Below are 144,179 nucleotides of genomic sequence, written 5' to 3'. Positions count from 1 at the left end.
ACTGCTGTCACAGTGAAGAAGGCCCAACAGCGGCTTTATTTTATCAGGCTGCTAAGAAAGGCAGGACTCAGCCGCAACCCACTCATCCAGGCCTATAGAGGACTTGTCGAAAGCATCCTAACAAATGGCATCACTGTCTGGTTTGGAGGCACCACCCAGGCAGAAAGGAGAGCTCTCCAGAGGGTAATAAAGACAGCGGAGAGGATCATTGGATCGGACCTTCCTTCTATGGACACTCTATTCACACAACGCTGCAGGAAGAGAGCTAAGAACATTCTCAGGGACACACACCACCCAGCACATTCCATGTTTAAACCTAAAAACTCAATATATAACTTGAGACATAGCAGACCGGACAGTATTATTTCACACAGGGTGCGGTTCTATAATAGTTTCTTTCCAGCCACGGTGAGACTGATGGCGAAGGACATGGCAGAGGGAACAAATGTGTCTGCCTCATTTTTTGTAAAATGATAGGTGTTATCTCTGTTTATAGAGAGGTGTTACAGGAAGTCTATGCAATGTTCATGTGGCGGTCTCTGTTAGATAGAAAATGTTTATTACAGTAAGTTTTTAAATATTTATATTATGTAGTATCTTGGGACAGTGCAATATTTGTTTTAACGTAGAGCAATCTTAAATTAAATAGTAATCTTAAAGTAATAATTGTTAGTGTGGGGGTTTGCTTGACATAGGTTTAAGCTGCCCTTCGTTGAATGTATTTCTTAAGGTCTTGATTGTATTTCTTATAGTCTATTTATTATGTGTGTAGTGTGTTGTGTGTACTGTAGCTTGCTAGCTGGTTTTCTATGTTTACTTTTATGTTGACTCTACGAGCTCTGCTACAAAAATTCCTATGTACCTGTATAGCTGTACCGGTACAAATGGCAAATAAAACTTTACTTTACTTACTTACTTTACTTTACTTTAAATATAACTTAAACATACATTTCATTTTTATGTTTAAATAATACAATGTTATTTTTAATATTATTTCATCTTTGTTAATTATATGAAAAGGGAACCTTACAAGATGGGTAAGATCATTAGATGTCAAATATATCAAGAAACATTTCTGGGTCAGTCATGATTCTGAACATATAAAGGTATTATGGAAGATTTTCTTCTTCTGGGTGGATCATCAAAATTATTGGTCCTCCTAGTTGTCAATCATTCTAGTGATATATTTACGTAAGGCCGTCGTACATGCTCGTCGGTATAGTTTCGCTTTCTGCACATGCGCACTTTCACGTGTATGTGTGGAGAGCTACTGTTTCAGCCATTCACTGATGCCTCAGTCGCAAACTTTCTACTCGACAAGTAAAGTTTGTCATGCTATTTGGAGAAATCCATTTAAAATGCTAGTAAAACTAAATGTACACTGTCTGGCACAAGTCACGCTCTCTCATGCACACGTTTAATAGGCGTTCCCTCTCAGAAGCAAGTCGAGTGTTGCGCATGTGCATTTTTTTAAAAAGTGGAGAGGCCAGTTCTTTTCTAAATTTCGAAAAAATCTTCCTCAATACCTTTAAGTTTTGTTTTGTAGAAAGCCATTCTTAAAAGTGAATTTACTTTTGTATAAATTGTATTTTATAATTTAAATCAATGTTTCATCAACCAATTGACAGGATTTAATAAATAAGAATCAAATGTAGCAAACAATATAATCTACGAACAGAAACACCAACACATGAACTGGACCACATCTCATAAATGAACCAAAACTCAATGTTTAGGCTACTTGCCTCACATTCCTAAAACAATATATTTAGAAAGCTTGAAATGTCTACTTTAACACTACAACTACCAGAATTCCAAAACTACTAGAACGACCATAGCGGTCATTTTGACCGTTCATTCTTTGATGTTCATGTGGCCATACTGAACGTCATTGTCGTCATGTCATATCTACATTGAAATCTTCTTTTTAAGGTTTCCAATGAAGCTTTTAATAACTGTCACCGTGTTATGACGCTATCGCCCTTAAAACAAGCACAAAAGAAAGATTGCCCTGATAGGTGCTGCCTCTCTATGTGAGTTTTGCGTCAATTTTTAATTTTTTTCTCACCGCACTCACCACGTGAAAATACATGCAAAAATGTTAGGAAACGTCAAAGCTTCATATCGTTAGCCTACAACCCTGTTTAAGTTCAATAATCAATACAAAATCTAAAAATAAATGGATCTACAATGTTACGACGATGGATAATAATAAAGATAAGGACACAAAATTGAAATTACAATGTGAAAATGTATTTTCCAGCCTAATAGATAAATATTTTCGTTGTACAATAAAAACGAACTGCTTTAGAACGATTTTCAGTGAACAAAAAATGTGCACGTTTTCCTCCAAGTGGGCTCATCTGAACGGCGCAAACACCCCGCATCATTCACTGACGCTTACACGCAGTCCACACAGGTAAACGCTGCCTTTCACGTGCAACTCCCATACACACTAGCTACTTTGTGACATTTGGCACGTCTCCTCCTTTGTTTTATTTTGTTTGCAGTTCCTCCTTTCTTGGCACTGCCGCCTTCTCTTCATCTGCAACGGGTACCAATAGGCGGGAAATGTAGCGGATTTATGTATCAATAATGCGTGCAGCAAAATGAGCGCTATGGTCATTCTAGGTAGAAACAATCAGAACTGTTTCGTGATTTTAATAAAATAAGTGTCAGAATAAAATATAGACATATTTAGGAAAAGTCAGAATTCTACAGCCATATTGATTTTATTTTAACAAAGTTATTACACTGTAAAATTTAAAAACGGTCAAAATGACCATCTTGGGAGTTCTAGTGTTAAAAAAAACAACAACAATTCAAACCAAGAAAGAAACAACATGCGCTAAAAACACCAGTCTTGGCGAGTATCTTAGTAAACAAAGTCTGTTATATCTCAGATAAACATAGCCATGTTCAAATTGGGTCCGTGCATTCGGTCTTAAAAGGGCAGCAGTTTAATAAACCTGCTGCTGTTTTAATGTTAATCAAACAACGGACAAATAAATTAATCACTGCTCTTGACTAACTAAGCTACCCTTTTCAACTTTACAAAAATTCCAAATATTTAATTTATACAATAATGAATATGCAATTTCTTCACATTTAATTACTTTATTCAAATTTCTGTACCTGTTAGATCTTCCCAAAAAAAAAAAAAAAACACTGTTTATTTCATTTGTAGACTTTATTTGTTCGATTATATTTAATTGTCCTATTTGTAATAAATTATTTATTCTTGTTACTGACTGCTTACTTGTCTTTAATATTTTAAATTAACATTAATTAGGCTGGTAATTTTTGTTGATGTATCACAACTGGATAGGTATTTCACTGGTGTCTAAAAACTGACCCAATCCTCAGCACTGAGCCCTGCTGGAGCTGCTCTAAATATGTGCTGTACTATTAAATGAAAGATAAAATATGATAGAGCAATAGTACGAACGCCAGTGACAGTAATAGAAGCTCAGACAATGCATTTTAGCAGACTTAATTAAGCAAGAAAATAACTGAAGGAAATGTATATTTGATGAACAAATTAAGACAAAACTGTACTTCAATTATAACGTTATTTTATTCATTACAGATCACCAGACTGGAAGCATCTGTCCACACAATGGACATTTCATGCACTACTGTCACAGTAAATGAAAATGATTGTGAGCTGAAGAGCTGCTGCCTGGCTGACAAAACGGGAACAATTTCACTTTCCGTATGGGACTCACAAATTGAACTGGTTGAAGCAGGCAGATCATACTGCTTCACAAATTTATCTACCAGGAGATTTAATAACATCACCTCACTCACCACTACACGCACATCCAATATAACACCACTACACAAAAAAATATCAGTAACAATTACTGATGACACTGAAACGACTCCACCCACACTGCACACAGTAACCCAAAAAATCACAGGTGCAGCTATCACCATTAAGAAGCAATGCCCAAAATGCCATACCGCACAACATGCCTTGTCCTCAAAGGACAACTTTCACAGGTGCAACACTTGTAAAATCCTACGAAAAGGGACAAGCTATATAACACGATGTAGTGGTTTTCTAACAATTGACCACAATCAGCAAGAAACCTCTCTGGCCATCACAAATTCGCTCCTTACGAATTTTGTAAATAAAGAAAAAGACGTCAACACCATGGACAACCAAGACATAGAAGAGTATTTTATGTCATACGGTCCACTCACACTCACATTCACTGACAACAACCAAATAATAGACATACAAACACTAAACCAAACTACACCCGAACACTACAACAGTGATGAGGAACTTTCTACCATAGTGATAGAAGTCCCTGAACAACACACACAAACACCTGAACAGACAATCACCCTGTCACCACCAACAAAATCTACAAATGAGAACATAAGGGAAAAAAAACACAAAACCGTCTAAAAGCATGCACAGACACACACTGACACACACAATGCATTGCATTACATATTTATAAACCATTTTTATTTATACTGTAACATTCCAGTGCCTTTTTTTTTTACATTTAAACTGACAACACATGTAAAAAAAGAATTCAAAATATTGCTTTTTCAATTTCTACAGACAAGAAAAATGTTTGTAAAACTTTTGTGAATACATCAATGTTCAGATGTATTGCTTACCTATAAGACTCTAAAAATTCATTACAAAGAGTTATTAGTATTAATGCTGTTACTACAGTAGTACAATTGATGTTTTATATAATAATGTTAAGAGATTGTTCCTTACATAAAGATAATTAAAAATGACACAATTGTATTTGATGTTTACTAACATTTGTTTAATGCACTTAAACGAAACTGTTAAGCTTTATTTGGACTGTTGCAACTTAAACTACTTCAAATATTAAACTGTCCAATGATAAAATTGTGTACTTCACATTCTTTCAACTCCCAACCTATTATTCTACACCTAAGTATTAGTATTAACAATTGTGTGGCATTGAGTAATGTGAACCTGAAGGACACTTGCAGTAAAATTTTGTTACCCATCATATATTTCAAATGTCTGTGTCTGTCTACAACATAATATATCTGTGCATATGTTTGTAGTCCTAGATTTGATAGACTCTGAATAATAGTTTACAAATACACGGACATTACTGGGGAAAACCAAGACTTATAAAATAAAAGCAGCCAACAGCTTCTGCTGTTGCATTCATCGCTACGACGGATTTCCGTTAATTGCAGAGAGTCCATGACGGATTTCCGTCAATATAAGAGTTCCCCCCTGTCCTTATGTCTTAAATTCACTTTTCATAATTTTAAGACCTTAAATATGCTTACATTTATCAAATAGTGTAATAAATGTCTTAACTTTAGTTTGAATGGGTCTTAAATTAAGGAAGGACGAGGTGTATTCACCCTTCTGACGGGAATGTGATCAAAACCTGGAGTAGAGCGAAAGCACGTTCCTCTCTGCACTCTGAGCGTTCTGTTATCACTCCGCCCGATCCACTCCGAGTTATCCATTCCCGCTTACGGAAAAACTGTTCACAGCAGGTGCGAGCCGAGCGCGAATTCCAGCGCGAGGCTTCACGACACGCTTCAGTTAACTGTCAGATGTAAGTAGCTGCCTAAACCAAACAACTGTTTACGATAAAAGTATTAAACAAGTAACATAATAAATCCATTTGCAAAGACTGTATCAGTCAGAGCTCAGCTCAGCTTTAGGAAAATAAGATATAACTTTACAAGATTAGGAAACTGCGAGAAGAAAGAGAATGTGATCGAGATGAGAGAGGAAGAGCAGGTATTGTATACTGTGCCCATGAGATTAACATTATTACAATGTATTCTTATTTAATACATATAGATATAGGCCTACATGTTCTTTGCTAATTACAGTGGAAAATATAAGCTCAATTTAACAACACAAGCACCTATAAAATATAATTCCATTATAGTAATATTTTATAAATATTAATATTTGTATATAGTCCTCAAATATTGGCTGTAAATGGTGTTTTTCCATCTATGATGTCAGTGATTAAATGCTTGCTAAATAAATCTTAATGTCTTTTAACGTTAATGTGCTTAAAGGCCTTAAAAGCTTGAACACCGACAAATGCTGCTTGCAGCTTTAATTGCTTCTTGAGTTTGTAATCTTCTGCAGCTTACATTACAGATTTCTTTAGTTTTAGAAACATTGCAGTCATATATGGCAAAAACGGGGAAGTGGTTCATAATATCACAAGTAAGCAAGCCATTAATTATGTTATTTGTAAAGATGTCATCAATTAGGGTTGTATGATGTGATTCTACTGGGTTTAGTTATTGTTGGGAATACATTCTTTCAATGAATTAATCGGTCAGTTTGTGTTTGTTTGGATTTAAAAGGTCAATGTTGAAGTCCCCACAGATGAATAAGGGCTTATTGTTAACTGCAGAAAACAGATTCTCCATCTCTCCATAATTATTATAACTTATAATAAGGTTTTTTTCTTTCCTTTATTGATTTCTATTATTATACATTCCATTCCATTACCGAGTACTATTGATTAGAACCGAATATTTAATAGTTTAATATTTAAACAGATTTTCCATCTCTCCATTTAAAGTATCAACACCTGACCCAGGTGATCTATAATTATTATAACTTATAATAAGGTTTCTTTTCATTATTGATTTCTATTGTTATACATTCCATTATCGAGTACTATTGACATATTGATTAGAACCGAATATTTTTATAGTTTTGTGCACATATAGTGCAACCCTACCTTCTGTTTTATTTGGTCTATTTACATAATGCAGATAATAATCATCGATTTCAAAGTCAATTCCTTTCTCTTGATTGAACCAGGTTTCAGATATGGCTATAACACTGAAGGGATAAAGAAAGTTTTGTGAATATTCTCTTATTGCATTGAAATTTTGTGTACAAACTTCTGCTGTTGAAATGGATAATAGACAATTTATCCTTGGTAATGCAAGTATTGCTGTATTGTTCATTTGTGTAGTAATTACAGTTATTGTTTATAGTAGAAAGGAAATTGTTGTCGGAAGCAATATAAGATCAGATTTCTTCTTTCTTTCTTTTTTTAAACGACACCAACAATCACTGGGGCTTTATAGATCCTGTGGCCAGGATTTGGTCTTCTGCCTCTCTGTCCCTCCTCCATCCATCTCTTCACTGACGCTCAGGCATCGAACGCCACCAAAGGAGGACCCTCAACGCTGATTCGGATCAGTCTTCTACTGTGTTAGTGTAATGACTTTATGCGCTTCTGTACAGAGAACCCTCTCTCACACTGTGCCAAAGACACAGCTTGATCCTAACCAGATGAAAAATATTCTGAAACAAAAAACATTTAAATGTCTTTGTCAGGGTAGAAGCATTCAGTGACCGCATAAAATAATTATAACAATCTAAAATATATTGATCATCAAACTACTGAGACATTATATTACATAGTCTACCCGTAAATCTGAACAATAATGTTCCTTGTTCAGAAGGACTTCCCATAACCCGTGGTAGCGCTCGTCTTTGAAGGACATGAACACCAGAGTTTAAGGCTTGAAACTCCTCGTTTTTTTAAAGATAGTGATTTATTTTAGTGCAGGTCATCAGAAGTATGTAATTTACATATAATATTAACCATCCTGATAACATACAAAGCACAAAGTGTACATTACAAATGAATGAAATGATTCTAAATTCTGTTAGATTTCTATTTTAATACAATTACACTACAAACATTATTTAATGAGTTCATGTTATATCCTGCTCCCACAAGACACCTACATTCACAACACACATTCATTAACATAAAAATGGTCAGTAAGGTCACAAATTGAGGCCTCTTTTCCTGCTCCCGAGCATCTCTCTGCTTTTCATGGCTGCATGGAAGAAAGCTAGCCTGCCACTTGAACATGGCCTCAGAGCCATTGCTCAATGTTGAGGATAAGGTTCCTCAAGCTGCTTACTGTCTGTTAATGTGATTCCATCAAGACATATTTTTGTTGTACTCTTCACATGGCAAAGTATGTCAACATAATTATGATTTATTCTTTGACCATTAGTTAAAGCTTACCTGGGGGAGGATCACATCATTTCTTTGCAGTAATAGGCTGTATTTGCTGATGGCAGAATGCTAGGAATTAGCCATCCTCCATGGTCTCTTTAACCTGCATAGAAGAACACAGCACATGTATACCCTCCCTCACTTTAACTCACTGTACAGGGGCAATATCCACATTTACCCATATAGTTTACACTGCAGGGTAGCTGCACAATTTTTAAAGTCAAATTTAAGGTTTTTTAAGACCTGAAGAAATCTAAATTAATACCGCATTAGGGGTGCGCAATAGTGACAAAAATATGTCTCAATGTTTTCTAAATTTTGTTGATAATAATTAGATGATATTTTACTGATTGTGTTTTTGTACTGGTACTCTGGCTGGTTTATTCCTGTTGTTGACAGCAGACTCACAAAGATATTCATGTTTTTCATATTCTATGCAGTGGTCAGTTCACAGTAGGTTCACAGTAGTGACCAAAATTAATGATCCACAAAATTAGCTCAACCCGAAGCGAGGAGAGAACAGCAGTCATCCTCCATAGACGTGGCTTCCCCTTCGTCGTCCATAACGGACTCTCAGATCCAGCAATGCGGGAGCTTCGCTGAAGAGATGAAAATCAGAGAATGTAGCCGTGCTCGGTTATTTATAAACCTAGGCCAGGCCCATTCTGGCGGGATGTGCCGCAGAAGCGCACTCATTGGGTCAAGCGTCATGAGGCCTCGCATAGGCTGCTGCTTTTGCCGCAGAGCAGCCGATAGGAACGCAAGCTGTTCCGCCTGTGGCTGTATGCTGCTGCAAAGCGTTTTACATTATTACAAAATTAAGGATACATTTTTGGCTTCAATATCTCGAGAAAGAATCTTCCCCGCAGCGTCTTCGACGCAGTACGAGAGAACTCTCGAAAGATAACCTAACGTAATACTGACAAGCTATACATTATTTAAAAGCTTACAAACTCAAGTTTTCATATTGGTAAACTTTTAATAAAACTTTTAATTTCCAAAGTCAAAGTATCTTTATTTGCAACAACAATATTTTCAGACTCAATTTTAAATCGCAATAAGCAAAAAAAAAAAGAACAAGAAAGTTTGTTAGAAACTTCTGTTTGTTTTCATGCCAAGTGTAGGGTGATGCCCCTTTAATGACGTTGATTCTGTGGGCTCATGTGATTGCAGGTAGAAAAAAAAACTGAACTGAACCGAACTGACTGAGAAAGCCATGTTGATGCTCATATGCAGACTTTCTAATGTTCTATAACAATTACAGATAAAACCCTTAATCTAAACTATATATTCCCAGCGTGGTGAGTAACATTTTGTTGTTATTAAATGTATTGATAAAATCACTATGTAGATCGTTATTTGCTATTAGCGCCCCTAAACGCCTAATGCTATTAGTTTATTTATTATGTTTGGTTTGATATTTATAGTTTAAATTTCCTATTGAAATATTTATGCAATATGTTGCATTTATTTGTTAAACAGAGTTTGTGTTGTAATACTGCGACTGTTTTAGAAATCTGTATTGACCGATTTATCACACACATGTGATGTTTCATGCTAATATACATATCAAATGTGATATTTGCTGTAGGGTATATCTTTGATTTAGAAGTATATACTTTAATGTTTATCATCTAAGCTGATGTTTGTAGAAATTTATTTGGAGAAGTGAAAAACAAGATCCAAGTTGATATCATTTTATGGGTAACACCAAGACTAAAATAATAATAAAAAATAACAACAACATCCATTCTATTTTTTTTATTTTTTTGAATAAAATTCAAATTTTAAAAAATGTATTTTAAAAAAAAATGAAAAAAGTTTCTCCATTTGTGATGTTGTGCCCGTAATCTTACTGCACATCTTTTATTAATTTGTTAGTGGTTAAATTCAAGTGAAATACTGCCAATTACCCATACCATTTCTGAACAGGATGTCTACTTCATAAATTGTATGAAAAATATATGGTTCAGATCCAGTGCCGGTTGTGGGGCCCTAGGCAAGATCATGAAAATTGGCCCCACTCGAGTAAAAAACTGTCATTACAATTGTATGAAGGAAGAGAAAGCACATGAGACGACAATTTCAATATTTAAGTTTATAAATGTGTATTAAGTGTAGCAACAGCCTACATATGAAAAAATATTTACATGATGAAACTCAAATAAATAAAATAAAATGTATGATGAAAATATAGAAATGATTTACACTACTGGTCAAAAGTTTTGATCGGTTAAGATTTTGTATGTTTTTAAAAGAACTAAAAGTAATATTGATTCATTATGATACATTATACATTACATTATGATAATTTAAAATGACTGTTTTCTATTTTAATATATTTCAAAATGTAATTTATTCCTCAGATGAAAGCTGAATTTTCTACATCAGTCTTCAAGTGTCACATAATTCTTCAGAAATTATTATAATATGCGGATTTTATGCTCAAAAAACATTCATAATTATTTTCAATGTTGAAAACAGTTGTGTACAATAAAAAAAAAATACATTTTTAAAATGTATTAAAATAGAAAACAGTCATTTTAAATTATCATAATATGTCACAATATAACTGTTTTTTTTTTAATCAAATGCAGTCTTGGTGAGCAGAAGAGACTTCTTTTAAAAACATTAAAAATCTTACCGATCTAAAACTTTTGACCGGTAGCGAATTAGGCTATAAACTGCTCAATATTTAAGTGTATTTACATGCATTTAAACAAACGAGAGTGCAAGTGAGCTTGAAACATTAAACCAAACATATTTACATGAAACACAAATAAAATAAAATTGTACATAACTAAATCAAATAAATAAATTCTATAATAAAATATAAGGATGCAGATATAGTTTTTTACTTTGTGTGACTTCTTTGCTACAAAGTCGTCAATCACCTCATCATATGACACAGTCTCACATGTTTCGTGGTTGATACTCAGAATAGCAAGTCCTGATAAGCGCTCCTGGGCCATTGTGGATCTCAGGTATGTTTTGATTAGTTTGAGCTTTGAAAAGCTTCTTTCTGCACTGGAGGCAATCCAAATATGTGATGTCGATATTACCAATACCACAGAGATTATAATAGCTGGTATTTTATTTTTGACAGCACATTTTTGTCATGCAAAATGCCTAATATAGGCCTAAGCAATTAATCATTACTAAAGTTTAGAGCGATATAAATGTCTGTTTCTTGTTTCTAAAAAAGTGAGCATTTTGGAGAGAAGTGTGGTGGAATCCGTGTGTGTGAATGCTGTGATAATTACGGTTCTCCCACTGTATCACGGGCGGTATTATGCAAATTTGTGTGTGACGCGCTACTGTGTATATTTCTTTTGTTTTCGTATTTTATTCATTCTATTCTTATGCATTTATTATCTTTTTTGGAAATTTGTCATGTATGAACTATAGCCTACAGATCTATCCTGTTAATGTATGGGTCTGGGTATTTTTTTAGCTACCGTCTTTGTGAACTGTATCATGTTTAGTAAGGTCCATGCAATCATTCATCTTAATGCGCAAGCCCAAGCTTATAGTAACATTATTAATCAATAAATGATTACATACGTTATAAGGTTCAAGGGGGCCCTAGGCGACCGCCTATATCGCCTAATGGACAGGCCGGCTCTGTTCAGATCGCGAATGTTCTTGTATGGTCACCAATGACCTGGACATGTTATCTAGTGGAAAGTTTGGTACTGAGAGCATATTTGAGATATCAAGTTATCAATGTGGATTAGACATTTTCTTGCCGTTTTAGCGTTGAACATGTTTTGTAAAATAAAAGTTTGAGAATTTTTTTTACATACTACATTTTTATAAACTTTTAACTTTTATTATTTGATTATATATATATATATATATATTTTACAATAATCTGCCAAGTGTCTGTGCTACAAAGTTTTCAAGATTTAAGGCCCTTTCACACCGGATGCGTAACGAAAAAGCGAATAGTTCGCGTGCGAATAGTTTGTGTCCAAACCATTCACATCAGCCGCGACGTGAATTTGTGACGTTCAGAGCTTCAACATTCCAAAACATTCTTGCCGACAGCTAAAAAACATGGATACTTTATCATCATCATCATCCAGTGAAGACGAGCTTTTCATTTTCTTTAAAAGATAGAACAGGTTTTGGGTGCACCCCATCTCAAAGAACAGAGTCTGAAGGGGAGTAGCTATGCTAATCTTATACAGGAGCTAAAACTTTATCATGGCCGGTTCCGCACTTACTTTCGGGTGTCTGTGGGACAATTTGAGGAGCTCCTTCAGACAGTGCTGTGCATCTGAAGCATCTGACGAGACAAACCACAAACTTCAGGAACCAATCGGTCCGGAGCAGCGTCTGGCAGTCTGCTGAGGTGAGCTGTCCTCTTAAAATCATCAGGGCAACGTTTACATGCAATCAAATAAACAATCCACTGTATGTGATTGGCTGAAGCCATTTCTGTCGCCGCAAAAGTTTTAAAAAAATCGACATCGAAGTGAAAAAATAAAAGTCGTTTTTTCGCCGCAGCACATTGGCGTTCGGTGTGGAAGCACTCATTACACAACAGCTGATCAAAAAAAAAACCATCAAGCGAATTATTCGTGCGTCAAAATCGCGTCCAGTGTGAAAGGGCCTTTAGGTAAAAAAAAAGAAAAAAGAAAATACCTTTTTGCACTCTAAGCCCCCAAAAATGAGATCAACATTTAAAAGTTTAAGATGATCCAGCCATTGCTATAGCGCAGTAATTCTTAAAGTGTGGTCCGCCATCGCCCCCTAGTGGTCCGCGAAAAGATGCCCTAAAATAGGCAAGTGTTTATAAAATCGTCACTTATTTAAGTAGATTTTTAATGCACTTGCGAAACTGTGATAACAGTTTTTGCCATTCTGTAACCCTTTTGCACGCACCGGTGTGATTAGAATGGTCAGTGCATCACGTGATCAACTGCATTCAAATGTGCTTTGGCGCGTTGGCTGGCACTGAGCCAGAGACGGCCGCGCTCAGTGCTTGTCATAAAACGTTATCACAACTATTCAATGTTTTCAACCACATGATGGTTATTTTAGGTTTCAGACTTTTAAAAATCACGTCAGTTCTAAAAAAACAATGATAAAATACACACTGATGTCTATGGAAGCGGCAATAATAATCCTTTATATTATAAAAGACGACACTTTTTATTCATATCAGATACACATTGTGTAAGTAGCTTTACATTTTACCCTATTCTTCTCCCAGTTCACCAGCCACTTACGTTCATGTATTTCGGGAGAAGTGGAGGAATTGACGTGTTGTAAATCTCTAAACTGTGGCACAAACTAACATGGCGCCGCCCATCGCGCATACAGCTCAACTAACGCGATCGTTATAAAGGTGTTTATACAACAAAACACATCCACATGCACATATTTGACAATCGGAATATCGGTGTTTCATACTACAGCTAATAAATGTGTGAATATTTTGAATAAAAAAGGAAAAATGACATAAAAGCAGATCATCATTCATTCAGCGCTGTGTTGTGCTTGCGCTGTGACAAACAATGACACGTCACCATGGAAACAATAAAGTGACAGATTGTAAATAACGGTCGCCTTGAAAAACATTAGTAAAATATTTTAAACTTACGTGTGAAAGGGTTTTAATAACGTAAAAATGGATCGGTGGCTAAACCAAAGAGGAGTCAAAAGAAAAGATCAAGCGTCCACTGAAAGCAGCAAAACTACAGCACCACAAAGGCCCACTGAAGCCGGTACCGAAGATACCGAGTCACGGCCACTGGCCACCACATTCCCGCAGACCACGGAGCTAGCGCACCGTGGAAAACCATGTGAGAAAGTTAAGCGAAAATATCACAATGAGTACATACATTTTGGATTTTCCTGGACTGGGGATCTTGAGGATCCTAGACCTCACTGTGTTTTGTGTTATGAAATATTGGCTAATGAAGCAATGAAACCATCTAAACTCAAGCGTCACTTTGAGTCTAAGCACAAAGATTGTACAGATAAACCAGTGTCATTTTTTGCGAGAAAACGTGATGAGCTTGAGCGACACATGAGTAAAAACACCTCACTGTTTTTTATGCCCGGTGAAAATGCAAAGGCTACTGAGGCATCATACAAAGTGTCTCTACTCATTGCAAAAACGGGAAAACCCCATTCAATTGGAAAGACTCTAATTAAGCCTGCTGCAGAAGTTATGGCAAACGTAATGCTAGGGAAGAAAGCTAGTGATGACATGCACAAAGTACCTCTGTCCAATGACACTGTCCAGCGACGCATAACTTCAATGTCCGAAAATGTCCAAGAGCAGCTGATCACACGATTACACCAGAGTCCCTTCTTTTCTCTTCAGCTGGACGAGTCCACAGACATTGGTAACGAGGCCAATCTTCTGTGTTTTGTGAGATACATCCATGCACGCTCAGTCCACGAGGATTTTCTCTTCTGTAAATCCCTTCCAACGAACACCACAGGAGAAGCGATCTTTGATGCACTAAATGCCTTCATTGTGCATAATAACATTGACTGGAAATGTTGTGTTGGAGTTTGCACTGATGGTGCAACTGCGATGACAGCCAAATACAAGGGCCTGGTAACGCGTGTGCGTACTGTTGCTCCATCCGCTGTGTCAACTCATTGCTGCATTCACAGAGAACAGCTCGCGGTGAAAAAGATGCCAAGTTGCCTTAAAACTGTTTTGGACGAGGCAGTTAAAATAGTCAACTCAATCAAAGGCAAGGCCCTCAACTCGTGTCTTTTTAACCCAAGTCGGTTGGGTTCACACTATTAGTGCTTCTCCTAATTATGGTTTACCAAAAATCTGTTACGATTTTCTTGGCTCCCCTAATTAGTCTCAGCACCCAAAAATAACTTGCTCCGTGGTGGAACAATTAATTTTCAGGTACCTATCTGTATGAAATGTTTTGGTCTGTCACAGTTCTCAATTAATTCCAGATTATTTATCTGCTTGAAATATCTTGTTCTGTCACAGACCTCAATTAATTTCAGATCCTTACCACAGAAAACAGTCCCCAGCCAATATGGTTCAATTTCACTCTTCCCCCAATTAAACTGAATTTAATTACCTTACTCAGAGATGTTGTTCTGTGCCACCTTGAGTTCTTTTGATTTCCAGTGGTCGATCCTCCCGGGGCTCTGACATCGGCCGGCCTCTCTCTCTCAAGTTTACGAGGTAGAGCTGGAACTTACTCAGTCCAGGTGGCCAAACACCGTCCGATCTCAGGTCCAGGAGGCATCGTCCAAGGAATCTCACTTCTGACACCAAATTGTTGTGGCAAAAATTCATCAAACAAACATCACTGCGTAAGGGAGACTCAGAGTCAAATTATAAAATTAAAAGTATTTATTCTTGCAAGAAGGAGCAGTCTAATACACAGCTGTTACCCTGTGCAGAAGAGTGACACACCCCCAGACAGACTGAACTAGCTTTATATCCTAATCTTCAAGGCCTTCTCCGCAAAGCCTTCCCCCCACAGTAGATTTCCATTCAGTAATTTTCCATAGACAAGGAAGCCATAACACTAGTTTCGATTCGTCACTAGAGCCAACTCCTAAGCCCTCCTTCACCAAATGGCCTTCTGACATCTAGGTCAGAGGTCCTTGTTCGTCTGTTCTCTGGAGTGTCTCTCCCTTCTGCCTTCCCAGGTACATAAAAAGAATCTTCTCTCACTACAAGTGAGAGTCACACATGTGACATTCTTTGAATCATCTATATTTTACTAAAGATCAATGAATATCATAAAATCGCCACTACAAACTCTTTTCTTTGGTTTGTAAACCCTTTTATATAATTAATTACTTTGAAGTGTCCTTGTCATATTGATACTCATTGTAATAAATACTATCACTTTCCTTACACTAGATTGGTTTGTGTGAGTTGTTTTCCAGTGCGCGTTCAATATTTTAATGTTGCACGCCTTACTCCCTCTAGACTAGGGAGGTTTGTAACAATACATTTTAAAAAACGAAATCTTAGTTTTGGATAAAGCCAGGTTCAAAATATTTTTTTCATTGTATTCACATATCAGATAGGAAAAAAAATACAGAGGTATTTATGGATATCTACTTTTGTAATCAGAATATACTGTCAAAAATGATTTTCGGAATAAAATGTTATATAAATCAGGCTAGGAATAATATTTTTACAAATCCCTCTGTAAATGCCTTTATAATATAGCTAGGTACAAGACTGGAAAGTTTGGTGTATATAGGTGCTACTCAAGTGGTGATTTCGGACTTGGAGTAAGAGAGAAAAGTCATTTTGAGAAAACCGGCATCAGAAATTTGCATCCGCCAATGAGATTGTGCGTTTAGAGTTCAATCTCCCGCTTTACTTTCACGATTGGTTGGGAATAAAAAGGAAATTACCATATTTGGATCTGACAGCATTGTACACAAGAGAGAGAGCTTTCTAACGGTGCCATGTGATGACAGGGTGCAAACAGCGATCACGGAGCAGCTGGATGATTTATAACGGCAACTTTTGATTAATGTATGACAAATCTATAGACGCAAACGGACAAAGTGCAGTAAAATAAAGACCTAAATATGTATTTCTGAGTTTTTTTCACCACAAGTCTGAAAGAAGACATGTTATTGAAGACTAATATCCCAAAATCTCAAAATTGACCAGTGAAAAAAAAAACGATGTTTTTTCCTGCCGTGTCTCGCCTTAATAACACTAATAAAACACACTAATAAAAATACGATATAAAGTATATAACAAAAATAAAGAACATAAAAAACATTTAAGAAAAAAATAAATGAAACACTTGTCAATCTGGGGAAGGGAAAGCGGGAGCAAAAATGCTTTACTTTTTTACACGTCGCTTTCTAATGGCCCTCTTCACCTTCTCATTTACATTTTTCATCTGTGCCATTTTTTTTTTTACCTTCTCGACGTTTAGGGGTGAAATGGGGCGTGGTCTCAATTTTGTTCTCATTGGGGTAATCAAAACAGCTGGGGGGTTTTTGGCGAGGGGACTGGTGGATCCTCATGGCTGCTTGTCCCTGAGCCTTCTCCACTCTGCCCTGGTGCATCTCCTTCGGACAGGCCCTCTTCATCCTTCCAAAGAAAATACATGGTGAAGGATTGATCATCATTGTGCCAATAAATACAGTAGTATAGACTCAGTATGTTTACAGGATATCTATTTACCTGGCTGGTCTCGGGACTCATCTCAGGAGAGCCTGATGTGTCACCCGAGGCTTCTTCGGATGCCTTCACCCTCTTCCTAGGTTCGTCCGTTTTCCGGTCAGGGCGTAGTCGCTTAACCCCTGCTGTACTGACGTCCTCACCTTGCAGTGCAGCCTCGAAAAGCCTCCGATGCTCAACGGCCTGCTTGGTGGACAGGTTGGTCACATAAAACCTGTCTGCTGTTTGTACGTCATGGCACATTAATTTAGCCATTTTCATTCTGTCAGCTTCAGGCCACATTTACACATAGCCGGGTATTTAGAGAAACGAATATTTCTCCCCCTCCGTTTTCAATAATAACATCGTGCACACAACCCGCATAAATACGCCGTCGAGCGCCTTTATAACTATGCTAAACCTATGGGCGGCAGTGTAGGGAGAAGGATAAAGCCATGCAAGCCAATCAGAATCCTCAGAATCGACAAGAGAGAACCTAAAACCCCGTTTCTCCCAGTTGACACGACAACATATAACCGGCGTTTTCAGAAATCTCCACTTTGGCCGGAGTTTTTAGAAATAATCGTTTTCTGGGATAAAAACGGCGTTTTCGTGTAAATGACAGGCCAAAACGCAGAGAAATATCTGCGTTTTCCCATCGTGTAAACGGGGCCTCAGAATGAGTGAATTTGGCCTAGAAATAGAGCGAAAGGAGGAGAAAACAAAAACAGTTTGAGGATACAACACCTAACTGAATGTCTCTGACATTCATGACTGGCGATTGAGCTTCTGATGACATTTTTTGGAAGGGTGGTCTTCGAGATTTTTTCATAAAATTTAAAGTCCGCGTGAACCGGAAATTGCAAACGACTTTTCTCAAGTGTTGTGACGCATTTCCGAGTGGAACGGAATATTGAACAGAGGGCAGGGTTTTACTTCAGCGCTCCTCCTCTCCATCTCTCGCCCATAGCAGAGTAACGGTTTGAGGGGAGTGGTTAAGTGTTTAACCAACCCAAGTTGTCAAGCCTATGTCATCAGAAAAAGACCCATTCCAGAAACGGAAGTAACTTTTCAGACTTTGATTAAAGATAAGTTCGGCAAACAATTTTTTTCAGTGTATTAACTTGCACGGATTAATTGTTTACCACAAGACTAGTAATATCCGCTAACAAAGTAAATAGGGTCAATTTTGATTTCATGCCGACTTTAACTGTCCCTGTCAAATAGGTTACAGGTGGGGATTGTGGTAGAGGTTAGAGGTAGAAGAAGGGGGTTTGGTGTTTTTTTTTTTTTTTTGTTTAGTTTATGATGGGGGTGGATACATATTTTTTTTTATATGTTATTTTAGGGGCCGGTTCCGTTTATCGAGATGGGAAGTTTCTTTTTTTGGGGGGTAGGTTTTCGCCTTTATATAATTATATACCATTTCGGGGTTTCTTGGTCTAATTCCGATTTTAGATAGTTTGGGGAGAGAATCCAATTCTAGTACTTGGTGGATTTTTACATTTTGTAATTTGTATGGGAGGGGAGGGGAGGGGGTCAGATTCCAGTAGAACAGTTTGAGCCGAGGTCTTATGTACCTACTTCGATCATCATTCCTCTCCCCCCTAAAAATGTTTTAGTCTAGGCTCAAACGTGGAGCTAGACTTTGATTTATTTGAATATTGATAATTTTAACATTGTATTTGAAGTTTTAACAATTGAATTTGAACATAGGTACATTGGGATGGTTAATATAAGTGATTAACATGGAAAATATAGGTGATTAACAAAAAATATTTGTATCTAAGGCCCCGTTTACACGATGGGAAAACGCAGATATTTCTCTGCGTTTTGGCCTGTCATTTACACGAAAACGCCGTTTTTATCCCAGAAAACGATTATTTCTAAAAACTCCGGCCAAAGTGGAGATTTCTGAAAAGGCCGGTTATGTGTTGTCGTGTCAACTGGGAGAAACGGGGTTTTAGGTTCTCTCTTGTCGATTCTGAGGATTCTGATTGGCTTGCATGGCTTTATCCTTCTCCCTACACTACCGCCCATAGGTTTGGTATAGTTATAAAGGTGCTCGACGGCGTATTTATGCGGGTTGTGTGCACGATGTTATTATTGAAAACGGAGGGGGGGAAATATTCGTTTCTCTAAATACCCGGCTATGTGTAAATGTGGCCTAAGACAGTCCGAATGATTGATAGGATTCTGTCTAATAACAGTTTTTGTCTAGGACCTCTATTCTGGTGGATCCTGTTATCTCCCTCTAGGTTTTTCTCTGTGTTCTTAAATGCGCAGGAAGCGGAACCAATGCTGGATCATGGCTTCAGCTGTAGACGGGGTCCAATGGATGTTGTCTTCCCTTGTCCGGAAGGACTCACTAGCCAGCAATGGGATCGCCTCCGCCTTCTGGCGGAATATATGATTAATCGTATCTAAGTTCTCCTGCATCCTAACGGGTAATGTGCGAGCGTAATTGATGAGGGGAAAGTAAATTCCGGCCGTGGGGAACTGGTCCCTGGCTATTCCCTCCACTCTCTCTATTAATTTTTCTAGTTTACTCGGATTGCCCTCCTCTCTATTATTCAAGCCGAAGGACAGGATCACTTCATGCGTTATTGCCGACATCTCCATTTTCTTGAGGATGTGGAATATGTGTTGTAGTTTGGCCCCTGGGTAGCAGACTACCTGTACCTGCTCTCTGTCGATCAAAGGGAGGCGGGCGAGGTTAGAGTCCCCTAGGATCAGGATTGGTTTTTGTGGTTCTAGGGACCAGTTTTTGAACTTGTCACCCATGCCATCTTGTCTCTCAAACAGTCCAAACCTTAGGGCTTTTTTAATTGACTCTCCGTTGTCAGAGTTTTCGGGGGTAGTTTCTTTCTTGGGTGTTTTTGCCCGGTTTGGGGAATTTTGCGGGGTCTCTTCTTCCTCCGTGGTGCGCTTTCGTTTGGGACTATTAGTCTCGGTGTCACGGGATGTTGTGGGGCGCTCTCCTTCTGTATTTTGTTGGTTGACGTTTTTTTCTGTCATGAATTCCCTTACTACTTCGGTAGCCTCGCGAATGGTTATTTCTCGTAGGGTTTTGAGGTTCTTCCTACCCCATTTTATGGCGATTTGCCACGCATCTTCCCATCTGGCTGAGGACATGTTGAGTATTGCTCTTTCTGTGTTGGTTAATGTTTCTTGGTAGTGATCCTTGAGGATGTCTAAGCCCATATACAGCCAACTCTTAGCATTTGCTTTGAGATCTTCATCCGTTCTGGGGTTTTGTGCCAACATGGCCGGTTTTATGACTGTGGCCAGGTCTTCCGCCACCTGGTTTAGTCGGCGGGGGACCGAGTTTTGGGGTTTGGCTGCCAGCGTTCTAGCATGGTGGAATGCTCTCAGGTACTTGTAATATTTGCGTACTAGCTGTTTAAAGGCTTCGTTTGCTGTCATTTTGGTACTGTGGAAGAGGGGGAAAAAAATTATTATTAGCCTTGTTTTTTTCTTGGTGGGTTGTTTCTGTTTGTTAATTCTTTTTTTGTGTTTTTCAAAATTGTTTTTTCTCTGATCTCTCATTCAAGCCTTTGGGAAATTTGGTTTCTAATTTCTGAATCCATTGCCACTCTGCTTTCCTTCTCTGTTGTTCAGTCCATCGTGGGTTATGTTCTATGCCATGGATGCGTAGGTTATGATCACCGTGTCTCTGGAAGTGTTTAATTAGTCGCATTTCTGGCGTTTCTCTGAGCGGTTCGGATGTTATATCTATGTTGGTGTAGCCTGCTACGGATGGAGTTCTTAGTTTGCCCCACGTATTGTTTTTTGCACCTATTGCAGGTGATTAGATACGTTGGTTTGGTTAAGCGGTATATTTGGTACTTTGTAACTCCTGTATTTGCCCGTTTGTTTAACGACTTTGGGTCTGTGAATGGGTCGGATGGGTTTTTTGTGTGAGGGGAGTCGACTTCTGACTAGCATGTCCCTAAGGTTGGGATTCCTTTTATAGGCGGGAAGAATTCTGATGTTCTGTGTGGCGCCGAAGATTCGGAAGAAGTTTTGTTTTATTTCATGTGTTAGTTTGGTCGTAGTAGGTGTATATGTGAAAATTGCTGGTACTAATGTGGTTTCGTCCGAGATTCTTTCTTCTGGGTTTTTTGGTGGTTCCCTAGGTTGTTGTGGTTGTTGTTGTTGTGGATGTTGAAATTCCCTATATATTCTGTACAGTTTGGATCTAGTGTACCCCCTGCCGCGGAGAGCCCTGAATAGGGTTTGTTTAGCCTCCTCAAGGTCTTCCTGTCTGCTACATATTCGTGAAAACCTGTGTAGTTGGGCTTTGACTATTCCCTCAAAGGTATGTTTTTGACCAGGTGTATCTCGGAAACCAAGCCGACTTTGGGCTCCATACTCTGGGGTCAGGGGGGGGGCCAAGGGTACCCCCCCCCCCCCCCCAACCCCCCAACCCCCGGAGTATGGACCTCAAAGTCGGCTTGGTTTCCGAGATACACCTGGTTAAAGCTGGACAGTAAGTGGCCGTATCTCGGAATCGGAAGGGCCCGGGAGCTGGGGACGGTGGGACCAGAAGGGGCCCTCTCAGACCCCAGAGTCCCGAACTGCTGGGACACTTCCTTCTGAATTGCACCCTTTCCTGTTGGCCCCCGTATCTCGGCCTGTGGGAGGGCTAGAAGCTCGGGCCATGGTGCGTTGGAGGGCCCCTCGAGACCCTAATTTGACCCGAGTTTGGTGTCGCTAGGCGGCCGGGCCCCAGAGTTATAGCCGTTCAAAGTTCGGAGCCCACCTGCAACTTATTTGACAGGACCCCTATAGGCTTCCCCCAGACAGTACATTGATGGGTCATATTTCATAACTACAGTGGTTTTATGGGTTGAAACCTACTCTACACCACTCAGGGGACACAGCCCCACACACTGATGTACATTACAGCCGTTAATTATGCATAATTTGCATCAAATTCAACCATCCAGGGGGAAGCCTATAGGGGACCTGCCAAATAGGTTACAGGTTGGATGCTGTTTTTGACTTAGACATTTTCAGCGGGTGAATCCCTGTAAAGAATTGGGGATTTCAACACATGTGTTGAAGGCCAGTGAGTAACTTATTAAGTTACAGGTGGGATGCCAATACATCAAAAGGTCATAACTACAGTGGTTTTATGTGGTGAAACCTACTGTACACCACATAGGGGACACAGCTCCACACAATGATGTACATTACAGCCATTAACTGTGCATAATTTGCATAAAATTGAACCGTCCAGGGGGAAGCCTATAGGGGTCCTGTCAAATAAGTTGCTGGTTGGATGCTGTTTTTCTGACTTAGAAATTTATTAGAAAGCTTGTTTAGTGTGTTTTTAGAGAGTGAATTTTACATAAGTTAACATGCAAAAAGTGCTCCAAGTTGGAGAATCACCTATTAATGTATATTATTGATTTATAAATGGTTGTTTAACTGTTTAGTAATGCCTAACTAATGATGAATAATATAAAATTATTATAAAGTGTTACTAAAATAGTGTAAGTGTAAAACTTACAGTACATCATACAGTTTTGTCAGATAAGCTTACCTGGGTTACCTCACCACATAAGTTACCTGGGATTTATGTCAAAGACCTAGATAAGTGACTATGATGCATTTAACCAACAATAATTGAAGGAAAAAAATGACAGACAAAATTTTCACACAGCAAACTATTTTTATTATAAAGCCAAATCACACATACAATAATTAAATGTATCTATTTATTAAGAACTTAATAATATTACTTTCATATTAAGATTATTAAACAAACTAATACAAATATGATATAGAAAGTATATAAATAAAATAAAAAAGATAAAAAAATGGGGGAAAAAATTAAACACTGGTCAATCAGGGTCAGGGAAGGGAAAGGGGGAGCAAAAATTCTTTATTTTTTCGCCCGTCTCTTTTTTAAGGCACTCTTCACCTTCTCTGCGACTTTCTTCTGCTTGGCTATTTTTTTTATCTGTTCGGTCTGTATGGGGGAAATGCGACGCAATCTTAATTTTCGTCTTACTGACGGTAAAGGTGTGATCAAAACAATTGCCGTTTTCTTTGGAGAGGGGACTGGTCTTCCTCTGCTGAGCCTTCTCTACTCTCTCCTGGTGCGTCACCTTTTGATAGGTCCTCTTCACCTTCCAAAGAAAATACATGGTGAAGGATTGATCATCATTGTGCCAATACATACTGTATTATAGACTCAGTATGTCTACAGGATATATATTTAACCTGGCTGGTCTCGGGACTCTCAGGAGTGGCTGATGTGTCCCCAGAGGCTTCTTCTGAGGCTTCTTCTGATGCCTTCACCCTCTTCCTGGGTTCGTCCGTTACACCACGACGTGCTCTCTTTACCCCAGCAGCACTGTTGTCCTCGCCTTCCAAAGCAGCCTTAGTCTGCTTTGTCTTCTGTTTTCAACTGCCTGCTTGGTGGACAGGTTTGTTACATAAAACCCTTCCGCCGTTTGAACATCATGACACATAAATGTTGACATCTTGAGTCTGTCTGACTCAGAATGAGTGAATTTGGCCTAGAAATAGAGAGAAAGAAGGAGAAAACAAAATCAGTTTGAGGATAAAACAGCTAACTGGATGTCTCTGAAATGAATTATTAATCAGATTATAGATATGCTTATGAATCAAGAATAAAGCATTTATAGCTGTATTTATAAACTGCTTATTAATGTCTAAACTGTTTATTAATGCTTAACTAATGATTAATAGCATGCAGTTATTATAAAGTATAATGAAACATGACAAATACATAATGTATGTGACTTGTAATGCATTACTTTACTTGTTAGACAAAAAGTAATCTGATTTTGTAATGCATGTTATTGTAATGCAATGCAAGTGTACTCACTCAGTGTCGACCCATGATCGCTTTCGTCAGGATCCTGTGGCTGTTGGCTGGTGGAGGGCTCCAAATCGCTGGATGACAACTGCACGGTGGAAGTGTGGGCAGAAGGGTCAGAACCAATAGAAGAGATCAGTCTCCTGGTCGCCTTGGTTAAGCGGCCCGCACCCCTGGATTCAAAACTCTTCTGCAAACGGTGGCACCGGTCAGCGTGTCGTTGCTACAGTTAAGGTTGCTGATTTCAAGCTTCAACTTTTCAATTAGATTTTTACAGCCAGGGTTGTTGCACTCTTCTTCTTCCTCCTCCTCCTCTTCAAATGGCACATCAGCTTCCTCCATGTCCTGACCCAAATCCAGGGTGCTAACCAGTGGCACCTCCGGGTTCGTGGCCCTAAGTGCTGCAAGCTGTGCAATCACCGTCTTCCGTGTGCAATTCGAGGTGCTGGACTATCCGGGTTGTTGCCTTCCCACAGCCAGCAACTGGGCAAATGCAACTCTGGATATTTACCCTCCCGGACTGCAGTGACAGCAGAAGCTTTCTGTCCTCCTTGTTCAGAATTTTGTGTAATACTACCAGATGCTGGCTCATCCGAGCATACATTTGCGACAATTTGAAACAGGCATTTTTAGGATTGATCTTGAAGAACAGTTTGAAAATCCAAATGATGTCTGCAACCAACAAAGCTGAACTCAGTACTGAGAGCATGAGGGAGTTGTTTGCAGAAGCTATGTCAATTAGATTATAACTTGAAGTAAGCCACTATGTAATGCATGTACACTTACTTCAAAATTGAAAGGAGGGGATGGAGGTGTAATTTTACAAGCATTAACCCTCTGGGGACCAAAAACGCGCCCCTGCGTTTTGCTCGTGTTTTTTTTTTAGCAATGCAAAATAAACTAAAAATGCTCTATTAATTTTGATCTTTCATTTTCGTGTTATACATCAATCGATCCTGTTCAGTTTCTATTTTTTTTCTGTATACTCACAATAAAAATAAAGTGTTTTGCTTTTTGCCAAATAAAGAAAAATTAACATGATGCGAGTTCTGCACTCTCTCTGTCAATGAACAATTTGAAACGCGTTCGAAAATGATCTGTAACTCTGTGAAAATTCAGTCAAACAGGCAAACATACCAACGGGCATAAAGCTTGATCGCATCTTTCAAATGAAGTCATTTATATAAAAAACAAATATTCTCAGCTTCTGTAATCTGTATGCAAAGAGAGCGATTCCAGTCGAGCTCATTGACTTTAATTCGTTCACGCCTACTCACAGAGCGCGCTATTCACAAGATACTGTGTTAAGCCATCTATGCAAAACAGTAAACACCCCCAAGCAAATGCTTTAAGTTTCATCATTCAGTCACCTGCGCGCTGGGAAGATGGCACGATACAATAATATTCTTAAAGGAATGTAGCTTCATCACTACCTCCGCCTGCAACTCGGAGTGCACTTAGCAACACTGTCCGAAATCAGAAAGAGTAAGTAGGCTACATATTTACCCACTATTATTACAGATATTTTCAAAAATTAATATGGAAAACATGTCGATTTTACTGGTTTTCTAAGGCCAAATTAGAATATGGAATTAATATTTTTCCCGCAGTGCTGAATGAGAAGAATCATTAATATTATTGATGAACTATTGTTTTCTAAGTCGGCTAAAAACATCTCCATCTCCGCTGTTAAGCAGATGCGCTTTTAGAGAGAAATGCACCTTTCATTAGGGATGGGACAAAATATTGCGATACAAAACGTGACGAAACGCATCGAGGTTGGAAAAAATGGATCGCGAAATTAAAAAAAATTATATCCGGGGAACGGTGCGTTACGTCATCACGTCAAGACAGCGCATGTTGCAACAACAACACTGCAGTCTACAGCGAGCTAACAAATATTATCATTAGCACCAACTGCCTTGCCCCCAAACAGCCGACCATGGAGTCAAATGAGGTCGAAACCGCCTGGATACAAGTCATATGTCTGGCAGTTTTTTGGCTTTCTCATTAAAAAAGACAAAGACGGCAATAGAGTAACTGACAAGACAAAGACTGTGTGTAAGCTATGCCATGCTGTCATTCCGTACACCACATCAAACATGAACCACCACCTTCAACGTCACCATAAAAATGTGAAGACGGCCCCGGAGAAAACGAGCCTACCAAAGGGACAGCTGACCATGAAACAAGCGCTGACACCAACTCTACCTCCGTCAAGTCCGCGTGCAAAACAGATAACCAGGCTCATTGGCGAATTCATAGCCCCCGACTATATGGCTCCATTTAACATGGTAGAGAACAGAAAATTCATGCAAATGTTCAATGTGCTGGAGCCTAAGTTTAAGATGCCATGTCGAGGACATTTTTCAGAGAAGGTAATCCCGGAAATTTACAATGAAACCAAACAAAGCCAACTGTGTATCCCTGACCACCGACAGCTGGACCTCGCGTGCAACACAGAGTTATGTAACCATCACGGCAGAAGTCATCAACGAGAAATGGGAGAGAAAAAGCTTTGTGTTGCAAACTCGTGAGCTGAGTGAAAGTCTGGTGTTATCATAGCTCACGTGTTGAGAATTGAGTGAGTGGGAGCTAACGAGGCCACAAACAACCATTGCTTGTGTCACAGACAACGCAAGCAACATGGACATCGGTCTCCATCCTCACATCAAGTGCTTAGCGCACGTTGTGAGTCTGGCCAGTAAGCGAGGCTTGGCTGTATCCCGCGTCTCACGCCTTCTTGGTCGTGTGCGAAGAATAACTACATTCTTTCACAGGAGCACCACGGCCACTGCCGTCTTGACCAACAAGCAAACCCAGTTAGAGCTGCCTCGGCATAAACTCATCACCGATGTCCAGACCAGGTGGAATAGCATGTACGACATGCTGGCGCGCTACCTGGAGCAACAAGCAGCTGTCTCAGCAGCGCTGAGCTGCCCAGGAATCCGAAGGAATGCGAGAGAAATTGACACTCTGGATAACACTGATATATCAGATGTCGAGGACATAGTAAAACTGCTTAAGCCTGTCACGTAACACACACGGGAAAAGGTAGATCCAATAGCAGTATTTTATTAAGAGGGTAATCCGTACTCACAACAGTCCAGGCAAGGGTCGAAATCAAAAGGCAATCCAAAACACAAGATAAACATGAACAACAGGAACAGAAGTGTGGGGACAATATACAAGGACTCCGTGACAAACACTGAAACAGACAGGGTATATATACACAAGTGCAAACAAGGTGACGAGAAACAGCTGAAGGAAATGAAGAATCAGTGACAGACAGGATTATGGGAAATGTAGTGAAAATGCCTAGACACCGTGAAACCGGAGACCTCTAATGTTAAACCCAGGGAACCACCAGACACTGTGACATAACCTACCCTCTACGGAGCGGCTACCAGACGCTCCAAGACCACAAGAAACAAACAAAACAAGAGTCCAGGCGGGAGGTGGAGGATCAGGGGGTGGGATGGGGGGCCAGGTCCATGGAGGGGAACAGGAACAAGGGGGAACGGCTTAAGCGCCGGCCAGGGCGAAACAGACAATCCATCGGGCGGCCAGGGCGAAGCAGACAGTCCATCGGGTGGCCAGGGCGGAGACGACCCCTCGGGCGGCCACGGCGGAGAAGACCCCTCGGGCGGCCACGGCGGTGAAGACCCCTCGGGCGGCCACGGCGGAGAAGACCCCTCGGGCGGCCACGGCGGAGACGAGCAGGGTGAAGACGACCACTCGGGCGGCCATGGCGGAGGCGACCAGGGTGAAGCCGACCACTCGGGCGGGCATGGCGGTGAAGACCAAGGCGGAACAGAGACAGACCCTGGCTCAGGAACTGGAACAGACACCACCGGCTCAGGAACTGGAACAGCAACAGACACCACCGGCTCAGGAACTGCAACAGACACCACCGGCTCAGGAACTGGAACAGACGCCACCGGCTCAGGAACTGGAACAGACGCCACCGGCTCAGGAAGTGCAACAGACGCCACCGGCTCAGGAACTGCAACAGACGCCACCGGCTCAGGAACTGCAACAGACACCACCGGCTCAGGAACTGACACGGGCACCGGCTCAGGAACAGACACGGGCACCGGCTCAGGAACAGACACGGGCTCAGGAACAGGCTTGGCGGGCGTGACGTGATGCTGGATCGGGGCTGGCAGGGCGAGCAGCTCGGGCGGGGCCGGCAGGGCGAGCAGCTCGGGCGGGGCCGGCAGAGCAGCATTCCTAACCGGCGCGTCAGGGATGGCAGTTACCTCTGGAATGGTCTCTGGGTTAGGAACCACCGGACGGTCCGTTGAAGAGGTCCTTCTCCTCTTCCGTCTCCGGACCACCGGAATCGGAACCACAAGACCCGACTCAGGAACAGACACTGGCTCCGGCTCTGGAACAGCAGACCCTGGCTCCGGCTCTGGAACAGCAGACACTGGCTCCGGCTCTGGAACAGCAGACACTGGCTCCGGCTCTGGAACAGCAGACACTGGCTCCGGCTCTGGAACAGCAGACACTGGCTCCGGCTCTGGAACAGCAGACCCTGGCTCCGGCTCTGGAACAGCAGACACTGGCTCCGGCTCTGGAACAGCAGACACTGGCTCCGGCTCTGGAACAGCAGAGACTGAAGGTCTAAGGGGCGTTTCCAGGATCCGAGCTAAACGCTCTAAATAGCCGATCAGTGACCCCCCGGCCATGAGAATGGGCATCTCCCGATCTGTCTCCGACTGGGCAGACGGGACGTGAACAGTCTCTGACTGGGCAGACGGGACGTGAACAAACTCTGGCTGGGCAGACGGGACGTAAACTCTCTGGATGGGTGGACGAATGTTTCCCCCTTCTCCGCCCGCGATGGCGAGATGGTGGCTCTGATCCGTCCCTCACCAGTCCAGGGACGAAGGGGGGCCAAGGTTGGAGGGTGGTGTTGGACTTGTTCTCGACCACCTCCTCCTCTGCGACCTCCTCGGGTCCCACGAAAAATAACTAGGCGGGTTCCCTCAAAACAATCTCTCCTCTCCCGCTCGATGGCTGGGGAAGAGAAGTTCGAACACATACCGCTGGATCTAGGTGTGACGGAGTCCTTCTGTCACGTAACACACACGGGAAAAGGTAGATCCAATAGGAGTATTTTATTAAGAGGGTAATCCGTACTCACAACAGACCAGGCAAGGGTCGAAATCAAAAGGCAATCCAAAACACAAGATAAACACGAACAACAGGAACAGAAGTGTGGGGACAATATACAAGGACTCCGTGACAAACACTGAAACAGACAGGGTATATATACACAAGTGCAAACAAGGTGACGAGAAACAGCTGAAGGAAATGAAGAATCAGTGACAGACAGGATTATGGGAAATGTAGTGAAAATGCCTAGACACCGTGAAACCTGAGACCTCTAATGTTAAACCCAGGGAACCACCAGACACTGTGACAAAGCCACTGAAGACAGCCACAACAGTTGTCTGTGATGAAAAAGAGCCCACTGTTTCACTGATAATGCCACTGAAGTTCATGATCGAGCAAAGCATGTCACCAGACGAAAATGAAAGACAATCGCCAACATGAACAGCGCTATTCTACTCGACATCTCAGACCGGTACTCTGGGGACTGTAATGACATGCTGCAGGAGTGCACTGCGCTTGACCCACGATTCCGAAGCCTGTCCCATCTGAATGATGAACAACGCAAGTCCGTCTATGCCCGAATACGTGAAAAAGCTTCAGCACTTCATGAGCAGCGCAACCAGGTAGGTTAACTTTTATTGAAAAAAAATGAGGTGCCCTGCGCGTGTGTGTAACTCTGTATGTCTAGGCCAGAGCCCGTAAACTTATTTCTCATATTGTTCTTTTATTAGTCAATGAGAGAGAGAGAGACTGACTCTGTGTGCGTGTGTCTGTGAGAGAGGGAGGGAGTGAAGGATTGAAAGACAGAAATGTTTGAGCTAGTTTTATTTGATTTTTTTCAGACCAGTGATATAGATGAAAGAACCACTAGGGCCAGTGCTTCAACATCAGGGGCAGCAGCAGAGCAGGCCAGGGTCATGGTTGAGGCAGCACAGGGAGCAGAGCAGAGCCAGGAAGAGCCAGTGGAAGGAGAAAGGCAGATGCAGGACGTGACACAGCCTCCCCCACCAAAAAAGACAGCGTTAGATCTCCTCCTTGGGAGCTCCTACACTACTGTTGTTGAGACAGTGCAGTCCGGCAGAGGGATTGAAATGGAGATACTCTCCTACAGAAATGGGATTCCTATCCCACTCAACAGTAGTCCACTTAAGTGGTGGAAAGTTAATGCATATGCTTACCCCATACTTGCCCCCCTTGCCAAAGCCTACCTTTGCATTCCTGCTGTCAGTGCCCAGTGAGCGTGTCTTTTCCACAGCAGGAGACATTGTGTCTGCTAAAAGATCACTGATTACACCAGAACATGATATGTTAGTTTTTTTGAAGAAGAACCAGTCCTGAGATAACTTAACCTAGGATTAGAGCAGCACTAAGGGAGTGTTCTTGTTTGTGTTTGACCAGTTAGGCCTTGTGTTTCCCTGTGTGAAACAATAATAAATAAAGTTGTTGTGCAGCTGAAACAAAAATAAATAAAGTTGTTATACAGTAATATTTTTTTCTTTTTTTCCTTTTTTGATATCGTATCGTGACGTATCGTATCGTGACCCTGGCATATCGAGGTGCATCGTATCGTGAGTTTAAGTGTATCGTCCCATCCCTAACTTTCATACGCATTACATAATCAGAATGTATTAGCTTTCGATTCGAATTTGTTCGTTTTAAAGTGGACATTTCAAGCTTTAGCCTACATAGGCTATATTTTGTTTCAGTTCTTGCGCTCCAGTTCACGGAGATCATGAAAGCGCGCTTGATTGTTTTATTTTATTTTACAAAAGCACAACGTTTTCTTGTTATTGTGAGTTTACACAAATAAAAGTAGTTGCGAATAATGTATTATTATTTTCTGTATGACCAGAAATGATAAGAGTATTTTAAGTTGTTTCCACTGTTGATAGGAAAATGCAAGTGTTCGTGTTCGCGCTCGCGCCTCCGTGCCATGCAGTGCGCACTCCACACAAACACTGGGTTATGCGTCAAAATCTTGTGTTTATTTGTGATAATCTTAGCCCTGTAATATTATTGTCTAACCCGTATTATGAATGACATTTGACGAATTGCTTTGTTCCTTTTTTGGATAAAAGCGTCTCTAAATATGTAGCCTAATAAATGTTATAATAATGATAATTATTATTTGCATACACGGACCCCAAACACACCGCGTCTTCTAAGCCAGGTGACTGTAAATGCGCAAAAACGGTTTCCATTGCAGTTTTGCGAAATATTCCTTTTTGCACAGTTGGTCGCAAGATATGTGTGCTTTGCAAAGGACAGCTTGGTAAAAGGCAGGACACACCTTGGAAATGGCAGGCATGTAATGTTCACTTGTGTCTTCAGTTGAACATTTAGTTCCTCCACATAGAGAAATTACAATAAAACAGATTGAAAAACAAAACCTTTGAATCTCTTTGTTCAGGCTCATGGGCCTTTAGCCATTGGGGGAGTGTCTGTCACACCCGGAGTCTGAATCTCATTAATATTGATGGGCCATTACCACTCCCACGCATAAACCTCTTCTGACAAAAAAACGGTCTTACAAAGTTTAAATCAATGTCTTGTTTTATGTGAACGATTAGTCAGGATGTTTTTTACATCATTTTGAAGCGACAACATCCATTATTCAAAAGTCTTCGGAACACACATCCCTCTGGGAGGATTTTTTTTACCCAATCAGAGGAAGGTTACCATGACGTATTCTAGCTAATCAGAGGACTCTGTAGCCTTCAACATGTACAAACAAACAGCGTCGAGTGGACATGAATGAGACGGAGAGCGAAAGGGAGCAGAGTATTACAGAGCGCACAGAGATATGACAGCTTCAGCGTAGGTTCTGCCAGGAAGACTCAATCAGCGTGCCACGTATTACTTCTCTCCTAACCAATCATGTGCTAACACCCACAGTATAAAAGATCGGTACTTACATTCGTCTGAGTTCGCAGATGCTGACGCTGCCAAGTACTCACCCGCGTCTCGATTCCAATCATTCCCAACATAAAATCATATCGTTGGTTTTACAAACTTTGACGGCGCGCGAGTGCGGGACACGCGTGCAGGAAACTCCTCTCATGAGAGACGATCCTCTAACATGGTTTTTAGTTCAAGTTCAAATTTCACTTTCAACGCTTTCAGTTGGTTCTCACGTTTGCGGTTCCAGCAGCCACGTTAACATTTACTCACGATCAAACATTTAAACTTCATTCAGGTGAGTATATTAATTTGGCTACTCAGCTGCTTCCTTCACCAGAGGTGAAGTTCATTCGTGACTGTGGTGACGTGGCAGTTTTCCTAAACTGCGGATACAGTTTGCAGTCTTCAACGCAACATACTGTAACGCTTTACAGTAGGGCTGGATAGCTCGCTGAATGGTTGCAGCATGTGTAAGCAAGATCCACGTAGCAGCTAACTAATATTCCACAGGCAGCGCGGTGGTAATGTATTTTCAGCATCGTCGATCCCACGCACACATGGGCAGTTCGCATATACTTCATGACAACTGAATAGAAATAAACCAGCATAAGAGTAACAAAAATATTAACCGGCTTACACTTATGCTATATTCAAAGCTCGCGCTCTCGTCTCATACCGGCTGCCCACTCACCAGAGAGTGCGTTCCACTTAAAGGAGCAGTACCCAATTCAACTCGTTATGCCTTCTCTTAATTCATCAGCTTTGGCATTTACAGAGACGTCCGGCTATTTAAATTTTCACGTTAATATATGACCACCATATCTATAAAGAAAAAAAAAAAAAAAAAAAAAAAAAAAAAAAAAGCTGAGCTTAAGAGAACAGTTGGTCACTATATTTAAGCATATGCAGTAGTAAATATGTCTATGTAGGTATGCGTATAGTAGGAGTATATTATACAAAGACAGTATATTATACATTTACAAGTGCTGGAAATTCTCTAACAAATGTGTTATACTATTTTTATTTATTTTATTCAAATCTTTAATTCCAAAAAACTTAAGTTCTTCAATATCAGATATGGTACAATCGTTTTAACAAGTTTTCCTGGTGACTACTTTAATCCACTGATAGCAAGTGTCATAGAAATATTTTATGTAATTGATACGAATTTACAAAGAAAGCATTATTAGGATGCTCAGGTCAAGGTCAACGTGCTTAACACCGTAGAACTAACAGCTATATGTTAGATTATTTTATTCAAACCAATCACCAGAACAAACCACAGTCAAGAGACTCAAGTGACATTATGTTTTACTCATCTGCATGATTTAAATGTTAATATATTTTTCCTATCCAAGGGACTCACTTGGTTGTTATGGCCAGCATCTTCCGGCCGTGGATAAAACTTAATTCCTACAAGAGCAACTCAAGAGTAATGTCAGGTATATGCTGCACAGCTGAAAAATGTATTCTACGCTCAAGTCAACAACACAATATCAAGTGTATCGAGGTAGTATCTTATCGGTATACCGATACCTTACTTCAGGTAAGTATCGTACTAAGATTATAAGATTAAGATTTAGTGCTATAAAAAAATAAATAAAAATAAAATAATAATAATAAAAATAATAATTGTATTCTAGTATATGCTAGGGGCGTGCATTGGCACTGCCCTCACAATTCGATTACGATTCACCAGGTAACGATTCAATTCGATTCTACGATGCTTCGCGATGCATCAAAATTCTGTCATGAGGTAACACAAGCAGTCATATATTGAACAACAGATTTTATAGGCTGCTATATGTGTATTATCACTCTCCTGTATCTTTGACATAAATGTCATTAAACAAAATCATATTGGATGGTACAGGGCATTGGATATGGCATTTCAAACCTGAAAAAGAAAACATAAATCACTGCTTTCAGTGCTTTAAACGGGAAATGTTTCTCTTCTCTGCTTTAGAACCATTTGAAATTAAATAGTGCAATAATAACAGCCTACTTTTGTTGTTGTCGTATTGCCAACGCGCTTGATTTTAGTGTGGCAGGTTTTACACATCGCGTAAGTTTTGTCTCGTTTCCCATTATCTTCGTAGAATCCTAAATGTGCCCAGATGTCCGCTTTACAAGCTTTGAGTGCGATTTTAATTACCCGTCTATCGCGGTCATCTCCTTCCGCCTCAGCCATCTTGATTGTTGTTGTTGTTATGCCCCCGGAAGCAGGGGCGTAGAATTTAGTAGGGACGCGTCCCTACCAATATCCAGTGACATTGATATATATCCCTAGCAATAATTTCGATCAAAACTATATAATGATGTCCCCGTCCCCACCAATATCAAAATCAAACCTATGCCACTGCCCGGAAGTAATTAAAACTTCACAACTTTATTGTCCAACCCAAGGCCAGAAAATAAACGGTGACATAATCGATTATGGTACTTCGCCGCATCGATGCTAAATCGTGCATGCCCCGCATTGCGATGCATCACCGAATCGATTATTGTCGACACTAGTACATGCTTCTCTGCTCGGTCATCGTAAATTCACTATGAGTATCTCTATTCTAAGCAGGGCATCTATCTTGTCTGTTAACACTGGCCCACTCAGTGGCGAATTAAGCGACCCGATTCAGCTAGACGAAGGGTGCATGTCCAATCTCAGATTTGGGCATTCGGAACAGCTAAGGTCAGTCATATTACCAAGCCTACTCAGGCTTCGTTCATCCACGTTCACAGAATTATCCTATAGCGGCTGCTAACGTCCTTCTGGGTCGAAGTGGTGGTAAAACTTGTATGTGCTAAGTAACGAAGCTCTGTTGCGTCACTAAGGCAGATCTCGTCAGGTGTTCATTCTATGTTTATCTGGCAATCAGTAGTCTCTAATTTCATGATTAAGGTTGCGCTCATTCCTGGCCACTGCAATGCCATATCTATGCGCTTTCAAGCTTTAGTCTTCAGGCTTCAGATGGCTTCACCCTTCAGCAACCCGGATCCATCACCCTGCCCTCATCTAACAGAGATCATGTAAATTAAGTCAATCCAGCTAGACCATATTTCACTGAAGGCGCGGCTCCCAACACCTCCAAAGCTCAGACTCTGCAGTTTTTGTTATAATGTTTCGCTTATCTTTTCAGATTCCTCTTATTTCCCATCCTGATCATGGCCGGTTGTTCCTTCCTCGTCTACAATTACAAAATCCGAGTGCGGTAGGTCTCCGGTGTCCCCAGGGTGCGTACGAGGGGTTTTGGCTCAGAAAGCCCCACAGATATTTTCATATTGATGCTGGAATTGTCATTGAGGGTGAGTGAAGCATACAGTTTTTGTCTATCCCTCGGATGCAGTCAGGCTACTGCTCCCAGCACAGGGGGCGGAGTTTCAACAGCTCGTACTACAGCTTCGCTTACCCCTAATAGACAAATTTCTAAACTTTTAGCTTGTTCAAATCCAAGTCAGTCAAAGATGGAGAGACCCAAGAAGTGTAAACATGAGACCTCACTTCAGGATGGTTAGTTCATGATTATGCAGCTTATACGTAGTTATCTTCTAGTCATCGTTTTGCTCATTCTGTTTCGATATCTATAAATCATATTCTGGGGACTGGATTTATGTAATTTTAGGGTTTGTGATGCCACAAACCCAGGAGGAATGCCGCTCTGCGTTTGTCGTAGTCCTTAACCTTTTAGACATCCTGCAATTTTGCAAAAAAACGCCTAAAAAAGGCCTACCCAAATTAAATTGCATGCTGTTCTTGAACCCTTTGGAGTATATGCATGCTTTTGGTCTCTTTTGGAAGGGGACACTTTGAGGTTTGTTCCTAAACAGTCAGAATCACTGTATGTCTTACTGCTATTGAGTAATATAACTTTGAACACACTAAAAAAGTGGGGGAAAATTTCCGCCTACATTTATTTTTGTAAACAGATGCCTGCAGATAGCTATAGCTGGGAGGTATAAGCTGGAAAACACAATGGTATCACAGCATGAAGCCTTACCAAACCCAGTTTCAAATTTTATAACAATACCTTTGAAAATGAGTGTTTTACACATGTTTATCTAAGGTTATGCCTAGGCGCTCCCCAAAAAAAGCCACTTGGAGACTCCAAATGACCCTTTTTTAGCCATAGACCCATAACATGCTGCTATTCATGAATGCTTTACTCTACAGTCATAATTTTGGCATCTAATGAAAGGTTACACTTAGAGCTATTATATTCCTGATCCATATTCACTGTCAATAATTGCTAACACATAGTAACTGAAGCATAAACAGTGTTTTTTTTTTTTCCAATTCTTGAAACCAAACTTTCTACAAATAAAGAGACAAAACAAGTTATATTGAACTAAAACACTTTAAAGCAATCTCGTTAAATGAAAATCTTCCATGGTTGACCTTTGAGTGTTGTAACTTTGCTGAATGTACTCTAGAATTCAAGTTCTGTTATCACATTAACAATTTCCAAAATTAGCAATAAATTCTGTTCCTTCATCTATGATTAAATTCCTTAAAATCTGCCCAAGTTCTCAGATCACTCCCCCTGTTATTCAACCTAATGAAGCACCTCTATCTAAAGCCTGGTTCAGGGCTCATTTAGTGTCTGTCTTCAAAAGCTGCCATCTACCCTTTTCTCTATACTGGCCATTCCTCCAGAATTGGGGCAGCCACTACAGCAGCTGAACGAGGATTTTCTACATCAGCCATTAAGATCAAGGGAAGATGGTCTCCCTCTGCTTTTGAATCCTATATAAGAACCGATTCAAAAATTATTCTTGAAGCTCAGCAAGCTCTCCAGTAACGATCCAGGTAAATCCTAATGCAAATACTGGTGGTGGTGTCTCGGTTGTATATTACTCACTTACCGAGCAGCAGCCTAATTCACATCATCTGATAAGCCACATCATGTCTGTCTCTATGTGTTTCAACTCCGTTCTGTGTGGCTGTTCAGCCTGTCTCTCGTCTTTGTGTGATCCTTCTCGGCCTAGTGGCTGAGCTCGGTCTTGTCCCAAGTAGGCGGCCATAGCCATGGTCTGTGTGGCCTATCGTGGCCTTGTCCTCATGGTCCATCGCGGCCTGGTTCGTGTGGCCTAGCGGCCTTGTCTCGTGAAACTTGTCTTTTGTGTGGCATTAGCGGCCGTTGTGGCTCCTAAGCGGTCTCGTCTCTGTGGTCTCCCATGGCCGTGTGGCCTACCGTGGCCTTGTCCCGTAAGGCCATTGTGGTCTAGTGATCTCTAGAGGTCGTGGTTTCATGTGGCTTTATGGCCGTGTCTATGTTTAGCCCGTCTATGTGTGGCCCTTAGCGGCTCGTAGCTCATTGCTGCCCTGTCCTGTGTGTGGCCATTCGTGGTCGGGTCCATCGCGGCCCTTTGTTCTGTGTGGTCTATCATGGCCGTGTGGCCTATCGTGGCCTTGTCCTATGTGTGGCCCATCGGGTCTGTGGTCCATCGCGGCCTCGGTTTCATGTGGCTTAGTTGCCTCGTCTTATAGGCTTTGTCTCTGTGTGGCATTAGCGGCCGTTGTGGCTCCTAAGCGGTCTCGTGTCTGTGGTCTCCCATGGCCGTGTGGCCTACCGTGGCCTTGTCCTCCAAGGCCCATCGTGGTCTAGTGACCTATAGAGGTCTTGGTTTCATGTGGCCTAACGGTCGTGTCTGTTTAGCCGTCTACGTGTGGCCTTAGTGGCCTTGTCCTATGTGCGGCCCATCGCGGCCGCTGTTTTGTGTGGCTTAGTAGCCTCGTCTTATAGGTTCGTATTCATGTGGCATTAGCGGCCGTTGTGGCTCCTAAGCGGTCTCGTCTCTGTGGTCTACCATGGCCGTGTGGCCTACCGTGGCCTTGTCCCTCATGCGGCCATCATGGCCTTGTGGTCCATCGCGGCCTTGGTTTTATGTGGTCCAATGGCCGTATGGTCTATCGCGGCCTGTCCTGTGTGTGACCCATCGTGGTCTCGTGGCCATTGTGGCCCTGCTTATATGTGGTCTATCATGGCCTTGTGGTCCATCGCGGCCTTGGTTTTATGTGGTCCAATGGCCGTGTGGTCTATCGCGGCCTGTCCTGTGTGTGACCCATCGTGGTCTCGTGGCCATTGTGGCCCTGCTTATATGTGGTCTATCATGGCCGTGTGGCCAATGTGGCTTGTCTGCGTGTGCCCGCGAGGTATGTTGGTCCATCGCGGCCTTGCTACGTGTGGTCGAAGCCGGCCTGTGGTCAAGCATGACCTTGTGTTTATGTGGTCTATCATGGCCTGTGGTCAAGCATGACCTTGTGTTTATGTGGTCTATCATGGCCTGTGGTCAAGCATGACCTTGTGTTTATGTGGTCTAGCATGACCTGGCGCCTCATCGGCTTCTATGTGCGGCCCATCGTGGTCAAGTGGTCCATCGCGGCCTCGTCTTTATGTGGTCATCTCGACCTTGCGCTATTATGGCTTCTGTGTGTGGTCTATCGGACCTCGTCTCTATGTTGTCTGTTTCACCATGTTCACGTGCAGCCATCACTGTCTAATGGTCCATCGCGGCCGTGTCTATAGGCATTATAACCATGCATATAAAAAATAAAAAATAAAAAAAATTATATATATTGTGTATACCCACTATATTGCTTTTGTCACGTTATTTTTCTAACTTTTCTTTCTCGTTTCAGGAACTGCAGGATGCTCGACTGGTGGGTATACTTACTTTCAGTTCTTTGGGGGTGGGCTCCGTCCCGGTGGAATTATTCCTCCACCTATCTTTGGGGGTCGGCTGCGCCCCTGCCTTCGTCTTCAGGCAGGATATGCAGATTCCGCTACCCTCGCATTGCTCTCTAAGGACGGGGCCTACGCCAAAGAACTTTATAAATTCATGCTTGCTGGGCTGTTAATAAATATACGCTGTTATATCAATTTATCTCCCGAGTCTTTCTGGTAGAAATGACAGCTTCAGCGTAGGTTCTGCCAGGAAGACTCAATCAGCGTGCCACGTATTACTTCTCTCCTAACTAATCATGTGCTAACACCCACAGTATAAAAGATCGGTACTTACATTCGTCTGAGTTCGCAGATGCTGACGCTGCCAAGTACCTCCATCCTCCCCAACCACCACCCAGATGGCACCTTCCCCTTCATCCTCCCCACCACCACCAGGATGGTCCCTTCCTTAACCTCCAGGGGGGGTCGGCTGCGCCCCTGCCTTCGTCTTCAGGCAGGATATGCAGATTCCGCTACCCTCGCATTGCTCTCTAAGGACGGGGCCTACGCCAAAGAACTTTATAAATTCATGCTTGCTGGGCTGTTAATAAATATACGCTGTTATATCAATTTATCTCCCGAGTCTTTCTGGTAGAACTATATAAGAGAGAGACAGAACATTTGATTGCACAATTACAAATGTCTGTCAAGCAAAGGGTTTGACAAATATTTTTTTGTTCAAAAACTGTTCACTATTGTTGTGTGAGGTGTGATTTTCAGTAATAAAGGAGAAAAATCTCATTTTCGTTTTTGAAATTCTCTCGATTATTGTAAATTTTTCACTCATACTTCCTTTATAAACACATTACATGCATGCTTATGTTAGCTTAGGGTCTTCTGAATCCATAGATACCAAACACATGGTGTTCCATCTCCATTACATATGGTTTATAAGCCCACATGTAAAAATAGAGAAAACGGACCAAAAAGGGCTTAGTCCCCAGAGGGATATTTAGTATGTGTTTTGTAGTCTCATTTCAGCAACTTTCATTTTTATTTTTTCCAATAACCACGCATAAACATTATTCTCTTAAAAATACAAACATGTACATACATGTTGCTCACATAGTATGGTAGCCCCGTTTGTGCTATATAGAGTGAATTTACACCTTTGCCATTAACATGTTTATAAATAACTGAAAAAAGCACAAATTTCAGGGCATTTCAAAACATCCCAAGGGCCCCAAAAACACCTTGGTCCCCAGAGGGTTAAATACTCTAAATGATACGTTCACACCCTCTTTTCAATTTGGAAAGAAAGACTGTTTAATGCACTGATTGTACATGCATTGCATAGTGACTTACTTCAAAATATACTAGAGACCTGAATGTATAATTTAAAGTAAGTCACTATCCAATGCATGTACAGATGGTACTCAACCAGAATAATACTTTCTGGCGGTAAAATTGCGGGGGTGTATTTGCTGCCTTTGACCGCTAAGAGGCGCTACAATCGCAGACTTTGAAAAGTGTCAGTTTATTCTCTCTATTGCGTAATCTGCCGCCGCGCCGCAGGCTCATTGAGAGTGATTGAAATGTGGTACTAGCAGATGATGAAACATGTAGTTAAACTAAGTCATATAATCACAAGACTGAAATTAAATGTGATACATTTCATAAATAATGAAAACATTTCAACACAAAACATTGCAATAGAAAAATATTAGGCTACATCAATGAGGCTTTGCAAGAGCATAAGACGTGATCTTAACAGCGGTCCGATGATAGCTCTGTGGACAACGCAACAGCACGAGCGTCACGGAGCTTCAAGCGATGCGAGATCGAATCACATTAGCTTTGGCTGACAGCATTAATGTTTTACCATTCTTGATGCTTAGATAGGTAACTGTTTATTGAAGTCAAGCGTTTTGTTTAATTATCAATGGCACATTACAACATAAATTTGCTACATTCCAGTAGAGCCGCTGCACAGACGACAAAACTGATGAAGGAAGATTATCAATTCAGCCGATCGCGTCAGAAAATGAAAATGATGAAGCTATCTTTAATCTGCTAAATTATTGTTTTGTGAATCATTCACGAAATTGAGATGACTGACATTGATACCCACCATAGCAAAGGAAGACATTTTTAAAAACAGATCCTGGACATTTCAAGGTTTAAGTAAAGTGTCGGGGGCAGTTTATTTATTTAAAACAGGGTTGCATCGAGTTAGCGTTTATTTTCAAAGTAAGAACCAGAATCTTATTCTTGCGACATTTTAAATTTGTATTGCCAAAGAAATTGCAGCTAAATAAACAATTAAAACAGTAGCTAGTCTACACAACGAAAATAGTTGAAAGCAACATAAATTAAGATCATGCGTTTTTCTTTGCTTCTCTCTTGCGCTGGATCTCTTTTATTTTAGTTTATTTAGTCTCCCTGCACTGCGCGCCGGGTCTCTCTCGAAATTAAACATTTCAGGGTAAAAACCCATCATACAGCTGATAATACTGTATGTCGCTGTGTGTCATCCAGACAAATCACGAAAAAAAAAACTGTAACAAATGATTGAGCCTTGCTTCAAAGAAACAGAATGCCTGGTTGAATTCACCGTACAATAAAACGAGGTGGATCGCGAATAAAATAGCTCTGTATCTGCAGCTCACTTGCATTCGTTTAGTTGGCAAGAACGCGTTTCGTCGATAGTTCATGTTTAGATAATGCCAGATTGTTGACAAACACACTGCTCAAACATGTTAAAATCAAGTCAAGTCAAGTCAAGAATATTTGTATAGCGCTTTTCACAATACAGATTGTATCAAAGCAGCTTCACAGTATTAAATTAAAATAATAATAAAACGTCCATGTTTGGTAATGCTAATCAATAGTAATATTGATTGATTCATTAAATTGAATATCCCCAACTGAGCAAGCCAAAGGCAACATCCTACAAAACCAGTTGAAACAAATGGATTGAACACTTCAACTGAAAGTGTGTGTGAAACCCCTTTAAATACAATACATAAAACTACAATATTTATAATTTAAGGGCCTACATTTGGACACATCGAGAGATTTATCTTTAAAAGTATTTTGCCTTTGCCTGGTCATCAGGCTTACTCTCCATATGAAAGACAGAACATTTAACACCTCCTGAACCCCCAACCCCCCACAGGCTATCTGAGTTCGACACCGACTTAAAACAAAGAGAAGTCGCAATTCACACTTAATTCTAGACATTAGCATTAGGCTAGTAAAGTGTTGATAATGAAATAATTTAATTATTTAGGCTACATGTAGGCTAGTAGGCTAATATTTCTGCCATAAAAGTTTATTAATAAACATTTAATTATTGAAGATTCAATAATTGACGAAATAAAACGCTACCTCGGTTTGGGCCAGCTTTTTCCAAGCAAACCTAAATACAAACGCATGTTCATTTGTTCAAACGCATGTTCATTTGTTGTCATGAATACAATGTTCAACTCAATGTTAAATTCCACGGGGATCTTTGGATCCTTACAACTAGGGTGCGCAATTTGTGAATTATTTTTATTTATTTATATATAAATCTCGAACCACAGTGCTTCGTGCTGCTGCTAAACTAAATAACATTTATAGAATAATGATGAACTATTGAATGAAACAATATCGCAACATTTCGACAAATAAATTATCTGATCTGTTTTTACAATTTAATTCAGGTGCGATTTAGCATAGACTACATTTAATTATAGCGAGATTTTCACCCTTGTCCGTTCATCATTGGGAAGTGCTCACATAATAGTTTGAGTAGATCCTCCGCACCTCTCGGTTTCAAACGGATTACCTAGTCAGATAACATTCATTAAATATTTAGACATTTAAAGGCTTTAGACATAGCCGATTTCTTATCGTGACTGAGCGGAGGCAAGTGGCTTTTGGTTCATTCTTGTGACGCGCAGCTCCCGGAGACAGAGACGACAGATAAACTTTTGTCGTTAGCCTAATATGAATAAAAGTTTACAGTCTTGAACGATGTAGGCTACTCTACTCTGATCTGTATGACTAAAAAACTACGGAGTAGCCTATTAGGGCCTAAGTTATTTTAGCTGTCTGTTATGAGAAAAATAAATCCAAATGAACGCGCCGCCGCGCCTGCCGAACACTAATTCAACATGCCAGAATAAAACCCGACTTTAGAACAATGGATAGCGCCACTCGGCGTGGTGTGCCAAAATACTTAATTATAAACTTCAATATTTCATTCAAAACAATCTCAAAACGCTTCGTGACATTTTGAAAGCCGTGCTTGCATTAAGGCCACTGGAACCATGAACGTAACTGAAACTGGTTCTGATTTTATTGTTTGTCGTTTAAACGTGCCTGTTGCATATCTTTATTTTATATATTTTAAATGGTCTATTGGTGAAGTAATTTATAGCATTGATTACTGTGGAGGGAGGGGGGATTAAAATAATTCAGCAGAGGCAGGGATGTTTAGACCAGAAGGAAATCCCCGTCCCCCCTGGCAAATTGCACCTTATTAAAACCATGTTTTTACAAACTCTTTATAGGAACTAAAAAAAAAAGGCTATCCTGTTTAAAAAAAAATTTTTGTTTCTTTGATTGTCTGCATTAATAATAGGCTATGACATGCATTAATAGGCTAATATAAAATGGACAATAGTCTGTTTGTTCTGGATTCGAACCCGTGTCATCCAAATGATCGATACATAAGTTCTGCCACTTGGCCATGAATTTACTCACTGAGAAAAGCCCGGTTTCTCCAGTCTTCTCCACATTCGTCTCATTCCTCAATAGAATAGTAAACAAATAATCAGCTTCATTGCACCTAATTTATTTTGTTTGTTATTTTTGTTATTATTATTTAAAAAAAATTATCACGCTGGTCCCAAGGGGCAATAGGCTTATGTCGCCCACCGACGTCTAGGCGTAGGCTACAATATGAAATAAAGGCTATATTGTTCTCGTCTCTATTTTTAAAATTATGATTCTATTTTTCTGTCCTAAACTATGTTCTATAGTAGCCTATTTCATCTGTTAATTGACATTAACCCCGCTTACATTTCAAAATACGGCAATAGCTGCTGTTTTGCACAATGTCCCTCTGCGCCACCTGGCGGTCATTTCGCGAATGACTTTGAAATGCGACTGGATTGTTTTTACTGCGGTAGTTTTGCCGCGGTGGCTGGCGCGGCGGTAATAGGCAATCTTGTTGAGTACCATCTGTACAATCTGTAACGAATATCCCAGAATCATGATTCTATTTCTCTTTGCAAAAATCCACATTCCTTCGTGCTGCCACCCTCTGAACTGTAAGATGTAAATCAAGACTCACAAGAACCTAAATTACCGCCATGGCTCCGCCGTGGCCGGATTCCGAGTGTCTCTTGACACCTTTACGACTCGTGAATGACCACGCAACACAAGACAGACCCCCAGATCTTGATAACCGAGCTTCAAAGCCCCCAGAACGCTCTCCTCACCCAAGGGGACAAACACACACACATACCAAGACACACACACACATGAGCTAATTCACGGACTTTTCTCACTGAAAACTAGCTTTTAAATGTATGAAATGTATCGCTTTTGTGGTTAAATGTATGTACATGTAGCTCTGAGGTGTGCAGGATGAAAACCAAACTCTATATGCCCAGAATTACAAACAATCCTATATCTCTGTGTCCGGACTCGCAAAATTGTCGTTTGTGGTGTCTGTAGAATTGTAAAAACCCGACGGCGTCGAATCTCGACGACAAATCACAAAAAGACGCATTATTTCAGAAATACCATCTTTCTGAGAATAAATGCTCAATTTTGACATCGCTCTAAATTATGTAAGGAGGGTTGGACGATTCAAACAAAGAATGTCTTTCCCGCCTCCGTTTTGGAACAACGATTGGCCCAGCCACGAGAAATAGGTGTGACCCAGTCGCCTTTAAAGTCAAGCCTCTGCCGTTATTCTTGCCACTCCGCCAAAGAGAAGAATCTACTCATCTTCACGAGAAAACTCCGCCCAGGAGCTTCTTCGTTTTATTTTCTGAAAACTTTGTTTTCATCTTAGGCTTTTCTTTATTTCCGTCTGAGTTTAGTCACCTTTCGGTAAAGTGTTACATTCGTGCGAGCGGCCGAAATTGCGCAACACCTGCGTCAGGAAGGAACTCCGGGAAACTGCAGGACAATTTGAAATCTGCACACACACCTCTGAGAGCCAGATTTAAGCAAGTATTTTATCTCACGATTGAAACTGCTGTTTAAAGGTTGTCTAGAATATTCCTGCGAATATTTTAATACATACTTGGGGTCTCTTTGGAAAGTAACTGAATTGAAAAGTGTCACTATCTCTCTCTCACTCTCTCTCTCTCTCACTCGCTCCCTTATTCATTCTCTCATTCTTTCTCTCTCTCCCCTCATATTATTCGTTAATTTGATTTATTTCGTTGGTACCTTATGTGTTTTGTTTACTCTATATAGGCTATATATGCATATTTACTCCGTGTGAAATTGTAGTTTTGTATTCTTTAGTCTGTTTTATTAAAATCCAATAATTGCATTGAAGATTGAATCTGTTATTTGCTCACAAACTCAAAAGTCAATGAAGCGCAAGATCTAACGTTACCTAAGCTTTATTGTGTATTATTTAAGTAATACAAACTGTACAAACATAGGAACTATTAATTGTCCTGATCAGATACTTAATTTTCCTAGGAAGTACGTTTATTGATGTAGGATAAGGAAATCTGAGTTTTAGTTTGCAGGACAAACAAAAATGCCAGATAACTAAACTAAATTGATAAAGGTTACGTGTACATGATTAAATATTCCCTTTATTGGGAAGGTTAATATCTTAAGATAACAAGCAAATCATAATCATAGACTCATGAATATCCAGTCCATTTGAACTAATATTCCCCGAGACTCATTTGAGACTGATTGTTGTTACAAATCAGTGCATTAAACAGTGTCTTACTTGAAAGTATACTTGAGACTGCATTAAACAGTGACTCACTTCAAAATTGAAAAGAGGGCATGAACGTATAATTTAAAGTAAGACACTGTTTAAAGCCTCTAGTAGGTAACCCAGGTAAATTACTGAGACTTGTTGACACTTTCAACAGTTGTTTAAACAGAACACATCTAGAGTGAATATTGCAATTTGAAATAGCTGAACAAGCTCGGGAGAGGTAAGGCTTGTTTTGTCTTTGTTTCTTTGTGTTACTTTGTGTTTCCTTAAGAAGATGTTTCCTTCATTTAGAGAAGTATTTTATCCAAAAATAATAAGTTTTAAGGTCAGAGGTAATGGTGGTTACATTTGAATGGGTGTTTTTGTCTCACTTTTGATTGTGGATTAAGACAAACCAATTAAAGGATTAGTTCACTTTTAAAGTGAAAATTCTGTCATCATATACTCACCCTTAAGTTGTTTCAAACCTGTATGAATTTCTTTCCTCTGCTGAACACAAAGGAAGATATTTAGAAGAATGTCAGTAACCAGACAGTTTTTGGTTCCCATTGACTTCCATAGTAGGAAAAAAATATACTATGGAAGCTAAAAGGAGATATAATGTAAGTCGCTTTGGATAAAAGCGTCAGCTAAATGAATAAATGTAAATGTAAATATAAGATTAAGCTTTTATATAACCAGGGTTCATGTTCTCTGCCTGATCCATATCACCTGAGTGAGAATTGGAGCAAAAGCCCGGACACATGGCCAGATTTGACATTCGGCGACATCTACCTGTATCTCATCGACACGCCATCTATGTTTACCAGAGAGTCGGTGAAGGCGTACAAATCTTTATCCATGGGCTATATTTTGAATCAAAATGATCTAACCTCTGATATATAACATTGGTTAACATATACATAAAAATGTATGAATGAAAATACAATAATTTGCCTTTAATTTATAAAAAAATTAAACCAACCACACTCACCTTCTCCCATACAACCCCGAAGCCCGGTTTTAGGACCGTCTTAGCTCCAGGTGGAGCTCCAGGGGTGGCGATTAAATCTGCCTTTGACCCATGAAAGGCCACCCTTCCCGGGGCAGGCTGAGGAGTCACGAGTGAATGGAGCCCCACGGGTACCGCACAATTGGACTTAGGTTTTTTGAGCTACTTTGGCTCCAGAGGAAAATTCCTCCATGGGCGTTTGAGCATTATTCTTGCCCAGGAGAGCTGCACCTTGCCTGGGATTCAGATTTTAGAAAATCAGCATGTCTTTTACTTGATGTTTCATGGTTTTACAGTTATTCCCCAGTCAGAGTGCAACCTCTCTGGCTTTGGTCACTGCCTCAAAGGTCCTGGGGCTTAAGACTCCCAGTGATCCAACGTGGTCATTTTCAACTTCCCTCCCCAGCCAGAGTGCCCTCTGGACGGGCTTGGTTTGCTCCTGGAGGCCCTCTCCCTCCAGGACTTCCAGAGCTCCATGGCATGGCCCAATTTAGATTTTATCCCCAGCCAGATTGACTCTGAGTGGGTCTCACAATGGTCTGTGTGAGGGTGCCGTGTCCCTCAACCACACTCACCTTCTCCAATACAAACCCGAAGGCCCGTTTTAGGACCGTCTTAGCTCCAGGTGGAGCTCCAGGGGTGGCGGTTAAATCTGCCTTTGACCCAGGAAAAGCCACCCTTCCCAGGGCAGGCCGAGGAGTCACAAGTGTATGGAGCCCCACGGGTACCGCACAATTGGACTTAGGTTTTTGAGCTACTTTTGCTCCAGAGGAAAATTCCTCCATGGGCGTTTGAGCATTATTATTGCCCAGGAGAGCTGCACCTTGCCTGGGATTCAGATTTTAGAAAATCAGCCTGTCTTTTACTGTATGTTTCATGGTTTTCCAGTTATTCCCCAGTCAGAGTGCAACCTCTCTGGCTTTGGTCACTGCCTCAAAGGCCCTGGTGCTTAAGACTCCCAGTGATCCAACGTGGTCATCTTCAAACTCTTTCCCCAGTCAGAGTGCCCACTGGCTGGGTTTGGATTGCTCCTGGAGGACGTCCCCCTCCAGGACTTCCAGAGCTCCACAGCATGGCCCAATTTAGATTTTATCCCCAGCCAGATTGACTCTGAGTGGGTGTCACAATGGTCTGTGTGAGGGTGCCGTGTCCCTCAACCACACTCACCTTCTCCAATACAAATCTGAAGGCCCGTTTAGGACCGTCTTAGCTCCAGGTGGAGCTCCAGGGGTGGCGGTTAAATCTGCCTTTGACCCAGGAAAGGCCACCCTTCCCGGGACAGGCCGAGGTGTCACGAGTGCATGGAACCCCATTGGTACCGCACAATTGGACTTAGGTTTTGGAAGGATTTCTCCCCAGACAGAGTGCCCAAAGGCTGGGCTTGGTTTGCTCCTGGAGGCCCTCTCCCTCCAGGATTTATCCCCAGCCAGAGTGCCCTCCAGGCTGGGCTTGCTCCTGGAGGCCCTCTCTCTCCAGGATTTATCCCCAGCCAGAGTGCCCCCAGGCTGGGTTTGATTTGCTCCTGGAGGCCCTCTCCCTCCAGGATTTATCCCCAGCCAGTGCACCCAGGCTGGGTTTGGTTTGCTCCTGGAGGCCCTCTCCCTCCAGGATTTAACCCCAGCCAGAGTGCCCTCCAGGCTGGGTTTGGTTTGCTCCTGGAGGCCCTCTCCCTCCAGGATTTATCCCCAGCCAGAGTGACTCTGAGTGGGACCCGAAATGGTCTGTGTGAGGGTGCCCCCTCCACCACGGTACCTCTATATAACCCCAGAGGGACGTTTTATACCAGTCTTAGCTCCAGTTGGACATCCAGGGGTGGCAGTTAAATCTGTCTTTGACCCAGGAAGGACCACCTTCCCCGGGGCTGGCCGTGGAGTCCCGAATGCTTGGAATCCCCAAGTGTACCGCAATGTTTTGGACTTTGGGTTTTGGAGTGAACTTAGCCCCAGGGTCAAGCCACAGGCCCCAGGGACAACTGCGGCGCTAGGGAATCCGAGCCGGGTATGAAGCAGGACGGCCCACCCGCGGGCTTACGGATATACGAGCGTATGCAGTTAGAAGGATGGTAACCCACTGAAAACGGCTTTAAACACTTGTAACTCGGCGAGGCCACGTCCAATCGACGCCAAATTTTTATCGAGTTTAGAACGGGACGAGACCTTTCCAACGAGCCTTTCCGACCTTCCCCCCGGGGGCCCGAGATACAGCCCGCCGAATGCGAAAAACGCAAATATCTCTGCGAAAACTCAACGGATCCGGCGAGCACCGAGGTCTTTGGAACAGTCTAGTTGAACTGAAAAGAAAGATACAAATTTCATGATTTTTGGTGCTGGTTTCGTGGAGATATTAGCCGAAAACCACCGGTCGCGTTGCATTGTAATAATTGATTGTGACGTCAGAGCGCCCACTGATCTCGGCGAAAACACCACTCAGAATCATGAAACTTGTATCATTCTTTTCAGTTCGTCAAGACGATTGAATTCTAAGAGCTAAGAATTCTGCCCGCAGAATCAGATGTGTTTTCGCTGAGATATTAGCCGAAAACCACCGAGCGCGTGTCAAAATGGCGGCCGCCGGTGACGTCACGAGCTCAGAAGAATTTATTATTTAACTTAATGGCTTTCATCTATCTTATCTATCTAAATATCCTATATAAATAGGTCATACTTAATGTACAGCATATCAGTCCCTATCCAATAAGTTTGCTTATAGACTTAATCATTTAAGATGTTACCCAGATAGCACACGTACGTCTGGCCGACATCGGCCCAACATCGAGCGTCGGCCTCCCTCTCTATAGCATCGCAGAGGCGTCGATCAGGCATCGGCAGATCTCCTGTCAGTTACTGCTCTATTTCCCAGCTCCGTTACGTCGGCATTGGGTCGGCCCACTATACGGGAGGCCGATGTCGCGTTTGCGCGAGTCCATCTCTTTTGCATTCAAACAAAACGTGTTTTATAATGAACCATTTTGATAAATGATGGGATAAAAATCTGAGAGAATATTTAGTAGAGCTGTTGTGGGTTGCGGCACAATTTAAAACTCTCCCTCACAGATATGTCTATCGTTCGTATTTAAGCAAGTGGTAACATATTTAACCATGTAGGCTACTTGTATATTTAAATCGCAAATATTTTAAATTAAAACTTAAAATTGACAAAACCAGCAGACTCATCCCTTTTTCTTTTGCATAATTTAAATCTTTATACAATAAATCGTGCGTCACAAATAACTTGTTTTTCCACCTCCACAAATGAGACGAGTGTCATTATTTTGTCGCCTTGAAGTATGTAGTTTCCCTTGCTTTACCCCGGTCTTAAAGTAAAAAGATGACTATAAAAAATAGTAGTATTTAACTAAATGCATTTACGGTGAGAATAGCTACTACATTTTATTGAATTAAAGGCATTTATGATGAAATTACTACATTTTCAAGTCAATTTGTGTTCATATTGACCAGGAACTATGCGTTGTCACTTTAATTCAGCGCGTGCAACACAGCAGAAATAGATTCGGTGCGGAAACGATCGCCGCACTGCTGTAGCCTATCCGTACCGCTCCTGGAACGGATCGCCGGACCTGCGTGCAGTGTGAAAGCTCTAACCTGTTAACATGGGTACGGAAAAAAAATACGCACTGCAAACGGAGTGTGTGCATCTGGATGTTTGTTAACAAAGGTATTTAAGTAGCCTACTTTTTTTTACACCTCAAAGCAAAGTAGTACAAACAAGAACTTAGCAGCGTGTTATGGAGAGAGACGCACGCAAAGAGAACTGTTCAATTTAATATAGGCTACTGTAATAAAATATACGGATTTTAGTTGGTCTAAATTAGGCACACGAATTCGCTTATATCCCTTATAGACAGAGCGCAGTGTGTGTGTTTATGTGCCCATGGCCTGTCGTAGTCTCCCCGTAATTATGCCACTGTCGCAAAGCTGTACCACAAACACAACATTTATTCTTTTTTTATTATTTCAAATAGGCCTACATGGCTATTTATTTTTGTAGAATTACAATTCTCTTTATACAAAATAGTCTATACAGTTATTCTGTAATGATTTGGCGGACTCAGAGGGATCCATTTGCAGCTTTTATTAGAGTGGTCAACAGGCAGGGTCAAATAGCAGCAGACAGAACAACGGAGAGAACACAGGGCAGATCGGGGTCACAGGCAGAAGTCGAGGCAGGCGGCAAAAGGCTAGGTCCAATAGGCAATCCGGGTCAAGGCAGGCGGAGAACAATCAGAGGTCGGTATAAACAGTCCAAGGTCAGAAACAGAACAGCAAACACAGGGATAAACGCTTGGAGTTGAAACCGGGGCTCTGGTGCGGCTGCCATTATTGGCACGGAAGTAATGGTGCCTTCCTCCACGACCCCGACAGTGAACGCTGAACCAACAGTCAACAACGCATAGTCCATAAACTGACTGAGAGATGAACGGGGACCCTCACGGACTAAATGTGATCTGAGCGGCTGATTAATGCCCTCACAAAAGAAATCTATGAGCACACAGTCTGGCATATCCGAAAAGTAGGCAAGATGTAAATACTCTTGGATATAATCCTCGAGCGATCGAGAGCCCTGCTTAAGGGTTAATAACATACGTGCATTGTCTAAACCTGGCCGATATCCACTGGGAAAGCCGCTGGATCCTTGTAGTGGCGAAGTATTCTGTAATGATTTGGCGGACTCAGAGGGATCCATTTGCAGCTTTTATTAGAGTGGTCAACAGGCAGGGTCAAATAGCAGCAGACAGAACAACGGAGAGAACACAGGGCAGATCGGGGTCACAGGCAGAAGTCGAGGCAGGCGGCAAAAGGCTAAGTCCAATAGGCAATCTGGGTCAAGGCAGGCGGAGAACAATCAGAGGTCGGTATAAACAGTCCAAGGTCAGAAACAGAACAGCAAACACAGGGATAACCGCTTGGAGTTGAAAGCCGGGGCAATACAATACTTCGCAATGAACTGAGAGAGAACGGGGTTTATATGTGTGAGTGTGGATGAGCTGCAGGTGTTTGTGTAATCAGTTCCAGGTGAATGAGATGATGAGTGCTGATGAGTCCGGGCAGTGAGTATGGGAAATGTAGTTTGTGAGGAAGTGATCAGTCTATTGTGGAGCGCCCTCTGGTGGCTCTAGAGGGCACTCCAGCTGGTAATCGTTACATACAGTTTTAATAGACGTAGCCTATTTACGTTTAAACAGCCTAACATTAAACATGTACAAACATTAAATTAAAACTTACAATTGACAAAAGCAGCCAACTCATGCTTTTTCTTTAGTAGCTATTTAAATCTTTACATAAAAAGTCCAGTGCATGGTCGTAGATAACTTTGTTTCGAGTATCATCCATTGTGCAGTCTTTACATGTCACATGTTTATTAATTTATTCGATGATGCAAGGCCATTGCACACACATAATACAACAAACAATGCAGTGTATTTCACAATATTAATAACAAAAATAAAACATTTGACCTCATTTGGTATAGGCTATTTTGCTAGCCTACTCCTAAGTGTTTTGCTTTACCCCTGGCTTAAAGTAAAAAGATGTCTGTGAAAATAGTGGTATAATTTAATTAAATGCATTTATGGTGGGATTACATTTTCATGTCAATCTGTGTTCATTTAGACCACGAACCATGTGCTGTAACTTTAATTCAGCGCGTGCAGCAGAAATCTCGGCGCGGAAACGAAACCGCATCCGCTGTGAAAGCTCTATTTAATCTGTTAACATGGGTAGCCTACGGGGAAAAATACGCACCGAGTTTTGCACTGCAAACGGACTATGAGTGAAAAAGGCCTTATCCACTACATGATTGTACGGAGCCCGGGAAGTCACCTGTGGGAGAAAAAAAAACAATCCGTGGCGACGGTTTTGCAATCCGTCCGCTCAGTTTATAAACCGCACACACGAATTCTCAAACTGTTCCCTCTGTTTAACAAATCGTGCCCACGGATTAATAAACCGTATCACTCTTAGAAGAAAAGGTTCTATATAGAACCTTAAAAGGTTCTATAGGCGCTTCGTATTTGGAACCCCTAAAAGGTTCTATACAGATTCTATACCCAATAAAGGGTTCTTTCTTGTCATTATAGAACCTTTTTAGCATAAAAGGTTCTTTGGAGTTGAGTAAAGAACCCTATGGTTCTATATAGAACCCCAATGAACCCTTTTTTTCTAAGAGTGTAGAACCTTTTAGGGGTTCCAAATACGAAGCGCCTATAGAACCTTTTAAGGTTCTATATACAACCTTTTCTTCTAAGAGTGTATCCACGAGTTCCTTATCCGCGCTCTCAGATTTGTAAACCGTGCGTTCAGTTTTTGCAATCTGCACCCACAAATTCATAAACCGTGCGCACGCTTTCGCAATCCGTTCCCACGGGTTTGTAAACTGTAGGCTATACGCACGGATTTGTGGCTCCTCCCCCAGTCTGTGCCGGCAGATTCAACCAGGCCATCCGTTACGGTGCGGGATACGTAGCCTATGCATTGCATTGTGTTTATAAACTTTATTTTCAAAAATGGATAATTTCCTGAATTTTCTAATAAATGACAGAGAGTTGGGTGACGCGACTGTGTCAGGGTTTCGAGAGTATAAGGTAACAAGCAATTTTGGGGGGAATAACCTCAGTAGCTATAATAGAATAATCAAAAGACTTCACATATAAAAAATATAATACAAACACATTTCCAAAACTGTAAAAGGTTAGGTTATTTAAAAATTAAATAGGCTACTAATTATTGTTATATATTATTAAATTTAGGCTACATATTTAGAAGCTATATTTTTTTTTTAGCTTTTTTCTAAAACAACTTACTAAAAAGGAACACATGCAATTAGTCAAATGTCAGTCATAATACAGCCTAGACTATAATAATACAGGGTTTTATTTGATTATCACAAATAAACACAATATTTTGACGCATATCCAAGGGTTTGTGCGGAGTGTGAGCGTGCACTGCAAGGCACGGAGGCGCGCGCGCGAACACTTGTATTTTCCTATCAACTGTGTAAACAACTTAAAAATGTACTCTATAATTTCTGGTCATACAGAAAATAATAATACATTGTTCGCAACTACTTTTATTTGTGTAAACTCACAATAACAAGAAAACGTTGTGCTCTTGTAAAATAAAATAAAACAATCAGGCGCGCTTTCAATTAGTCAAATGTCAGTCATAGTGCTATTATAGTTTGGATTATTTTTTATAATATCTCATGAGTCCTAATAAATGTAATTTCAACTATTTCTGAATTGCTTCTTTTATAAAGAACACCACTTTCTCACATAATGCAGTGAATTAGCCCCTGCACGAGAGAATAATTGATTCTCGAGCCATTGATTTCAACCAATTCAGCACCATCGCCATGGACAGCGCCTGGTAACGTCACGTAAAAGGGTACATCTTAAGCCCTAGCAGCTTCCTAAGGTATGGTTCGGGGAACACGCCTAGAAATTAGGCTATTTAGGCCTACCTTTAGTTAAGTTATACTACCTTTTAAGAGTCTTCATAGCGCGCTAAGAGACAACGTTATCGGGAAACGCAGCCCTGATCATATCCATATTGTTTGCACCAGCTCTGCGATTCAGAAGTCTGGTCACATCACGTTTATTTATACAACTTTGCTACAATATAGCCTATTGCTTTAAATCATAATATACCTAAAACATAAAGATGTGGGCTATTGAGGTCATGGTGGGTTAATTTGTTTCTCACTTCAATCCACCCCACCCCACTTTCTAGGTTTGTTTCTCATTTATTAAATCCAGGCAATTGAATGATAAAACATTTATTAAAATTAAGACACAATTTATACAAAACGAAATTCACTTTAAAGAAATGCTTTCTACAAAATAAATCTCAATGAAGTGATTAAATTGTCTGAACAACTTCTCCCCGGACATATTTCGCCTTTCATGCCGTTCACTTTTCATAGGCCTAGCCTATATCAACAGAGATGAAATAAATAAATAAATATTAGGCTATAGGCTAATATTAAACTTATGAAACTAAAAAGGTTTCGTTTTATTCATTGAGATTTATTTTGTAGAAAGCATTTATATTATTGACTTACCGTGGTAAAAAATATGATGTGAAATATGATAGTTTAGACCATGGCTCGAATGTCGGCGCGGATTGTGGGTATTGCGCAGCTTTAATCATTGCAATTTCCCGCAGGTCTCCCACTTATTATGCGGGAAATGTAAGAATAGTAGCCTAAATTAATCCACACAGATTATAAAAATCAAATCAGTCATTTTAAAACTTTCTGCGAGACGCAATTTCGTCTTCTCTCTCTCGTCTGTAAAAATGCGTCGAGCACTGCAGGCCTCGGACATGACGGTATAGCTTGCACAATCGGGCCAGCATTGATTCTTCCTTGTTGTGTAAATTTCTAACAACGAAATTACCCCATTGCAATAAGTGAGCAAACATTTACGTGAGATTAATCTAATTTTTAAAAAATTGTCTCAAATTCTGTTTTAGACTTGATTTTAGGCTACTATGATTATTATTATTTATTTATTTTTGTAAAAGTAGCGTAAACACAGCACACATTTATTTTAAATTGCCTTTTTTGGTGACTTAACCAAACAATTGTAGCCTAGGCCTACTCTTAAAAGCCGTGAATTTAATGTTTGAATGATATGATCAAGAACAAACAAACAAAACAAACACAGGCCTGTTGCAGTTAGTTAGCGAAATATGGAGCTGGCACTAAATCAGATAATGTGTTTTGACTGTGGCAGAGTCTGACAATATAAATAAATTTTTTTGTATATTGCCTATAAATATATTTATACATTATAGGGTGGCGTGCGTGCGTGTGAGAGCATTTGACAATGTGCATTTGTTGCAACATCATTGTGCATGTTTCTGTGATTTTTATGAAAAGTTATCGTTTTTATAGTCTTCCCCATTCATTCCCATGGGGTCAAAAAGACCACGAACATCCTGAGTGTGTATTTTACAACATAGGCCACCCAGATAGGCTATTGTATTTTGTTATTTTATTTTTAAATTTACAGTCACTCCCTCGGCCGCTCAATTAGAAACACTGCAGTTACTTTTTATTTATTTATTTTGTCATGTAATGTCGGGGTACAATAACGAAAGGTATATTAGATGTATATATAACATTTTTTTTTAAATAAAAAAAATATATAAAGTTTATAAAGTTATATAGTTTAAAAATTATCACTCGCGTGCAAAGCCCGCGAAAGAATGCAGAGGGCATATATAAGCTGCGGTCAGTGCCCATCGCCCGCAGAGCGGACATCTCTTCTGACTGGATCACCACAGACAACCGAGTTTTCCTGAGGTAAAGTACCTACTTATCTGATTATTTTAATTACCTTAAAGACTACATTTAATTATAAACAAATATGTAAATTATGTAAAAATAGCTATAAATAGGCTATGACATTTCAAAACATGACCAGAGTAAATAATAAATAATTTTAGGACACAGTTTGAACAGTTCGGTTTCCTCAGCTAGTATAACAATTACAAATAAATAACATCCGTTTTCTCAAATGAAACAAATTAAATGGTTAAAAGGTCGTTGGACTGCCTTTTCCACACACAAACACAGACTTTCCGCCTTTTTTCAACATTAGGCCTAGTCAGTACCGTTAAATGCCGTTAAATGTGCGTGACGTCATTTGTGAAAGTGATGCACTAAGACTGAGACGATCTTTGGCCCACCCGCCCTCCCCCTCCCAAACAAAACAAAACAAAACAAAACAAAACAAAATGTCAAAGTATACTAAGTTTACCACAGGCTTTATTTTACTCATAAAACTGAAAAAAACTTGTAAACCCCCATAAAAATCTTGAGGAAACCAGTGGCGAATTAGACTTTTGGGTTCTGATGTCATCCCTGCACCACTCTTTAATAATTGATGAACAACCAGGACATTTTAAAAGAGGTGTAAAGTCCAGGTTCAGAAAGTATAAGGCCCCGTTTACACGATGGGAAAACGCAGATATTTCTCTGCGTTTTGGCCTGTCATTTACACGAAAACGCCGTTTTTATCCCAGAAAACGATTATTTCTAAAAACTCCGGCCAAAGTGGAGATTTCTGAAAACGCCGGTTATATGTTGTCGTGTCAACTGGGAGAAACGGGGTTTTAGGTTCTCTCTTGTCGATTCTGAGGATTCTGATTGGCTTGCATGGCTTTATCCTTCTCCCTACACTGCCGCCCATAGGTTTGGCATAGTTATGATGGCGCTCGACGGCGTATATATGCGGGTTGTGTGCACGATGTTATTATTGAAAACGGAGGGGGGGAAATATTCGTTTCTCTAAATACCCGGCTATGTGTAAATGTGGCCTAAGTCCTCCTCAGTATTTTGTTCCAATCACCTGGATTTGCTAATTAGCACAGTTTTTTTAGCCAGGAGAACTAATTAGTGAAATCAGCTGACTGAGTTCATGGGTGGAATAAACATATGGCAGGACTTTTACTTTCTGACCCCTGGACTACATCTCTGCATTTTAATATATATAAAAAAACACACTCATATGTTTCTTCTTTTTCTCTCTTTTGCTTGTGTCTCAACAGCAGCTAAATCCACCCCAACGGCTCTTTTAAGAGCCAAGACAAAATACAAGACAATCAATAACTCAAGTGCGTCTTTGGCTTTGTAAGTATGTTTTTACTGTCAAGCACCTTCTCAGTATCTGGGTTTAGATTAATTGAAGCTATGTCATGCAGCAAGTTATCGGTGAAGTCTTAATAAAGACATCGAAAGGATAGTTCCTCTAGAAACAATCTGTCATGATCCTGGCTCTCTTTACTCTGTCTCCCCCTTTTGGTCACACACACTCATGCACTCTCGCTGATCATCATACCTCTCATTACACACACACACATTTCTCTCATCACCCCCAGCTGTGTCCACTCTCTACTCGTTACTTTGTCACTCTTTCCACACCTGTTCTCTCTTTCTCTAATTATGTCTGCTTCTTTAGCCCTGTTTCTCCCTGTCTCGTTGCCAGATTATTTCACGAGTAATACGTATGAGTCGTCAGTATTTCACCTCTCGTTCCTGTCTTGTCTTGTCCTGTGTATCCTTGGGAGATTGTTCTACCTCTCTACATGTGCGACTAAGCTGTGCTTGTTACAGAATACCTGCTCGTCTCCGCCTGCTGAGATCTGACCTCCTGTGAGTTACCTGTTTGCCTGGCATCGCCTCGGTGTCTTCGGTCTCCGAGATCGCACGGCTGTCTCTTCTGAGGATCAAGTTTCGTTCTGTCTATATTCCTCTGGAAGATCTTTTGTTATCCATTATCGCTGAAAGATTTGTTCTCATCCTCTGGACAGCTACTTTCTGTTATTAAAGACTGTTATTCCGCATCTCGCTATTGGGTCATTCTTCTCTCCATATCACAGAATAATCTGGCCAAGATGGACCCAGCGAGCGGTAACCAGTTTCAATCTGCTGTCGAACTCCAAGGTGCTATGCTGGGCCGGCATGAGGAGGAGCTTACCGCCGCGAGACAAGCCGTTGAGTCCTTAGTCTCCCAGGTATCAGGTCTCTCCGCACAGCTCCATCATCTGCGCCATGAAGCTTCCGTTTCTCAGGATCACCGCGAGACCCCGGAACCACGAGTCAACAACCCTCCGTGCTTCGCGGGTGAGCCCACTCAATGTCGCGCCTTCTTGACTCAATGTGAAGTAGTCTTCTCTCTTCAACCCTCGACCTATGCTTCGGATCGTGCCAGAGTGGCCTTCGTTATTTCTCTCCTTGCTGGACAAGCCCGTGAATGGGGAGCAGCCAACTGGGAGACTGAGACGGCCTGTACTCTTGACTTTTCTCTGTTTAAAGCCGAGATGATTCGTGTCTTCGACCGCTCTGCATATGGAGAGGAGGCTTCACGTTTACTCTCCTCCCTTCGCCAGGGTAGACGCTCCGCTGCGGATTTCTCGATTGAATTCCGCACTCTCGCGACCACCAGTGGTTGGAATGAGCCGGCTTTGGTGGCCCGCTTCCAGGAGGGGCTTAATTCCGAGCTAAAGGATGAGATCTGCGCTCGAGGGGTGCCGACTCGACTTGATGACCTGATCGACCTGGCGATCCGGATGGAGAAGCGATTCGACCTACGCCGTCGCTCACACAACCTTGAGTTTTCTCTGCTCTCTCCCTCACCCTCCGTTCCTCCTTCGTCTCCCAGTGGTACGGAGCCGGAGGCAATGCAGCTCGGAGGATTACGCATCTCTGCTAGGGAACGAGAAAGGAGAGTGACCAATCGCCTCTGCATGTACTGTGCTTCCTCTGATCACTTTGTTAATAATTGCCCGGTAAAAGCCAGAGCTCGCCAGTAAGCGGAGGGCTACTGGCGAGCGCTTCTTCCAGGGACTCTCCATCGAGGTCGTGTACCACTCTCTCCATTTCTCTCCGCTGGCCTGGGTCTTCTGTCGCCTGTGCAGCCTTGATAGACTCTGGTGCGGAGGGGAATTTCGTCGACGAGGCGTGGGCTCAAGAGCAAGGTATTCCCCTCATTGACTTAAGAGACTCCACCCCACTTTATGCCCTAGACGGTAGTGCCCTTCCTCGGATTCGGAGGAGGACCGTTCCTCTCACTCTAACTGTCTCGGGGAACCACAGCGAGACCATTTCTTTTTTTGTTTTTTGTTCACCTTTTAGTCCGGTGGTTTTAGGACACCCCTGGCTGGTTCAGCATAATCCTCAGATCAATTGGTCTAATAATTCTGTGTTGTCTTGGAAATTGTCGTGTCATGTCGAATGTTTAACCTCTGCTATTCCTCCTGTGTCTTCTGTCTCTGTTTCTCAGGAGGGGCCGGGTGATTTGTCTGGGGTACCGGAGGAATATCACGATCTGCGGGAGGTGTTCAGTCGTTCCCGGGCCACTTCTCTTCCTCCTCATCGACCGTACGACTGTGGCATCGATCTCCTCCCGGGGACTATGCCCCCGCGGGGAAGACTTTATTCTTTGTCAACCCCCGAACGCGAAGCACTCGAGAATTACCTTTTCGACTCCCTTAATGCAGGTACCATTGTACCCTCTTCGTCTCCTGCCGGCGCTGGGTTTTTTTTTTGTTAAAAAGAAGGAAGGTTCTTTGCGTCCCTGCATAGATTATAGAGGGCTGAATGAGATCACTGTCAAGAATCGTTATCCCTTGCCACTGATGTCTTCAGCCTTTGAACTACTGCAGGGAGCAAAGTTTTTTACTAATCTTGACCTTCGTAATGCTTATCATCTCGTGCGCATCAAGGAGGGCGATGAGTGGAAGACCGCCTTTAACACGCCCCTCGGTCACTTTGAATACCGGGTTCTTCCGTTCGGTCTGGTCAACGCTCCTGCCGTTTTTCAAGCCCTCGTCAACGATGTCCTTCGGGATATGCTTAATATTTTTGTCTTCGTTTATCTCGATGACATTTTGATTTTTTCACCCTCTCTCGAAGTGCACGTCCAACACGTTCGTCGGGTTCTCCAGCGGTTATTAGAGAATCGACTCTTTGTCAAAGCTGAGAAGTGCACCTTTCATTCTCCCTCTGTTACGTTTCTCGGCTCGATCATTTCTGCGGAGGGGATCGGAATGGATCCTTCTAAGGTCCAGGCGGTTATTGATTTGCCCGTTCCTGACTCTCGTGTCGCGCTGCAGCGATTTCTCGGTTTCGCTAATTTTTATCGCCGCTTTATACGCAACTTTAGTCAGGTGGCCGCCCCGCTCACCGCCTTGACTTCAGTCAAGTCTAGATTCGTGTGGTCAGTTCCGGCTCAGCGTGCTTTCGATCGTCTTAAATCCCTTTTCACTACCGCCCCCATTCTGCTCACCCCCGACGTCGCGAGACAGTTTATCGTCGAGGTCGACGCTTCTGAGGTGGGGGTCGGGGCGGTTCTCTCTCAGCGCTCGTCGGTCGATGAAAAGGTACACCCCTGTGCCTTCTTTTCGCACCGCCTCTCTCCCGCGGAGCGTAATTATGACGTCGGGAACCGTGAATTACTCGCCATACGTTTGGCACTGGGAGAGTGGCGTCAATGGTTAGAAGGGGCTCCAGTTCCGTTCATTGTTTGGACGGACCACAGAAACCTGGAGTATATTCGTTCCGCCAAGAGATTGAACGCTCGCCAGGCTCGTTGGGCTCTGTTTTTCACGCGTTTTGATTTTTCCATCTCTTATCGTCCCGGGTCGAAGAACGTTAAACCAGACGCTCTTTCCCGTCTCTTCGACTCCTCGACTTCCACCACTGCACAGGAGGAGATTATTCCTTCTAACTGTGTAGTGGGTGCGGCAGTCTGGGGAGTCGAGAGACTGGTAAAGCGCGCCCTCACTCACGCTACCGTTCCGCGCGCCTGTCCTAAGCATCTTCTGTTTGTTCCTACTCCTGCGCGCTTAGCAACCCTTCAGTGGGGCCACTCCTCTAAATTGTCCGCCCATCCCGGCGTGCGGGGCACTCTCGCCTCTATCCGTCAACGCTTTTGGTGGCCTAGATTGGAACGAGACGCGCGTCGTTTTGTCGCCTCCTGTCCTGTTTGTGCCCAGACCAAGGCCGGTAATTCGCCACCTGCAGGTCTACTTCGTCCCTTACCGGTTCCTTCACGTCCATGGTCCCACATTGGACTCGATTTTATCACCGGTCTTCCTCCGTCTGCAGGGAACACGGTCATTTTAACTGTCGTTGACCGCTTCTCTAAGTCCGCGCACTTCATTCCGCTCGTCAAGCTTCCCTCTGCCAAAGAGACGGCCCAGATCATGGTTGATCATGTTTTTAAATTACACGGTCTTCCCACCGACGTGGTTTCTGATAGGGGACCACAGTTCGCCTCTCAATTTTGGAGAGAGTTCTGTCGTCTTATCGGAGCTACCGCCAGCCTTTCGTCCGGGTTTCATCCCCAAACTAACGGTCAGGCCGAACGAGCCAATCAAATTGTCACCCGCAGCCTCCGCAGTCTTGCACACCGTAATCCCTCGTCTTGGTCAGAGCAACTTGCCTGGGCAGAATACGCGCACAATTCGCTTCCCAGTTCCGCCACGGGTCTCTCACCATTTAATTGTTGCCTGGGTTATCAACCCCCATTGTTCTCCTCGCAGAATACTGAATCTAATGTTCCTTCTGTACAAGCGTTCATCGATCGCTGCAAGCGCACTTGGACAGAGGTGAGATCATCACTCTGTCGCTCGAGGAGGCGCATGAGCAACACCGTTAACAAACGTCGTGTCAAAAGCCCTCGCTATGTTTGTGGCCAACGGGTCTGGCTTTCCACGTCCAATTTACCTCTCCAATCAGAATCTCGTAAGCTAGCTCCTCGTTTTGTCGGGCCGTTTCGTATCGATAAGGTCATCAGTCCTGTCGTTGTTAAGCTCGCCCTTCCTCCTAGTCTTCGTCGTGTCCACCCCGTTTTTCACGTCTCCTGCATAAAACCGACCGTTCGCGCGCCCTCTCGCCCTTCTATTCCTCCCATTCGTGTTGAAGGGACGCCGGTTTACAAGGTCCGCAAGCTTTTAGATATGCGACGCCGAGGTCGTGGGCATCAATATTTAGTGGACTGGGAGGGGTACGGTCCTGAGGAGAGGAGTTGGGTTTCGGCTCGGGACATCCTGGACCCCTCGCTCATTGATGATTTCCTCCGGTCCCGTCAGTCTCCTGCCTCGGGAGCGCCAGGAGGCGCTCGTTGAGGAGAGGGTACTGTCATGATCCTGGCTCTCTTTACTCTGTCTCCCCCTTTTGGTCACACACACTCATGCACTCTCGCTGATCATCATACCTCTCATTACACACACACACATTTCTCTCATCACCCCCAGCTGTGTCCACTCTCTACTCGTTACTTTGTCACTCTTTCCACACCTGTTCTCTCTTTCTCTAATTATGTCTGCTTCTTTAGCCCTGTTTCTCCCTGTCTCGTTGCCAGATTATTTCACGAGTAATACGTATGAGTCGTCAGTATTTCACCTCTCGTTCCTGTCTTGTCTTGTCCTGTGTATCCTTGGGAGATTGTTCTACCTCTCTACATGTGCGACTAAGCTGTGCTTGTTACAGAATACCTGCTCGTCTCCGCCTGCTGAGATCTGACCTCCTGTGAGTTACCTGTTTGCCTGGCATCGCCTCGGTGTCTTCGGTCTCCGAGATCGCACGGCTGTCTCTTCTGAGGATCAAGTTTCGTTCTGTCTATATTCCTCTGGAAGATCTTTTGTTATCCATTATCGCTGAAAGATTTGTTCTCATCCTCTGGACAGCTACTTTCTGTTATTAAAGACTGTTATTCCGCATCTCGCTATTGGGTCATTCTTCTCTCCACATCACACAATCAAGCATCCTGCATCTTAAAACACGTTCCTCCATTGTCAAGAAAACTGGACATTTTAATATTCTTGATAACCAAAACTGGTAACACTTTACAATAAGGTTCATTAGTTAACTACATTACTAAGCGTGCCATGAACTAATAATGACCTGCACTTCTACAGCATTTATGAAAGGGATAGTTCACCCAAAAATTACAATTCTGTCATCATATACTCACCCTCAAGTTGTTTCAAACCTGTATGAGTTTTTTTCTTCTGTTGAACACAAAAGAAGATATTTTGAAGAATGTTGGTGATCAGACAGTTGATGGACCCCATTGACTTCCATAGTATCTTTTTTTCCTACTATGAAAGTCAATGGGGTCCATCAACTGTCTGATCACCAACATTCTTCAAAATATCTTCTTTTGTGTTCAACAGAAGAAAAAAACTCATACAGGTTTGAAACAACTTGAGGGTGAGTAAATGATGACAGAATTGTAATTTTTGGGTGAACTATCCCTTTAATGTTAATTTCAACATTTATTAAAATCTTGTTAACATTAGTTAATGCACTGTAAACTAACATGAACAAACAATGAACAGCTGTATTTTTATTAACTGACATTAATAATGATTAAACTGTAACAAATGTATTGCTCATGGTTTTTTCATACATTAACTAATGAAGCTTATTGTAAAGTACAAGACAGCACACATGGAATATGGGCTTTCAGAAAATTCAATGTTTGCTTGATTTGTTTTTGACCCCCAACAAACACAGATGTAAATTGGAATATTTTATCATGTTTATTTGTGAAGGTAGTAAGTCAATAACTTGTACTGTTAAAATGTGTCGTATGTTCTTTGCTTGTCTTTGTTTTAAACAGGCTCCCGACACTTCTTTTTAGCAAAAACCCTGTCCTTACAGAAAGGTATGTCACACATAAGCAGTTGTTTATAACAGTGGTGTAACCAGAAATAATTTGTAGATTTATTGCATTTAAAAAACTTAAAGCAACTAACCTACACTATTAAGTTCAGTAAAGAAGTGTCAATCCAATATGCATTTATTAAATGCTATTCAATACAAAATTGGTTCTTCAAAAACAATCTTTAAATGGGCAACTTCATCAATATGGCTTTTTTTACTTTTCAAATCCACTCATTTCAATTAAAACAACTCTAGCAAATTGGAAGAAAAAAAATCATGCAAGTTCAAGTCTGTAGATTTCTAAATAACTTGGAAAGTGTAACATCATCTAGTACAATTTGCTGTTCCACCACCAGAGCTATGCTCCTTCCCACTGAGCAAGCGACGTCTGTGGACATACAAAACAGGTTGATATCGCGTCCGTCCGTCCAGGCCATGATCTGAACGTCCATTGACAACCAGAATAAGTCGATTAATGACACTGAGAAATTATGTTTTATCAGGCCATAATCTAAACGTCCACTGACAGCTAGTACTAGTTGAGAAAAAAACGTTCATATTGACTATAATCTAAACGTCCATTGACATCTAGATTTAGTCGATTTATGACGTGAATAAAGATGTCCAATCTGGCCACAATCTAAACGTCCACTGACGGCCAGAACTAGTTCAAAACAGACACTCATACTGGCTATAATCTGGACGTCCGTTGACATCCAGAATTAGTTGAAGAATGACTTTGAAAAAAGATGTCCAATCTGGCCACAATCTAAAAGTCCACTGACGACCAGAATTAGTTGAGAAAAGACGTTAATACAGGCAATAATCTGGACGTCCGTTGACATCTAGATTCAGTCGATTTATGACGTGAATAAAGATGTCCAATCTGGCCACAATCTAAACGTCCACTGACGACCAGAATAAGTTGAGAAAAGACGTTCATATTGACTATAATCTAAACGTCCATTGACATCTAGATTTAGTTTATTTATGACGTGAATGAAGATGTCCAATCTGGCCATAATCTAAACGTCCACTGACAGCCAGTACTAGTTGAGGAAAGACGTTCGTATTGACTATAATCTAAACGTCCATTGACATCTAGATTTAGTTTATTTATGACGTGAATGAAGATGTCCAATCTGGCCATAATCTAAACGTCCACTGACAGCCAGTACTAGTTGAGGAAAGACGTTCGTATTGACTATAATCTAAACGTCCATTGACATCTAGATTTAGTTTATTTATGACGTGAATAAAGATGTCCAATCTGGCCATAATCTAAACGTCCACTGACGGCCAGCACTAGTTGAGGAAAGACGTTCGTATTGACTATAATCTAAACGTCCATTGACATCTAGATTTAGTTGATTTATGACGTGAATAAAGATGTCCAATCTGGCCACAATCTAAACGTCCACTGACGACCAGAATAAGTTGAGAAAAGACGTTCATATTGACTATAATCTAAACGTCCATTGACATCTAGATTTAGTTTATTTATGACGTGAATGAAGATGTCCAATCTGGTCATAATCTAAACGTCCACTGACAGCCAGTACTAGTTGAGGAAAGACGTTCGTATTGACTATAATCTAAACGTCCATTGACATCTAGATTTAGTTTATTTATGACGTGAATAAAGATGTCCAATCTGGCCATAATCTAAACGTCCACTGACGGCCAGCACTAGTTGAGGAAAGACGTTCGTATTGACTATAATCTAAACGTCCATTGACATCTAGATTTAGTTTATTTATGACGTGAATGAAGATGTCCAATCTGGCCATAATCTAAACGTCCACTGACAGCCAGTACTAGTTGAGGAAAGATGTTCGTATTGACTATAATCTAAACGTCCATTGACATCTAGATTTAGTTTATTTATGACGTGAATAAAGATGTCCAATCTGGCCATAATCTAAACGTCCACTGACAGCCAGTACTAGTTTAGGAAAGACGTTCGTATTGACTATAATCTAAACGTCCATTGACATCTAGATGTAGTCGGTTTATGCCATTTAATGAAGATGTCCAATCTGACCATAATCTAAACGTCCACTGACAGCCAGTACTAGTTGAGGAAAGACGTTCATATTGACTATAATCTAAACGTCCATTGACATCTAGATGTAGTCGGTTTATGCCATTGAATGAAGATGTCCAATCTGGCCATAATCTAAACGTCCACTGACAGCCAGTACTAGTTGAGGAAAGACGTTCATATTGACTATAATCTAAACGTCCATTGACATCTAGATGTAGTCGATTTATGACATTGAATGAAGATGTCCAATCTGACCATAATCTAAACGTCCACTGACAGCCAGTACTAGTTTAGGAAAGACGTTCATATTGACTATAATCTAAACGTCCATTGACATCTAGATTTAGTTGATTTATGCCGTGAATGAAGATGTCCAATCTGGCCATAATCTAAACGTCCACTGACAGCCAGTACTAGTTTAGGAAAGACGTTCATATTGACCATAATCTAAACGTCCATTGACATCTAGATTTAGTCGATTTATGCCGTGAATGAAGATGTTTATCTGGCCATAATCTGGACGTCCGTTGACATCCAGAATTAGTTGAGAAAAGACGTTAATACAGGCAATAATCTTAATTGATGAATGACGTGAATAAAGATGTCCAATCTGCCCACAATCTAAACATCCGTAAACATCCAGATTTAGTCAATAAATGACAGAAAATATGTTAAGGCTACAAACAAAACGTCAACCAATCAAAAAAGATGTCATAAATGACTGTTAAAAAAAATTAACAACCATTGTCATTGTCATAACTGCAGAGTCCCTCAGTCCAGATAATTTCCTAAAGTCTACACCTCCAAAAATGTGTAACCCTAATTCATGTCAAGGCGACGCAGGCCACAAGGACTTGGTCAACTCGTCCTGTATGTTAGATGGTGTTAAGCATCGGTCACTGACTTTGCAAATAAATACATATTTTGGTTACAATAACATGGTTATTCGTTTAAATATGCAGTAACATTTTGAAATTAGCCAGCAAGCAGTATTTTTTTAGGGCAGGTTTGCTTGCTAATGCTAACGGCAGACACCTTGCAAATAACCTCAGACTTATCACCCCTAGCCACTCCGAAAGGGTCACAACGCTGTAGGAGCGACGCCGTCTGCGTGTAGGCTAGTTGACGCTATAAGTGTATGCATATTGGCTATTGGTTTTTTTATCCCTGTCATTCAACCCTCTACATAATTTAATTATTTTGGTCACCTTGCTCTTTTAAACTTTCACTTTAGGCAGGTCAGTCAGCATGGGGAAAGCAGTGGCAGGATGACTTTACTGATTTTTTTATGATCTGATCATCTCTGAGAAGTATAGGCCTATTCACCTTATTCCGGAAGTAGCACTGGGTGGCGCCATCCGCGTAATCTCACTTCCTGTTTTAGCTACTTAGCGCTTTGTTTGCCCTGGTCAAATCTGTTATCAGTCTTAGTTTAATTTAATTGCCTTCTAATTTATTTAAAGAAATTAGAGATGGCCAGTGTTAACTGTGCAGTCCGTGGCTGCCATAACAGCTGGAGAAAAAGAAATTTGACGCTGTCTCAGCTTTGTTATGAGCATCAAAAGAAGAGATCTGAATGTTGTGGGCCAGCATTTACTCTGCACCGACCCCCGGTCAAGGAAGAGGACAGGCGTGCGTGGCTTAAGGCGCTGAATTTAAAGAACCCGCCGAAGTTTCCTTTTGTCTGTTCCTATCACTTTGTAGACGGTAAACCTACTCCTGAACATCCATACCCCGAGAAATGGTTAGGCTACGTCGCGCCTCTGAAGAGACCTCGCCGGGTGCTAGTAAGAAACACAAGTAAGTTGACATGATGAATAAGTTGTTTGACAAGACTCTCCGCCTGATCCTGTTTGTGTATGTTTAGTGCAATAGACATTATTTATTGGGCTATCAAGACATTTAACAAAGATCATGTCATGTTCTTTAATTTGTTAAAATATGTAAAGTAATGTGATTGGTTCTATGTAACACTTTGTGAAATTATGAAAACCAGAGGTGTGCAGTACTGCGTTAGCTAGCTATATTTACAAAGTTTCTTTACTTTTAATGTAATTGAGTATTTTTAACAGTCTGTTATAAACGTTTTTGTTTAACTAAAAGCTTTATTTTAACAATATGAAACATTTCTTCTTCCAAAATTATTTAATTATTTCTTAGTTTTGTAAATTTAAGATCAGACTTTTCATTTGAATTGCATGATTTTTTTTGTACAAATTGTCAAACGGATGTAGCGTTCACAATTTCTCTAATTTGAGTACATTATATTTACTTGAACCCCTACTGTTGTATTGAAGTAACTTTAACTTTACTTAAATATATAGATGTCACCAATGTTGTACTATTTTTGTTTCCTCAGCTGCATCTGCCACCTGTGCTGTGGAAGACAATAATCATGAGGAAGAAACCCCTTGGCTTCCTCCTGACCACGACTACGCAGGGAGTCCTACCCCATTATTAGACCAGCCACTTAAGCACGATAAGGCAACACAGTGCTCGGGTCCCCCCGAACTGAACAAACAACTTCTCCGCTCTGATCACCTCAGCCTTCTGTACACAGGCTTTAATTTGGAAACCTTTTCTTTTTTAGCTGATCAGCTGACAAAGGATTACATAAATGCTTTTCAGATGGATGCTCGTGATCAGGTGTTTATGTCACTGATGAAGCTGCGGCTGAATTTGCTGCAGGATCACCTTGCTGAAATATTTCATGTCTCACAGTCACAAGTCAGCAAGATTACATCATTGTGGTACGACATCATGGAGGAGAAGATGAGGACTTACATCCCATGGCTGCCCAGGGAGACCATTCAAGCTACAATGCCACAATGTTTTAAAGATCACTATCCAACAACAACCTGTGTCATTGACTGCTCTGAAACCCCCCTCCAGAAACCCCACAACCTTGACTCAAGAGGCGAGTCTTATAGTCATTATTACGGCCAAAATACAATCAAATACCTGGTGGCGATTGCTCCCTGTGGTCTAATAATGTTTGTGTCTGCTGCATATGGAGGACGGTGCAGTGACAAATTTATTACAGCAGATAGTGGCTTTTTGGACTACCTACGTGCAGGAGATGTAGTCATGGCGGACAGAGGCTTCATCATTTCAGACCTCCTCCGTGAACGAAAAGTTAAGCTCATCTTGCCAGCGTTCACAAAAAAGGGGCTGCAACTGTCAGAAGAGGACACAACCAACACCAGACGCATTGCTAATGTCCGTGTCCATGTTGAACGGGTCATCCGTCGTCTAAAAAACTTCAGACTCATTTCACAGACTGTTCCGATTAATCTGGCCCCCAAATTGGACAAAATCTTGAGAATCTGTGCAGCTTTATCTAACCTGCGTGGGGATATCATTCATGAAGAGGAAGATTAGTTGTAAATTAATAATTGTAAATACTTAAGTTAAGCTTTTCTTTAACAGTGTTTCCTCTACTCAATTGTCTTTAGTGATTCCTGCGTGCTTGTGTACTTTTTTTTATTTTTACATAATGCACGTTTTAAAGAAACATGAAATTGATACATGTAGAGTTATAAAATGTTGATAGAAACAATCACTGCTTGTTACAATGAAAGCTGTTTATTTGTACATTAAACAGAACATGGAACAAAAACTGTCAAACTATTCTGTCAGCACATATGAACTAAGATGTAAACATTTGTCAAAAAATAGAATCACAAACACGTGGCTGAAAGACTGAAAGGCTTTGTTGTTGGCCAATAACTTTAATGAAGTACAACATTTCGTCAATTTTGCAAACTATTCAAAAACTAAACTACTGTATTTGGCACCTGCTCCAACTGAAATAGAATTCTACAGTGTGAAAGCAACCTATAGAAATAATAATTTGACTTCACGTTTGTGTCTGCCCAGCACACAGTCCCTGTGCATATCGCGCACAAAGCACCAAACGACCCTCCTATGTAATATGTGGCCATTGCTTCATGTCATCACCCCACTCAGACACATCCCTTGGGTGAGGCAAACATATCCCCCCTGAGCTCTTCAGTGTGTGTATTGTTTCCTCCCATGTACTTTTCTCCATTGTTGACATCTGTGAAAGATAAAAGTAATTAGTATAGTCAGAAACACTTAAAATTTTAATGTAACAGACTAATGATGCAGCAGACAGTGTGAAATAAGAGAGCGCTGTAGCTACATTTGTTTTTACATTTATGCTTTACTGTTCTCAGTATGATATTGATATAAGTAGATAGGCTATAATTTTATAGCCAAATGCGTTGGCCTATGGTTATTAATAACTGCTGCAATGTACTAAAGTACATTTCACTTGAAGCTTTTGAAACAATGCCACCATCAAATTATTTAATAGCTGTGTCTTTCTAATAGCTATTACTTAGTTATGAATATGTGCACAAACACTACTACATGTAAAGTTTGAAACATTATTACACCACAGTTTGTTTGTTTAATCACCAGATACATTTGCAGTGTATAGCTAACAGATGAGAAAAAAATAGCCACGAACTGGTGTTACAACTTTAGATGTTTGTGGCTAATGTAGGCTAAACACTACACATCGGCCGGGCTGCGATCAGACAGGCAGACGGGTCATATAAACACCTAAAAGTCGTTAAAAAATTACCTAGAGAAACATTTGGCACAAATTAGCTTACCTTATGTGACATTTTATCAGTGAGACTTCTCTGCAGTTCTCCTCGAAATTGAATGAGAGTCCGCTAAACCGGAAGTTCGTTTACAACGGAAGTACTGGACAGAAGTAAAAGTGGGCGGGGCGGAATAAGGTGAATAGGATACAGGCAGGTCGGCACAAATTGACAGATCTAATCCCTCAAACTCAAGGCGAGGAAGAAACCAAACTGTCAATAACTGATAACATGTGAGTTATAGCCACATTAATTTTTGGGAACAGGGAAAATGGCTAGGACAGATTTCTTCCAGTCCATGAACTATTTATTCTAAAGTTTTATATAAAATTATATTTATATTCTAGAAAAAGTGATTCATTTATTGTATTTTTTTTATTTGTCATTGTCTTTGTTTGAGGGTGATGAAATGTCCACTTATATTGGGCCTTCAGTGCTCTTTGAAGGCCTGGCCGGGGTTCCAAAATAGCTGTTCTGACCACCTTGACTCCTTCAGCTACATGGGACCAAGCCCAAATATAAAATCAATTTCACCCATAACAACTATACTCCTCCAAATGTCAGCCTTTGTAATTTTAGTTAAATTTGTCAATTTATAATAGGCTAGCTTATTGTTTTGCTGTTATTATTTTTTTTTTTTATGTGTATGCTGCTTAGTAAAATTATATTAAAAAAGTGATAAGCATAGAAGGTTTTCGGATAAGTGTTATTTTTATTTTGTTTAAGTGTGGTGGAAAAGGCGGTTTTATTGGGTACACCGGTTTCAAGAAGATCGTGATATCCCTCGATCCCCTGTGAAAAACAGTTCTTCCTTTATAGTGAAAATAAATAATAGGGACTGTGTCAAGTATACATTATTTTGAAAAAATGTTTTAACTTTTATAACATGATACTGAGATTTTTTTAAATGATCAAACATGCTCGGAATACAAGTTTCTCCGGTTCTGTGGCGGACGGATATGTGACTGTAGTCCGCCGCGCAACATTCTCCGCGCATTCCGCACCAAGGTCTTCGTCTCGTGTCGCGGTCTCGAGTTGCACTTGACGTCCCCATCAAAAAATTCGTAAGTATGTTATAATATTGGTAATACTAATAGTGAGTGATTCCCGAAATGTTATCTCAAAGTTTTGATCGTTAGTCCAGGTAATTCAAATGTTTTTTTTTCCCTCTAAATAGACGTGCTAGCTACTTAAGCTAGTTTAGTTGCCAAGGAAGGCCGTCTTCGTCTCGTTTTGCACTTGAGTCGACGTCCGCATCAAGGACTTTGTAAGTAACTATGTTATAATATTGGTAATACTAATAGTGAGTGATTCCCGAAATGTTATCTCAAAGTTTTTATCGTTAGTCCCAGTTGGTCCAGCTAAGTAATTCAAATGTTTTTTTTTCCCCTCTAAATAGACGTGCTAGCTACTTAAGCTAGTTTAGTTGCCAAGGAAGGCCGTCTTCGTCTCGTTTTGCACTTGAGTCGACGTCCGCATCAAGGACTTTGTAAGTAACTATGTTATAATATTGGTAATACTAATAGTGAGTGATTCCCGAAATGTTATCTCAAAGTTTTTATCGTTAGTCCCAGTTGGTCCAGCTAAGTAATTCAAATGTTTTTTTTCCCTCTAAATAGACGTGCTAGCTACTTAAGCTAGTTTAGTTGCCAAGGAAGGCCGTCTTCGTCTCGTGTCGCTGTCTCGTTTTGCACTTGAGTCGACGTCCGCATCAAGGACTTTGTAAGTAACTATGTTATAATATTGGTAATACTATTAGTGAGTGATTCCCGAAATGTTATCATAAAGTTTTTTTCGTTAGTGCCAGTTGGTCCAGGTAACGTTAAATGTTTTTCCTCTAAATGGACGTGCTAGCTACTTAAGCTAGCTTAGTTGGCAGCAATCAGCCTCAAACCTTTCTATGGCAAGCCGTTTTAACATTTAATAATTTAAACCGACTAGTATCTATTTTCATGCTATAACGTTACATATGTTTTTCTATACTAGTATCTATTCCAACCTAGTGGTTATTCTTGACTAGTCAGAACAGCCACTGTGACTGTGGAGTTCAATTGTAACAAAAGAATAGTTAACGTTAGTCACTATCAAAATAAGTACTAGTACCTAAAGAATAAGCACTAGTACCTAAAGAATAAGCACTAGTACCTAAGAATAAGTACTAGTACCTAAAGAATAAGCACTAGTACCTAAAGAATAAGCACTAGTACCAATAAGTACTAGTACCTAAAGAATAAGCACTAGTACCTAAAGAATAAGCACTAGTACCAATAAGTACTAGTACCTAAAGAATAAGCACTAGTACCTAAAGAATAAGCACTAGTACCTAAGAATAAGCACTAGTACCTAAAGAATAAGCACTAGTACCTAAAGAATAAGCACTAGTACCTAAGAATAAGTACTAGTACCTAAAGAATAAGCACTAGTACCTAAAGAATAAGCACTAGTACCTAAAGAATAAGCACTAGTACCTAAGAATAAGCACTAGTACCTAAAGAATAAGCACTAGTACCTAATGAATAAGCACTAGTACCTAAAGAATAAGCACTAGTACCTAAAGAATAAGCACTAGTACCTAAAGAATAAGCACTAGTACCTAAGAATAAGCACTAGTACCTAAAGAATAAGCACTAGTACCTAATGAATAAGCACTAGTACCTAAAGAATAAGCACTAGTACCTAAAGAATAAGCACTAGTACCTAATGAATAAGCACTAGTACCTAAAGAATAAGCACTAGTACCTAAAGAATAAGCACTAGTACCTAAAGAATAAGCACTAGTACCTAAAGAATAAGCACTAGTACCTAAAGAATAAGCACTAGTACCTAAAGAATAAGCACTAGTACCTAAAGAATAAGTACTAGTAGGCTACTTAATGGAATAGAATAGATACTAGTAAAAAATGTACTAGTAGCATGAAAATAGATACTAGTCGGTTGAAATGATTAAAAACGGCTTGCCATAGAAGTACTAGTATCTAATAATAAGTACTTGGGGTGTAACGGTTAACAAAATTCACGGTTCGGTTCAATACGTTACACTTGTGTCACAGTTCTGTACGTTTTCAATACAGCAAAAAGAAAGAAATGCCAGAGAAATTTCCTTGATTTTGTTTTATTCTTTTTTTTATTAAAACTAACTTCATAAAGTATTATATTTTTTACTTTGAGCAATGATGGAGCTATAATAGGAGCATATAAAACAAAACAATGAAATGTAATATTTTGTACTTATAAACAAATGTTTATTTTAGTTCAGATTAACATTTGAGGGCAGCAATAGAGATGTGACAGTAGCCGCGTTTCCATTACCCTTCAAATTGCGCAAATTGAAATTGCGAATTGAAAATACGCTCAATGGAAACACGTCAATTTCGCAAAAACTCTCGTTTATCGCAAAAAAGTTTTTACGCTCGCATGAGGAGGTTTTTCAGCCAATTCGAAAAAGGAGTATTTCGCAAAACTGCAATGGAAACAGTTTTTGCGCATTTACAGTCACCTGACTTAGAAGACGCGGTGTGTTTGGGGTCCGTGTACGCAAATAATAATAATTATCATCATTATAACATTTACTAGGCTACATATTTAGATGAGGCTTTTATCCAAAAAAGGAACAAAGCAATTCGTCAAATGTCATTCATAATACGGGTTAGACAATAATAATACAGAGCTGAGATTATCACAAATAAACACAATATTTTGACGCATATCTAAGGGTTTGTGTGGAGTGTGGAGCGCGCACTATGGCACGGAGGCGCGGGCGTGAACACTTGCATTTTCCTATTAACAGTGAAACAACTTAATATAGCCTACTCTATAATTTCTGGTCATACAGAAAATAATAATACATTATTTGTAACTACTTTTATTTGTGTAAACAATAACAAGAAAATGTTGTGCTTTTGTAAAATAAAATAAAACAATCAGGCGCGTTTTCATGATCTCCCTGAACTGGAGCGCGAGAACTGAAACATATAGCATGTAGCTAAAGCTTGAAATGACCACTTTAAAACGAACAAATTCGAATCGAAAGCTATACATTTTGTTCTGATTAAGTAATCCGTATGAAAGGTGCATTTCTCTCTAAAAGCGCATCTGCTTAACAGCGGAGATGTTTTTAGCCGAGTTAGAAAACAATAGGCTAGTTTAATAATATTAATGGCTCTTCTTATTCAGCACTGCGGGAAAATGTCAATTCCAGGTTCTAATTTGGCCTTAGAAAACCAGTAAAATCAACATGTTTTCCATATTAATTTGTGAATATTTTACATGTTTAATAAAGGGGAAAAAAGTCATTAAACAAACATCTGAAAATTCGTCGATATTAACTTTTTTGCGCAGCAGTTGGTGTAGCCAGTTCAAATTAAAATTGTGGTGTTCAACTTTGCGTTTTAAAAAGACAACCGTTTATTTTTCGTTTTTCAATTACGGGTTTAAAAAGGAAAAAACGAATGGACACAAAAGTAGCCTACATGGATCGTTTGGAATAGGAGACAGAGTTCTTTATTAAATTCATAAAATAAACAATAATTAACCTATAGGAATACTGGATTCTAAACTTCAAAGAAATGCCACAATCAAAACCTCAGAGCAGAAATGAGGGTGAAACACCCAGAAACTCCTTATATTTCGTTTGGAATATAAGGGTCTTTCCCTGCCATTAATGCTTGGATAACACGTACGTCTCCTTCCATTAATAATAATAATGTCTAATGCGGCTGTGATATTATATAAAAAAAAGATTTTTGGAATGACTTATCGCGAGAGAAAAAAGGACGTTTTAGTCGCATAACATCGGTTAATGGAAACGCCGTCATTTCGCAATAGTTTTTTATCGATATTTAGATAATAGCGCAAAACATTTGCGCAAATCTGTAATGGAAACGCGGCTAGTGATAATATTCTCCCATTAATAATGTCTCGACTTGTGACAACACCGGTAATATCGGTTTCATCGGGTGGGAGGAGTGATGTAAAAAAAAAAAAAAAAAATGAATAAAACTAAATAAAAAATTTAAATAACACTCCAGGTCTCCGCACCAGTCACGTAACTGAAAACTATGAAAGCCGTGTGACGGCCAACATTACAGAAATTATTCCCTCTGATTTTCTGCTTCATTAATAAAGTTTGACTACTCGCAGCAGTCTCATATGCGCTTAGAGCTCGTGTGAATTGCACATAGGGGTGGGCGATATGGCAAAAATATCATATCACGATTTTTTTCAGGAAAATCACGATTCCTTTTCATGTTGGTTTTACTATTTTGCAAGTGACTGATCATCACAGCCAAACTAATGTCCCTATTTAAAAACAAAGCCTTAGGTAACAAAATATAAAATAAAAAAGAATGGCAGACATTTAGGCCAAAGTGGCGAAGATAAAAAATCTTTGTCATTTTCTTTATTAAAAAATTAACAAAGATACACATACACAACTTAATATACAAATTAAATAAACTGCTTTATTTTTTCAGCTACAGGTGTATTTAACAGCATTGAAGAAAGTAATTAAATGAACAAATATGAAAATAAAACATAGACTTCACTGTATAACTTTTACATTGATTCTTATTAAAGCTACTATTAAAGTTCTCAGTCAAGAGTGAGTGAGATGCTCTTTGTATTTTGTTGTTTTATTAAAAAATTTAAATTCTCTCAAGCCGTTTTAAACCCGATTAAGTCTCCCTCATCTGTTGAAAATAAAAGTTATTTGGAAGAATGTGGGTAACCAAACAGTTGATGTACCCCAGTGACTTCCATAATAGGTTTTTCCTGCAATGGTAGTCAATGGGGACCAGCAACCGCCCGGTTACACACTCCTCAAAATATCTTCTTTTGTGTTCAGCACAAGAAATAAATTAATACAGGTTTGGAACAACATTAGAGAGTGAGTAAATAATGACAGAATTTTTTTTTTTGGGTAACTGTCCCTTTAAGGACAAGCGGCAGCATGTTTACTATTAGGGCTACTGTCACTTTAAGACCTGCGCGCAACGAGTCTACACGCATTTGACAAGCAGATTTTTTTTCTTCATTTTTTCTATTGTTCTTTCACTTTAGACATAACCAACTTTGTTTATGTAAACCTTGAGTGTATTTGACAGTATTAGCGCAATAAGACTCGAAAGATAACTTAGCCCAGTAATCAGGCGCTGTTAGACAGGCTTTTAGTGCATGTGCGCGTCGGGTGTATTGCGCTCAGAAAAGCGCCCGTTAGAACAGCGCATCAGCAGCGAATTACATGTTTAACCGGCAAGGCTTTAAAGCACATGCAAATAATTAATTTTTATGAACTAGTGTCCCGTTCCTCTGCATTTCATGTGGATATACGTCGCGCTGTACAGTATGTTGAGACGGAGGCGCCAGAAATGCAAACTGATCAAATGCACGATCCTACGATATTTCTTCAAAAGCAGATCGTGGAGACATTTTAATCGTCCACGATCAAAAATCGTAATATCGCACACCCCTAATTGCACATATATAATGAAGTTAACGAACAACCTCTATCCATCAGGAAACGCCAAATTTGTCGCTAAATTTCACTGCGCTTCATGAAGAGTTTTTCTTTTGCGTGAAGAAGCCGTTCGCCGGAGATGTGTTAAAAGAACGGAGTGCATTCATAATTTTTAGGCTACCTGTATAATAATCCTCCTGGGGCCGGGTCTGAGTGAGTCATTTACTCTCTTACCTTTGTTCTTTGATTAAAGGTCCCGTTTTTCGTGTGTTTTTGAAGCTTTGATTGTGTTTGCAGTGTGCAATACTAATACATTTTTTGTGTATGTGTGCGGAGGTTAGTCAAACTGTTCTAGTGACGTCATTAAAGCAGGAAGTAGAGGATATAGTCCAAACCGGCCGTTCGCTGTAGGCTTTGAAAGGGGACTTCTGTAAAATCAAATATCTCGCTTGGCATTGAACTTTGAGCTTTATAATTTTACAGGTATATTTATGCTCTAACAGCAACATTACACACTCGCTAAAGTTTAAAAAATGGAATCACGAAGAACGGGACCTTTAACATTAATGACACTTTAAGACCGGTCGCTGCTGACAGAGACGCGATATGACACGCGTCCCATTTTCTCACAAATCTCTATTTTAGACTTTATTTAAATCATTTAAGACTGCTCTTATAAGGACACTCAACAAAACGGACATTTTGGCATAATTTGTGTGTGTTATGGTTTGTTCAAGACCGAAAGAGAACTCGATAGGCTTTAACTGATGCTCTACAGCGATCTGTCAGACACATTAAAGACTGTATTTATTGTTTACATTTCTTGACAAAATTGCCAAATTTGAAAGTTGAGACATCTAAGTTTGTTTCACATCTAAAGTAACCTGTTCTGTCCTATCTGTCGGCGCGCTTTCTGCTCCGCAATGTCAGTGTGCTCTCTGCTCCGCTATGTATTTTTCACTGAGTGAGAACAGTGTGGCGTGAGAGAGCGGTGTAGCTTGTTGGACATAGCAACAGTAACTAAAGGGGCGGGTCTTTGCGAACGGTCAATTTGGAGGCAATGAACATATTAACCGTTGTGCCGTGCTGCTTATATTTATCACGCAGTAAAAATGAAAACGTAAACGTAGCCCATGCCTGCAATGTATATCGAAATATCGTAAATGTGTTTAAAAATCATATCACCGTTATTGAAAAAAATTATATCGCGATACATATTGATATCGAATTATTGTCCTGCCCTATATTTAATATTACTGGATTTTGTTTTGACACTTTCAACTTAAGGGTTACAGATGGCTTATTTAAGAATGTGGAGAAAACGTAAAGCAGACATCAATGAACTTCTCCAGTCTGACGATGACAATGCGGTGACAATCGACAACGCAGTGACGACAAATGATAGAGAGGAAACAACCAATGATGATGGTGGAAGCAATACTGATGACCACAGCACCAGTGTGACCACTGATGGTTCAGACTTTGACACTGACATCGGAATGTGTGACTCAGATGTGGAGATTTTGAATCCCGAACCAGAGGTCCAAGTTAGAAACCTAGGTGATGACTTGCGAGAGTGGAGTACAAGACACCAAATTACTAATAGGTCCCTAAATGAATTATTGCAGATTCTAAGGGATCATGGACATGTACTCCCCAAAGATGCACGCACATTACTAGCCACTCCTCAAGTCATTGACAGCCATTCAAAATGCAATGGCCAGTATATATACTATGGCTTGGAGGGTGGCATTTCCCGTGTACTGTGTCAAAATGATGCTTTCAGACAACAACACAGTACGGTCAGTTTGGATGTCAACATTGATGGACTACCAATCTTTAAAAGTAGTAAAGTCCAGTTCTGGCCAATACTGGTGAAATTTAGCAATTTCAGTCCATTTATTGTGGCATTATACTGCGGGGAAAGCAAGCCTGAGCCCCTTGATGAATATCTCCATGACTTTTTGGAGGAGTTCAATAATCTCCAACAGAATGGCCTGGTGTTTCGTGAGAAAAAATATGCCGTAAATGTTCGTACCTTTGTATGTGATGCACCGGCAAGAGCATATTTAAAATGCATTAAAGGTCATACTGCATATGACAGTTGTGAGAGGTGCCAAGTGAAAGGACAGTATGTTGAAAGAAGAGTTGTCTTTAATCAGCTGACATCCACCTTGCGCACAGATGAAGCATTTAGTCAGTTAGAGTATTCCCGCCATCAAAATGGGTCTAGCCCTTTAATAGCTGCTGGGATTCCCTGTGTCAGTGCCTTTGTTTTAGATTATATGCATACGATTTGCTTGGGTGTTGTTAGGCGGCTGTTGGTGTATCTGACTAGAGGCCCAAAACTGTGTAGGATCTCTGTGAGACAGAAAATGGAAATCTCACAAAAACTAAACATGCTACGAGGCCAGATGCCCAGTGAGTTTGCGAGACAGCCCCGTGGCCTTCAGGAGTTGGACAGGTGGAAAGCCACAGAGTTCCGTCAGTTTCTTCTTTACACGGGACCCATAGTACTCAAAAATACTGTCTCCTCACAGCTCTATGATCATTTTGTGACATTTACCGTGGCAGTATCCATCATGCTGGACTCAGATGACAGGACAAGAGCTGCCTATTTGGATTTTTCTGCTGAACTGATGAGGCACTTTGTGTCTAGCTGCCCTGCACTCTATGGAAAAACATTTACGGTGTACAATGTGCATGCCCTGTTACACATCCATGAAGATGTCTCTCGTTTCAGGTGCTCTTTAAATGACATATGTTGCTTTCCATATGAGAACTATTTGCAGCAGATCAAAAGATTGGTCAGGACTGGCCAAAATCCATTAGCGCAGGTGTCCAAACGCCTGGTCGAAATCGAACATGCCCAGGGGAATTCCAGTGCACAGCCTAAAGCGAAGCCCCAAATGTACATTTCATCAAAAAGGAGAGACAGCTGCTTCCTTCTGGAAGATGAGAGCTTTGCTTTTGTTCAAGAGAGGAAGGGAGATGGGACAGTTGTTTGCGATGTGGTAAAACAGAGACACACTGTCAACCTGTTTGACACACCATGTCCGTCAAAGCTCTTGAACATTGCTTACATAGGGAATGGCCGTAGATTTCGAAGAAAAGAAGTCAAGGAAAAAGACCTTGGTCGAAAAGTAGCCTGTCTACCTTTCAACAATGGCTCTGTCATGATTCCTCTGCTGCATGGCATTGAACATTCATGATGAAGATTGGCAAGACATAAAGTACGTTGGGTATGTATATATAGGGCTGCACGATTTGGGAAAAATGTCATATTGTCAATATTGCGATATGCGATTGTGATATTATAAACAAATGGTTTCATGAGTCAACTTGCTTGGTTCTCAAGTAAAATGCACACACAGATTAGTGATAATGCTGAAATCTAGAAACATGCAACAACTAAATGCACAGAGTTTTCAAATTGAAATAATATATATTTTTAAATTCAATATTGACATCTTTACATTACTGCAGGCTTGTTATTTGTCTCAATAGTACAACAGTAAAAAAGAGATGTCATATTTACCTGTGCCCTTACTGTCTAACTGGTAGGCCTTTCCTTGGACATGTACCGACATTGAATAAAGTTATACAACAGCCTGCACTGCATAAATTATAAATGAAATATAGACAAATCCTTATTAAAGCTACAAAAGTTCTTTAGCCAAGAGCAGTGAGTAATGTTCACTGTTCTCTTTGTTCTTTGATTAATTTTACTGACCAAGATAATTAGTGGCTACTGTCTCTTTAAGACCAGCCACTGCTGACAGAGACGCGGATCTCGCGCCTCATTCTCTCACAATAATGATCGGTTGATCATATGATTGTGCAGCACTAATGTATATATATATATATATATATATATATATATACATTTATTTATTATATTCATTTTTGTTGCAGGTTATGCTTTTCGTCAGAGCCGTTTGGAATGAAAATGGGAAGGAAATGGAGGGGACCATCCCTGATGCCTGGGTTAATGTAGCTGAAAAAACCCTTCGATGGCCAAAGACGAGGGCAAAATATTGTTTTGACAACCATGTGGCTCCTAAGGAGGACTGGGAAACTTTCCCATTGTTGAAAGTGAAATTTACCTCAGGTAACCTCTTATATTTTGATACAACGGTAAAACAAATGTGAGAAGTAATGTGGACTATACATTGATATAAGCTTTGATGACATGCATGCTGTCTTTGCAGAAAGTCACCATGAGTGTGAGGAGTATGATCAAACCAGCCATGCTGAACAATGTGAAGATGAAGATGAAGAGGTTGTAGTGAAAAAGAGGATGAAAAAAACAAAAAGTTTTGAAGATTTTGTTGAAGGTATGTCCCCATCATTGGTTGAATAGTGAAACCATGCAAACTCATGTTACAATTGTAACGTGTTTTTTAATATTAAAAGGATCGGACCTGTCTGAGGCGTCTGCTGAGGGGGAGGAAAAAGAAAAAGAGAGGAAAGGAGGTACAGAAATGTTTATTGTGGCATTACTTTAATGTGTATTGAAATGTTGCCTGTGCTCAGTAAAAAATGAAGTAAATTATATGTTAATTTTTTTTATACCCCTTATTTACTGATAAGATGCCAGTCCTATAATTTCGGTCTTTCCCACCCCACCAATCAAAAAGTCAAAGAATGGTGAGTTGTTGCTAAGATGACCATGCGCATTTTAACCAGATTCAAATTTTAAGTTAAGTATTTGTATTAAACTATGTCTGTCTTTGTTGTCAGTGGGCCGCGACAGATCAAATAGTGGTGAGTAGAGCTGTCAATCTTCTTGTATTGAAACGTTGCCTGTGCTCAATACACAATTAAGTAAACTGCATGTCAATTTTTTTATACCCCTTATTTACTGATAAGATGCCAGTCCTATGATTCCAGTCTTTCCCACCCCACCAATCAAAAAGTCAAAGAATGGTGAGTTGTTGCTAAGATGACCATGCACATTTTAACCAGATTCATATTTTAAGTATTTGTATTAAACTGTCTATCTTTGTTGTCAGTGGGCCGCGACAGATCAAATAGTGGTGAGTAGAGCTGTCAATCTTCCTATTTAATACCATTCAAATTTCATTTTTCTTTTAATATTCAAATATTTAATGCTCAAATGCAGCCTGTACTTCACTATTATGCATTGTCAACCCCGTAATGAAACATTATCTAAGTGTATTGAAGCAGCTCTCTTGTAAGGGCTAATGGTGCTCGGTTAGCACAATTACAGCATGTTCGAAAGCACAGCTGAAAAGATTTGTCATAAACTAACAATAGTGTTAGCCACGATGCTAACGGCATTGCTAATTAAGCCAAGCAGTGCTGTCACTACCATTATAGTGAGTTAATACGCAACCTATTTCTTGCTGATTGTGATGTTAATGAGAATCAGCTATTAGAAGGTAATATATGAAGTCGAAGCCAACTCTGACAGCTGTAGAGCAGCTTACCTTAACTTTAGCTGTCTCCATGAAGCTCCCAGCTAAACTTCTTTAACTCGCAATGTAGTGAGGAAAAAATAATTTGCTGACTAATGATAACAAACATTTTGGCTCGGTGGATGACGATTTTAAAGTTATTGTTAAAGCTATTTCCCATTCTCAGCCGCAGCCTGTCACTCTTCCCTGTACTAACGTTATTCGGTACTTAACGTTAGCTCAGTAATCTAAAGACCTCACATTACCTTGTGTTTCTCACTCTCGCTAACTTGAATTGACTTGTTCATAAAACGTGACGTGAGAAAAGCATTTTGTAATTTTAGGATTCAAATAGTATTTTTCTTTACTATTCAAATTATATTTGACTTTAAGAATTCGTTCCAACTGCCCTGGTGGTCAGTTTACTTTTTATATGTTTACACTTAAATGTTTAAAGATATAGAGCTCATAAATGTGCGACAAGTATTCGGTGAGTTTTGTTTGTTTAGAGACGTGCTCAAGAAAAAAAAGTGCACGAGACGGAGAGGCAGAAAGCACACCCTGTTTTTTTTCTTTATTTTACAAAAGCACAACGTTTTGTTTTGATTGTAAGTGGACACATACAAAAGTAGACATCTCACAGATTCTTTTTTCATATTTATTAAGTCTGTATGACCATAAATGACGGAGTATTTTAAGTCCATTCAGCTGATATGTGAAAAAAAAATCGCACAAATCACGCCGGCGTGATTGCCGACCCCAGAGGGTTAATTGTACAGCCCTACTACTGATCATGACTAACTGACATTTTCGATTTGGTTTGTTTAGGTTCACCCGGGTCTGCGGGCCGTGACAGGTCAACTAGTGGTGAGTATAACTTTTCATTTTTAGATTTTTAAAATCCGCATGCAGGTAACTAACACCATTGATAACGAGTGACTGATGTTTCTGCTCTGCATTGCTTAGGTACAGCCAGGTCTGCGGGCCACGACAGGTCAACTAGTCGTGAGTAGCCTTTCATTGCTGAATTTTGCAGGCAGGTCACTTGGAGTATTGATAATGACTGACTGATGTTTCTGCTCTGCATTGCTTAGGTACACCCAGGTCTGCGGGCCGCGACAGGTCAACTAGTCGTGAGTTTAACTTTTCATTTTCAGATTATCAAATCAGCATGCAGGTAACTAACACCATTGATAACGAGTGACTAATGTTTCTGCTCTGCATTGCTTAGGTACACCCAGGTCTGCGGGCCGCGACATGCCAACTAGTCGTGAGTAGCCTTTCATTGCTGAATTTTGCAGGCAGGTCACTTGGAGTATTGATAATGACTGACTGATGTTTCTGCTCTGCATTGCTTAGGTTCACCCAGGTCTGCGGGCCGCGACATGCCAACTAGTCGTGAGTAGCCTTTCATTGCTGAATTTTGCAGGCAGGTCACTTGGAGTATTGATAATGACTGACTGATGTTTCTGCTCTGCATTGCTTAGGTACACCCAGGTCTGCGGCCCGCGACAGGTCAACTAGTCGTGAGTTTAACTTTTCATTTTCAGATTATGAAATCAGCATGCAGGTTACTAATTGATCATGACAAACTGATGTTTCAGTTTTGGGTTACACAGATTCGTCCAGGTCCAGGTCCAGGTCTGTGGGCCAGGACAGTTCAAGTAGTTGTAAGTATAGCCAGGCGCAGTTGGTTTGTCTTATTGAATATCAAGTCAGCATAGGTAATTAGCACTATTGACAATGGCTACATTTGGGTTGCACAGGTTCATCCAGGTCCGTGGGCTGGGACAGTTCAAGTAGTCGTGAGTATTGCCAGTTACATTTGGCTTGTCTTATTGAATATCAAATTAGCATGAAGAATACTATTGCTACTGGACTGACTAATGTTGGTGTTTGGGTTTCTCAGGTGTACCCAGGTCCCAGACTGTGGAAAGCAGGTCCATAGATGGTGAATGTCATTGGTTGTATCACTCAATGAGGCACATTGTACAAATGTTCTAAATATATTGATCGCTTCACACACTTTTTTCTTTCCTGCTTAGGTCTTTCACATGCAAAGTCCAATTATAATAGGGATGTGCCAACCACATTCCCCCTGTCAGAAGCGAGTAAGTACAATAATATTTACATGTGACACCCAGACTAATTACTTATGTATTATAACATTGCATTCTCTTTGTAACTGTTTGGTAAATCAGACTTCAGGTTTTCATCTTTTTGCTTTGGCATTTATGACATTTAGTCTAGATCCATCTCTTAATAAAATTGTTCTTTAATAAAAACTGATTTGTCAAATATAGGGTTAAAGTTTCCCTGTTAAATAAAGTGTTATGTAACTAATTTAATAGTCATTCATTTTTCTGGGATTGCTAGAGAGCACTCTTTTACTGAAAGGCTGGAATGCCTTGCTGTTACCAGAGAACCATGATTATAGTGAGTAATTATTTTTTTCTTAATTTCCCATTATTGCCAGAATTCCAGAAAATAGTGCTTACAAAACTGGTGACTCTCACTGATGAGGTCAAAAAACTCCAGAGGAGCGTACCTAACTCAAGGATTCAGATTAGAAAGATTGACACCTTGGAAGAGTTCGAGAGGGAGGAGGCTTCTCTTCTGGATAAAAACAAATTTGAAACATTGGTAAGAAGTTTTCAACCTCTAATGCCAAACGTTCTAACTGGAAAACAGGTCTAATCATTTCCACTTTTCACTTCAGTACACATCTGCAGCGGTAGGTCATGTCTTAGGTAACTTAAGTATTGCTTATTATAATAAAATTCTTATTTCTGATCAAATTGTAGTGTATTTTAATTAAAATGTTGGAATGTTAAAATATCAGAAATGGCAACATCCGAAAAGCAGGAGTTTTTGTTGTGCCAAGCTGCAATTCAGTCAGGGTGATATGGTTCCGAAAGATTAGGCGTGTTAATTTTGTTATAAGGAGACACACCCTGCAGTCTCATTTTATGCCAGAAGATATATGCAACACAGTAATACAGCAGATATCTTATGTATTGATACATTTCAATATCGATCCAGCAAATTATATCTGCATTTTGTATTTTACCTGCTGTTACAATGTGATATTTATGTGGAAAATATGTGATATTTGCGTTAAACAAATCTTTCAATTATTTCAAGACTATACACTCAGTTATATGTATATAATTGTCAAAATTGACACTGTTTTTCAGGGCAGCAAACAACTGGACCCCACTGGTTGAACTTAGTTTTTTCTATCCGTACAATGTTCTGTCACAGTGTCTGGTTCATGTTCCCTGGTGTCCACTAGAGGTCCTTTTCCCCCACGGTGTCTGTCACATTACGAACTACATTCCCCACAATCCTTGTCTGCTCTCATCACTGTTCATTGCACCCAGCTGTTCCCCATCATGATTGTTAGTTTCTGTGTGTTTAAATACCCTGCCTGTTTGGTGTCTTTCACTGAGTCCTTGTTATATGTCGTCACACGTCGTTGTCCTGGATCTACACCGTTCTTGTTTGTCTTTTGTATTGCCTTATTGGATTTTTGACATGTTCTCAGCTTTTTACCCTTAATATATTTGCATGTGTTTTTTAATTATAGGTTTGTCAGCTGGCAAGAGTGGGGGGGAAAGACGTAAAGGACTGCACCCACAAAGTGCTGGACAGGTATATATTTACACATTAACTTGGACACAGATCCCCAATTTGTTTTCATTTGATGGTTCATTTGGTTTAGTTGAGCAGGACCGTGTGCTAGGGCTTGGCAATATGGATAAAAACAATTATATCTTGGTGTTTTTTGGTTAAATGGTGCTAAAAAATAAACTGTATATCGTATTTTTTTATGAAAATGGCTAAGTTTGTAAGTCAAAGCCACCTGTGAGATGTCATATGCACTTTTATTTAAACGGACTGTCATTAAAATAAAATCCCTGTTTTATTCCCTACGTTGAATAAAAAAAGCCCTATTTCTCAACAATAACAGGATTAAGAGAGGGAGAAGGAGAGACAGACAGGGGCTCATGGACAAGAGAGAGCATGAGAGGAAATTCCACCAGATTTCACTCTTTTCGGACAGATGTCTGTTACCTTTCTTTTAAGTGAATTTAAACTGGTCGATTTTATTTAAATTGCTCAGCAGGGTAAATCCAGACAGCTAGCTAGACTATCTGTCCAAGCTTAAGTTTTCTGTTGCACGACTAAAACAACTTTTGAACGTGCACGTTCCACCAAAAGAAATGTCTTCCTGAGGCTATTTTGCTGCAGCACCGTTGCTTTGCCTAGTGCTTAGCGCCGCCCAAGACGATTGTGATTGGTTTAGAGAAGTGCCAATAAAAAAATTTATATATTGCACCTGTCAATACAGAACAAGATAGTCTGTAGCCTATTTTCCCGTCAATACTTCCAAAGTTGTCTTCAAATCAGTATATGTTTAACATGAAGTGTACTACTGCAGTAAATCAATTGTTAACATGCTCGTGTACAGAAAAGGCTATCAGCAGCAGCATGATATTCAAACACGTTCTGGTGTGCAAAGACATGCTGTAGAAAGCGCAATGCAGCCGCCACGCAACAGAAACGGCAGGCTCATGCGACGCAGCCAATGTGTAGCCAGCCTAAGGCTGACGCTGGCTAATTTATGAAGCCCTATGTCCTTCTTAGCCAAGCAAGAGGTCTAATGTATGTAGAGATCTGTATGGTTATATTGTGTAGTGTCATTTTCAGGCGATTTGATGAAGTAAAAATAGTGTGGCTGTGTATAATGCCATTGCTCTATCAAAATCTCTGTTTGGTTTTTCATTTAATTTGAAGACAATTCAATGTGTGTGTGGGGGGGAATAATTGCATATTATTTTTGTCTTGGATTGGATTAGGCTCTTCACCAATCAACTCATGACCAGATGTAATATGAAGGGGAAGGGCAAAAAAGACAAAATGGGAATTGAAGACAAGAAATTGTTTTCAGCCGTAAAAGGTAAGCTTCATATTATGGTAATTTAAAAAAGTGTGTGTGTGGAATGCTTAATATCAGGCTTGATGTAATTTTACTTGATTTGTGATTTAATAACTTTCATTTAATTGATTCGGTTACTCAAATTTTCATATATGTATACTATGTCTCTATCTCTGCTGCAAGCTAAACCACAACAGTGGCGTATTTATTTATTTTACATGTGGATTTTTTTTAATTTTTTTTATTGTAGATGCTGTCATGAAATGGGACCCAGCTGCAACAGAGGCCCAAATAAAGTCTGCTGCATCTGACCATTTAAAACATGCCCCTGGGAGAGTTGGGGGTGGTGGCTATAAATAGATATACTGGGGACCTTAAAGCAGCCACATTTTGTTAACCGTTTACCGTTTTTATAACATTTTATAGCACTTTTATTTATAACTTTACTGTTTTGGCTTTTGTTTTATTGTGTTAATTTATACTTCCTGTTCTCGTTCTAAGTTTTATTGTGTTAATTTATACTTCCTGTTCTCGTTCTAAGTTTTATTGTGTTAATTTATACTACTGTTCTAGTTTTAAGTTTTGTCAAGTAGCCTATTAGTAATAAAAATATATTTTGAGATTTAAATAGTTGATTTCTTGGAGTGGTCAGTTTGGTTTACTGGAAAATGATAAGCAGTTTATTACAATTATATTGATAAGATACAAAAATGCAAGACTAGTTACACAGTTATTCAATTGAATATTCACTATTCTCAATAATCTTTCAAATCTAATTTAGGTATATGGTCTGTCTGCAGTTTCATGACGCGACAACCATTAACGATGAGTAACTGGGTTTTTCTCAGTGAGAACTAACTCACTGCCACTGTTTGAAGTAAAACATTTTTAATGTTTGATTCTTGCAAATATGCATAGATGGGATTTCCATGTTAGTATGGGTCTTTAACAATCGTCTTTGACATTTCTACAGAAAACGCATCTAATACAACTTTTATTCTGGCTGCCTTTAGCTGTCTAACTTACGTCTGTAGCACGTCTTTAATTGACGTCTAAATAATGTCCTACAAAGACGTATAAAAAAACTTAATTCTGGCTCCTGTGAGGACATCTTCTGGATGTCTAACAATTACGTCTGTAGCACGTCTTTAATTTACGCCTATGCAATGTCCAGAAAAGACGTATAAAAAAACTTTCATTCTGGCTCCTGTGAGGACGTCTTCTGGATGTCTAACAATTACGTCTGTAGCACGTCTTTAATTTACGTCTATGCAATGTCCAGAAAAGACGTATAAAAAACTTTCATTCTGGCTCCTGTGAAGACGTCTCCTGGATGTCTAACAATTACGTCTGTAGCACGTCTTTAATTTACGTCTATGCAGTGTCTAGAAAAGACGTATAAAAACTTTCATTCTGGCTCCTGTGAAGACGTCTCCTGGATGTCTAACAATTACGTCTGTAGCACGTCTTTAATTTACGTCTATGCAATGTCCAGAAAAGACGTATAAAAAACTTTCATTCTGGCTCCTGTGAGGACGTCTTCTGGATGTCTAACAATTACGTCTGTAGCACGTCTTTAATTTACGTCTATGCAATGTCCAGAAAAGACGTATAAAAAACTTTCATTCTGGCTCCTGTGAGGACGTCTTCTGGATGTCTAACAATTACGTCTGTAGCACGTCTTTAATTTACGTCTATGCAATGTCCAGAAAAGACGTATAAAAAACTTTCATTCTGGCTCCTGTGAAGACGTCTTCTGGATGTCTAACAATTACGTCTGTAGCACGTCTTTAATTTACGTCTATGCAATGTCCAGAAAAGACGTATAAAAAACTTTCATTCTGGCTCCTGTGAGGACGTCTTCTGGATGTCTAACAATTACGTCTGTAGCACGTCTTTAATTTACGTCTATACAATGTCCAGAAAAGACGTATAAAAAACTTTCATTCTGGCTCCTGTGAGGACGTCTTCTGGATGTCTAACAATTACGTCTTATAGACGTGTTCTAGACTACTTTTTGCTCGCTGGGTTATTAAGGGATTGAAATTAACTGTTGCCACATCATCTTCCAGAACAGTGAGGACACCAGCTTTGAGTCCCTTGGTGCAGGTTTCATCAGCATTATTGTCCCACAGAAACACAAAAGAGGGGAGTCAGAAGTAATATATTAGAATATGCAGCTCTACATAGACAGCTTTATCTTTAAAAAAAAACATATACCTTCATGCATGTAGCCTTTAAGTCATTAAAAGTGTAACACTAAGGTCACCCGCTCCACTCAGTGTAATCTGTATGGCTGTATTTTATTTAAAGTGGAAAACATTAGATTTAAAAAGAAAAGATTTAAAGTGAAAGATTTTCCGACCAATTGAAACGCAAGAATGACTGTAATAAGATCAGAATCAATGTAAACAGCGATTGGTAATAGTAATTTCTGGTCGCTTCGCTGCCTGTCTCTTTGTGAGAGACTGGAGAAATCAAAACAAATGAGCGGCACACACAAAAAACTCACAGAAGAGTTAAAAATTCAAAATGTTGTTTTTTTCTTTTATTTATAATATATGATATAGACCGACAGTTACCGGTAAGTAACCCGACTAATGCCTGGCTCACATTACAGGAGTTTTAAAATCCTAACCGATTGTGAAATCTGGTTGCAGCACACACTTAAGGAGAATCTTTGCAGATTGTCTTCCCTCAAATCTTAAACATACTCACACTAAAAGATTTGAAAATTGCGGCACATCACACACTACAAAATGTTATTAAGATTAGCGTGCCAGAGGAAGCGCCTCACGTGATCTCATGCAGCAGATCTGAAGCGGAAAAGCAGATCATTTGAAACAAATATCAGTCCTTCAGATCAAGCCATATTTGTGAATAGGTTGCTGTGACCAAGGAAAGCGAAATCTTTAAAAAAAATCGTCCTTTTAACTAGAGATGCACCGATTACAATTTTCTAGGCCGATTCTGATTTCCGATTTTTCATTGCGTTTGACTGCCGATACTGATTTTAGCCGATTCAGATTTAAAAAAAAATCTAACCACTTTACAGCATTACATAATGATATGATAATGGTATATAGCAAATTAAACTTCTGTATGAAAACAGGGAAAACAGGTAATGGCAATAAAATACTATAAAAATAACAAATTAAAATAAATATAGTCTTGCAGTATAAAGATTAGGAATGCAATATAGAGTTCATGTACTCCTACTCGTACTCGTAAAAATGCTCCGATACCAACAACCGATACCAGGCAGTGTTTGTACACTTGTGTCCAGACAAAGAAATACTGACAACATATAATGGGGATAAAAAAGAAGGCCATCTATGAAGTAAATGTATCTTATAAGTGGATTATTAAACTAAATGTAGTAACACATAGCTGTGGTGCGCTGATAAGAGAAAAACACTGAGCACGCAATGACACAGACGCGTGAGCTGGTCGAGCGCATCCCTTCTTCACATGACTTTAGGAACGTGTTGCATTTATTAAAAAGACCCCTTTAAACAATTCTTTAAAAAAATCGAAATTTGAACATTTATTGTACTTTTTGAAATATTAAACAGACCTGCAAACTCAGTGGTGAAAAAGGCAGTGCTTTGCTTCAAGTAAAAAAAAAACTTTTTCACAAAAATTATGCATTATCTTTCATGTCAGATTCTTACATTTGATCAAATTCAGTTTGAATAAAAAGGGCTGTTATCAATCAAATTAATTAATTTACACTGCAAAATTACTAGGGCTGACTTCTAATAGTCGAGGATTCGACGATTCGATTCGGAGAGGTCTGATTCGACTATGAACCTCATAGTCGAATACATGGGCGTCAGTTTGGTTTGAAATGTGCTGGGGACAGAGACGCATTCGCATTTTCAGAAGGGCTGGGTACAATTTTATTTATTTTTTCGCTTTCGCGCAGGTCATGTTTTGAAAGACGATGTCCTGTAGCTTACTAATGTAAATAAATAAAAATGTATTCAAAAATCTGCTTCACATTTTCAGCAGGGCTGCGGAGCGGCTGTGGGTTGACTCCACACGGTTCTCATGTGCGTTAAAAAGCTTTACGTGGTTTAATGTACCTGGGTCAAAATCACCATAAAGTGCCTTTGAGACCTCACAATTTCCTAAATAAAAATCTGAGATTTTCCATTTAACTTAATATGTGTTGTATTAAGGAGACCTTAGGCTGTTAGAAATGCATATTGGTCAAGCTCCATCACTTTTTTATAAATTAACTGCAAGCTGACAATATACGGGCAAACCATAACATAGGTCCACCCTGTCATGGACAAATTCAAAATAGAATAAATACATTTTCATTGCTTAGGGATTATAAAATGTAGATCTACAGAAAGATAATGTGTCCCTTTCCCAGCAAAACATTTTAGTTAATGGTAAAAGTTTTTTGATAATAATGAAATTACTGCCTAAATATGTATTGGTGACAGGGTGGACACAGGCTTGGTGACAGGGTGGACAATGACAGGGTGGACATTTTTGGCTAAAGTTAGCATTTAATTAGCACATGGTGTACATGCAGTTAGCAAAGTCATTCACTGTTGAAGCTGACTGTGCACTGCTTAAAATATATATTTTGAATTTCTGAAAAGTTTTTATATTAATTAATATTTCACAATGACAGGGTGGACATGTTAAGCTTGACAACACGCAACTACAAACACAATATGATGAAAATTAGGAAATATAAGTGTAGATACTTATTGTGTGTGCAGCAGATGTTTTAACCTCCACTGAAGAAAGACCAAATGGGGGAGGGGGTGTCACTGAGAACATCAGTTGGTTTCTTAAAGGGGCGTTAACCCCATAATGACAGGGTGGACGCCAATTTCAGGGACACATGCAAAATGCTTAATATTATTATGAAAATAAAATAGAAATAATCAAAATGACTTGTTTTATTAAATAACTTGTTGAGGACAATAAGTACATTCAAAAAGTGTTTTAATTTTATGTCATTTAACCACTTTTTATACTCACTGAAGTTAGCTGAGCAGCATGTGGGACATTACAAAATCACATATATCCAATCAAAGAAAATGGTATAAAATCAGAAAAACACATTTCAAGAGACTTATCATTGTACTTGTATGTGTGTAAATGTTTGGCCACTTATAATAATACCTCAGAATTTCATTATTTTGCATTATGTTCATGATGACTGAATGATTCTGATGAGGACACCAAAGGCACTTTATAGTGATATTGACTCACCTAAACAACGATTACCAAATTTCCCTCTCATATTGCTCCTCATAACCACTGAAAATGGTAAAAAAAATCGAACCCGGAGTCCAATTATTATGGACGTTATCTGATATTAAGCGTTTCTGCTTCACATTTTCAGCAGGGCTGCGGAGCGGCTGTGGGTTGACTCCACACGGTTCTCATGTGCGTTAAAAAGCTTTACGTGGTTTAATGTAGCCTACCTAAACAACGATCACCAAATTTCTCTCTCATATTGCTCCTTATGTTTATGAAATGTTATGATATATGTGTGATATGTGTTTTTTAGCTCTTTTGTTTGAAATGGAAAAAATCTAGCTGCTATCTAAAAAAAAAAAAAAAAAAAAAAAAAAAGGTTCGACTATCAGTCGACTATGGCAAAATCTAACGAATCAGATTCGACTATGAAAATCCTTAGTCGAAAACAGCCCTAAAAATTACAGAGATTGAGGTTTAATAAACAAATAATACAAAAAAATCAATGATGCATTTAAACAATAAACCAATAGGTGGCGGGCCGGCGGCAAGTGACCGTCTTAATAAATGAATCATTGAGTCATTCATTAAAACGATTCGTTCAAAATGCTGAAAACATTCAATAACAAAACAGCGCTTCGTGTTGCTTTTCTTTTGTATCTATTATCATCGGTGAAATAGAACAAAACCAGTAAATATTGCGTCTAAATTGTAAGTGACTAACTTGCATATTAAGCTAGACTACTTGTTTATTAAACTATAAATTCAATGTAACATTTGCAATCGTGATATTATAGAACAGCTCCCTTAGTCGTGTTATGTTACTTAACTATATCCAGTGTTGTGCCCGTTCATACTTAAAAAGAACTAGCTCAAAGTTCAGTTCACACAGATTATAATGAATTAGTTCATAGTTCTTTTTTTTTTTTTTAAATGAACTACGTTCACATAGGCTATCTAAAAATGAACTAATTCACGTTCATTTTTTTAAATTCTTTTAACAAAGATGTAGGCTATTATTAATAATAATGTTATTTCAACACAGTATCTCGTTATTTCGAAATAATATGTGTGCGTGCATCTGTAAATCCGGTGACGCGTGTATTGATTTTTATTAATAAACAAGTGTTTTCTCTAAAACTGTCGACTCGGCTGCAAAGATGAAGTTGACGATCGCCATCTCCGTGTGAACGCGCTTATAGAGAAATGCACATAAATAAGCCTAATAATGGATTATCAGAGAGTAGCCATTTTCTTTTTTCGTTTTGAATTATTTCGTTTAAAGACATTTCAAGCTTTGTGTATTTGATGTATTTGTCATGTCTGTGTGAGGCATACACTGAGTTTCGTTAAGTTAGGATGTGCTCTAGTAGTTCACGTGCAATGTAAGTGAGCGCGCGGGCGCCTCCGTTATATTTGTTTCTTCGGCCTATTCATTAAATACAGGCAATTGGTTGATGAAAAATTGATTAAAATTAAGATACAATTTATACAAAATGAAATTCACTTTAAAGAAAGGCTTTCTATAACAACTTCAACTTCAACGGTCAAAATCATGTCTGACCCGCTCCATGTCTCATATTGCGCATCCTATCTCGGTCGTGCTGTTCACTTTTCATAAATCAACATAAATGAAAAAAAAAAAAAAAGCATTATAATATTGTCACGGGGTGACAAAAACCAGGACGGGACTAAGATCCTGGTGAATGCAGTTATGTAGGATTTTCCAGTGAACATCCGCTCCTATGCACTGCGAATCTGTTGCCATGGCAGTGAGGCAAATTGCCTGAGTGACAGCAGGTGTGGGGCAATTACAGGGATCGCTGTGAGAGGAACACATATTCAGATGGGGCTTTAAAAACAGAGAGAAAACAGACTGTGGGGTGGTTCTCCTCCCGTGTGATACTGTGTTTGTCAGCGGGTTGTTCTTTTTATTGAGGCTGGGCTGTGGAGTGGTGAAGATTGAAGCCGAGGAAGAGAAAGGAAGGAGTGAAGGATTTGTCAGCGAAGACCTAAAGAATATTGTCAGCAGTGGGAAGGACGCAAGTGATGAGTATTGGATCCGTTGTTTATATGCACTAACAATGAAGTGGTGTTGAGAGTTTGGAAAGTGTGTGGCACGAGTGAACTATTACACCGAGTGAATTGTTGATCTGACTCCAACTTCTGTCCTCTCCTTGTCGAATGTGAGGATCGCTGCACCGTTCTTCTGCTTTTCCGGGAGCGAAGTCAAATCCTGACCAAAGGCGAGAATCGATCTGGTGGAAGAAAGACCGGTGGTTGAGTGCTGGCCCGAATGCACGGTGTGCGAGTGGAATTGCAGTGCCTGAAGTGACGATTCACACGGTTTGTGCTGTGAAGTGAAATTGTTGTGTGGAGAAGTAATAGAAGTCTGCCGTGCACTCTCCTCCTGCAGTCTTCCACCCGCTGTCTCTAAAGAAGGGTTTTTGACAAAACCAGCGCCCAACTTCCTGCTTTAAGAAAACCCGGCTCCGTTAATGCTGAGTGCTTCATATATCGTTGAACTGTTAGAACCGTGCTGTGTTTGTTCCAGTGCCCAGCGAAGCGGAGCGTTGCGCTCCAAGTGTCCTCCCCGCCTGGTGGTCTCCACACGCCTCTTTGAAGCCTCTGTCCTGTCCAGAAAAAGAGAAGGTAATTCAGCTGAATGTTCCATAAACTGTTGAATAGTTAAAGTCTTGCTGTATTATTCCCGCGCCCAGCCAAGTGGAGCGTTGCGCTCCAAGTGTCCTCCCCGCCTGGTGGTCTCAATACGCCTCCTTGAAGCCTTTGCCCTGTTCAGAAGAGAAGGTATTTTAGTTGAAAGTTACATATACTGTTGAACAGCCAAACCTTACTGTATCGTTCCAGTGCACAGCCAAAGTGGAGCGTTCCGCTCCAAGTGTCCTCCCCGTCTGGTGGTCTCCACACGTCCTCCATTTGAAGTATCGGCCCTAATCGGAAAGAGAGAAGGTATCTCAGCTGAATGTTTCATACTGTTGAACAGTTAAACCTTGCTGTATCGTTCCAGTGACTCGCTTGCCCCCACATCTGAGTACCTACTTCCGGAGTAACACCAGTGACTCGCTTCGCCCCCGCATCTGCATACCTACCTGGTTTCAGTCTGAATGGGGTTCGTATGACCACGACCCCCTCTTGAGTCCCGTAGAGGAGTACTTACCCAGTGACCTACCTGGACGGCGCGAGGATTCCCTCTGATTCCCCTTCAACGAGCCTCCGGCCCGCCACGATCGTTCCTCCCCTCCTGTCCCAGGAGGTCCAGAGACTAGTGAACTGCCCTGGCGGCAAGAAGAAGATTTTAATTAGGACTTATCCAATTTACCATTTTTAACATAATAAAGAAACTGTTATTATTTTTATTCTCTTGTCTGTCTGGTCCTTGACACGTTCCTCGAGGTGGTTCCCGGTTTTCAGGGGTGGGTGCAGTCTGGCTTGGCCCGCCCCAACCTGTGACAATATTTTAACAAATATGAAACGCGCTTTTTTAATGGCTACAACAGTATAGTAGGCCTACATAGCCTAGGCTACTCTCTATTTGTACAAATTTCTGCACATTAATTTAATTCTGAATTTTGCACTCACACGTTGAAAGGCATTTGTTCAAATCAAGTTCACGGATAATTGTGCGTGCATTTATAAGCCTAATCATTGTGATACTAAAATCCTAACAAATAGGCTACTATATACAAAAAATCAGATGAGCCAATAATATGAACGGTTAAGCATTTTCCTCCCATTGAAAACCATTAGGCTATACGAACGCTTAATGTGACTTAATGCAGACTAGAATGTCCCCTTATTATGTCGAAATAACGAGATATCGATACTAGGCTACTGTGTCCACCGTGGTCTCCTTTTTGATCAGCGGAAACGATTTTTGCTTGTTTGGGATCTGACTGTTCAAATGAGCGTGAACGTGAACTGCGCGTGCTGCTCATTCCTGCCAGAGTGAGCGGCGCTCTCGTTCACGTTCATTGTATGAAAAGTGATTCGTTCAGTTCAGTGTTCGGCGAAAATATGATATAGCAATTTATGACTGTGCTGAGAGTTTATGGCGGGAGGGACAGATGTGGGCGTGTCATTCAGAACACAAGACAAAATAAGAGTGTTCTTGCAAAACAGAACATGACAAAATAATCGTTTTTACTCGATTATACTATTTTGGTGATCGTTGGGAGCCAAAATCGAAATTAAATTAATTGCACAGCCCTAATTCTAATATAACAACATAATATGATATAAATATAATAAGACAAAAACTAATTTGATTTGGGGACATACCTATAACTGCACTGACACATCACGCAGTGAAAGCAAGCATGAGAGACAAATGCTATGTCAGCTCGCACTCACAGTGCCTCATACGTAGTTTAAACAATGATTACAATATCATCATAGTTCATAGACAATCCTAAACACAAAGAATGAACTTACAATTGAGCTGACATTTACTCGTTTTCTTCTCCTCTCGCGTGCAGGAGACAGACGTAGGCTAATACGCTGCCGTAAATTACGCGAATTGTCACGTGAACAAGCAAATCCACAAAGATAGAATAATAAAAAATAATACGTACGCTAATTAGCTAATTAGTTTTCATTTGGAAAGCATTTAGATACGTCTAAGTCAAAGTGTCATCTAAAATTTAAGACCTTTCAGAAGTAAAAATAAGACTTTTCATAAGTAAACCGCTGGTATAGAGAATAATGTGTTCGAATTTTAAAGACGTGGCGCTGCACGACGCATAGATTTATCTGTTAAAACAACAACTGTTTGTTTGTTTTGTTGTGAACTTGAATGTCATCTTCTGTGAAGACTGCAGTTACAAAAGAGAAACTAGATGGCAGGTTATTTTGCTTAAGTTTCCAATTCAGATATAAGTTATTGTTACATTATGTTCTTAAATAAATGTTTTAAATTTGACAATGTAGTGTGGTACATTGCAAACAAAGGTCAGATATTATGCATAGAAGTCTGGTCTAAATAACAACATTATTCATTCATTCATCAATAACATTGACATACCCTTATAAATTAAAGGCATATTATTGTATTTTCATTCATACATTTTTATGTATATGTTAACCAATGTTATATATCAGAGGTAAGATAATTTTGATTCAAAATATAGCCCATGGATAAATTACACCTGTATTTTACTCTAGTTGTAACACATTTACCAGTTATCCTTAGTTAAAACAAGTAATATTCGTAATTATGACTTACTTATAGGCATATAAAGATTTGTGCGCCTTCACCGACTCTCTGGTAAACTTAGATGGCGTGTCGATGAGATAGAGGTAGATGTCGCCGAATGGCAAATCTGGCCATGTGTCCGGGCTTTTGCTCCAATTCTCACTCAGGTGATATGGATCAGGCAGAGAACATGAACCCTGGTTATATAAACGCTTAATCTTATATCTCCTTTTAGCTTCTTCTGACAAATAATTAGCATATGCTGACAAAACACAGGTAGACTGCTGCGAGTCTGCGACATGTTTTGGTTCTTTCTGCCAACCAGTTCGCGCCCACGCCCATATCGTGACGTCACATTTGACTCCGGCGAACATCGCTATAATGTAGGCCAGTGGTGAATAAATGTTGTGTTTGTGGTACAACCGTAGATTGTGTGTGAAAGGACAATAGCATGTGGGTGGTTGACGTGAACTCAAATCCAAAGTGGGAAAAAAAATTTTTCTAAAATGCATGTCAAATGTCTTATAATTATATTGCTTAATATGTGAATAACTCAAAACTGAATGTGTCCCTTTCTAATTCCTTATTAATTTAGCATTTTATTAACTTTTTTGTGTGGTAGTCCCAAAAATTGTCCACCGGTGTGACAACATTTTTTATGTTAATATTCAATTCAGAGATTGTGTGACAGATAATACAAATATGCACAATCCTAATCAATTTGTCCTAATTACATTCCCACATCAAAAGTAACCAATAAAAATTCACAATCATGTTATTATCCCACTATAAAATGTACACATAGGGACTTTACCCAAACGTCTGGATTATATTCATTATCATTTGTATAAAACCTAATGAAGTTTCATTCCATCCTTATATGTGCACAGTGATGATATTATTATTATACTATTCAACACCTTTTACATAAATTTGTGCATTTAAATGCCTTTTCCACTTATAATTCAGTTTGTCACACCACAGGACATTTCGTCACACCATTGGACAACAAAAAGTACCAGTATGCCCTTGTTTTGTACAAAGTCACATTTATTATTTCTTGTTCAGTTAATTAAAACAATTCATTAAAACAAAGGTACAACTTCAAGTTCAAATGTGTTTTGTACAATAAAGTCAGAAGAAAGAAGAAGAAACCAACATTCCCATAAAAAAGACCTGGGAGCTATCGTAACATTTAGCAACATAACATTAACATGTAAACAAAATTCACCTGGCTTATTACTTGTTCAAATTTATTTTTAAATTCACTAAAATAAAAAGGTAAGCTTTAAGTTATAGGGCCACCTTGTCACATTTCATAACCATAAATGGAATTGATCAGAATAAAACAGCAAAACATCATGTGGTTCATAAAAATAATTCATACAGAATAAAACAGCAAAACATCCTGTGGTTCATAAAAATAATTCATACAGAGTACACTGTGAAATACAAAAAAGAAAAAAAGTAGTGTTTTAGAGTTTAAGGACTCATCCTCCTTTCACACCTCATTGAACAGCAGCCAGTCATATTTGGTGAGTTGGGCTGCACGCTGGTGGGGCTCTGGCTCAGAGATGACACTGACAAGTTGGTCCTTGCTGTACATAATGCAGTCTCGCCTAGCAGGCCACTTGAATGTGTTTTTCCTGCCAATTTGCACCATGCAATTGACCTCAATGTGCTCAGCATTTAGTTGTGTGATCTGACCAACAAATGGCTTCTTGTCATAGCGGACAATGACGAATTTCCCTACAGTGTACTTGTCGTCAGACTTTTCCTCCTCTTCCTCTCCACTACTGGGACTCTCAGGCTGGGTCTCTTGGACTTCACAGGCAAGCCTCATCTTGCTTGGAGAGAAGCAGTTACACATCTCTGGGTAGCGGCAGAAACAGCTTAGAGCCCTATAGAAGATCTCTCCAGCAGAGAAGGAAAGTATTTGGTGTGTGTTTAAGATGCCAGGTACTTTCGGGACAGAAGGTGGCAACATCTCGTTGAACACCTGGATATCTGCCTCATCGATCCATTTGAATTTTATGTTTGGGACCTCTTTTCGGGCTAGGAACTCATAGAGGTCCTTAGGGCTTTGTATGTCTTGCCCCCCATGGACATGGTTATCTGCCATGCGTTTCACTGATCCCCCAACTCCATCGGGTGCACCTTTCCCATGGGCTCTCTCTGAGTAATTCCAGGTGATTAGTTTCAGTCTCCATGTGTAGGGTACACTGCTCAAAAGGTAACAATTTGTTCCCATAACATTTCTATTCATATCGCATTAAAATGTACGATCTCAAGAGCTTAAAACAGCTAACTGAGCTAGCAATGACTCTCCTCTTCCTGATTCGCGTCAGCTATGACATCAGCATGATATGATTAGTTTCTAAAGCTGTCAATCATCTCACGTGAACCAACCAGACCATAAGGCTGTTCTACACATCTCTTCATCTGATTCAAGAAGCTAATAAATGCAGGATTCAAATATATCTGGTTTGTTCGTGATTTCTGTCTGATTTTGGTTATTTTATAGGAACAAAGAATGTTTACATCCACTGGTGTGACAGTCATGTCCACCAGTGTGACACTGATTTCATGTCACACTACAGGACAGTGCTGTCACACCAGTGGATATTTTCAAGATTAAGGCCAGTTTGCGGCCTAACTGTATGAGACACAGTCTTCAATCCTGACTAACAGTGTTAAGATTTACATTATTTTCAATAGTCAATAAATATAAATTGCTGAAAATTTTCAGATCAATACTTAGATTATGTCACACCAAAGGACAGCGTAATGGATCCCATTTCCAACAGTGCATGGAAATAGCAATATTATGAAAATATTTTAAACAGAACTCACCTTCTGGGCAGTCCATGTACTCCAGTGAGGTCTACTGTGCTTCCTGGATGAAGAAGGGCCCTTCTCAGTAATAAGGTGCCAAAATTAATGCCCGTTTTATATCTACAGAATGGCGTCACACCAGGTGGACACCACTTTTGCGGACAAAATGTAATGTGTCACAATTATTCTAAATGGGGACCTTATGACTTATAACCTTTAGTTTCATTAAGTTAACACCTCTATAACATCTATTCAAGTATTTTAATGTATTTAGACTTATTTTTCATTTAAAGGTAGGGTTGGTAATCCTGTTCAGAAACATTTTTTTTTATACTGGGTGAAATGGTCCTTCCATTCTGATAGTAGTCAATACATTATGTGTTCAGAAAAAGGAATGAAAAATATCTGACCTCTGTAGCAGCTGTAGGACAGTAAAAACTCTGACCAATCACTGCCATTCGGTGCGAATGTAAAGAACCAATCAGATGCCTTCATGTCTCGTGCCCGAGCACCACTGCGTGCACAGCAGTGATGCGCGGGTCAATGTATAAACAACCCGCACCCGACCGACGTTTTGTTTTCAACTAACCGCCCGCTTAGACGGAGGAACTAGGGGTGCGCATTTTTCAGAATGCTGTATGATATAGCCTAGTGTTATGTAATAAAGGCTTGATTTATTCATTTATTTCGTTTCATTTTCTTAACAGTTAAGATGCTGCATGTTTATCCAGTCTAATCGACTTGTGCGTCTCTCCCCGGACTTTCCCAACAAAAATCCCGCCCCCTCTCAGCAAATACATAAAACTGACATTACTGAGCTATATGCGTTTAAAAGTAGCCTATTAAAATGGCACAATGGCATTACTCAGTTCAACGCGTTGGGAAATCGGGCATTTTGTCCCGCGTCAGCTTTTATTCAAAAGTTAATAACGCGCTCAACATTCAAAAGGTAAATAAGGATTTCCCACTGTCATCTCTGACTGAGCTCGTGCGTCATCCTCGCGCATTCAGCCAATAAAGTGTAGACCTGTGTATTTCATAGAACATTGTGTCTAGTACTATATAAATTACAAAGGTAAACGACCCGACCGACCGCGACCCGAATATCATTAAAAATATTTTTGGATGACTCGTAACCGCGGGTAACCGCAGGCACCCGCTCATTTTGGATCAACCCGCGCATCACTGGTAGGTACATGCAGCTGACTCCAAATGTGGATGCGCGTTCATGTTTGTGGGGGGGCGTAGCTTTGGACGGAGCACTGACAGGAGGGGGCGGAGCTTAGAAGAGGTGCCACTTTCAAATCTGGCTAGCTCTCCAACATTACCTACTCTAGCTTTAATTACAGTAATTTTAAGATAAGCAAAGCTACCCCGGACAGTCACACCAGAGGACAAATGTCATGTTTAAAACTAAATATTTACATATTTTAATTATAATACTCATTAATTACAGATGTATTAGTTCTAGAAGATTAAACTGTATATAACAACAGACATTTTAATGAAATATTATACATTTTTATTAATATTTGTCACCATGGACGCAAAAATGTAGCGTCACGTCAACCACCCATGTGCTGCTCCGCATAGGCTACAGTGCGGCATATTTGTGAAACATTCGAGTGTGTGCTGCACAGCCAGAGACATTCACTCCAGTGAAATCACAAAACAAAATGCACACAAACGTGTCCCTGCTTGATAACTACTGATTAACATATTCGGTTTTGATCAGAGAAAAAAAAAAAATCTATAGGCTACGTGTGCGGATTAGAACCCAGAACCTCTGACACGCTTGGCAAAAGTTTTAACCACAAGGCCATTAAGGTAAGGTTACACAAGCAAAATAGGGGATCTATATTAGTAGATCTCGTTAAAAGATTAAATAAACCCAATGTAACGTTACAATTGAAATTGATTCTATACATGATCAAAAACTTGCGCGGTCATATTTCCCTTATACACAAAACAACACTTACCGAAGTGACAGTGTCATAAAAATGGACGCCGCCTGGGGCAACTCGAAGACAAGCGGGAGAAATGGAATTGACCAACTTGCAGCCGCCTACACAGTCATACAGAAGCACATTTTGTCAACACATATAATGCAAAATCTATCGTAAATTAATATAACGTTACACAAAACACTTACCGAAGTGATTACAGTGTCGGAAAAATGGACGCCGAGGCAACTCGAAGACAAGCGGGAGAAAAACGCCGCGGCCGTGTAAAAAGAATAAGAAAAACAGTGATCGAACTGCGCATGCTCATCATCCTGTGATCTATCATATTAACAAACTAAAAGTTGTTAGTTCTCCTAAAACATTAAATATTAATTTTGGCCACGCTAATCTGTCAAAATTTTATTTCATCAACTTGTTTATCTCAACTTTTTATGTTAAATAGTTGAATAAACTTTAAAACTTTTTTTAGGTGGTGACATTAATTACCAATAGGCCTACATATTTAATAAAATCATAGAAAATAGCTATTTTCAGCAAAACACTATTTTACTTTTGACGAAGAACTTGAATTTGTGGTCACAATACTCTAATTTCTAACTTCAATATGATACCTTGAAATATATATATATTCAGTATTATTTTCAATATGTATCCTGAGAAAACCAGGTTGCTGCTGGAAGAGGTGTTAGTGAGGCCAGCAGGGGGCACTCACCCTGTGGTCTGTGTGGGTCCTAACACCCCAGTATAGTGACAGGGACACTATACTGTCAAAGAGCCGTCTTTCGGATGAGACGTTAAACCGAGGTCCTGACTCTCTGTGGTCATTAAAAATCCCAGGATGTCTTTCGAAAGAGTAGGGGTGTAACCCCGGCTTCCTGGCCAAATTTTGCCCAGTGGCCTCTGTCCATCATGGCCTCCTAATCATCCCCATATATATATATATACTAATTGGCTTCATCACTGTCTCCTCTCCACCAGTAAGCTGGTGTGTGGTGGGCGTTCTGGCGCAATATGGCTGCCGTCGCATCATCCAGGTGGATGCTGCACATTGGTGGTGGTTGAGGAGATTCCCCCCCTTCTATGTAAAGCGCTTTGAGTGTCCAGAAAAGCGCTATATAAATGTAATGAATTATTATTATTATTATTATTATTATCATGGGGAAAACTGCCCATATACTGTACTGCTATTTAGATATTTTAATATCTCAATTTTTCACCATCCATTTTGTCAAGGCAATCATTACTTTAACACACAGCACGTGTAAAAACATATATACAATAAAAACCTTTTCCATTTTCGCAAATATAGTTCACAAAATTTTTTTTTTGCTTTTGCCATGTAAAATGTGATGCGTTGTATTAAATAACTCGATGCTGAGTACTTGATTGCCATTTCTCGTTGTGCTCTTTTTGTTGTCTTTCTCTTGTGTCTTCTTTGTTTTCTGTGTCTCTGTGTCCTAGAAATTACATTGGCACTATCGCGCAAAAATCTGGATGGAATAAGGTCCTGTCCAGTAGCTTTGTTAATTGACAAAGTGGATAGACACAATCTCACCCTTTCCTCTGAGACAGGATCAAGAGTTTCTATAAAGTGCTGTTTAAACAAAAACCAGGCCCCATCAAGGCAAGGCAAGTTTATTTATATAGCACATTTCATACACAATGGTAATTCAAAGTGCTTTACATAGAAGAAATTAAAATAATCAAAAGAAATAAGAATAATTAAAACAGTTTAGAGTAAAAAATAAAAATAAAATAAAATACAGTGCAAACAGTCGGACGAACAGTGGCACAGTGCTCATTCAGTAAATGCAATGTTAAACAGAAGTGTTTTGAGTCTGGATTTGAATGTGGCTACAGTAGGAGCACACCTGATCTCTTCTGGAAGCTGGTTCCAGCTGCAAAAAGAGTGCGTGTGTTGTTTAAGTTGCTGTTAATAATATTTGAGAAGAAAGTCTGTCTAGCTTTGCCTAGTTCCATATTGAAAGCATGGATGGTGTCTTTGTAGATGTTATAATGGACTACAAGTTTTGTCTTCCGCCACATGCGCTCTGCTTTTCTGCATTGTCTTTTCATATTTTGCACTGCTGTTGAGTTTCTCCAGGGTGCCTTTTGTCTACCACTCTTCCTGACTTTCACAGGAGCAATATCATCAATTACACTTTTAACTTTTGAGTTAAAAGAATCAAGGAGAAAATCAACATAGTCAGCAGATATGCTTGGTGTTAAAGATATAGCCTTCATAAATAGTACACTAGTGTTCTCATTTAAGCATCTCTTTTTGACAGACACAGATCTAGCTTCAATGGCAGGAGAGATCAATATATCAAAGAAAATACAGAAATGATCAGACAGTGCTACATCCTTAATAACAATCGATGAAATGTTTAGACCCTTACTGATAAGTAAATCTAGAGTGTGTCCACGATTGTGTGTCGGTCCATGTACATGCTGAGTCAGATCAAAAGTTTTTAAAACAGTTTTCATTTCTTTTGCCATATTGTTTTCTGCATTGTCTATGTGGATGTTGAAATCTCCGGCAATAGCAAAACAGTCAAACTCTGAGGAAATGGTTGATAACAGTTCTGTAAAATCCTCAGCAAAGGCTGAAGAGTCTGTTTTGCTATTGCCGGTATTTAACACAATACCCAGATATTCAAAAGACGGGTAATTACCAAATGATATTTGCTTACATGGATAGACATCTTTAAAAAGAGCAGCTACTCCCCCACCTCTCCTACCCGCTCTGCAGACACTCATAAAAGTAAAGTTAGGAGGGGATGTTTCATTGAGGACAGTTGCACTGCAGTTGTCTTCTAGCCAAGTTTCATTTAGGAACATAAAATCCAGGTTGTATGTGGTTATTAAGTCATTGACTAGAAGTGATTTATTTTTAAGTGAGCAGATGTTTAAGAGTGCTAACTTAACAGTCTTACTTTTTGTCCGCACAGCAGTCTTAGTTTGGCGTGTAATAGGCACCAGATTAGATGGGTTTGCTGTACGGCTTTTGAAGGCCTTAGACTTTCTATCATGTAACCGAACAGCAATAGAGAAAGATACAGGCACACAGGGTTCCCGCTTGTTCTGTAAACATTTGAGAAAGTTACTGTTATCATAGCGGGGACCCGACACATATCACTGAGAGCTGGTATCAGTTGTTTTTAGTTCACCTCGAGCAGAAGGAGGAGGGTGTGAGCCCTGTCGTTGTGGCAGAGCCCGAAGAACTCTTGCAGGAGGAGGGGGAGGGCGAGCGGGGCCAGCAGGCTTTGGTGGTTTTGGGGCCTGCCGTTTTTTGGTTGATATCTGGGGGCTTGCAAAAGAGTGGGATAGTTTGGTTCCAGCATAGACCAATTTTTCCATTCTCTCTGAGAAGCACAGAAGTGGAGATGCTGGAGATAGAGATAGCGTGTCTGGTGAGAGGGGCTGTTGTTGTTCTGGTGTTATCGGAGGCTGTAATATGCTGTCCTGGTTTCCCTGGCTGTTTTCCAGGAAGTCGTCCTTGGGTGCTGAATCTTGGAGCAGTTCTAGTATGTCACAGTCTGTCTGTGGGCAGGGCTCAGCTGAGATTGTGTCCGTGAGCAGAAGTTGTTGTGGCTGAGTGGTGTTATCATTGTCCTTGTGTGACGTGTCAACCGCATGTCCATTCAGGTGCTGGAGTGAAGTCCTGTGGTCATTCATACTGTGTCCAGGTGTGTGTGTGCCATTCAGGTTGAGTGGATTGGCACACACTGCAGAAGGATGATTGAGGGAGAAGTAGATATTGTCCTTTAGCACTCTTGAACCAAGTTTGTTTGGGTGGTGTCCGTCCTGTTGGAACAGTTGCCTCTGACTCCAGAAAAGATTGAAGTTGTCAATGAAGTTCACTCCTTTTGGTTTTTGGAGCCATGTATTAAGCCCAAGCAATCGTGAAAACCTGTTTGTTCCTCTTGCTGGGAGCGGTCCACTGATGAATGTTTGTACTTTCAGTCTCTTAAGTGTTTCAAGAAGTTCATTGAAATCCTTCTTAAGGAGTTCTGACTGCTCTTTATGAATATCATTTTTCCCCACATGAATGATGAGTCGATTTGCAGTCTTATGTTTCATCAGAATGTTCTCAAGTTCCCTGTTTACATCAGAAATTGTTGCTTGTGGAAGGCAGCACGTAGTTGTATCCCTGCTACTAGTGTGTCGGATAATGGAGTCACCCACTATCAGAGTCGTGTGCTCGGCTAGGCTCTGAGCTCTGTGCCGCTGTCTGCTCGACCTTGAGCGCAAGTTAGCATCAGTGTTAGCTACTGGCTTATCCAGTCTGTGTTCGATCACATTCATCACGTTTGGAGATTCCTCATTTACATTCATTAATACTTCAAATCTGTTCTCAAGATGTATAGGCGGTGGTAGGAGACCAGTGTTTGCAATCCTTGTCAGAGCCGTATCTGGGGTAGAGGATGCTATTGCGGCAATATGTGATACTCGTGACAATCTGATGTCTCGAGTGCCTTTGGGTCTCGCTCCCTGTGTGTGCCATCGATTTGTAAGTCGATCGGCTTGTTTCTCTACACTCAGTATGGCCTGTTGAGGAGCAGTAGATTCATGGGGCTCACCTGCTGTATGCTGAGGGCGTCCATGACGGAGCTCTGTTGTGTGTTCCGTCTGGTTTGGTGGTCCCGCAAATAACTTTGTTTCAAGAACTGCAATCCTTTGCAAAAGTCTGTGGCAGTTAGTGCAGCAAGTAGATTCCAGAAGAGGCATTTTCTCTTATCCTTATGCAGTTGTGTTTTCTCTTCCCCGGAATGTAAGCTTTCAGTGGGAGGCTGGTCGAATAAAATAATTCAGCTTTTTTGTAGTAATCCAAGCGTTTGAGCACTGTGCTGATTTGCTGAGGTTAAAATTAGTTGATAAAAGAAGATAAAATATAAAAAATATAAAAGCGATAGAGCAAAGCGCGGAGCAGTAAGCAAGAGCGTCTGAACAGTAGCTGAGCAGGAAGTAGGAATCAACATCATTGCTTCTTAAAACATCTGACCAATCCCTCCTAGAAAGCATTTCTTTAAATTCCTCGGCTGTATAATGTTTTGTACATCTGTATCTAATTGAACTATGGCTACCAGTCTTCAATAGTGATTTAGATATTTTACGAGTGCAAAAGGTGACACTAAGATCACTCAAAGCAATATCAAGGATGCCTGATTGAGAAATATATTTATGTTCTGAAACTAATATTAAGTCTAGTCAGGATTGACTGTTAACAGACACTCTAGTAGGTTCAGTGATTAACTGTTTTAGGCCCGACACCTTGCAAAAAGTTAAAAGAGATTCTTTCAGGCTACTCTTACAAGGCTGTAATACATTTGTGTTAAAATCCCCCATAAGAATACATTCGTTCTCCATACATACATTACTCTTATAGCAGACCATTTCAAGAAGTTCATAAAATCTGTTTGCTTAGGGGGTCTATAACAAACACAAATAATAGTGGGTTTAGTTTTAGGAAGCAACAGTTCAATCCATGCAGACTCCAAACCTTCCACCTGTAGATCAGACCGCGGGTTATATGACAAATCATTCCTTATAAATAGGCACACTCCTCCTCCGTTTCTGTTACGATCGTGCCTGTAAATGGAGTAATCCGCAAGCTCGACTTCAACATCCTGTATTGATCCATCAAGCCAGGTTTCTGACACGGCAATCACAGCAGCCTTAGAGGTTCTTGCAAGTTGACTGACCTCCTCAAGTTTAGGCAGCAAGCTCCTTGCATTAACATGAATAAAGTGAAGCCCTTTCCGATTAAAGACAGCCTCACAGTCTTTTCTTGCATCAACCAAAATATCATCAGAACACTGCAACTCCAACTCCTCCAAGCAATCAATGACGTTCACGTGACACATTTCATTTATGCAACACCTGTTACATGCTAACGGAATGTCTGAATTGCTCCTTACGGCCCGATCATAGATTTTAGGTGCAATATTTCCACACTTTATGTGAACAAAAGTATCGCTAAAGTCACAAGCGACTGCTTTAGCGTTAATCCTCACAGCCTTACCGCAGTTAGGACAGTCACTGTTGCAACTCATCTTTGGCCGGTGTTTCATTTGCAAGCTGTTTGGCCCCGGACACTGATGAATATCTCCGGCGAGCAGCAGACAGATCTATATTATTGTGCCAAAAGCGTCAGCCCGCTGCCTTCCACGAGCTCTGTTTCTGACAGCGAAAAGGGTCTGCGTGGTGATCAAAGCAGAACTGCCATATCCAAAAAGTTTGTTATCTGCGTTCACAGAGGATCCACAGACTTTATAAACGGGCTCCCGTATATATGTGTTATTTCCATTTTGCTCGTAACTATATTCATATTTAAAACCTACAACATTCAGAAACAACATAAAAACTAAAATTGCAGCCAGTGCTCCACAAGCACCTGCACCTGACGCCATTTTCACTGCCATACTCATATTGTTTCTATAACGATAACTATAACGTTTCACGAGTTTACATGTTAATGAAATCTGATGTAATATTATAATGCGTATTTGGCTTGCTGTCCGGGGGGAGGGCTCCGAGCTCAGAATTCGGCCCGACCCCAGAGTACTCCCCCCATAACTTTAGAGATCATAGGTATCTATGAACGGACCCAGCCGAATGTGGGGTGAAGGGGTGGAGGTGGGATGCTGAGAAATTAGTCATGAGACAGGAGGTAAGGAAAGGCTTTATTTATACTGGCTCCTTCTTGTGCTGATTGGATGATTACCTGAACATGCTCCTCCCGAACTTTGTTACATAAAACTTCATTTCACGAGTTTACATGTTAATGAAATCTGATGTAATATTATAATGCGTATTTGGCTTGCTGTCCGGGGGGAGGGCTCCGAGCTCAGAATTCGGCCCGACCCCAGAGTACTCCCCCAAATGCCAGATAAACGAAGGACAGCGAGCGTAGAATTTAGCCCCCCAAAAAGTGAAGGGTATGTATTTACCAAGGAACGAGCATGCCTGTTCGACTGGGAAGGCTCTCGCAACGTCCGACGGGAACTTGGATGCTCACGGCATCGGACGGATAAGCCCATTCTGCAGTTGAACTGACAGCTCGCTGACGCAAGAATTATGCGAGCGTGAATTTGTGGACGTGTTTAACCGTTCACCTAGGAGGGCTCTCGCGGCGTCCGACGGGAACTTATATGCTCGCGGCATCGGACGGGTAAGCCTCGCCAGGTTGGACGGAGGGCGCCCGCTGGACTCGGTCGGGAAGGCTCGACCGGCGCTTCGAAGGGGGGGCTGGGGTACGGGAAAGACCCCTCACGTCCCGACGAATGGGGAGCCCACCTGGCGACACGAGCGCGGACGTCCGGCGACTACTAAGACGGGCAGACTCTCACTGCAATTCGAACGGGAGGGCTCGACCGGCGTTTTGGAAGGGGGACGGAACCCGGCCTTCAAACGGGTGAGACATCGCTGCGTGCGAACGGGGGAGTCTGCATATGATTGAAAACGTTCCCTGTGAATATTAAGCGAGCGTGCAAGCGGCAAGCCCAGATGAACGGAAGGATTGGTGTAACGGATGGAACTGAATGAGGCGCAGCAGGTGATGATTATAATTAACTAATTAGTTAGGGCTTGGTGGGCATTTCTGATGAAGAAACGGCTTGATCTAATATATGTTTTGAAAGCATTCGATGACCAGCGACCGAGGGTTTTGATTTGTTGTTGGGAGAGACCTTTTTGTGCGGCTGTGGTAGCTGCTCTGATGCGGAAGGAGTGGCTAGAGAAATGCTCTGCTGAGACACCGGATTTGATGAGGACTGCTTTAAGTTGCTTTTGGAACCAGAATCTCGTAGCTGGATGGTTGGAGTCGTTAGTAAAAAGTGGGTCGAGTGGGGATTTGGACGTGGAACGTTTGTACTGCAGGTAATTAAAAAGCGCATGGAACGGCTTGGAGGATGGATTCGATGGACGTGTCCAGGAGGGATTTTAGCGGATGGTTTATGGGAAGATCAGCTGAGAATAAGGAGGTACTGGGGTTGGAGTGGGGTCTGCTTCTGGCGCCAGCATCCTGAATTTCTGAAAAGAGAAACAGGAGAGAGAGTCAGCGATTTGATTTTGAGCCCCTGGGATGTGTTTTGCAGTTATTAAGAACTGGTCGCATGCGGAGATCCATATGAGGCGTCTGAGGAGTGGCATGAGCGCAGGTGAGCGAGAACGACCTTTGTTGATACAGTGTACGGTTGCTTCGTTGTCGCAATGGATTTGGATGCTTTTGGTTGACCATTCTTTCCCCCATAGGGAAGCTGCGACGACGATTGGGTAGAGCTCGAAAAGGGCAGAGGAGGCTGAAGACTGGGGTGTGTCTAGGAGCTGAGGGGGCCAGGGAGACGCGAACCAGCGTCCTTGGTAATAGCCGCCGAACCCGATCGAGGGTGCTGCGTCTGTGAACAGTTTGATGTCAAGGGGGAGAGAGATAAAGTCGTCGTAAAAAAAAGTTAAGCCGTTCCACTGATTGAGGAAATTAATCCATAATTTTAGCTCGTTTTTTGACTCGCCAGAAAGGATGATCCGATCTTCCAGAGCGTGAACGGATGACGTGAGGGCTAGGAGATGCGTGATAAAGGGGCGGCCCTATGGAATAATGCGCATCGCATAATTTAGGTGGCCCAGCAGCGAGAGAAGTTCGCGTTTTGAACAATCTGTGCTGTCTGTAAAATTGGATGCGATTAGGATGATGCGATCGATTTTTTCCTTAGGCAGCGAGGACTGGAATTTTACTGAGTCCAGATTGATGCCTAGGAACTCTGGGCAAACTCCTCCCAATACTATTCGCAGATGATACAAATCTTGTAGCTTCTCACCAAGACTTTAATATTTTAATCAAAACGGTTAATGAGGAACTATCATACATTGTGGAATGGTTCAAATCGAATAAACTTACTCTCAATATAAAAAAATGCAACTTTATGATTTTTTGTAATACTAACAAACATTACCCTATAGAATTATCAAAAATCTTTATTAATAACACTCAAATCGAATTGGTTCAACATACCAAATTCTTGGGAGTAATTATAGATAGTGGTCTTAAATGGTCTAACCATATTAATTTTGTTTCTAAGAGGTCAGCTAAAATGTTGGGTATATTGAGGAGGGTTTGTCCTTTAGTTAATTCCTCAGCGTTTTTAACCTTATATTATAGTTTTTTGTTTCCATTCATTAATTATTGTAATATTGTTTGGGCAGCTATCCTACCTACCTGAAGAAATTAACAGTCACACAGAAGAAATATCTTAGATTTATCTCTCACTCAAATAGATATGCACCCTCGGCACCCCTTTATAATAAATACAAAGTTCTTCCCATTGATAAGGTAAATATTTATCAAACATGTCTACTTATGCATAAGTTTATATATAGGAAACAAGATCTACCTGACTCTTTTCAGAGTTTGTTTATTCCTATCTTACATGTACACTCATATCAAACTAGACATAGCAATAATACTTTAGTCTTACCATACACACGAACTACAAGACATCAATTTAATATTTCTTTTAGAGGTCCTAAGCTCTGGAGTGAATTAAGTCCATCGTTGCGATCAATGTCCTCTTATTCCGCTTTCAAAAAGTATTTGAAGAGACTACTATTGTTAGCCTGATGCCCTTATGTAGTCCTTTCTAGATATTGCTGCTATTTCTGCATTATTATCTGGATTGATCATCTTTTATGTTATTGCATTGTGTTTTGTTTTGTATTGTTTTTTTTGTATTATTTTTGTATTATTATTTCTTCTGATTATGCTTTTGCTTTGTTTCGTTTGTTGTTTGTTTTTATTTCTGTTTTTTTTTGTGTTTAGTCTGCATGTTTCATGAATTAATATGAGTAGGAGTGGAACTCTGTACAAGCCTAGAGTGGCTTCGTTCCCTCCTTGCATAGTTTTGTACTTGTACTAAACATGTGCTAAACAAATAAAACTAAAAAAAACATAAAACTAAACTCGATGGATGTAGTTGGACCCGATGTTTTCTCCTGGGCTAACGGAATCCCTAGCTCGGCGAAAACTTTTTCCACTATGCGGAGGTGAGCCTCGGGGATGGTGTCGTGAGGTGAAATTATTAGGAAATCGTCGAGCAGGTGGAGAAGATGAGGAATTGCATAATTATTGGAAAGGATCCAACATATGGCTTCAGAGAGAGTGTCAAAGATTTTTGGGCTGTGAAGACTGAAAAATTGACTGTTTAATGTTATTTTTTAGTATTATTTTTCTTTATTAATTTTCTTTATAATTTCATAATGTATTTTGTGAAGTCAGACTATGTTTGTACATGTGTGTTGAGCAGAGAGTTATGGTAAAGTTATATTTAGCTTAAAGGTATGCAATGTTCACTTAGCGGAGATGTTCCAATGATGATGATACTTCAAATTCGTACAGTTCGTATGTTCTTTGCAAGGAGAATGAATGTTTCAACTGATGCAAATGTACCATTTGTATAACACTAATGTATACACCACTAATGTATACACTGAAGAAATAGTTTCTTAATGTGGATAGTAGATAGACCATGTGCATTAGGTAGACATTCCATCTTTAAACATAAGCAATATGTTTTTCTACCTTACAAGGAAGTTGTAAGTCTCTCTGTGATGTATATAAAGCTCAATCTTACTGTACCAACTCAGAGAAGCATTAAGGCATGATGAGGGGGTGAGAGGAAGGAGGAAACATAGAGATTATGGGGTAAGGAAGGAGAAACCCAGGAACCATTTACATCTAGCATGATGAGGTGAGAAGATAGATAATGGGGAATAGAGAAATCTAGAATGAAGACCTCCTCTCATGTAGCCTTATTCTTATTTGCCTGTGTTTCTCTCTGTCTGACACATGACACATGTTCAAATAATAAATCTCTTGGCAAAATATCAGGTGTAGCTTCCGTGATTCAACAAATATGGGGGAAGCACGATTTTTAGAATCTACAGGCTGCTTTTGCAGCCGAAAGTTAAGCGCACGGCGAAATAGTATTTTTTCTGCCAGTTTACACCGAATAGGTGCCATGAATCGGGGTGGATAGGCATTACTTTAAAAGCAGAGGAGATATCTACTTTTGCAAGCCATGCACCTCGTCCAGCTATTTTAATCATGGTTATGGCTTGTTCGATGTCATGATAGTTGAGAGAATACTCTTCGAGTGGGATGAGGCTATTGATGCTCGGATATGGAGAATTATGGGGGGCTGAAAGGTCGATTATCAACCGCTTTTTCCCAGAGAATTTCCTGGTAGCCACGCCTATGGGGCTGATGCGAAATTTGTCGAACGGGGGGGCCTCGAATGGACCCATCATGAAACCGGATTCAATTTCTTTTTTAATTAGCTTATTTACTACTCCAGGCTCGGCTACGGCGGACTGAAGGTTAGCGCAGATGACATTTTGTGTGGGATGGCTTGGGTTTAAAGCCTTGCTTGAGACCTGTCAGTAAATAATTTGTGAAGTTGGCATCTGGGTGGTGTGATAATTCTTCGGCCAGGCGGGAAACATTCACAGGAGTCGAGAGATAGTTTTTTGCGTTTTTATTGACAGATTTTTTGACTGGGCAAATCACGCGGGCGTGGGCGCCGCCACAGAAATCGCAGACGTGGAGAAAACGACAGCGTTGTCTTGGGCATCTCCCTTCATTGAAGTTCCTACAGACTTGTCTATCAGGTGCCGAGTATGGTGCTCTGATTGAAAAATCTTCTCTGAGACGCGGAACGTAACTTGTTGATTTTATGGCATTCTGCTCTGGGCAGGGAGGGATCGATGGATTGATTTGGGGGCAAGCCGTGGTGGCATGGATTGTGGATCTGCAGATTGCGCAGGAGATATTTCTGCACCCGAGGAAGACTCGGTTATGGAGATCCGTGTCCAACGCTCCCCAATAGGGACACTGATTCCACTGGGAAACGCGGACGGCGCATTTGCGGAAAACAGCTTGTGGTACGTATAAAAATGACTACCCCCGTAAGACAGTGCGAGCTCCGCTATGATAGATAGATAATCATTCAGCTCGCGCCGTCTATGGGGGAAAGATGAGCATATGATTTCTGTAAAGCGGCTGAAGGCAATACAGAATTCGGCCAGTGACAGTGAACGTGATGTAACCTGTGTGTTATTTTTTAGAGTGACTGAAATGTCGCCGCAGTCTACTTGGCGGTTGGACTCAGCTGGGGGAAACAAGGACAGGAGAGAACCCAAATCTACATCTGCACCTGTGAGGATTTGGGCTCTGATGTTGTTCGTCACTGGAGGAGGTTCTGTGGCTACTGAAGGGGCTGGTTGAGGAGTGGCTGAGAAGAGAGAGAAAGGAGAACGCACTTGGAGAGGGTTAAAGGGGGGGAAAAACGGGGCTGTGGCCGTTTGCGGAGGCATCCTCGCGCGGAGATCGGCCCCCGGGTTAGTTGGAGGAGGAATAGGAAGAGCATAGTGTGGAAGGGGCAGGAAATGCGCCGGCGATTGACCGGCTAACGGAGGCATCCTCACGTTAGGGTAAGCACCTGACGCTTGGGAAGGAGGAAAATTGAAAGAAGTAGAAGGGAAGAAAAACGATTGGGGATCGTGAAAGAAAGTGGAACTGCCGGGATCTAGAGTTTGAGGTGCCGCGATGGGAGGGGCTGAGGAGGGGAGTTGACCTGGAGCAGGTTGGCGCCCTTCCATGACTGGTTCCGGGGCGCGGCCCAGGCTAGCGGAAGGTCTGCGACGACGTGGCGCGGGGGCGGGGCCCGGCGCTGCAAGCGAGACGGGAGATACTGCGGGACGAACGATCGGGGCCCGGCGAGCCGTGCTCGTTCGAGCCGATGGGATTGGAGCTGAAACAGAAAGGGGAGAAGATAGTAAGGTGACATATAAATCAAATAATTCTGCTTTTTTCATCCTGCGGGAGAAATTTGCATCGGAATTAATTAGGGCTTGTCTTAGCCCCTTAACTGTCCACTTCCCTATGGGAGGGATGTTAGGGGGAGCTGGAAGGTGGGAAGCCGCGGAGGAAGACGATGATGAAGAGGAGTTCCTCGCTGGCGGTGGTGAGGGGAGTCTTCGGCGTCTTGGAGTATGCTGAGAGGATCTGGAAGGCCGACGTCCCCTGCCTAAGGATGGAGGCTCCAAGTTGTCGTTGGCTGCCAGAGAAGAAGGGGTCGTTGGAACTGCGTTTTGCGGTTGAGATGTCTCCGTGATGAAAGATTCATCGTCGGAAGGGAAGAGCTCTAACTCGGACATGACTGCACGAAGGCGGAGTCTAATGCTGAGAAATTAGTCATGAGACAGGAGGTAAGGAAAGGCTTTATTTATACTGGCTCCTTCTTGTGCTGATTGGATGATTACCTGAACATGCTCCTCCCGAACTTTGTTACATAAAACTTCATTTCTTGGAGAAAGGATTTACATTTCAAGGAATTACCATGAGGCTCCAACTGTGCTCAATGGTCTGTGATGCACCAGCAAGAGCTTTTCTGAAGAATGTTAAAGGACACACAGGCTACTCAGGGTGCGATAAATATATGCAGGAGGGGGAATATGTGAACAATAGGGTGATATTCCCTCAAACTGATGCCCGCCTCCGGAATGACAGAGACTTCAAAGAAATGGCTGATGAAGGGCATCATCTCGGATATTCACCTCTGGTTGCCACATCTTTGGGAATGGTCAGTGGGTTTCCATTAGACTACATGCATCTTGTTTGCCTGGGTGTCATGAGGCGACTGTTGCACCTGTGGCTCAGGGGTCCACTGGCTTGCAGGCTCTCAGGTTTACAGGTGAAGATTCTCTCTGAGAAGCTCTTGAAGATCAGAAAAAGTGTGCCAGTGGAGTTTGCACGAAGGCCAAGATCTTTGAATGAAGTAGACAGATGGAAAGCCTCTGAATTCCGCCAGTTCCTGCTTTATACTGGTCCTGTGCTCCTTAAAGATGTCCTGCATACTGCAGTATACCAGCACTTCTTACTTTTTTTTGTTGGAGTGTTCATACTGTCAAACAAGGCGCTGCTTGAGGCGTACACTGATTATGCAAATGATGCGCTTGTGTTGTTTGTTCAGCACTTAGGAAAGCTGTATGGTGACATGTACCTTTCCTACAATGTGCACAACCTTGTGCACCTTGCACAAGATGTCAAGGTGCATGGGAACCTGGATTCTTTCAGTGCCTTCAAATTTGAAAATTTCATGCAAAAGCTAAAGAGGCTTGTCAGGAAACCAGAATCTCCCTGCTGCCAGGTTGTGAAGAGGCTTGCAGAGAGAGAGTCGGTACACATGGAGAGAGTAGAAAGTTTAGGTGTAAGGAGAGAACATACATCAGGGCCTCTACCACCATTGTTTCACAGTGCACAACAGTACACCCAATATAACACAGAACTGTTCACCCTTAAACTTGACCAAGCCAACAGCCACGTCTACATTCAGGGAAAGGTAGCAAAGATCAGGAATATAATCGTTAAGAAAGAGGAGGTATACCTGGTCTACTCCACATTTTCCCATCAAGAGTCCTTCTTTGAGTACCCTACATCTTCCTCTACATTTGGCATATGTTTAGTAGATGGCCTCTTGGACATGACACAGCACTGCAGTATTGGACTGGTAGAAGGGAAGGTTTTCCTTATACCTCATGGGAGACAATTTGTTGCTGTCCCTTTAATACATATGAACTGACAATTTAAACGGATCCAGACACACACCAAAACTATCCCACCTCCTGTTTATCTCTCTCAGACTCTTGCTTGACTCTTTCCACAATCTTGTGAAATTGTATATGTACTGTGTATTATGTCTGTCTGTCCTTCAGTCCGTCCATCCCTACATCCGTCTATCTATCTGTCTGTCCGTCTGTCTAGCTGTCTGTCCGTCCGCCCCCCTTGCTGATGCCTCTTCTGTCGCCAAAGCTTCTTCTTCTTGATCTGCACCAATCTCCTTACATGAACAGTAAGTAGTCACTGTAAAATGTTGTTTTCACTATCGTGTCTAGCAGGGTGTAAAGTTAACTTTTTTGCTCTCTAGCCACATTCACATTTTACTAAGTTAGACCTACAACCAACGTATAATTAAATGTGCAGTGTGTAATATTTAGGAGGATCTATTGAGAGAAATCCAATATAACATACATAATTATGTTTTCAGTGGTGTGTAAAGACCTTACAAAATGAACCGTTATGCTGAATCGTTATTGTCCTTTTGAAGCGTTTCAAACTTGAATCTCTGACAAAATGTAAAATCCAATATCAAACCAATTTATTATCGGAATCAGACTATATGCGTTCAGAGCTTTTATTGCTGGACTAACTTAAAGGGATACTTCACTTTAAAATGCAAATTCTGTCATCATTTACTCACCCTCAAGTAGTTTCAAACCTGTATGAATTTCTTTCTTCTGTTGAACACTAAGGAAGATATTTTGAAGAATGTCAACCGTTGATTGGTCCCATTGACTTCCATAGTAGGAAAAAAAAATACTATGGCTGTCAATGGGACCAGTTAACTGTTTGGTTACCGACATTCTTGAAAATATCTTCCTTGGTGTTCAGCAGAAGAAAAAACTCATACAGGTTTGAAACAACTTGAGGGTGAGTAAATGATGACAGAATTTTAATTTTAAAGTGCAAGTATCCCTTTAACAGATCAATTATCGGACTCAGCCCAATTACAATTTCAACAAAGAGATTTAAAATATAGACCTTCTTGAATTGTCGACTAAACAATTTTACGTGCATTTGGTGGATGGGCGGGTGTCCTGATATAAACTGGTTGTGAGATGTTTCTGGTGTAAGTCATTAGGCTGTGTATTACACAAGGGCATGACCTGTACCAGGTGGTATTTTTTATCTTTACCCAACTGATTAATAATTCAGTACATTTTTTTGTATTTTTTTTGTATTAGGAGAATAATGTACCTAATAGTACTATTTGAAAAGGAAAGCAAGACTGGGCCGGTGGCAAAGGAGTGGTTTTCAGATGGACTTGCTTGGTGGCCCCCGTATTGTGACAATTTCCAGATTTTAAGATGCGTTGAAAAAAAAGTTGCACCCAATCTATCAAAGGGCTGGAAACAATTTGCCGCACGTGTGCTCTACTAATCAGGTAGTTTTCTATGTAGAAGTATGCAATTGAGTACACCATCTTGTGTTGCTTTGTTATTTATTTGTTCTGATATTGTCAAATACTATCACTACATTATATTATACCTAGTTTATATTATAGTTGAATAGTTAACAGGCTAAATCTTGCTTACAGATTCAATTGTCAAAATAAAAGAAAAGTGGGAAAGGTCATGTGTAACATCAGACCTTAACACCGACAGAGAGCAAGATGTTACACCTGTACGCCAACGAAGGAAGTAAGCACATATTTCTTTGTTGAACATGAAATAATCCTCATTTTAGTCTGAGTTTTAACTGTATCACACAAAATGTAATGGAACTGTGTCATGTATTTATGCTTGAGGGGAATGTTGTCACCTTTGCTTGTATTGCATAACATAATGCATGAAAACCAAAAAGTCTCATAATGGTTAATTTACATAGACCAAAACGTCTCATGTCACCATCACCCTCATCACCATCATCAGAGGAAGATGGCCTTCTGGTAAATGTACAACCTTGCCCACCCAAAAAAACTAAAAAACAAAATCGCCCTCCTACAAGAAACTTGACAGCCCCTCCTCCCTTACCATTGGTCATAAGACCAAAGACCACAGATGCCATCAGAGCTGGTAAGCTTATTTTGATCTCTGTGTCAAAATAAATCACATCAGTCAACATCGCTAGGCTTGTGGTGACAAACATGCTAGCTTTATCTTTTTGTAATGTTTTCATTTCATAACAGGGATATCACAGCCCCGACCAGTGTCCTCCAACAGCAACCGTGGTCCAGTTTCAATCTGGCAACCAAGCAACTTGGACTCTTCTCAACGTACGAGTGATGACCTAGTCAAGATATGGTGTATCTGAAAAATGTACAAAAGGCTTGTGGCGACAAACACATAATCTTTTTGTAATGTTTTTATTTCATAACAGGGATTTCACAGCCTCGACCAGTGTCCTGCAACAGCAACCATAGCCCTGTTCCAGCCTGGCAACAGAGCAATACATATTCATCCCAACGTAAGAGATATGACATAGAGATTACATGCACCTTATCTACACTAACTCAAGCATTTCTGATTATATTTGTGAGACGTGTTACTAACATCAATTAATTATTTTTTATTCAAAGGCATGACATCAAATTGGAGGCAAGAATTGGAGGCCAGACCAGAGACTGACTGCCATCAAAGGCCAGCCTACACTGAACGTAAGCATCTTTCAGAAATGATGGCCAGTAGGCCTTTGAACTTAACCTAACATGTGCAGATTTACTAGATTATTTAGGATATCACTATCACTAATCACAACCATGAGGTAATTATTTTTTATTATTATTTCCAAGTAACAACAGTTAGTTGGAGGCCTGACGAAGTGGAGGAACGGCATCCAACTCCATTGCCCGATGAAGGGCTGGGCCTTCCTGAACGTAAGCTATTTAATCCTATTACCTCATTGGGGTCTGTGGGATCTGTTGACGCTTCCTAAAAGAAACATGCTGGAATTAACATACATCGTACTTGTTGACTTTGGCTCATTTTGGTGTATTTGTTTATATTACATATGTATGTGGTGTTTGGGTCCACTGGACCACCAAATACTAGCACCACCAATACTTCCACTTCTACTAAAGATACAGTAGAACATGTTGATTTTTTTTTTTTTTTTTATGTTTACATAGTACGTTTATAAATATTATGGGGTGAGGTGGTGAGGTGGAGTGGTGTAAAACTGGAGCAATGGAAACATGTCTGAATCAATGAATCCACCTTCTGTTTTTGGCAATATGATGGATGAGTTTGGAGAATGTTATCTGCCTGGCTGCTTTGTGTCAAACTTAAAGGCTTGATGGAGGAGGTTTCAGTTTGGTTTGAAAAATACTGGGGACATATACATGGATGTGCAGCTTGGTTTAAAACCAACTGGGGACAGGTATTTTACAAGGTCCTCACTTGACCACTGCATGTATGTCTGCTACTGTGATAACTCTTACAAATACAGACACTAAAGACTATCAACATGCTAAAACAATGGAATAATGGACAACTATAGGAGACTCTACAAGACATGGCAGCGAACAGAAGATATCCTAAGTGGCTGTGGCATAATTATTAGCATGGCCACCTCCAGTGTTTGAGGTTACAAGTTCGTGTTCAAGTTTCATAACATCTAGGTCTACTGAGACTATAGCTTGCAATGCTTTGCCAATGATAAACACAGCTAAACGTATTACGAAAATGTCTTACCTTTTCATGGTCCACTGAATGTTTCCTGACCTAAATGTGACGTATATATATTTCCTTAGAACCAAGAAATTGCCTTCCCACCCATCAACACATGCCAACTAACTGCACTGGTGAGTTTGGTCACATCTTTCTCTTCATGTCGATAAAAAGCTCTTTTTATGATACATTTAATAATGCCATTTTTGCTGTATTTCTAACAGCAGTTGAAAGGATTATCCTTGAACAACTAGGGGAACTTCACCTCAAGCTGGAACATTTGACCACAATTGTCCAGTCCCTCAGCCAAAACAGGGCTTTACACCAAGAAAGCCCTGACTACCAAAATGTGCTTCCAATTTCCACATTGGAAGACTTAAATCAATTTGATGAAAGGCTTCGGCAAGATGCAGATTTTAAGAAACATATGGTATGTCCTCTAATACTTTGAGGTGTATATGGGTAAGCAAAATCAAAATGGGGTGTTGATTAGTTAAGTTTGTTGGCCTGCAAAAATCCAAGCAGGAGTGTTGATCAAACTAACAAGACATGTGACAGGAAATAGGATTTTGATTGCCTGTAGTAACATTTGCTTTAATTCTGTATTTTATTACAGATTACAAAGCTGTCCATAACTGGAGGAATCAACATAAAAAAAACAGTGTGGAGAGTGTGCAGGAAAATTTTCACTCCTGAACTTGCCACCCACCTAAATTGGTGTGGGAGAGGAGAGAAGACTGGCATTAAGTCACGACCAGTGCATGAAATTCTACTGCGTAAGTTTTACTAGGTTAGCAGTAACAATCCCATCAAGGGAGACTTCATCAATATGCCTGTTTCATATACAATTATGCTTAAAAGCTAGCATACAACGGTAGCATATGTTGTTAAATACTGCCATTTATTTTGCAAAATATAACTGATCTTGCAAAATACTTTTAAGGATTGGTCAGACAAAGCCGTTTATCACATTTTTCCACATTTCATTTTTTAATCATGATAATAACTGAAAACACCAAAATGGCCCTGATCAAAGTTTATACCCTTGAATGTTGACAACCCAGATTTACATGGGAAACTTAAGTTTCTACATGTGTGACTTTCTGTAATTGTAATGAGTGTTTGTATAAATACTTCTGTTAGTGATTTTCTTAATGTAGCTCTTGAGGGGGTGTGAATGTAATGTAAATGGATTTTAAGTCAAGTCAAGTCGCATTTATTTATATAGCGCTTTTTACAATATAGATTGTTTCAAAGCAGCTTTACAGAGATAACAGGAAAATAGGTTAGGAAAAAATGGTTTTGTGGGAGTTGTTTTATAATAGAACAAGTTGATTGGAGGGTGTTATTTTTAGAATGGAAGGTACCGGTAAAAGGTTGATAAATGCATGTTCTAGGTGTTATGTTGGTAAATTAAGACGCACCCCCACACTTTATTGTAGCTGATACATTGATTTGTTACACAGGTAGTTAATTAGTACTTCCCTCTCTTGATAATATTTTCTCTTGTAGTGACAGTTCTCAGGAATGGTGCCCTGGCAAACGTTACTGAGGCTGAGGTCGAAGCAGCCATTCAAAACTGGCTCAGGCTGAGCCAAGATAGACTTGGAGGGCAGCGGAGGCAGAGACCACAGCTGTGAAGGTGAGCTGATTGATGAAACTATAGGAGGTGCTTCCAAATCTAAAAATCTAGGGATTTGTTACTGTGCAGTCTTACTGTACCCTTAAGCTCAGTTCATCACATTTTAAAGGTGGATTTTATTGATAAAGACTGTAGGCCTATATGAAAATTACAATTAAATATTTTTATTTTAAAAACAAGGGAATTTTTTTTGTATTCAGCCATTGTATTGTATTCGTTCTTAAGTTAACCTTCATCGTTAATACGTGTTTCCCGAAAAGTTCTTAGTCCTTCTGTAAGTCATACATTCTTAAGGTTGGTCTGAACCACTCTTAGCTTCACCTTATCACTGTTGACCGTCTATACAAATATAATTATTTTAATAAGTTTTAATAGACGTGTTGAATTAGGTAAAATTAGTGTACAATTGTCATTGTCACTGATTGTTGTTAGATTTTTTTATTATAATATTATAATTTAATTAATTCTTAAAAAAACATTTTTTTAAGAATTATACATGAAAAAAAAAACAGTAGATACAAATGTTTCACATATAATGTTCTAAATGATTCCAAAGCATCATAATATGTAAGGAACATTAAAGTCACAATCATATCAAAGATATTACAGAACATTCGATTTACATATTAAGGAAAAAAAGAAAAGAAAACATAACAGAAAGGAGGTATACGTGTATAATTAAAGTAAGTGAGAGGAATTTAATTCTTTATGGAATTAATAATTCTTTTCATAGTTCTGTTGCTTTGCGGTTTGAAAGTCCTTGCAGTGTTTCAAAGTAAATCTTCATGTCGGCCTTAAAATGGTATGTTGGGTATCCTTTCAGACCATTTACATTTATGAAAAACTTACCAAGTAATAAGATAAGATTTAACATAAAAACGTCACTCTTATCCATATCTTTTTTGTTATAATAAAAAAAAAAATCCCCTTTCTCTATGACAATTTTTTTATTTTTTTTTTTTTTTTTTTTTTTATTGAAAGGAGTAGAACAACATACAATAAAACCATGAAAGTTACATTTTCCTTCCTTCTGTTTTTACTATACCAACCCCCCTCACCCCCGAAACATCCCTTCCCTGGGCAGCTTAAGTACAATAAAATAACATAGCATCTGTTTACAAAGGCAAAATATAACAATTATGTCATTACACCTTTTCAAGGCATGTTCCCATACATACCAAAACATACTGTCACAGTGTCTGGTTTATGTTCCTTGGGTCACCACTAGATGTCCTCCTTCCCCACGGTGTCCATCACACTATTGTACTACATTTCCCACGATCCTTGTCTTCTCATTGCACTCGGCTGGTTCCTTATCACTGATCATTGCACTCAGCCATTTCCCCGACATCGCCGACTGAGGAGGCTCAGACAACCACTTGGGGTATCAAACAGCGACATCCAGCGGGGGACGTGGATTTTCACATCAGATTACCTGCGAGAAGTCACGAAGATTGAGGACGGAATGGCGGCATCGTCAGCGGGACGTGGTCGTGGGAAATGTAATCGAATAATAGCGGGAAATTCAAAAAGCGATGGAAATTCTGTTTCAAGAGCGGTTGAGCACGACTGCTCCGTGAATGGGTCAGACGAAGGTAGGTGTGAAGAAATGGATTATAGTGAAGGGAAAGATGAAGTAAATGAGGGAATATTGAAGGGAGAGTTTTCAAAAAAAAAAGATAGTCAAGAAAGAGGGAATAAAAGAATAAGAAATGAAAGTGATGGGGGCGTAGAAAGTGAGGAAGGTCATGAGCAGAACAAGGAAATGCATGAGAATTTTATAATTATTATAAGATTCAATGATAAAGATCAAGAGAACATGAAGAAGATGAACCCGTTTGTACTAACAAAACATCTGGCTAGTAAGATAGGGGAGATATTACATGCAAAGGTCCTAAATGATGGAAATTTGTTGGTTAAATGTGCAAATGAAGATCAATGTGAAAAAGCATCCAATGTTAAAGAGATTGGAAAAATGATAGTGATAAACACAAGGAGGGTGGGAGCTCGTAATGGTGGAGGATGCAAAGGAGTGATCACAGGGATACCAATGAATGTCGGAATGGAAGAACTTAAGACTCATCTTAAAGGGGGAGAAATAGTGATTGCACAAAGATTAAAAACAACAAGAGAAGGAGAGAAAAAGGATAGTGAAACGGTATTGATTGAATTTGAGGGGGAAAATATGCCAAAAAAGGTATACCTTGGTTATATGAGCTACCCAGTGAGAATGTATGTCCCAAAACCTTTGAGATGTTTTAAATGTCAGAGATTTGGTCATATAGCCAATTACTGTAAAGAAAAGAAGAGATGTGCTAGATGTGGAGGTGAGCATGACTATGGAAAGTGTGGAATAGGAGTGCAACCAAAGTGTTGTAATTGTGGAGGAAGTCATAATGTGGCATATGGAGGATGTGAGGTGATGAGACAGGAAAATAAAATCCAGAAAATAAGAGTGGAAAGAAGGATTACTTATGCAGAGGCAGCAAGAGTGTCAAAAGCACATAATAATATCATCATAGAACAAGCAGAATGTGTGGTTGAAGAACAACAACAAAAAGCAAATGACAAGATATATGTGGATAAAAAGGACTTAGTGACGTTCATTGCAGGAGTGATAAACAGTACAGCGGAAGTTAAATCAAAAAATGATAAAATACAGCTGGTTGTTAAAGCAGCAGTAAATCATTTAGGACTAGTGGGACTGACATGGGAAGAAGTGAGGGAGAACCTCACCAATCAGTCCAGTCAGGAAGCACCATGTATTGGGTAATATTAATGGTTATTATTCTACAATGGAATGCAAGAAGCTTAATGGCAAATGGCCAAGAATTCAAACATTTCATTAAAGATAGCAAAATAAGTCCAGATGTAGTGTGTATCCAGGAAACTTGGTTAAAGCCAAATTTAGAATTTGTGATTCATGGGTATGTAGGTATAAGAAATGACAGAGATATTGGGGGTCGGGGAGGAGGATGTGCTACATTTATTAAGCAAGACATTCCATATAGGGTACTAGAAAAGGGAGAGGAGTTAGAATACATTGTGGTAGAATTGTGGGATAGAGGGGAGGAAGTGGTTATAATAAACTACTATAATCCTTGCAAAAGGTTGGAAGTAGATAAGTTGTTAAGATTACAAGGAAATAATACTAGACAAAAAGTAATATGGTGTGCAGATTTTAATGCTCACAGTAAAATTTGGGGGGCTTCACGTACAGATGAAAATGGAAGGGTAATAGAAGATTTGATGGATGATAAGGAATTAGTGTGTTTGAATGACGGAAGAAAAACAAGAATTAATATAACAACAGGAAATGAATCGGCATTGGATATTACATTAGTGTCTAATTCTTTGGCAGGTATAAGTAACTGGCATGTTTGGACCGATACAACAGTGGGAAGCGATCACTACCCAGTGTCATGTTCAGTGGGAGGACGAGTGGAAATAAGACCAGGTGAAGGAATACCTAACTGGGATTTTAGTAGAGCAGATTGGGTCAAATTTGAGCAATTAAGTGGGGAGTATTTATCAAGGATTGACATTTCTGGAGAAGTAGACAAGTCAAATAGACAAATAATTTCAGCTATTTTTATGGCAGCAGATGAATCTATTCCCAAGAGTAAACAAAGGAGAAATAAAAAACTGGTTCCATGGTGGACAGAAGAGTGTCGTCAGGCTGTTAAAAACAGGAATAAAGCATTCAAACTAGTTAAAAACACTCATAACATGCAGCATTTGATTCAGTATAAGAAGGCACAAGCTGTTGTGAGAAGGACAGTACGTCAAGCAAAAAGGGCAAGTTGGATGGATTTTTGCAATAAAATAGGAAGATCAACACCTGTGGGCGAGGTTTGGGGAATGATAAAAAGGATGGGAGGAGTAAGGAGGGATTGGGAAATTCCAGTTTTAATTACTGAGGAAGGAACAGCAGTCTCTAATAAGGATAAGGCAGAGATAATGGCCAAAGAATTTGTTAAAATTCACAGTTCAGAAAACCTATCAGAAGTGTGTAGAATAAGGAAGGAAAGAACAATGAATCAGCATCCAGGTGTGTTAGAATGGAGGGAAAAAACTGATGAAATAATTGATGAACCTTTTAATTTGGCAGAGTTGATGAGAGCAATAAATAGAGCTAAACCAACATCCCCTGGAAAAGATCAGATATGCTATGTGATGTTAAAGCATCTAGGAAAAGGAGCGCTTCTTAAATTACTGCAGCTGTATAACAGAGTGTGGGAGGAGGGAAGGTTACCAAAGGCATGGAAAGAGGCAGTAATTGTTCCAATAAGGAAACCTGGAAAGGATCCTTCTAAACCAACAAGTTATAGGCCAATAGCATTAACATCAAATGTATGCAAAATTATGGAAAGGATGATAACGGAAAGGTTATCATATGTACTGGAAAAAAGTGGAAAGCTAGCAAACTATCAAAGTGGTTTTAGGAAAGGAAGGAGTACCTTGGATTCGGTGGTAAGACTAGAAAATGAAATAAGGAAAGCTCAGGCAAATAAGGAATCAGTCATTACAGTGTTTTTTGATATAGAAAAAGCGTACGACATGATGTGGAAGGAAGGATTGTTAATAAAGTTGACCTTGATGGGTGTAGGTGGAAGAGTTTTTAACTGGATTTTTAATTTTTTGTTTGGAAGAGAAATTGAAGTACGGATAGGATCAGATACATCTAGTCAGTATGCTGTGGGCAATGGAACGCCTCAAGGCAGTGTGATAAGCCCACTACTTTTTATCATCATGATCAATGATGTTTTTAAAAAGGTGCCAATGGGTATAGGGAGATCTCTATTTGCGGATGATGGGGCTTTGTGGAAAAGGGGAAGGAATATGGAGCATGCAATTAGAAAAGTTCAAGGAGCAATTGATGAGGTGGTGGAGTGGGGATATGACTGGGGGTTTAAGTTCTCAATAGAGAAAACACAGGCAGTCTTTTTTACCAGGAAACAAATTAAAGAAGGGATGAAGTTAAACATGTATGGAAAAGAATTAGAAAGGGTTGGAACATTCAAATTTTTGGGAGTAGTTTTTGACTCACGGTTAACATGGTCAGATCATATAAAAAAAATAGAAGGAAAATGCAAAAAAGTAATAAATGTGATGAGATGTTTGACAGGTAGGGAGTGGGGAGCGAGTTGCTCAGCATTAAAAACAGTATATGTGGCTCTGATAAGATCGGTTTTGGATTATGGCAGTGTAGTTTATGGGTCAGCAGCCAAATCTCTTTTAAAGAAGCTAGATGGGATTCAGGCTCAGGCATTGAGAGTGTGTAGTGGTGCTTTTAAAACTTCTCCAGTTCCTGCACTTCAGGTAGAAATGGGAGAAATGCCATTAGCATTGAGGAGGAGGCAGTTGATGATAAACTATTGGGCTAATTTGCAGGGACATAATGATTCTCACCCCACAAAAGAAGTGTTGCAAGAGACATGGGAGAAGGCAAGATATAGCGGAGATAATTTTGGCAGAGTAAGCAATGAGGTAGCAAAAGAATTTGGAGTATTTCATTTGAAGATGAGCCCTGTAGTTGTATATCCGATAGTGTCTCCTTGGGTACTTGTTTGGCCTGAAATTGACTGGTATTTGTTAGAGTTAAAAAGGAAAGGAAATAATCAAACAGGTTTGGTTAATGCATTCAATTACCACTTAAATACAAAATATAAGGATTTTGTGCATGTATATACAGATGGATCTAAGAATCCTGAGACAGGAGTGACAGGATACGGGGTGGCAATACCTGTTAAAGGAACAGGAATTAATAGAAGAACATCAGATTTTTTAGGAGTGTATACAGTGGAAATGGTGGCAGTGTTAGTTGCATTAAGGTGGGTGGAAAAAACAAGACAAGAAAAGGTGCTGATATGCTCCGATTCATCCTCAGTCCTTATGAGTTTAAGGTCATTTCACTCAAAAAGCCGTCAGGATGTGTTGTATGAAATCCTTCAGTCAGTAACAAGGATAACGAATCAAGGAGGACAGGTGGAATTTATGTGGGTTCCAGCACATGTAGGGGTGAAAGGGAATGAGGTGGTGGATGAACTGGCAAAGAGGGCATTAAAAAAAGATAATATAGAAATGCAAATTAAAATAAGTAAAGCAGAGGTCAAAAGTATTATTTGGGAAAAAACTAACAAAATGTGGCAGGAAGGGTGGGATAGAGAGGAGAAAGGAAGGCATTTATATCAAATTCAAAAGAGTGTAAAAATAACTAGGTTAGGTGGTGGGTACAGGAGAGAGGAAACTGTAATAACTAGGTTAAGGCTGGGGCACTGTGCTCTTAACAAGTCACTGAAAATGATAGGTAAACACGAGACTGGTCTGTGTGAGTGGTGTCAGGAGGAGGAGTCAGTGGAGCACAAAATTATAAGATGTAGAGAGTATGAGGTACAGAGAGAGATAATGAAGAATCATTTGAGGGAAGTAGGGGTACAGGAATTAACATTAAAAGGGTTGTTGAATAAAAATGACAGAGCACAGGTTAGAATATTGATAACTTTTTTAAGGGAAACGGGTTTATTTGATAGGTTATAAGAATAGAGATAGATATGGAAAAGGGAGTTGGGTAATGAATGATTGATTGTGTATGTGATTAGAAATTTTTTTTTTTTTTTTTTTTTTTTTTTTTTTTGGGACCTAGATTGTAAACCTATCGTCTGATTCACACTCCGGAGCAGAAGGTGGCGGTAATGCACCGAAAGCTGGTTGCCAACCGCCGTTAAAAACAAAAAAGAAGAAGAAGAAGCCATTTCCCCATTATCATTGTCTATTCCCTGTGTATTTATACCCTGTCTGTTTTAGTATGTGTCACGGAGTCCTTATCCATTATCACGCCATTTCGGAGTCCTGGTTTCTCGTCTGTTCTTGTTTCATGTTTGGATTGATCTTATGGTTTTGACCCCTGCCTGGACTGTTTGTGAGTACGGATTTCCCCAATAAATACACTTACTGCATTTGGATCTTCTCCCTTGTCTCCTTGCGTATGGATCGTGACACATACGAACCAATGATAAAAGTATCATTATTACAGCATAAAGGCAGACTGAAGTCAAAGCAGCAAATAAAACATCACAAACAGGGTGTATAGAGAAAGCGATACATGGAATATAAGTTAACAACTGGGTAATTCTTTCAGATTTTTAAAATATGACAAAATAGGTTCCCATTTCGAATAAAATCTGTCCACAGATCCCCTTAATTTAAATTTTATCTTTTCTAATTTTAAAAATAACATCACATCTTCTAGCCAGACTGTTGCAGAAGGAGGGGTAGGGGATTTCCAACTTAACAAAATTATTCTGCGGGCCAATAAATAAGTATAAGCAATAATGTCCCTCTGGGTTACAGTTAAGGTAGTGGTTACAGTGTCACTGGGAGCTCCAAAAATAGCTATTGAAGAGCAAGGCCGCAGTGTCACCCCAAGGGCTTCACTGATAGTTTTAAAAAACAGTGCCCAGTAATTATTTAGAGAAGAGCAAGACCAAAATGTATGTGTCAGACTGGCTGGGGAGAAAGAGCATCTATCACAGGCTGCATCTAACCCGGGATATATTCTCGCTAACCATTCCTTGCTCAAGTGAACCCTGTGAAGCACTTTAAATTGTATAAGCCCTAACCTAACGGAGGATGATGATGAGTGGACCTTTTTAAGCGCCTCCCTCCAAAAAGCCTCAGACAACTGTATGCCCAGCTCATCTTCCCATCTGGATTTAATTTTATCCAGATTGTACCCTTTTAAAGACATGAGCTTGGAATATAATATGGAAATCAATCCTTTATTATTAAAATGAAGAGTAAGACTATCTAAGGGTGAAGTAGGAGGAAAATCAGGGAAGGGTGGAAATTTGTTCTTAACAAAATTACGAATCTGAAGATATCTAAAAAAATGGCTTTGTGGGAGGTCAAACAATCTGCAGAGGTTCTCGAAACTATTAAATAAACCTTCAGTATATAAATCTTTGAAGCATATTAACCCGGAAGTTACCCACTGTCTAAATGATGAGTCTAGTGTAGAGGGAGGGAATAAATGATTTTTGTAAATAGGACCCAAAACTGATGCTGATGTAAATTTATAGTGACAGCGAAACTGATTAAAGATCCTAAGAGTAGAAAGTACTACAGGGTTAGATGTGAATCGAGAAGCTTTCAAAGGTAGGGAAGAATACACTAAAGCAGGGAGAGAGGAAGAGTGACATGTTTGTGCTTCAATTAAACACCAATTTGTTTCTGGGCAATGAAGCCAAAATAGTATTTTCTGAATATTTGATGCCCAGTAATAATGAGTAAAACTTGGGAGGCCTAAACCACCTGCATCACGTGTCCTCTGAAGAATATGCTTGTTAACTCTGGGGATCTTATTTTCCCAAATGAAAGAGGATATAGTTTGATTAATTAAGCGGAAAAAGGATTTGGGCAAAAAAACTGGTAGGGACTGAAACAAATAAAGGAACTTGGGAAGAATTGTCATTTTCACTGAATGTATTCTTCCAGCTAAAGTAAGGGGAAGACTACGCCACCTTTCTAACTCTGCCTTTACTTCTTTAAACTGAGTTTTATAATTGGCTTCAAACAAAGAAGAAAAGAAACGCGTCATATGAATTCCAAGATATTTAAAGCCATTTGGAGAAAACTGAAAGGGTAATGATTCTTGTTTAATCTGTAATGCCAAATCATTAATGGGGAAACATTCACTTTTTTTAAAATTTAATTTGTATCCCGAAAAGTTACCAAACCGACCTAATAATGATATAATTAAGGGACAACTAGATATGGGGTCACTGATGTAAAGCAAAAGGTCGTCGGCATATAAAGACACACAATGTTCAATACCCCCCCTCCTAACCCCCTGGAACACTGTGGCTGTTTTCAAAGCTATTGAAAGAGGCTCAATCACAATATCAAAGAGAAGTGGGGACAGTGGGCATCCCTGACGAGTCCCTCGTGTTAATGGGAAAAATTCTGATCGAGAATAATTAGTCCGAATTGATGCCGAAGGGGAATGATATATTAATTTGATCCAAGACATAAAATATTACCAAAACCAAACTTTTTTAAGACTGCAAACAAATATGGCCATTCAATTCGATCAAACGCCTTCTCCGCATCCAAGGAGAGAACTACCTCCGGGTGCGGAGAAGTATCAGAAAGATACATTATGTTAGCGAGTCTACGAATATTAGAGAAAGATTGGCGACCTTTAATAAATCCAGTTTGATCGTCAGAGATTATCGAGGGGAGGACACGTTCTAAACGAAATGCCAACATTTTAGCTAAAATTTTAATGTCAGCATTTAAAAGAGATATAGGACGATACGATTCACACTGGGTAGGATCCTTATCTTTTTTCAGAAGGAGTGTAATGGATGCTTGCAAAAAAGTTGGAGGGAGAGAACCTGCCTCCAAAGATTCTTTAAAAACCTCAAAAAGAATTGGTGCAAGTTTTTCCTTAAATTTTTTATAAAAATCAATAGGGTACCCATCAAGGCCTGGGGATTTACCACTCTTCATTGCCATAATGGCCCTACTAATTTCTTCAATCTCGAGGTTGCGTTCTAGATCTACTACCATATTTGATTGCAAAGTAGGAATATCTAAATTAAGAAATTTTCCATATCTGTTGGATCTGAAGGGAATTCAGAAGTGTATAATGAGGAGTAAAAGGTTTTGAACGTTGTATTAATTTCTTTTGGGTTGCTAACTAAAGTTTGATTAAAGTCTTTTATCTGAGAAATAAGACGGGACGCGGTTTGACGTTTCAGCTGATGAGCCAAGAGCCGACTTGATTTGTCTCCATATTCATAATAAAGACCGCGTGTCCTCATTATTAATTGTTCTGCATGAGAAGTGGATAATAAATTGAACTTTGTCTGCAAGTCATCTCTATTTTTATGTAATTCAGCTGTGGGTGATTCAGAATATTGTCTATCTAAATCTAATATGGATTGTGAGAGTGCTTGTATTTCCTTCCTACGTTCTTTATTAGCATATGATGTAAAAGAAAATATTTGACCCCTCAAGTAAGCCTTTAAAGTCTCCCAGAGTAATGAGTAAGACACTGAATCTTTTTTATTGTATTCCAGAAAAGTATCTATACTAGTTGAAACAAAGTTACAGAATTTATCACTGGATAGCAGTAGTGGATTAAATGTCCAGATTGGTCGCTCTCTGATGTTCAAAGGGAAGTGCAGGTCCAGCACAACAGGTGCATGATCGGATACAACTATAGCGGAGTAGTCAACTTTCTTAACCATTGATATAAACAAGTTGTCTACAAAAAAATAATCTAGTCTAGAAAAGGAATGATGGACATGGGAATAAAAGGAGAATTGTTTAGTCAACGGGTTTAAGAATCTCCAAGGATCCACACAGCCGTTCTGTTGCATAAATAGAGAAAAGGCCATTGCCATATCAGAAACCTTACTACTAGTGCTGGATCTATCCAGCTGAGGATCGAAAACACAATTTAAATCACCCGCGAATAACAAATGATGTGTATTAAGCTTGGGAATTAATGATAGGAGGCTATTAGCAAACTGAACATCATCCCAATTTGGAGCGTAAACGTTAACTAAAATCACTGGGACTTGAAAAAGAGACCCAGAGACAATAATGTAACGACCATTAGGGTCATAGATTGTGTCAGAAGGTGTAAACTGTACTCTCTTGTTAATTAAAATTGCCACACCTCTTGATCTGCTATTAAATTTGGAATGAAAAATTTGACTAACCCATATCTTACGAATTCTATTGTGATCATCAAGTCTTAAATGTGTTTCTTGTAAAAACAATATATCCGGTTTGAAAGATTTAAGATGGGAAAAAACCTTAGCTCTTTTAACGGGACCATTTAATCCCCTGACATTCCATGTCATAAGCCTCACAGGATGACCTCTATCCTTGTCACCCATAACTGTATGATACAGAAATTAAAAGCATGCAGGGGTTTTGATCGAAAATAAGTTTTAGCAAGGAATGGTAAATGAAAAGAAGGTAAACAGTGCTGCCCCCACCGCCCACGCCGCCCCGCAACCGCCCACGCCCCCCCGCCCCCCAAAAAAGAAGTGAACTACAATTCCTAGGTCTAATTCCCCAACTGAGGATGATCGCAGATAAAACATAACGAAAAACTTCAAAAGAATGCAAACCAAAAAATTAACATACAAAGTCAATGTAAGTGCAGCCCCCTTATAAAATGAGGTTCAACGTCGTCTCAAAAATTGTACGTTATCCAGCCGGAGGGGAGAAAAAAAAAGTGTACGATTTTATAATCATTAGTCCAGCGCAGCCTCGGGTTTGAACACAGTGACGGTATGAAGCTTTTAATTACAGTCTATGTATAAAACCGTAAGAACGTTTTTTTTTTTTTTTTTTTCTTACCCGAGGGGGCAAAATGGACGTCTTCTTTGCACTTTATTCTTCACCCCAATTAGTAAGGTAGAACTCGTTGGCTTCTTCTGGCGTGTTGAATAAGTGTGTTTTCCCTTCGTGAGTAACCCGGAGCCTTGCAGGGTACAAGAGACCAAATCTGACTCCTTTTTCATAAAGCCGAGACTTCACATCTTTGAACGCCGCTCGCTTCCTCCCCAGCTCAGCGCTGAAATCCTCGTGGAAAAACACCCGGTGCCCGCGAAAGAGCAACTCTCGCTGTTGCTTACTGAATCTGAGGATGCGATGCTTGTCCTGGAAGAAGTGAAAAAGAACCAGAAACACTCTGGGTTTAGTCTGATTGGCCCTTGCACCGTTGGTTTGGTTGGATCCGACTCGGTGGGCACGAGAAAGAACAAGAGGACTCGTGAAGAAGTCTTTCCCTAGTACTTCCTCAAAAAAATCAGTCATAAATTTAATCGGGTCTTGTCCTTCCAACTTTTCGGGGATGCCCACAACTCTCATATTACATCTCCGTGAGCGATTTTCGAGATCGTCCAGCTTTTCCTTCAGTGACACGTTCTCTTTCAGTAGCGCATCCATTGAAGCCTCGACATTCACCAGCCTATCACTGTAGTCATTTAGTCCATCTTCAACCTCGCGAAGTCGTTCGTCATGAGCTTCGTAATATGATTTAACTTGCTCCAATGTCGCGTTAACAGGTGACAATGCACCAGCCAGTTCTGTTTTTAAAAGAGAGTGAACTACTTGCGTCACATCAGAAAGAAGCACTGACCGGAGCTTTTCGAGATCTTCAGGTAAAGTCGTTAAGCCCTCAGGGGATGGCGCCATCTCGTCGATCTTGTTCGAAACTTCGCCGTATTTGTCACCAGTTTTATTTCGAAGTTGCTTTCTACTAGCCATTTTTGTTCTACCGTTATTTCAAGTAATATCAGCTGCCAGATAAGTGAATATCGAAAAAATAGCGACTAAATGAACAAAAGAGGTCGGGAGCTACACTCACATACGTCTACTCACGCCATGCTTAACCCGGAAGCCCCCTCTATGACAATTTTAATTCAACATATTAAATAAATATGAAAAGGAAACTTAAATACCATTTCTTACGACGTAACCTGTCCGTGCCTCCGTGGCGATGGTGCTGAATGATATCGATGGCTATAGAGATTACAAAACGTATTTGTTGATGTAGTAGGCTATTTTTTATTTATTTAAAAAAGGTCTAAACTAATTTGACCTATATTGTTTTCACTCTGTTCCAGGCTGCCAGGAAGAACCTATCGAGGGGCTACATTGATCCTGTTCCTTTTTAATCCCTTCTCCTGGAGTTATTTTTTGTTTTATTAAAGCGTCTTAACTTTGAATCGTGTCTGTCTGTTCATTATACTAGAAACAGTTACACACACAAAAATAAGAAGATAATTTTTTTCGTTGACATATAGCTTAACCTACTTTTTTTCATATTGTTTTTCATGTTGGATAGTCAAGTAGCCCGAGGGGGACAAGTCTTATACGTAAATAATAATAACAATAATAAGTCAACTATTTAGAAAATTGGCCAAATTGGAAATGCCCAAATAATTTTTTTCAAAGGATATATGGCTATTTTGAGGGATGAAAGTTGATGTGTTCAGTATTGAAGCTATTTTATGAATGAAAGTCGCGGGCAGCGTTGACTAGTTTCTGTGCTCCTGAATGTTGTGCTGCGTGATCTCCGCTCTCTGAGAGCAAATTGTGTGTGTGTGTGTGCGTCAATGAAAGCAGCATGGTGTCTTGTAAAGGAGTAGCCCGAAAGGTTCGACCTATAAATATAAAGGTCCTATAAGCCTATGCAGAGCGGCCGGGATTTACAGCTTTTGCATCGTTCAAACATCGGCCGGAGATCATTTGCGATCAGATGCCGATGTCGCGGCGACATATTGCCGATTAGCAAACGCTCTCTGAGCGACATCACGTCGATGGAACTTCGTATGTCGGGCCAACGTCGGCCCGACGTACGTGTGCTATCTGGGTATGTGTGTCTACAACATAGATGGAGATAATGTATTTAATAATAAATAAAGCAGAAAAAAAAGCTAAGTAAAACTTACCCTATGTAAATAAATAATCTTTAAAATGTAAACATTTGTGCTATTAAACACACACACACACAAATTGAACAAGTCATTAATGTATTGTACACAGACTACACATTAATGACTTGTACAATTTGTGTGTGTGTGTGTTGAATAGCAAGTGATAACATTTTAAGATTTTCTATTTACATAGTTCATTGTGAACAATCAGAGGTTTATAAACAATATGTGTTCTGATATAACTGATCGTACATTATAGCTATTACTTTTGAATAATTAGCCTTGAAATTAAATATTAGAAATTTTGAGCAGCTGGATCTTTACATTTTTTTTTTTCTGGATTATATTAAACTTTACCACAGTAAATACAATAAATGATGACAGACAAAAAGTGTAAATTTATTTATTAGAAACAAAGCACACAAAGATATAATAACAATATAATAACAGAATAATAATATGGAAAAACAATAGATTAATAATATTTAAACAATAAAGAACACACTAAAAACCACACTGAATTAAAAAGAGGAGAAAAAGGTCAAATGTAAAAATGTACGGGGGAAGATCAAGTCATCTTTTTCTGCAGTGCTTTTCAAGAGATTTCTTGACCTTCTTCGCCGCCTCTTTTGTCTTTGACAGAGAAACTATTTTTTTAATTTGCAACGGCAATATCCGCCGTGGCCTTAGCCTCGCCTTGAGGTCCATTGGAGTCAGGACCACCCTCAGTTTCTTGAGCTCCACAGCCGCCATTTCTCCAGAGCCTTGTTGTTGTGAACTCTCATCCTGTCAAAGAAAATACATGGAGAACAATTTATCATTAGTCTGCAAATCAAGACAACATCTATGGATGTAGTCTCTGTACATGATATCAGTTTACCTTATTGGACCCTGGAGTGGACACCACTGGCTCTGGTACAGCATCTTCTGGGCTGGTGCTGCTCGACGTCACGTCGGAATCCATCTTTGACCGCTTGCGGGGCTGAGGTGCACTTTTCCGGGGCCGGTTTCTCTTCTGCGGTGACGGGGCTGTCTCGGGTGGTGAACGCTCCTGTCCCTGGAGCGCCGTCTGGAAAAGTATCCGGTGCTCGACGGCCTGCTTCACCGACAAGTTTGTGACATAGAACTTGTCAGCCGTGCGCACGTCATGGCACATGAACTTGGCCAGCTTCTCTCTGTCTTCAGACGCGTGCGTGAACTTGGCCTACAAACACAGAGGAAAAGAAGGGAAAACAAAGGAAAATTGATAAGATAAAGATGAGTGATTTAATGAAAGTTTGTTCATCTGAAACCACTTTGCGATATATAGTAGAACATTATTAGCTTCATTCATCAAGGAATCAAAGTTTGCATGTGATATGACAACAGTAGTATCATCTGCAAATAAAATGGGCAATGCAGATTCAAACATCGAAGCTAGGTCATTTATATAAATGAGAAACAGGAGTGGCCCAAGAATAGATCCCTGAGGTACACCACAACATAACTTAATTCTCTTGGAAGTACTACCATTAATAATTACATATTGCTCTCTATCAATCAAATAATCCTCAAGCCACTTGAGTACAACATCCCGAAACCCATAACGGTGAAGTTTGGAAATCAGAATGTCATAATCAACTGTATCGAATGCCTTTGACAAATCTAAAAATATACCAACTGCAAACATGTTGTTATCCAGTGCTATAGAAATTTTGTCTATGAGTTGTAACAGAGCCATATATGTTGAGTGTTGACAACGAGATCCTATATAAACATCAATATGGATTTCGACAACATTCAAATGTTTTAACATTCTTGCGTATACCAGTTTTTCCAAAACTTTAGAGAAGCAAGGTAAAATGGAGATCGGCCTATAGTTATTAAAAAGGCTAGGATCCCCTGCCTTAAATAAAGGTATAACCTTTCCAATCTTCAAATCTTTTGGGACTACCCCACTTTTTAAAGAAAGCATAAGGACATGAGTTAAAGGTTCACTAATTGTTAATGCCACTTTTTTGAAAAGTTTTGCTTTAATTTCATCATGACCTGCTGCAGTGTCATTCAGGTTTTTTATAATGCCTAACACTTCTCTAGATGTCGGAGGATCAAAATTACCTATTGCAGGGAAGCAACCAATTGGGTCGGTTGGACAACCATCTGTATAAACAATTTTTTCAGCAAACTGCCTTCCAACATTGGCAAAGAAATCATTAAAACCATTTGCTATATCAAAAGGGTTGGCAAAAGAGATACCATCTTTAGTAAAATTAGTTGGAAATTTAAAAGAACCTTTTTTTTTGTTAAGTAAGTCATTAATGATATTCCATGTGGATTTTATATTACTAGCAGACTCTTTAAGTCGGTATGAATAGTAATTTTTCTTAGCTATACGAATTAGGTGAGTAAATTTATTTTTATATTGCTTGTATGTATCACAATTATATGGTGTTGGATTTTTAAGAAATTTTCTATATAATTTGTTTTTCTTTATTGAGGACTTCAATAATCCTGAAGAGAACCATGGTTTAGTTTTGTTTGACTTGCCTTTATACTTCACTAGCGGAAAGCACTCTTGAAATATAGAATTAAAAGTTTGAAAAAATAACTGGTAAGCCAATTGAGCATCATGTTGAATATAAATATTATCCCATGTTGTGTGCTCAATCATAGATTTAAAACGATCCATATTCATTTCACTAAACTTTCGATAGCTTGGTTTCTCTACAGTCATTCTTGAGCTACCACTAATTCCTGAGTTCAAATTAAATATGGGGAAGTGGTCTGAAATGTCCGCGCACAATATTCCTGAATTAGATTCATAATCAAAAGAGTTTGTAAAAATATTATCAATCAGGGTGGCAGTTTTGCTTGTCACCCTGGTTGGTTTACATATAAGAGGATGAAAATAGGATGAAAACAATACATTTAAAAAATCAGCTGTTGAAGCATGGCTTTCACTTTGAAACAGATTGATGTTAAAATCACCAAGTAGAAAACACAGTTTACCTTCATCATTAATAACATCCAAAGCAGCAGAAAGTGCAACATTGAAACAATTAACATTACTGTCAGGTGGGCGGTATATACATCCAATAATAACATTTCTTCCGCCAAACTGAGAGCAAGAGAGTATTTCCAAGAACACAGATTCAACATTACATTCGTCAGAGTTTAGCGTAAGATCCTTCCTTACTATGAACTGAAAATCATTATGCACAAAAATAACAACTCCACCTCCCACCTTTTCCTTTCTACATGAATGAACAGAATTATATTGAGACATGTTGTAGAAATCTATCATATCATCCTTGATCCATGTTTCTGATAAAGCAATAACAGAAAATGTGTGCTTTAAAACAGACATAAAATGAGTTAATTGATCGTTATTTTTAGGTAAACTACGTATGTTAAGGTGAAATGTAGAAAAAATGTCAGACTTACTTGTGAGATTACCAGATAAACTGCTGAACTCATTTTCATTATAATAATTACAGGGACGAGATTTATTGTGTGCATAATTTAAGAAAAAATGCGTATCTGGGTCACATGAATCAACATTGTCCATGTACTTAAATTCATTTAGCTGGTATGGATTGAAAACCCGATCAGAACAATTATACTCAACATCTACATTACTCCCACCTTTCATATTTTCTTCAGAGTTTTTCATTGTTATTGTCAATCAGCACCCAAGTACATTGAATTGTTGACTCACTTCTTTAGTCTTTTCAGTCCGTCCTCTGTCTTTGGGAGGTAGGCTGAATGATTAGTTTGTCGTATCGTAAGAATGCTATCTCCCCTCGCTCTCTTGCGGCCTTCATAGCTGGGATGAGTTCTTTGCGTTTTTTACGAACGGCATCTGAATAGTCCTCGTTTATATACACATTCGTTCCTTTTAGATCTTTTGCTTTCTCCATAACCCTCACTTTATCTTTAAATCTAAGGAACTTTGCGACAATCAGCCTGGCTCTCTCTCCCACTGATCGCCCGGTTCGATGCACCCGTTCCAGCTCAATCCCCGTGATATTGAGCTTCTCAGAGAGTAGCTTCCGTACCTTGGCTTCTGAGTCGGCCCAGCTCTCGTACCCAGACTCTTGGATCCCGTCAATCACTATGTTGTTTCGTCGGAACTGACCTTCCAAGTAGTCCATCCTAGGCAAAGCTGAGTTGATATTTTCACGAGACATTGATATATCTGAAACAAGATTTGAGCTTCGTGGAGGATTGCTTATCTTTAGCTTTTAGCTCATCCACCTCTTTTTGCGTGTAGTGGAGGCTTTCACGCAATCCACTTATTTCCCTGGAAAGTTCATCAAGTCTTTTGTTATGTCCCTCAGTCATTATTGACAGAAAATTCTTGTAGCTTCGCTCCTGCTGCTCCAGCAGCTCTCTATAAAATAGTCACATGAATCTAATTATATAGTTAAAAATCTAATTATATAGTTTTCAGGAATAAAAATAAAAGGGATTTAAAAAAAGATGCTAAATTATTTATTAATAACATTGAAATCAACCAAGTTACAGTAATACAATTTTTAGGGGTATTATTAGATGAAAAACTTTCATGGAAAAACCACATTGATTATGTGTGCGTAAAAATCATGAAGTCACTTGGCATCATCAGAAAAGTTTGTTCATTGGTAAATCAATCCTGTCTTTTAACTCTTTATTATAGTCTATTATATCCTTACATCTCTTACTGTAACATTGTTTGGGCCAGTAATTACCCTTCTTCTCTGCAAAAAAATCCATTTGATCCAAAAAAGGTTTGTTAGACTGGCAACAGCATCAAATCGGTGTGAACCATCGGCTCCTCTGTTTAAGCAATTAAATATTTTATCTATTTTCAGCATAAACGTCTATCAAACATGTATCTTTATGTATAAATATATGGCTCAAAATCAAAGCCTCCCAAAAGTGTTTAAAAACTATTTTTTAATGAACAAGGATGTGCATTCATATTCAACCCGACAATCAATGAATGTTCATCTTCCTTATTATCATACAACTCTTGGTCAATTTTTCTTAAAATATAGAGGACCGTCACTTTGGAATACTATTCCCTATTTTATTAAAACCAGCTCATCATTATCAGTATTTAAGTCAAGAATGAAAAGACACCTGTGTGATTGTTAAACTTTTGTATTGTGTGGTGTCTAGAATTGTCTGCCATTATTGTGATGATTGCTGTTATTTATTATAATACTTTGGTGTGGTATTAACTGAATAAACCAGAGGGGAGGTTTTATTATAAGCCCTTGGGGGTTTCTTACCTCTCCTGCACAATCCATATGTACTGTTTTTTACATCTATTTTTTTTTTTGTTTTTTTTTTTGTGCTAATAAATAAAAAAATAAATAATGAGTGATAACCAAAAATATGTGCTCATGTGAGAAGACACTTACGTGGCTGGCGATTGACGTTCTTATGTCAGTGAAGGTCGGGCATCCAGGGAGGGCCATCTCCTTCCACGCCTCCTGGAAATACCCATTAAAATTTTTATACAGGTTGGGCTGCGAGGTAAAAAAAATAATAATTTGGCTTCCTCCCCGCCCGGCAGTCTGTCCTTTATGGCCAGAAACCGATTTGCCCAGGCATATTCATGGTCGTGAAGTGCAATCTGTGCTGGCCCAAATGCTCGATTTGTCTTGTGGCTGCATACCTGATCTCACACACACACACACACAGTTAAGAACAGAACAGATAAATACAAGTCCCCAAAACATTTATGTATATAAATGACAAACACTCACGTTTATGACATGCGCCTTCTCGTTGTGGGAATACCGTGCCCCCTGCACCTCCTGGATGGTCGTGTTTGTCAGGACACCTCCCCTGTGGCCGTAGAGGGACACCAGGAAGGCCGAAAAGTGCCCATAGAAGCGCCACAGGTTTTTGTAAGAGGGGTCCCTCTCCAAACTCTCTAAAAACAACAACAACGAGTAAAATCTCAGCAATTAAATGGCAAATAAATGTTTACAGTTAACTCCTTGAAGAGTACAAGTTGAAATGTTTGAATAAAAAAAAAAAAACTTACCCAGAAGTTCAGGGATGGCTTTTGATGCCAGCTCCTGGCACTTCAGGAGGGTCGCCTTGGACAAAACGCGGTCCTCCTTCCATGCCTTCACCGCTACCTGATGGATGGCCACGCCCCTGCCCATGCTCTTCAGGACCCGGTGCAGCCCGATGAGGACAGTCCTACTTAGGCGGCAGGAGGTTGGAGGCGTTTCAGCAATGTAGTCCATAAACTGGGCCACATTGTGTGCATAGTGCTTTCCAGTTATCTCCTTCATGTGCGACTGCCTAAGAGACGAGATCCATCTGCACACAGACCAAAAAACAACAACAACAACATCAGAAATCAGGAAACACTCAATTCAAAGTACCATCACATACGCAAAAGTGCACAGATGGGCTGATCACGTACAGAATTAGGTTTGCAGCAAAAACACCAAATTCTAAAAAGAATCCCATAAGAAATATATTTGACAGCATCACATCACAGCTGTTAAAAGCGCAACATTATCCTTACAGCTTCAGGACCACGGACAGCGCAGTTCAGAGACCAAAGCAAAAACACCAAATTCAAAACATAATTTGACTATAACTTAAAGGAAGTTACAGTGCAATTACTTCAAAATTGACTAGGGTTGTGAAGGTACAATTTCAAGTAATCCACTGTTATTACATGCAAAATTACAAAACACCAAAAACACCAAATTCAAAACTGCATCACATCACAGCTGTTAAAAGCGCAACATTAGCCTTACAACTTCAGGACCACGGACAGCTCTATTTTACTATTTAAACAAGCTTCAGAACACAAGAACAAGACTTACTTATGTATCCTTGACGTCTCGTTCAAAAAGCACAGGCTGGCGAGGTTTTTCTTCCCTTCTGACATATATCCAAGAAATTTCTTGATTCTATAAATCTTCCCGCTCACATTTTCCCTCATCTTATAGGAAGGATCCGGGCCTTCTTGGTGGCTCCTATATTCTTCCAGCAGCGAATCTGTACACAAAGAATGAGGAAAATAAAGAGACTGTCAGCACAGTCACAGCCTTTCATAAAACATTTAACACACACACACATATTTAATCGAGATTAATCGCATCCAAAATAAAAGTTTGTGTTTACATAATATATGTGTGTGTACTGTGTATAATTATTTTGTATATATAAATACACACACATGCATGTATATATTTAAGATTTATACATCATTTATATTAATATTAATATTATTTTTATTTTTTGCTTTTCCTTTTTTACAAAACATTTATTAAAACAAATTTTTACAACCGTGCAAATGTTATACTCACTCAGGACCACCACGTGATCGGGGTAGTGAGGTGGACTTGAGGTTTGAGGCACCTCGCTGCTGGATGTCTGGGGGACGGAGGATGGCCGGGTGTCAGAGGGCGGCTGGGTGTCGGAGGGCTCCTCGCGGCTGGAGGGTGCAGTGGGCTCGTCAGGGTCCCCACTCTCTTCATCTGGCCCAAGGGAGGAGAGGAGTTTTTTTGTCACCTGCTGGACTCTGGCTGAACCCCTTGCTGAAGACCTCCTTTTTAGCACCCGGTACCGCCGGGTAACAGTTTTGAGGGCACCTGACAGGGTGTCGATTTGCTGATTTAAATCGCTGATCTGTGCCCTCATCTTTGCTACTCGGCGGTTACAAGAAGCATTAACCGCAGTCCTTGTCCTCCTCATCCTCCTCAAAAACTGGCACAACGTCTTCCTCCATCAAGGAGTATTCAGCAGATAGCAGGTCGGGGGTGGAGACCATTGGCACCTCTGGCTGAGACGCCCTCAGCGCACTCAAACTCTCCAGCACTCTTACCCGCTTGCTGGACATCATGTATTCGTCCTTGGCTGCCTCGGATATTTCACAATGCAACTTCATGTGACAGTCCAGGCGAGAAGTGTACTTTCCACAGCTGCCACAAAGTTGTCAGGCAGGGCTGGCAATTCACCTGTTAAATTATTACTTTTTTATTAAGTCTCATTCTGTACAATAAAGTCATTTTTAAAATAAGATTGCAGATTGGTCACTTACTTAGCAATTGAAAAAAATCATCATCCAGCTGGGAAGATGGCACTTCTGCTGCTGCATTTAACCCTCCCATGATGTCTCGGGTGCTGGCCATGGGGATTTCAGGGTCGGTTTCCCTCAG

The 144,179-nt window shown here is 40.1% G+C and overlaps 4 protein-coding genes and 4 long non-coding RNA genes across 8 annotated transcripts; 6 read left to right on the top strand and 2 right to left on the bottom strand.

The window, feature by feature from the left end:
• The first annotated feature begins 57,266 nt into the window (after positions 1 to 57,266).
• LOC306996665 lies at positions 57,267 to 94,885 on the top strand. Its single transcript, XR_013797142.1, has 3 exons — positions 57,267 to 57,350; positions 63,850 to 63,894; positions 94,559 to 94,885. It is a non-coding gene; the product is annotated as an uncharacterized lncRNA (long non-coding RNA).
• LOC306997420 (uncharacterized protein) lies at positions 67,285 to 69,551 on the top strand. Its single transcript, XM_079610726.1, has 2 exons — positions 67,285 to 67,740; positions 68,300 to 69,551. Exons 1-2 carry the CDS (start codon positions 67,413 to 67,415, stop codon positions 69,319 to 69,321), a joined length of 1,350 nt encoding a protein of 449 aa, XP_079466852.1. The 5' UTR covers positions 67,285 to 67,412; the 3' UTR covers positions 69,322 to 69,551.
• LOC306996666 lies at positions 71,976 to 81,365 on the top strand. Its single transcript, XR_013797143.1, has 3 exons — positions 71,976 to 72,063; positions 80,944 to 81,139; positions 81,240 to 81,365. It is a non-coding gene; the product is annotated as an uncharacterized lncRNA (long non-coding RNA).
• Positions 84,113 to 86,071, top strand: LOC306997162. Its single transcript, XR_013797285.1, has 5 exons — positions 84,113 to 84,253; positions 84,358 to 84,399; positions 84,494 to 84,559; positions 84,925 to 85,091; positions 86,038 to 86,071. It is a non-coding gene; the product is annotated as an uncharacterized lncRNA (long non-coding RNA).
• Positions 94,886 to 110,584: 15,699 nt separating the features above from the next.
• Positions 110,585 to 111,054, top strand: LOC306996679. Its single transcript, XR_013797147.1, has 3 exons — positions 110,585 to 110,615; positions 110,730 to 110,792; positions 110,887 to 111,054. It is a non-coding gene; the product is annotated as an uncharacterized lncRNA (long non-coding RNA).
• A 7,790-nt stretch (positions 111,055 to 118,844) lies between these two features.
• Positions 118,845 to 122,666, top strand: LOC306997265 (uncharacterized protein). The gene is made up of 10 exons (XM_079610493.1): positions 118,845 to 118,944; positions 119,132 to 119,319; positions 119,433 to 119,519; positions 119,624 to 119,710; positions 119,823 to 119,900; positions 120,036 to 120,119; positions 120,996 to 121,046; positions 121,137 to 121,342; positions 121,529 to 121,688; positions 122,425 to 122,666. Exons 2-10 carry the CDS (start codon positions 119,145 to 119,147, stop codon positions 122,550 to 122,552), a joined length of 1,056 nt encoding a protein of 351 aa, XP_079466619.1. The 5' UTR covers positions 118,845 to 118,944; positions 119,132 to 119,144; the 3' UTR covers positions 122,553 to 122,666.
• A 13,857-nt stretch (positions 122,667 to 136,523) lies between these two features.
• On the bottom strand, positions 136,524 to 141,658 carry LOC306997401 (uncharacterized protein). The gene is made up of 3 exons (XM_079610702.1): positions 141,408 to 141,658; positions 136,901 to 137,224; positions 136,524 to 136,806 (listed from the first exon to the last, which is right to left on the bottom strand). Exons 1-3 carry the CDS (start codon positions 141,462 to 141,464, stop codon positions 136,594 to 136,596), a joined length of 594 nt encoding a protein of 197 aa, XP_079466828.1. The 5' UTR covers positions 141,465 to 141,658; the 3' UTR covers positions 136,524 to 136,593.
• A 70-nt stretch (positions 141,659 to 141,728) lies between these two features.
• LOC306996868 (uncharacterized protein) lies at positions 141,729 to 142,307 on the bottom strand (the record flags this gene model as incomplete). The annotated part of the gene is made up of 2 exons (XM_079609771.1): positions 142,040 to 142,307; positions 141,729 to 141,925 (listed from the first exon to the last, which is right to left on the bottom strand). The coding sequence occupies exons 1-2, from the start codon at positions 142,293 to 142,295 to the stop codon at positions 141,729 to 141,731; spliced, it is 453 nt and encodes a 150-aa protein (XP_079465897.1). The 5' UTR covers positions 142,296 to 142,307.
• Between the last annotated feature and the right edge of the window lie 1,872 nt (positions 142,308 to 144,179).

This window comes from Phoxinus phoxinus (genome assembly GCF_949152265.1).
Source record: "Phoxinus phoxinus genome assembly, chromosome: 4".
Classification (NCBI taxonomy): domain Eukaryota; kingdom Metazoa; phylum Chordata; class Actinopteri; order Cypriniformes; family Leuciscidae; genus Phoxinus; species Phoxinus phoxinus.
The sequence above is the reverse complement of the archived record's forward strand: the minus strand, read 5'-3'. Positions and strand labels throughout refer to the sequence as shown.

What these genes read in the sequence shown, in the direction of transcription:
- LOC306997420 (XM_079610726.1), top strand. Translation starts at nt 67,413, where the DNA reads ATGGCCAGTGTTAACTGTGCAGTCCGTGGCTGCCATAACAGCTGGAGA. An exon ending in GGTGCTAGTAAGAAACACAA is followed by an intron (nt 67,741 to 68,299) that starts GTAAGTTGACAT and finishes TTGTTTCCTCAG; the next exon opens with CTGCATCTGCCACCTGTGCT.
- LOC306997265 (XM_079610493.1), top strand. Translation starts at nt 119,145, where the DNA reads ATGTCACCATCACCCTCATCACCATCATCAGAGGAAGATGGCCTTCTG. An exon ending in AGGGCTGGGCCTTCCTGAAC is followed by an intron (nt 120,120 to 120,995) that starts GTAAGCTATTTA and finishes ATATTTCCTTAG; the next exon opens with AACCAAGAAATTGCCTTCCC. An exon ending in CATGCCAACTAACTGCACTG is followed by an intron (nt 121,047 to 121,136) that starts GTGAGTTTGGTC and finishes TATTTCTAACAG; the next exon opens with CAGTTGAAAGGATTATCCTT.
- LOC306997401 (XM_079610702.1), bottom strand. Translation starts at nt 141,464, where the DNA reads ATGGCCCTCCCTGGATGCCCGACCTTCACTGACATAAGAACGTCAATC. An exon ending in GAACGTCAATCGCCAGCCAC is followed by an intron (nt 137,225 to 141,407) that starts GTAAGTGTCTTC and finishes CTGTGTTTGTAG; the next exon opens with GCCAAGTTCACGCACGCGTC. An exon ending in CCACTCCAGGGTCCAATAAG is followed by an intron (nt 136,807 to 136,900) that starts GTAAACTGATAT and finishes TTTCTTTGACAG; the next exon opens with GATGAGAGTTCACAACAACA.